Below are 111,216 nucleotides of genomic sequence, written 5' to 3'. Positions count from 1 at the left end.
GAGTCCTATGAAATGAAACTTACAAATTTGAATAAAGCTTGTTATTTGATATGCATAGCTTTTTCTTTAAGATAGTTCACTTAATTTCTTTTAATTTTTAAAATCACGGAAAGAAAAGTTTTAAAAAACTTTATTTTCGTGTTCAATAATACCGTGACTATATCATTTGTTCCAAACTGTGTACATATGTAAGTACGAGAGTGATTATAATTTATTAAAATCACTCATGTTCGACAATATATGCATTGACTATTTCATTTGATTATGACTACATAGTAATAAATCTCATTCGTAATACTTATATAATACATACTAATATTATTAAAGAGTTCAAGTGACAATGATTGATTGATGTCCATGCATATATATACTTCATAGAAATTTTTCATGGATTGGTGAAACAGCATTTATCGTACATGGTCTAACAACCCTTCAACTTCAGCCCCACCAACCAACATGCACACAAATGATTTTTGTAACAATAATTATTTGGTGATGTTACCTCCGACTTGGTCATTGACTTATACATACAATGTGCATTACTTCTTCCCTAATAAAACAAAAATTCTTATATCAATAATTGTGTGACAACTTTTGTCTGATTTGCATTCTTTGATAAGGATACTATTAGATTCGGGTTTTAGATTTACAACAATTTCAGATGAATTTATTGACGAACATGGATCGAAGATGAAAGATGAAGAAATTAGATTGTCACTAAAATATCTTCAATTTCTAATAAGGTAATTTGCAAAACAGGCCATGAGAAGTTCCTCGGGAAAAGACTTTGATGCTTAAGTTAAGATGATCGAAGGTTTTGTTGTAGAGTTTTCGCAAGATAACTTGGAGAAAAATAAGTAGCAGGATTTTTTGTACCTTATGCATAAACATGAGTAGAGTATTTATAGAATGAGGAATATAATCGAGGGTAAATTCGTTAGTTCATTCATTATAATACTGAACCAAGTCCACTATTCATGCTTAAATAGGAGCCTTATGAGTCTAGAGCTATGGATCAACTATGAGGTGCAACTTTCAGTTCACAGGCGCCGAGTCCATTAGTTTGAGTCAAGTCCTTGAGGAGATCTGGAAAAAATCACTTCCGATGCTTTCTTAGGTCCTTGAACCTTCAGGGCTTCTCGTTTGTTTCTATTGAAGGGTTGTATACTAAAAGATAGCAAAGATGCATGCATGTTCTCATATTCGGACCTCGAAGGAGAATTAAGGACTCGATAACTTATTAGACTTAATCTTAATAGGTTTTTGAGTATACGCGAGTGTCTGCGCGTTACTTTGATTTACAGTGAGTGAGTGAGAGTTTTATAGAAACTCAATATGCTCCGTATTTTGGGTAACAGTAGTTTACGTTGACACTTAGTTAATTACACTAGAAAACCGTGTCCGTTGAGAATGATGACATTCATGCAATGAGCTCTTAATGTTTGTTATACAAACCTTGCATGTGGAATTTATTCAAGTATGATAATAAGGTTTGAGTGATATTAATTAATTGAAAAACAATTAATTAACTAAGAGCTATCAGATACTTTAATTAATTAATTAATATGTGATATCCTAAATACTTAGACTTATTGAGTTAATTTTGGTTCACCAATGGGATAGAGCGGTAATTCAACATTAATTGTTTAATGTAATGAATTAATATTTATAAATAAAATTACTATTTTGGGTTGAATATTGAAATTTAATTTATGAGATAGGCTCAACTCTTATTCTAGTAATAGATCCCTGAACTGATCCAAAAAGAGCTCAATAAGCCCAAAAGTGAGAAGATAGGAGCTCCCCATAGGCTCAAGCCCATTATGGGCTTCTTCATCTCGATATATATTTTCTTATCACCATTAAGAAAAATTCTAACAGCAATAAACAATATTGAAGGCTAGCGTTTGAGTAAGATAATGTGGGAAAGAGAAAAGAAAAAACGCGGCGATAGCGGTTCCCAGACAGCAGCAACAACGTCTGGTCTCCCATACGAGTGGTGTCGTCCATCCAGCATCAAGATTGAGTTATTGGATCATAATTTACAAGATACACTCGTGTTCTCTTTGATTGTAAATTTATCTTGAAAAAATGATGGATAAACAAAATTTCACCATTTAAATTCTTCCTTTCTTTTAGCTCTGGTGTGATAATATTATCCATCCTTTGTAGTGAAAATAAGAAATGAGTAAGAGTCAAATTCTATTTTATATTGTTGATAAACAAAATTTCACCATTTAAATTCTTCCTTTCTTTTAGCTCTGGTGTGATAATATTATCCATCCTTTGTAGTGAAAATAAGAAATGAGTAAGAGTCAAATTCTATTTTATATTGTTGTGGAATTGCTTGAATGATCAACGCAGCAAGAACAGAAAAGAAATGAACACAAACAAGATTTACAGGGAAGAATGATTTTTCAATCCTACATCCACGGAGAAGAAACGATCCACTCTATTTCACTATGAACACTCAAGAACTTTACAATTACAATTGAGAACTCTCAACACTAGAAGAAGTGTATAGCCTACAAATCTATCAAGATTGCTATGTATCCTCACTCTCAACTAGTTTACAGTAATGGAAAATCTTAAGCAACAACTCAACAACTAATCTAGGTATTTAAACAAAAGAAATAGCAGTTGAGAAGATTTGAGCTGCGCGCTGACTTCTGGAATGAAGGAACAGATCCGTTGGATCTGTTTTAACTAATTTTATCAACCCTAAAACTGAACTCCCTTAACTCTTGCATATTTGCTAACTGATCCCTCAGCTATAGACTAAACACCCTTGCATATTCTACCAGTCAGAGGAATCGAATGCCAGAGCAGAGAAATCAAGACGCCAGAGGAATCAGAGTCAGAGCAGCGAAATGCATCACCAGATAAATCAGGTCCAGAGGAATCAGGTCCAGAGCAGCGAAATGCATCGCCAGAGAAATCAGATCCAGAGCAGCGAAATCACCATTCCGCTGGCGACCCATTTCTCTGGCGAGGTCAGAGAAAACGTATAGACTAATTGTATGTAGATACTTTACTCACAATTCTCCACCTTATCTAATACAATTAGAATACACTGAGCTACCTGCATGGATTAGACAAACAACTTGCTCTCCTCAAGAGAGCTCATACCAATCAATGAACAACACTTTTGGAACTTAACAGTTGGTAAAGATTTGGTAAGCATATCTGAAGCATTATGATCATCAGTTGACACCTTCTCTATTATAACTTCACCTTTGTCAACTAAATCCCTAACAAAATGAAATCTAACATCTATATGTTTAGACCTCTCATGAAAAGATTGATGTTTAACAAGATGAATTGCACTTTGATTATCACAAAGAATAGAGACTACATGTTGATTAATACCTAACTCAGATAGCATACCTCTTAGCCATATACCTTCTTTCACTGCTTCTGTGACAGCCATGAATTCGGCTTCTGTAGTGGAAAGAGCTACTACAGATTGTAATGTAGATTTCCATCTGTAGTGGAAAGAGCTACTACAGATTGTAATGTAGATTTCCAACTCATTGTTGTTCCATAAAGTGTAAATACATATCCAGATTGGGACTTCCTTGTATCTATACTTCCTGCATAATCAGAATCAGTAAAGCCAAGTAGAGCTTGATTTATATCAGTGGCTCCACCTTGAAACATAATTCCTTTATTAACAGTTGCTTTCAAGTATCTTAATACTCCTTTTAATGCAAGCCAATGTGGTTTTCCTGGATTTGCCATAAATCTACTTACAAGACTAACAGCATGAGCCAAATCAGGTCGAGTACAAAGCATAGAATACATGATGCTTCCTACCACATTTGCATAAGGAATAACACTCATGTCTTTAAGCTCTTCACTAGTAACAGGACATTGACTACTAGACAGCTTAACATGTTGAGCTATAGGAACCTGAGCAACTTTTGCTTCATTCATATTGAATTTTAACAATACTTTCTTCAAGTAATCAGATTGAACAAGCATAAGTTTCATATTTTTCCTATCTCTCTTGATATCCATACCAAGAATTCTTCTAGCAGTCCCTAGATCTTTCATATCAAATTCAGCACTCAATGATTGCTTTAATTTATCAATTTCAGTACTAGAACTACTAGCAATAAGCATATCATCAACATACAAGAGTAAGTAAACAACCACAGACTTAGCAACTTCTTTCAAGTATACACATCTATCATGCAATGTTCTCTTGAAACCTATACTTATCATGAATTCATCAAACCTTTTATTCCACTGTCTTGGACTTTGCTTCAGTCCATACAAAGACTTTTTCAAGAGACATACCTGACCTTCACAGCCAGCTACTTCAAATCCCTCTGGTTGATTCATGTATATAGTTTCCTCTAACTCACCATTTAGAAAAGCTGTTTTAACATCCATCTGTTGCAATTCTAAATCTAGGTGTGCAGTTAGAGCAAGTATAAGTCTAATAGAACAGTGTTTAACAACAGGAGAAAAAATTTCATTAAAATCTATACCTTCTTGCTGAGAGAAACCTCTATCAACTAACCTGGCTTTATACCTGATTACCTCAATGCCTTTGTGAACCTACACCTTTTTTCTTGTATAACCATCTACATGTTACACATTTCTGGTTCTTAGGTCTGTCCACCAGGATCCAAGTCTTATTTTTCAATAAAGACTCTATTTCCTCCTCCATAGCTTTGATCCATTGCTTGCTTTCAGAGCACTAAATTGCTTCTTTATAGGACTTAGGCTCTCTGTAATTTACCTCTTCAGCTACTGAGAAAGCAAAGCTAACTTGATCTGCTTCAGAGTATCTGGCTGGAGGTCTAGTAATTCTCCTAGCTCTGTCACGAGCTAGATGATAATCACTGAGATCCTCAGTGTTATCCTTTTGTTGATCATCTTCCTCCTGTTTTATACCTGTCACTTCTGATACTCTAGACATTTCATCATTAATAGATGTGTTATCACTAGTTTTATCAGTGTTTACTTCAACCCCTTTACTAGTATACTCAGTAGTAGATTGCTCTTTTAGAGGCATTATGTTTTCTTTAAACACTACATCTCTACTGACTAGAAGTTTTCCCTTTCCAGATTCTATGCACCAGAGCCTATACCCTTTAACCCCTGTTGGATATCCCACCATAACACATTTCAATGCTCGGGGTTCCAACTTATCCTGCCTAACATGCATATATGCTAAGCATCCAAATTTCCTCAAGTTTGAGTAATCAGCAGCCCTACCAGTCCACAGTTCTTCGGGAGTTTTAAACTCAATAGCACTAGAAGTGCATCTATTTATAAGATAAACAGCAGTGGTGACTGCTTCTCCCCAAAATTTAGGTGGCAAACCTGAGCTAGAGAGCATACACCTAACTCTCTCAAGGAGAGTTCTATTCATTCTCTCTACAACCCCATTCTGTTGGGGATTTCCAGGTACTGATTTATGTCTTTTAATTCCCCTATCTTTACAATATTCTTGAAATTTTTCAGAGGTGAATTCTAAGCCATTGTCAGTCCTTAAGCATTTCAACTTACATCCCTTTTCATTCTCAACAGCACTACACCACTCAACAAATTTATCAAAGGCATCAGACTTGTGTTTTAAAATGTAAACCCAGACTTTCCTAGAGAAATCATCTATGAGAGACATGAAATATACTCCTCCACCTATAGTGGTGGTTTTGGATGGACCCCACAGATCACAATGAACATATTGAAGTGGTGCAGATGAGACATGTTTGCCAACAGGATATGGAAGTTTCTTGCTTTTACTTAATTCACATGCATCACAAGTGTTCAGTTTTTCATCAGCAGATAAACTCGGTATACCCTGTTTCTTTAGTTCAATTAATCCTTTTTCACTAACATGCCCAAGTCTTTCATGCCACAATTCAATATCACACGTAGAGGCAATTTCAGACTCACCAACAATAGTTTCAGCAACTAAATGATACAAAGTCTGTTTTCTGGTTCCTTTCAACACAACTTTATCTTCTTTTAAGACATATATATCATTAACACATGATTTAAACTCATAGCCTTTCATTTGTAGAGATCCAAGGGATATCAAATTCCTTTTTAGACTAGGAATATATCTAACTTCAGTTAGGAGCCTTACAGAATTATCATGTAGCTTTAACTTGATTGCACCAATGCCTTTGACAGGGCAGACTTGGTTGTTCCCCAAAACTACAGATCCCAGGTCCTTCATCTGCAAATCAACAAACCAATTCAAGTTAGGACACATATGGAAAGAACACCCTGAATCTAATATCCAATTATTCTGAGTTTTAGAAGATGTGATGTTTAAAGCTTCAGCTTCTTGGAAATTTTCAGCGAGGTCTGCAGTGTCTGAGCCTTTTTGAGCTTGTTTTCTTTTCCAGCTGTAGCAGTCTTTCTTGATATGCCCTGGCTTCTTGCATAGTGGCATTTCTTGTTTTCTTCTCATCATCCTCCTTCTTTCCTGATCCTCCCTTCTTTTCTTTGAAAGGCTTCTTGAATTTTCCTTTGTTGGACTTTGCTTTGACATTGAGGCTTTCACTTGCGGTTTCTTGCCTGCCATCAGATGCCTTTTGCAACTCCCTAGATTTCAAGGCATTCATGACTTCATCCAGGGAGATAGCAGTCTCTCTCCCATACAGCATGGCATCCCTCATGTTGTCATAGGATTTGGGCAGGGCACTAAGGAGCTGGATTGCCTTGTCTTCATCTTCTAGCTTTACATCAATATCAGCCAAATCATCAACGGCTTTATTGAATTCATCCAGTTGATCAGATAGATTCTTCTCCTCTGAAACTCTAAAGGAATACAGCCTCTTCTTCAAGAAGAGCCGATTTGCCAGAGACTTAGTCATGTAGAGGCTCTCCAGTTTAGCCCATACTGCAGCTGCAGTGTCTTCTTTTGACACCTCTCTCAGCACTTTATCTCCCAGATGCAGGATGATAGTGCTATGAGCCTTCTTTTGCATTTCAGCGAACTTCACCTTCTCATCTCCTTCTTTAGGTGCCTTCTCTGTGGTAAGAACATCATCAAGGCCCTGTTGAATGAGAACGGCCCTCATCTTCATTCTCCACAGGGAGAAATCATTCTTCCCTGTGAATTTCTCGGTGTCGAATTTAGCAATCGACATTTGGTAGATCTCCAGTCTTGAGACTCAGCACGTCGTAGTAGTGAAAAGAATGACGATTCCTCCACCGATCAAGAACTCCTCCGATTCAGATTTCCTCCGATTCAAATCTCAAACAGTTGGTGTGCGTCGATCTTCCGTTTCCCACAGACGGCGCCACTTGTTGTGGAATTGCTTGAATGATCAACGCAGCAAGAACAGAAAAGAAATGAACACAAACAAGATTTACAGGGAAGAATGATTTTTCAATCTTACATCCACGGAGAAGAAACGATTCACTCTATTTCACTATGAACACTCAAGAACTTTACAATTACAATTGAGAACTCTCAACATTAGAAGAAGTGTATAGCCTACAAATCTATCAAGATTGCTATGTATCCTCACTCTCAACTAGTTTACAGTAATGGAAAATCTTAAGCAACAACTCAACAACTAATCTAGGTATTTAAACAAAAGAAATAGCAGTTGAGAAGATTTGAGCTGCGCGCTGACTTCTGGAATGAAGGAACAGATCCGTTGGATCTGTTTTAACTAATTTTATCAACCCTAAAACTGAACTCCCTTAACTCTTGCATATTTGCTAAATGATCCCTCAGCTATAGACTAAACACCCTTGCATATTCTACCAGTCAGAGGAATCGAATGCCAGAGCAGAGAAATCAAGACGCCAGAGGAATCAGAGTTAGAGCAGCGAAATGCATCACCAGATAAATCAGGTCCAGAGCAGCGAAATGCATCGCCAGAGAAATCAGATCCAGAGCAGCGAAATCACCATTCCGCTGGCGACCCATTTCTCTGGCGAGGTCAGAGAAAACGTATAGACTAATTGTATGTAGATACTTTACTCACATATATGAAATGAGGGAAAAGAAAGAAAGGATTTAAAAGGTGAAAGTTTGTTTATCCATCATTTTCCTATGATAAATTTACAACCAAAGAGAACGCACCCTAAGAATAAAAATAATAAAGAAAATCGTCGACTTCGAAGTTCATCAATTGGAGAAGAAGAATAAAATGGTCGAACTCCCCAAAAAAATGCACATAATAAAAAATATATAATTATTAATATTGCAAAATAGAAACATGCATACTATCAAAAATAAACATGCATTTGTATAGAGCCACCCCCCTCCACAACAGGGGGCTCTATAGATTTTTCATTATAAGTTAAATTGTTAATAAATTTTAAAATCAAAATTTTCATTAAATTTAAATTTAAAAATTACAATAATTCTAAAAAAATACATTAAAAATAAAATTTAAAAACAAAAATTACAAATTAAAACAACTCTTTGCATTTTGCCCTTTTTTTAGAAAAAAAATATGTGCCTCACTTAATTGCATTTGAGCCGGATTCGTGAAATCGAGCTCCGATCAAGTTTAGGGGGCATGACAAGGAGGCAGAGCTCACCTAGGTGGGACTTGAGCGTTGAGCCCCTCGGTCGAACCCGATGTGGACACTTTATTATTATTGATGTATATGTATTACTCCATTCGTTTTATTATTATTGGCCTATTTCTTTTGGGCACGAGTATTTAGAAAAATAAGATTGTAGTGTAAAAAAATATAAAGGTGTGTGGGCCCACATCATTTGTAGTGTAAAATTATTATTAAAAATAAAAACATGTTAATATTAGTGGGACACCTTAAAAAGGAAACAGACCAACGACAATGAAACGGAGGAAGTATAATACATCCTTAGCTTTGACGACATTAATACAAAAAAATAGTCATCCTTATCATCTCTCAATAAAAATAAGCCTTTATTGCTCAAGTCAACTATGAATTTGTAATTCTCGCGAAGAAAGAAAAAGAAGGGGTTGTAATGTAATGAACAATTGATGTGTTGAAACTCCGAAAGTAAACACTACTCATCTATCAAGCACTCAAATCTATATATTTGTTTCCTCAAAAAAATCTATATATTTGTAATTGGCTAGCCACAAACTTCAAGATATATAGTACAAGAAATAAATTAGAAAAATATTGATTTTCCGAATATAAAGTGATTAAGTATTGCTAATTAACTAATAAAACGCGATCCAACCTCTCAAGTTTAACTAATGTGATGTCAAAAAATATTATAAGGAAAATCCAACTACATGTGAAGTTGAAATGGTCTCGGGAAATTGTCTTTTGAAAGGATCAATTTGCAAGCAAAAAATATTATTTGGAAGCAAATTGTGATCAACCAGAACTGTCAATTCGGAACTTGGAGAATATGTTACGATTTTGTGTTATGCATATCAGAGGAAGTTTTGTTATTTTATACAACAATCGTTATTGCTTTAATATAAGCACGACTATATATGAGCAATTTTAATGGCAGAATATAGTACAAATGAAGAATTCCATCCCCCGGTTTTTGTTCTCCATTTTTCTATTTCTTTCACTGAGTAGATAATCTATATTTATGTAGTATGAAAACATAATTTTCTAATAATTTATTTTTCGTAAAATTGATGGCAATTTTTTAATTATAGATATTAATTGAGGATACTTTTTATAATGTAAAGATAAAAAGTGATACAAATAGTTTTTTATTTTAATTTCTTTTAAAATGAAGTCATTTTAATTACGAAATATATTTTAAATTTTAAAAAAATATGTCACTCACGAACAATTATCATCTATCATTAATTAAATTAGTTAAGCTAGTTAGTTAATTATAAAAGAATTATTTAGATAATTTTTTTATAATAATATTTTTTTTAACAACTTTCAAAATTTGTGGAAAAAATCAAAATGGACCCAAAGTTGGTGTATTCCGACGACGCCAATAATCTTTTAATATTTTTGAATCATTTTTGAGGGAATGGGTAAGTAATTACACGGCCCTACTAAAAGGTAAATCGCATTAAGCAAACTTTTTGGTCTTAAACTTGCTATACCTTTGGTTTTAATAGGTGCTTTGCGCCCAATGAATTATTTATAGTTGGATTGTTATAAAAGTATTGGGCCTGTAGTGTATATATTGGACCATCAAGTTAGAGCATTGGCTTGATTAGGATAATTCTATTGATAACTCTTATGTTTCTCACTATAATCCCTTTATTAATAAAATAATTTTGGAAGCTAGTTGAAGTTTATATTTTACAAATTTAATTTGTGATTATATAGATAAAAAGAATATTAATTAAGAATTGGTGGAAGAAGATGGAGTTTGAGGGAGGGCCAGAGGCGGTGGCAAGAATTCGGTGTGCTGGTTACTGTTGTTCGATGGATGATAATTTTTTTCCTTTTCTTCTTCTACTTTTTAAATTTTTTATTTAAATTTATACAAAGTTAAAAGTATAATTTTTTTTTCATTTTATCAATAATTGTATCTTTTGTACCAAATAAAAATATTAATTATCTTAGAATTATATCTTACCTACAAAACACCTAAATAGATAAAATATTTCGCATTTTCTATATTACTTATCTAGATTTTATTAATCACACTATTTTCAAACATGTATACTAAACATACACTTAGGGGGCATTTACTTTAAAAGTTAGTCTTGATAGTTCAAAATAATTAGACATTAGTCTTACTTTATTATTTACTAGCATTTGCACCCCGTGCAATGCACGGGAAATATTTTTATATTTCTAAATTTATATAAAATTGATAACAAATCATTATCACATTTATACATATAATAAAAAAAAATTAACTTTAACTAATTAAATATATTTTATTGAATATTGAAAAAAAAGAATCCACAATAATAAAAAAATTGATATTATGTAAATAAAAAAAATAAGTTAAAAAATTAAAAATTTAAACAATTAAAAAAATTATTCAAAAAAAATGAGAGGAGAGATAATTTTTAAAAATTTTAATTTTTAAATAAATATAAATTTTATATTATAAATAAAATATATCAAATTAAAGTTCTTATCACAATCTTTAATTTAATATGCATATTAAATATTTTATAATTAAACGAATTTCAAAAATTTTGAAAGGAACAAACAAAGAAATAAAAAGATAAAGAAAAAGAAAATAAAACCCTTTTTATAGATTCTAGAACTGTAAATAAACGTTTGTTAGAAATGTGAGTTAGTTGACTTAAATATTTTAATATTTTATTTTAAATTATGAATCGTAAAAAAAAAGTTTACAAAATTAAAAAATGAAAAATGAATTAAAGAATAGATTTAGTAAAAAAAAAGATGAGAGAGGAGAGAGAAATTTTTAAAATTTTAATATTTAAACTAATATAATTTTTACATTTTAAATCTTATATTTACATAAACTATATCAAATTAAAGCTCTTATCGTGATCTTTAATTTGATAGGCATATTGAATATTTTATAATTAATCGAATTTCATAATTTTAGAAATAAATAAAACAAAAAAATAAGAAGTTAAAGAAAAGAAAATGAAAAGAATAAATAGAGTTTATAAATAAATCTTCAATTTTGTCTTAACTACAAAATCGCCATTCAATTTTCAAATTGATTTGAAATCAATTTCTAATTGAAAACTGATGTTTTAATATAGTATAATTAAATATATTTTATTGAATATTGAAAAAAAAAGAATCCACAATAATAAAAAAATTGATATTATGTAAATAAAAAAAATAAGTTAAAAAATTAAAAATTTAAACAATTAAAAAAATTATTCAAAAAAAAATGAGAGGAGAGATAATTTTTAAAAATTTTAATTTTTAAATAAATATAAATTTTATATTATAAATAAAATATATCAAATTAAAGTTCTTATCACAATCTTTAATTTAATATGCATATTAAATATTTTATAATTAAACGAATTTCAAAAATTTTGAAAGGAACAAACAAAGAAATAAAAAGATAAAGAAAAAGAAAATAAAACCCTTTTTATAGATTCTAGAACTGTAAATAAACGTTTGTTAGAAATGTGAGTTAGTTGACTTAAATATTTTAATATTTTATTTTAAATTATGAATCGTAAAAAAAAAAGTTTACAAAATTAAAAAATAATGAAAAATGAATTAAAGAATAGATTTAGTAAAAAAAAAGATGAGAGAGGAGAGAGAAATTTTTAAAATTTTAATATTTAAACTAATATAATTTTTACATTTTAAATCTTATATTTACATAAACTATATCAAATTAAGGGGGATGTATTCGTTGTGGATTTCCACAGACTTTAAAAAGTCCATGGAATTTAAATTCTATGGAATTCACATAGATTCCAGACGACTTTCAAAGAATTCGTGGTTGGATTTCACCCCGATTTTCACTGATTTTCGAAGAATTTAGGGGATAATTCTGGAATTGAAATCCATGATGCCAACGCCCGCTGAGTCCCAGCACCGCTGGAAACCCAGCGACCGCTGGGAATCCAGCGAGCGCTGGAAACCAAAAAGGCATCATGGAAACCCAGTGTTGAGCAATGCATTGGGCACCAAGACGGCACAACAGCTGAGAGGTGAGGGGTGCGCCGGGGCGGTCCCGGAGGAGTCGGGGAGAGGAGAGATGGTGCGGCGCTCACACTGCGCTGGGGGACTGTGGGCCTGCGGCGGCGGCGGCGGCAACGGCGTGGCGAGAGACACGGAGCGCGTAGAGAGAGAGAGGCAGAGAATTCAGACTCGCTGGAATCCAGCATATGCTGGACTCTCTCAACGGTGGCTGAGTTCCAGCGCTCACTGGCTTCTTGGCCGCGGGCGCTGGAACTCAGCGCTCGCTTAAAATTTCATGGATTTCAATTCTCGTGGTTCTTGGCCGGATTTCGTCGTGTGTATTTTTTGGATGAAATCCATGAAAGTCATTCCAGATTTTAAGTCAATGGAATAACGAATACACCTAGATTTGTATGGATTTTAAAAAGTCTGAAACGAATACACCCAGATTTATATGGACTTTTAAAAGTCTTAAACGAATACACCCAGATTTCTGCAGACTTTTAAAAGTCTGGAACGAATACACCCAGACTTTTAAAATCCATAGAAATCTATTAAAATCCACAACGAATACACCCCCCTAAAGCTCTTATCGTGATCTTTAATTTGATAGGCATATTGAATATTTTATAATTAATCGAATTTCATAATTTTAGAAATAAATAAAACAAAAAAATAAGAAGTTAAAGAAAAGAAAATGAAAAGAATAAATAGAGTTTATAAATAAATCTTCAATTTTGTCTTAACTAAAAAATCGCCATTCAATTTTCAAATTGATTTGAAATCAATTTCTAATTGAAAACTGATGTTTTAATATAGTATAGATTTGGTCACACCATTTGTTTACTTTGATAGATTGAAACTTTGAGATATCCAAGACCCTTGATTATTTATACTATTTAAGTTAATTTTGCTTGATTTTTTTTATATATATAAATTAACATTAACAGTATTAAATAAAGAAATATAAAGGTCATGCCACAGGGACTCGAACCTAAGACATTTGGCCTTAGGCATTAACCTCTTACCGCTTGATCAACACATGCACACTAATTTTGCTTGATTATTATTTCATTAAAAGGGTGAGATTGGAGAAATCCTACTTTTGAGGATAAAAATACTCAATCATGCAAAGTAAATGCTCTCTTAGATGATTAGCCTTGATAGATAAAAATAATAAGGCTAATATCTTGTTTTCTTTGATGAATTGAAACTTTGAGATATTCCCTTTGATTATTTTTATCATTCAAGCTAATTTTGCTTTATTCTGACCACATTGAAAGAATTCAAAGAATGAGATTGAAGAAATCATACTCTTAAGATAAAAAATACTCAATCATGTAATTTATCAATCATGCGAAGTAGACGCCCCCTAGGATATAATGACCTTACATTTTTCAAATGGCATTTTCTTCATAAATTTGAAGTTTTCCAACACGTAGTGAGACGTCGATTCAGTCCTGCATCATGTTTGTTCAATCCGAATTTAATATCGTTTGGTAAGATATAGAAACTAACATAATATTCCTTTTGCTAATCTAATTAATTTTTTTTATGAAATACAATAATTTTTGTGAGATTAGTGACAATATATTTGATAAGTGAATTAATCATAAAGTGAACAAAACATTCCTTTTAACATAAAGCCAGACAGACTGCAGATATAATTATTAGTTTAAAATCTTGTGGCCCTCCTGTCCACCTACAATCATATTCATATCTCATCCAACGGTTACACAGCAATCTGTACAGATGATGATCTCCAATTTAAGATAAAGAATTTTTAATTAAAAAAAAAAGAAGCAAATCGGCAGATGGAGAAAAAAGAAAGAAAGAAAAGGAAAGCAATCCAACTCCAAAAAGAATAAAAGTTTGAAGCAAGTGTTGAAAATAACACAAACAAAAGTCATAAAAGGCTGCATTAGTCATAAAGAGGAGCTGCATTAGTCATAAAGGGGAGCTGCATTTATTTAGCATAAGAAATATTTACCACGGATCCCTTAATAATAGGGATCCTGGTATGACTTTAAGATATGCAATGTATTATAAAGAGACCATTGTATACTTCAGAAATAATAAGAAAGATAGAAACAATTTTCAGTGTTTATCTCTCCACCATGATGATACCATTTCTTAACATGGTATCAGAGCAGGTTTAATCCTTGGAACTCAACCGAGAAAAAAAAAAAAAAAAAAAAAACATCATTGTTCCAAGATGACAGCAGTGAGCCAATCATCACCACCAAAAACCAAACAAAACTCATCAAACCACCTTCATCCAAGAACCAAACCAAAACCTCAAATCTTTCACTCAACAATCAAACCAAGCTCTTCAAAGGCTCGAGCTTTGAACTCATCAAAACCTCACCCAAAAACCAAAGCAATTCATCAAAGAACAAGCAGATGCAGACAGCATCAGATGACAAAAGACGAGTGGAGAAAGAAGAAGTGTTCAATGGCGTCCAAGAAGGAGCGTGTTCACCCCAGATCTGCCGAAGCCGCCGTTCATCCCGAGGCCGCCGTCCACAGATCTGCCGAAGTCGCCGTCCATCCCGAGGCCGCCGAGGCCGCCGTCCACAGATCTGCCGAGGCTGCCGTCCACCTAATGGAGAGCTCCATGGCCGGCAGCACCTCGCTCTCCAACCCCGAGGACGAGGTCAACAGCTTCATTCAGCAGGTGGCTGCGAGGACAACGGCGGTGGCCGGGAGAACAACGGCGGTGGCCGGGAAAGCAGCGGCTGTGGCCGCGTATCTCCATCTCGCGGCTGGGCAGAATGGAAGGAGTAAATGTGAGAGGGAGGCGCCTGGAGAAGCAAATAAGTGTTTAAAATTAGGTATAGGGTTTAGTGTTTTCACACTAAATCCTCCTTCTTTCCTTTATTTGCAAAAATTACCCCATCTCTTAAAATCTGTCCCCCTAAAATTCAATAAAACACAAAGGCTACCCCGAGGTTTTGTTAAATTGCAGAACTTACCCCATCTTATGCAAAAAGACCCACCTACTCTTATTAAATATCAGAATAGCCCCAATTTGCAGCCTAGTCCCTCGAAATTTAGGGATTTATATAGTATACCACATTTTATGCAAAGCCACCCCCCAAAAATGCATAATCATGATATTGACCCTAAAAAGCCTTCAAACTTTTCCGCTGCGTACCAGATGTCGGGTAATAATAGGGATAGAGATAAAGGGTGGATTTTTGATTGTGGAGCCACTGATACGATGACCTTTGATAAAAATGATATTATCGAGTCATCAAAATCCTTTAGAACTCATGTCCAAACTGCCAGTGGTGACTTGACTCAGGTTGAAGGAGCAGGAACAATAGAGATGTCTCCCAATTTAAGGCTTTCAAATTGTCTATATGTCCCGTCTCTTTCACACAAATTATTGTCTATCAGTCATGTTACAAAAGAGCTCAATTGTACCATGATAATGCATCCCCACTTCTGTTTTCTTCAGGATATCAGGACGGGGGAGATTATTGGGCGTGGCACTGAGCGAGATGGATTGTACTATGTGGATGAGATAGCTCAACAAGGCAAGGTGATGCTGGCTCACGGAACTGCTGACCGGGAAGCCTGGCTTTGGCACCGTCGGTTAGGGCATCCATCCATGGGGTATCTTAAGCTTTTATTTCCTAAATTAATAAAAAATGATGAGACTTTATCTTGTGAAACTTGTGTTTTAGCTAAAAGCCACCGAAAATCTTTTAAGCCTAATGACACACAAGTGAACTCCATATTTTCTCTTGTTCATTCTGATGTTTGGGGTCCTTCACCTGTTGTGGGGGGTCAAGGTTTTAGATATTTTCTCCTATTTATTGATGATTGCACTAGAATGACATGGGTATATTTTCTCAAACAAAAATCTGAAGTTTTTGAAAAATTTACTCATTTTTATGCCATGATTCAAACTCAATTTCAGACAAATATCCAAACCATCAGAACTGATAATGGGGGGGAATTTGTCAACCACTCCATGAAAAATCTGTGTCACCAAAAAGGGATAATACACCAAACCACTTGTCCTCATACCCCCGAACAGAATGGTGTCGCAGAACGGAAAAATCGTATACTTCTTGAGATGACTCGTGCCATGATGATCGAGTCTCGTGTTCCGTCTCATTTTTGGCCTGAAGCTATTGCTACCTCTGTTTACCTTATTAATCGTCTTCCCACTAAAACTCTCCATCTGAACACTCCTTTAGAGAAGTTATCTTCCCTTGCCGCTGTACCTCTAGCCCTTACCCTTCAGCCTCGTGTCTTTGGTTGTTCTGTGTTTGTACATATTCCAAAACATGAAAGAAATAAACTCTCCCCATGTGCTATTAAGTGTGTTTTTGTCGGTTATGGTGTCAACCAAAAGGGATACAGGTGTTATAATCCCAAAACTCGCCAAGTGTTAACCACCATGAACTGCAATTTCCTAGAGACCGAGTATTTCTATGCTAACCACCTTAACAGTCAGGGGGAGAGTGAGAGAAAAAGTGAGATCGACTTGCTAAGTTGGTTACCAATGTCAGAACCGGAAGTAGGTCTAACAGAAAAAGCTAGCCTTGCCACCGAGCCTGTCTTGCACGCTCCAGAACAATCTATTCCGCCGCCCACGTCTCCTCCTCCTCTGATATCTGAGGTAAGAAATTCTGAACCTGCCATTGTGATTACCAATTTTGATGAAAATATCTCTCGAGTTGTTGAAGAAGAACAGGAGGAGAATACGGTAGATGGTAATACGGTAGATGGTGATACTGGGAGATATGTGTTACCACCCAGGAGTACTCGAGGTATTCCTCCTAAAAGGTACACTCCAGAGAAGGTCGGGAAGAACTCTCGGTATTCTATTGGAAAGATCGCTAAAGGAAATCTATCCAGAACTGCTGTTGCTTATGAAGCAGCACTGTATGATGAAGAAATTCCACAGACAGCTGAACAGGCTCTCCAAATTGAGCACTGGAGAGAGGCCATGAAGAAGGAGATCAGTGCGTTAAATCGAAATCATACTTGGGAGAAGTGCAGATTGCCGAAAGGGAAGAAAACTGTGGGATGCAAGTGGGTCTTCACCATCAAAAGAAAACCAGATGGGTCAATTGAGCGATACAAAGCTCGATTGGTTGAAAAAGGGTACACACAGATATATGGGATCGACTATGAGGAGACTTTCTCACCTGTTGCAAAAATGAACACCGTCAGAGCTCTCCTCTCTATTGCTGCTAATAAGGATTGGGATCTCCACCAATTCGATGTTACAAATGCTTTCCTCCATGGAGAACTTGAAGAAGAAATGGAGGTTTACATGGAAGTTCCCCAGGGTTTCTCAGAAGAATTCGGAGTTGGTGAAGTATGCAAATTGAAGAAGACACTGTATGGACTCAAACAATCACCCAGAGCCTGGTTTGGGAGATTCACCACGGCCATGAAGAAGTTTGGATACCAGCAAAGCAATGCCGATCACACCTTATTTTTGAAAAAGAGAGGTGACCTTATTTCCTGTTTAGTCATTTATGTTGATGATATGATCATAACAGGAAACGACTTGGAGGAAATCCAAAAGTTGAAGGATAGGCTGTTCAAGGAGTTTGAGATGAAGGACTTGGGAAGACTTAAGTACTTCCTTGGAATAGAAGTTCTCAGGTCAAAAAGGGGGATCTTCATCAACCAAAAGAAGTATACTCTAGACCTTCTAGCAGAAACAGGGATGCTAGACTGCAAGCCAGCAGAGACGCCTATTGCTATGAATCATGGGCTACAGATTGTGCAAGGAGCTGAATCAACAGATCGTGGACAATATCAGCGTCTAGTAGGGAAACTCATCTATCTTTCCCATACTCGACCAGATATTGCATATGCTGTTGGGGTTGTGAGTCAATTCATGCACCAACCACAAACGGATCACATGGAGGCTGCATTGAGAATCGTGAGATACTTGAAGGGAACCTTCGATTATGGTGTGCTATTCAAGAAGACTGAACACCTCGAGGTTCAAGCTTACACAGATGCTGACTGGGCTGGAAACCCAGTGGACAGGAAGTCAACAGCTGGATACTTTGCATTTATCGGAGGAAATCTTGTCTCATGGAGGAGTAAGAAACAAAAGGTGGTAGCTCTCTCAAGTGCAGAAGCAGAGTTCAGAGGGATCAAAAGTGGGTTGACTGAAGTCCTTTGGTTAAGAAGACTGTTAACTGAGTTGGGCCTTCAACCAACAAAAACATGCCAAATGTTCTGTGACAACAAAGCCGCCATCAGCATATCTGAAAATCCGGTACAACATGATAGAACCAAACATGTTGAAGTTGATAGGCACTTCATCAAAGAGAAGATCGAAGGAGGGATCGTGACCCTACCCTTTGTCAGATCCGAAGATCAACTCGCTGACATCTTAACCAAAGCTGTGAACTCCAAAAGTTTTTCAGAAGTTCTTGGCAAGTTGAATATCGGGAATCCCGTTACTCAACTTGAGGGGGAGTGTTGAAAATAACACAAACAAAAGTCATAAAAGGCTGCATTAGTCATAAAGAGGAGCTGCATTAGTCATAAAGGGGAGCTGCATTTATTTAGCATAAGAAATATTTACCACGGATCCCTTAATAATAGGGATCCTGGTATGACTTTAAGATATGCAATGTATTATAAAGAGACCATTGTATACTTCAGAAATAATAAGAAAGATAGAAACAATTTTCAGTGTTTATCTCTCCACCATGATGATACCATTTCTTAACAGCAAGAATCAGAAATGAACAAATGCAATCCACTAACTAAGCCCAGAAACTGAAATTTTCTTGGCGATCAATGAATGATGTAGGTAATAGCCAAAGCAACAAGCATCAACACATATGCTATTCCTTGATCAATAGCAACCCCTGCACAAATCACAATTCACAAATCACAAATAAATAAATTTGTCGAACAAAGTAACGTACAGTTTTTCCGAAACTCATTTGATAAAATAGTGAACATATTCAAATTTATATTGAGGAAAATTAAGTAGATGATCAATTAGTAAAAATAAAAATAAAAATGAAACTAACCATCGCTAGAAGGAGCTGGTGCTGGCTCAGAGACCTGGCCATTAATTGAAGGAGCCATCAATGCCAACACAAAAGCAACGATTACCATCACAACGTACAATCTCAAAACCTCCATTTTTTTTCTTTCTTAAATTTGTTTTTTTCAACAACTAATAAATCTTGGAAAAAAACAGAAATCTGAGTTTGTATACAAGAAAGAAATGAATGGAGCTTATTTATATCAGAAATGGAGGAACCTTTTCAAATCTGTCAAATATTTGGTATTGTGAAGGGCCCAGGGCATGCTGTGGACCGTTGATCGCGGACACGTAGACTGCGCAGAAGCGGCGCACGTTCTGTTTCCAGGTATGATTGAGCTGTTGTTGTAAATTCAAATTTGCGGGAATATGCGGCACGTGCCGAATGATTGGCAGGCCAATATATTTTATCACAAAATTTTGGGTGTACCATACAATTGGATTGACCCGTATTCAGAATAGTATTATTTATATTGATTGAGTTAGGATATAAATTTAAATCAATATACGAATTAAAGTTTAAGTAAAAGTGTAATCCGATTGTACGGCCAAGACCACCTCTATATTTATTTGTTAATGTTGGGAATGGGAGGGTTTATTTTTCAAATTTGAGGAGAATAAGTGACCGTTGGAGACAACTAAGAAAGGCTGATTGCTGACAAAAAACCAACTAATTGTTCGTTGTACAAACTTGGACTCATTCATTTTCTTTGGGAATTTATTTAATTAATGTTTCCTTGTATCAAGAACTTGAAAGGAACTACCAAAAACATTGGTCTTTAGTAAATCCATGTTAATGAATATAAAAGAATAAAAGTTTTCTTGCTCTTTGTGTTAATAACAAATTATGCACCTGAATAGACAATGAATTCTTCAATACATGAAAACACCTACTCCCTCCGTTTTTTTTAAGTGTCCTATTGAGATAAATTTATTGTTCCTTTTTAAGTGTCCTATTTCAAAATTTGAGAATAAAAAATGGCAAACTTCCTACTTTACCCTTTTTCTTTAATATCACAAGTTAGCAATTATTTTTGTGATAAATTTACCCTTTTTCTAAAAGGTCAGCCGCTCATTAGTTACTTAGTCAAATGCTCACAAAAAAACTTGAAGAATAAATTTATTACACTTTGAAAATAATAAATAGGGGCACAAAAGTAATACTCTCACTTCCTTAATATATGTGTTTTTTTCCATGGGATACTTAAAAAAACAGAGGGAGTATCTATTTTCTATACCATTAATTAATGTAGTCATTCCACAATAAATGAATATGAGACTTTTAAAGAGACTTTTAAATTGACATTGGGCCTATGATTGGGTTTTTTTTTGGTGCGCTTAATTGGAATGCATCTTTTTAAGTTACTCTCTGTGTCTTATTATAATGATTCATTATTGTTTGTCACGGTTATTGAAAAGGAGAATTATTAAATAATAAAAAATAATAAAAAGTGATGGAGCCTATAATTTTTATAGGAGAATATAATTTTCTTTTCTAAAGCAGGTCATTATCAATCAGAGATGAAGTATTTATTTTTTTTGAAAGAAAACATGAAGTATTTATTAATCAACTTTTCATGTGTTTGATAGCTCCAGATAAAGCAAGATAGATAAATAATCATATCTTATCTAAGCGTTTGATACCAATATTGATTAACAAGAAGACCCACATTAAGAGAGAGACCCGTTCTTATATCACTGTTCCACTGAAAAATTTAATATCTCATCCCCCTGGTATTATTTATCTAAGTTTTATTTGTCTAAGTTTTATTTATCACCCTTTATCTCAATTTATATATCAAACACTGTGTAGACTCTCACACCTTCTCTAATAAGACATTTTTAAGTGTATGTTTGATAAGTCTAGATAGTTAAATAATCTAACATTATCTATGCGTTTGGTATTCCAATTTTTTAATCAAGAGGGTCTGGGTCTGGGATAAAACCAAGAACTTCTCTTATTTCACTATTTCTCTTTGAGAAACAACCTCACTTCACCTCTGAAATAATTAATTTTAACGATACAATAATTATTTATTACTATTCATTGCATTAATTATCTTACTTTTATTAATTAGTCTATTTTAAAATTTAGATACCAAATAAGTACTAAATGTCCTACTCGCAATCTGATTTGATTCTATTCAGTTATATTATAAAAGTGATACTTTTACTAACAATAAATGAAAATTTTATAAAATAAAATAAAAGTATCATTTGCATTTAAGAAAAGTATCAGTTGTTAAAAAAAAATACCCCCTTCGTCCCACTTCATTTGTCCCACTTAAATTGACACTTTTCTAAAATAGTATGTGGTCCCTACTTTCTCTACTACACATAAAATAAGTGGACCATATCTACTTTACATTCTTAACCCTTTATTCTTAATCTCCGTGCCCAACTCAAAAGTGTCAATTGAAGTGGGACAGGAGGAATATCATTTCCTATCAAGTTTTATATGTATAATTTCATTTGTTATTGATGAAAGTATAATTTGTTATTGATAAAAGTATTGTACGCTTTTATATAAATTATAAAGTATCATATTCCTTTAAGAAAAGTATCAATCGTTAAAAAAAATTACTCTCTCCGTCCGTAAAAGATAGTTCTAAAAGGGGACAACACGAACTTTAATAAAAATGGTTGAATGTATTATAAGTGGAGAAATTATCTCATTTAAAAATTAGTATTAATGGTTCCTAAAAAAAATAGTATTAATGATGATAATTAATTATATCGTGAATGAAAAAAATGACCTACCATAGTACCATGTGATAGAAAATTTTCAAAAATGATAAGAGATTAATTTAAAATGAATTATTTTTATGTATGTATGGAATATCATTTATCCTATTATATATATATATAATTTTATTTTTTATTGATAAAAATATAATTTATTATTAATAAAAATATAGTAATTTATAGTATAATTGAATGAGGCGAAGTGGAACAGAATAGGCCAGGTCACGTGAACACGCTGAACCATAGTATGTAGAATGCCCACTCCGATCTTGGGGACCAACTCATTTAGGAGTATTACACAACAATGAATATGTGACTTTTAGGGCGTGCTTGGTTTTGAGTTTTACAACATATTAGTTAAGTTAATACAGAGTAGTAAAGAGTTTGGTATTCTATAACACTTATGCGGACGGCCCTACGATATGTGAAGGTCCTGGAGCTAAAAATTCGGATTACGCAGGATAATTAAATACCGCCTCCCCCCTCGAATTACGCAGGATAATTAATATGGCCCTGCAATTGTGTCCATTGTTAAGCTTATCTAACCTAAAAATATAGATACCAAACGAAAATCATGATTAATTAACCATAATAGCAAACAACCAACCAATATTAGTAACACATATTTATCAACGCTAATAATCTAGTTTACTAACTACATTGACTAATCCCTTACTGAGCACCAAACGAGCCCTTAAATTATAAAAATTGCCAATAGTTATAATTGCTTCATGAAATAATAAAACTATATCATAATTAAAATTAAATATAAATTTAAAATTATCATTAATAATTTAAATAAAAAAGATAATCAAAATTACAAAACATACATATATATATTTATACATAAATATTCAATATATATATATATATATATATATATATATATATATAATGGTGTATATCATATTAAATGGAACCATTTTCAATCTTTAGATCTTGGAGATCTACGGTGAATTTTTCAATCTTTATATCATATAAATTCATGATTTATAATTCAAGTCCAGGGATTTTTTTTTTAATTCATAGTTTTTTTATGGTGAATTTATAATATTTTATAGAAAATCTATAGTATTTCATAGAATCTACCTACCACGTTATGTTCTCTTATTAATGATTTTTCCAACTAAATCATTTTTTTGTAACATGTCTTTTAGCGCATTCATTGTCACATTCTTGTCCAATGTTAATATATGTCATGTTCAATCATTGTAGCATATTCCCGCCTGGACTGCTTCAAATAAATGCATGTATTGAATACAATCAATGATAAGTTGGGCATTTGTTTTAATTTTGTTTTGAAAATATATATTCATTTATTTCAATATACAATGCTCGGTTTGAAGAGGATGGGCTTGAATGTTGGATCGTGAGTCTGTGGTCTATTTGGGAATTTTTATGTAACTTGAAGCATGGGAGATGAATGGAACGCAAGCCGAGCCCATTAATTGTTCCGAATCATCTCAATACACCAATGATGATGATTTTGATGATGATTTTAACTTCGACATGTAGACCCAATCCAAAGATAAGACGAAGGTAAGAGAATTACGCGGACTTTGATTTCTTCGGGATACGTAGACAACTTAATTATAACTTAAATGTAATTAAACTAAAGTCATATTTCCTTTTTTTTTACCCCAATTACAAGTTGCATTTTTTTTCTTTTGTTTCTGAAGTTGTAATTTTTCATCTTTAATTTGTAAGTACAATTTGCAATAAAATCATTGTAAATTTTTACTTGACACTTTATTTCTTTTATTTTGATGTATACTTCTTAAATTCTAGTCAGCGAATACATTGATGACATGGATGACTGGAAATTCTATGTGGACACGTCGGACGCATGTTGAAACACAATCGTTTTACTTGACTAAAAATCAATGTCGTTTATCATTTCTTTTACAGTTGACGTTAGATTTCTTCGGTGGAAAAGAGGGTCGACGAGCGTTAGAGGTCAACCATGGCAAAGATTTAGATAAAATGGTGATGTGTTGTGAAATCAACTAAGAACTCAAATGAAATACAAGAGAACACAACAATTTACGTGGTTCAGGATAAACCCCTACATCCACGGGCCAAGAAATCGAGCTCGATTTTATTCACTATCAACTGAGAAATTTCAGTAAACCAATGTAATCAACACTCAATAAAACTCTCACAAACTTTGAAGAGAGAACCCAGAGATCTAGACTACAACACGTACAGAAATCACACACCCCAAAAACAGAAAGAAAAACTCTCTGCTGCACTTCAAGATTCTGCAACTCTTTTTTACTCTGCAGAATGAAGACGATGAAGTTAGTTTTAACTAACTTCAGTCCGATCTGATCAGAGCCGTTCATCAAAACCAACGGACGGGATTAAAACTCCAGCAACTAATAAGTATTGCAGATAAGTCCATCCGTGTTTCTGAACTTTGCACTTAAACCCTTCCGCATCAACGTGTTTCCTCCATTTAAAAGTAAAGCACGACTTTGAGAATAAACTGATAACATGATGGAAGGTTTCTGTTGTACAATTAAGTTCCAGAAGATACACTGATTTAGAGAAAATGGTGACGAGGTTGGTTTGATTTTTATTCTTTTTGATCCACACTTTAGATTTTTCCTAGTTCCAGATCTAGTGTTCTTGGATTAATATATTTAGCATTTTGTGGTGTGTGATAGTCAAATTGAAGAAGCAAATCTGCTGCCATTACTTCTATTCTCCTATTTGTATCAATAGTGACATTTGTTTCATGAATCTAACAAAGTTTTTCATTGGAGATATGAAGACGACGACATGAGAACATGAGAGAGGGAGAAAAAAATGTGATCCTTGCAATGGGGTTGAATAAAACAGTATTTGGAACGACGTCGTTTCAATATTTCATCCACTAGGACGACACATGGATGCTAGCGCGTCCTAAATTTGACACATATGCAAAATTTCCAAATTAACCTCGCCGGTAATTGACCGGAAAATCTAAATCAGATTAAATTGATAGTGTAGTAATTTATGTGACACACTTTGAAATATGATGATACCCAAACCATAATTCAATTATAGTTTGGTAATTTACGCGCCATTAACCCTATATATCTAGTGAATGTTTAACTCATTTTGATGTTCATATTCAGATTTAATTAATATTCTCACCTGATAATTTGTAGAGTTTCTATATTTCGTGAAGAAGTTTCATGTTTCGTGGGGAAGAAGATAAAAGGTGTGTTTATTAATCAGCAAGAAAAATTACACACTCATAACACACACTTATGCTTTTATAGTCAGCAGCATAAGGTGGAGCAAAAACAACCAATAGTAAGCCAACATCTGGCGTAGGGAAAATAACAAACAAAAGTAAAGATACTCATGCATAGAGCATGCATCCATGTGAGCTCATGCACAGAATATAACTTGTCCCTTTACCCCCCCTCAAGCTGGAGATGGTGAATATCCACCATACCAAGCTTGGACAACAAGGAACGGAAACGTGGACCGCCAAGTGTCTTGGTGAAAAGGTCCGCCGGCTGAGAAGCAGTAGGAATAGGAAGGGGAACCAGAAAACCTTCACGATATTTGTCACGAACAAGATGGCAATCAATATCCAAATGCTTCGTCCGCTCGTGGAAAACTTGGTTTTTAGTGATGTGGATAGCAGCCTGATTGTCACAGTAAAGAGGCAGCGGAGTGGGCAAGCTAACCTGAAAATCAGAACAAAGATAAGATAACCAAAGCATCTCGCGCACAGTAGTGCTAAGAGCACGATATTCAGCCTCTGCGGAAGATACAGAAACAGTAGCTTGCTTCTTGCAACGCCATGAAACCAAAGAGCCGCCAAGAAAGATACAGAACCCAGTAAGACATCGGCGTGTGTCAGTACAGGTGCCCCAGTCGGCATCACTGTAAGCCGTAATAGACAACGGACTATCAGCAGGATAGAAGAGGCCTAGAGAGGGGCACCCCTTCAAATATTTGAGAACATGAATAGCGGCATCCCAATGAAGCTCAGTAGGAGATGCAACAAATTGGCTCAACTGTTGGACTGCATAAGTAATATCGGGACGTGTCAAATTCAGATATAAGAGACGGCCAACTAAACGGCGATAAGAATCAGGTTGCGAGTAGGCAGGGGAGTCATTAAGAGAGAGTCTACAATTCAGAGGTAATGGAGTAGCCACAGACTTACAGCCAAGTAGACCAGCAGATTCTAAGAGATCAAGAATGTACTTCCGCTGGTTGAGGCAAGTGCCAGAGTCCCCACGGGCAATCTCCATACCCAAAAAGTATTTGGCTTCTCCCAAATCCTTGATAGTAAAAACTGAATGCAAGAAATGCTTTAATTCAGTGATCAATCCAAGATTGGGCCCGGCAATAAGGACATCATCGACATAAACTAACAAGCATATAAATGAATCACATGTGCCTTTGACAAAGAGACAATGATCCGAATGAGATTGCACAAATCCAAACCGAAAGAGATGATTGCAAAACTCTGCATTCCATTCTCTAGATGCTTGTTTCAGCCCGTATAAACTCTTAACGAGCTTGCATACTTGCCCGGGCTGAGCCTTTGAATATCCCTGTGGTGGCTGCATATAGATATCGTCGTGTAAGAAACCATGCAAAAATGCATTATTCACATCAATTTGATGCACATGCCACACATGTGTAGTAGCCATGGCAAGTAAAAAACGGACAGTAACTAACTTAGCCACTGGAGAAAATACCTCCGTATAATCTATTCCATATTCTTGGTTGTATCCCTTGGCAACCAACCGTGCTTTGTAGCGCTCAACTGTCCCATCTGCATGTAATTTGACCTTGTACACCCACTTCGAACCAATAGCTCTCTTTCCCGGTGGCAAAGCAGTCAATTCCCAGGTGTTATTGTTCTCAAGTGCATCAAGCTCAGAGTGCATAGCAGCTGTCCACTCAGCTGATCTGCTGGCTTCAGTATATGAAGTAGGTTCTCTAATAGCATGGACATTGACTAGAAAAGCTGTGTATTGAGGTGTAAGTATAGAAGAGGTAAGGTATGGAAAAGTGTATGGAGTAAGAGTATTGTCTGTGGGTTCAATAGAAGAGTGGAGCTGAATATGACCAATATAGTCCTTCATCCACACAGGTGGTTTGCGGGCACGATTACCACACCTCATTGGTGCAGGAGATGGTAGATCATGTGGTAAAGTAGCAGGATCAGAAGCAATTGGGTGAGAAATGGAAGGTGTAGTAGGGGAAGGTGTATCAGGAAGTGGTGATAGAGTAGAATCAGAGGGAGTTGGTTGCAATGGAAAAATGAATCATCATAAGATAGTGGTGGAAGCAGGTTGGAGAGCGGATCATGTGGCTGAGCTGGTGTGGAATTATAAGGAAATGTGGTAGAGAGAAATTTAACATCACGCCATGTGAGCAGCTTTTTATTTTCGAGATCATAGAGGAGATAACCCTTGTTATTCATAGCATAACCAAGGAAAAGGCACTGAATACCTCTGCTATCAAACTTCTTCCTTGAAGGTGACAAATCTACAGCATAAACCAGACATCCGAAGGGCTGCAGAAGAGTTAAATCAGGCTCTTGATTAAACATAATTGAGAATGGTGTCTGCCAACCAATGATCTTGCTAGGTAGTCTATTAATCAACCATGTAGCTGTCAATAAAGAGAAAGGCCAGAAAACACCAGGCAAATTACTTTCTATCATCAAGGCCCTAGCTATCTGCAATAGGCTTCTATGCTTACGTTCAACAATCCCATTCTGTTGAGGTGTGTAAACACAAGACCTCTGATGGTGAATACCAAATTCTGCTAGCATAGCACTCACATCTTTATTAACAAATTCAGTTCCATTGTCAGTCCGAAGATGCTTAATTGTGACACCAAATTGTGTTTGGATCATAAGAATATGTTTGCGAAGTGTAGAACTCACTAAACCTTTTGAACTCAGCATGTAAACCCAAGTAAGTCTGCTATGATCCTCAACTAGAGTAAGCATAAAGCGCACATTGCACACATTCTCATCATTATATGGTCCCCAAACATCCGCATGCACAATATCAAATAGATTATCTGCCCTTCGATGTAAAACAGGGAAAGAATTTCTAGTTTGCTTGGATTTTATGCATACCTCGCAATTTTTGAGCCGTAATGACTGTTCTGCATCCATCAAGTCAGCTAGCATGGGAATGTGCTCCATAACTCCCACGGAAGGATGGCCAAGCTCCGCATGTCACATGTCAAGAGTTTTGTGTTGAGTTTGGGTTACTGCAAGAACAGACTCTGCTTGCAACCCCTCCAGAATATATAAGTTTTTAGCCATCTTTCCCATGGCTAAGATATGATCTGTAGTGTCTTTCTGTATAACACAGTGTGTGCTTAGAAATAGACACCTAGCCCCATTATCCTTAGTTAATTGTGCCACAGAGATGAGATTATGCGTGAAGCTCGGTGCATACAAAACATTCTTCAAAATCAGCTCATTAGCTAGCTTTGCCTCACCCATATGAGTAACTGCCTTGATACTCCCATCAGGAAGGTGTATATCTTGTGCCCGCTCCAAACGATGAATGGAGCACATAAGCCTTGAATTGCAACAAATGTGTGTACTAGCCCCAGAGTCTAAGATCCAAATATTTTGTGAACTTCTTGTCAACACACTAAAAGCATAGTGTCCTTGAAATTCTAAACCATTGTGAATCATATTTGCATCATTTTTCTGAATATTATTGCTTCCTCCCTGAGTTACCAAGCTCCCCATGCATTTACTTATCTCACTCTGGATAAGTTTTACCAAGCCATGATCAGTATCATTGGTGCTCTTCCCTTGATGTCCTGCATCTGGCTCAACAGATGCATCCACATAGTTCACCTTAGACTTTGCCCTTCCCTCTTTAAGCTTCTTGTACCAATCTGGAAATCCATGCAACTTAAAGCACTCACTCTCTTCATGACCGTTACGATCACAATGTGTACAATACAGCTTTAGCCTCTCTTCCTTGCTCCTCCTTCCTTTGTATTGTTGCTGTTGTGGCCTAGCATAAGTAGAATTATCCTTAGCTTTGCCATTTTGTCTTACTGTTGCCATAGCTTGCATAATATGCGAATCACCAAAACTTTCAACAGTGTTTTTCTGATCTTCAATTTGCAAAACCATTGAGTATGCTCGATTTACACTCGGCAAAGGATCCAGAAATAAGATCTGGCTTCTAGCACTCTCAAACGAATCATTGAGCCCAAGCAAAAACTGCATTAGACGCTGATTTTCTTCCCTGCTAACACCAGCTTCTCTAGTTCCACATACACAGGTTAGAGGTGGCAAAAGCATATCTAATTCATCCCATAGAGCAGTGAGACTATTAAAGTATACTAGCACACTTTGGTTCCCTTGTGCATAGCTACTAATTTCCCTTTGAAGCCTGTATATTTTAGGGCCATTACTTCTTCCAAATCTCTGACTTATAGCATCCCATAACTTCTTTGTATTTTCAATATGAACAAACGCATTCACCAATTCCTTAGAAATAGAGTTAATAATCCATGAGGATACCATATAGTCAGCTTTGACCCAAGCTTTATAGTAAGGAGAATCAAAATCAGGTTCCGCCATAGTGCCATCTAGTAATTCAAGCTTACTCTTAGCTCCTAGCGCTCTTTTAACAGATCGGCTCCAGTTTAAGAAATTATTACCCGTTAATTGTGCAGCAACCAGCTGCATTCCAGGGTGATCTGAGTTGTGTAGTTGCAGTATTTCTTCTATCTGCTTTGAATCCATGGATCCTGGATCTACTTGCTCGATTCGCTCGGTTCGCCGATTGCCATCAGATCTGTTTCGCGATCCAGTATTGAGAGACTGCTCTGCTTTGTCTTGATCGCCAGCTTCCTCCTCAGCTAAGATGTTCCACGGAATATTGCGAGCTTTCCCCATGAGTTAGAGATCGAACTTCGCTCTGGATACCATGTAGAGTTTCTATATTTCGTGAAGAAGTTTCATGTTTCGTGGGGAAGAAGATAAAAGGTGTGTTTATTAATCAGCAAGAAAAATTACACACTCATAACACACACTTATGCTTTTATAGTCAGCAGCATAAGGTGGAGCAAAAACAACCAATAGTAAGCCAACATCTGGCGTAGGGAAAATAACAAACAAAAGTAAAGATACTCATGCATAGAGCATGCATCCATGTGAGCTCATGCACAGAATATAACTTGTCCCCTTTATAATTCAACATCTACTTTATTCTCATTCTGCAAAAATCCATCCTCATGAACGCTATCATCATCATCATCGTTTGTAGGGTCGAAGTTTGGATCGAAATTTATGTGGTTAATATTTCTTATGGGTGAAATAGAATTTGGATCAATTTCTTGCGAAGATGAGTGATTGTGTGAATTGAAAGCATTTTATTGGACTTTACGAGAATATATTTATGACTATTTGTAATTTCTCCATTATTTATATAAAAAAATTCTTACGATTTTGACGCTGTGGCAAAATTTTAAAGTTTCAAATTCTGTAAAAGTCAATAGTAGAAGAGAGGGAATCGTATTATATTTTGGTGAAAGTGAAAAGGTTTAAAAATTGTCTTAGCTTAAGCCGCAGAAGAGAGAGCCGTAGAAGATAGTGAGTCATATCATAATTCACTTTTGACTAAAAATGTAATGATAGAATGCATTGAATTTACAAAATAGATTTTCATGAAAAAAAAATACAGGATTACAAATGTAAATCTAATTATTTCCTTGGTATACGTATTTTAACGGCAAAGTACACTTAAAAAAGAACGGGAGGGAGTAGTATAACGCTATCTCATTTAATTAAATTATTACAATTGTAATTAATAAATCTTAATGGTGAATTATTATAACCTAATTAACAACTGTATTCATCAACATATAAACACAGTGCAGACTTCCGCCCCCCGACTCTTGTGCTATCCTTTTCATTTCCTCTTCATTTATTTAATTTATGTGCACGCACGCAACACAAGACTCACTTACTAATTTGACAAGATGTCACCAAACTATTTTCAAAACTATTTCTCCTGTGTTTACACAATATCTAATCTAATTTGAGCATAATCCACAATAGGTACAAATTCAAACACGCAACAAAATAACGATTATTTACAGCATACCTAACGGCCTCATGTTCAATAGTATCCATAACCAAAATCAGATAAAATCTGGGGAAATTGGCAGTTACTCTGCAGAGAAGATTAATTCACTGTCACTGCCATGTAAAAATTTAAGAGCAATCTTTATAGAAAGTGAAGAAAGTCAGCTTCTGTTAGAACTAGTAAAAATTCCATCATTCTTAATATTTATTGTGTGCTGCTTTCTCACCCCAAGCTACAGAGCTCAAAGATTCCCTTCGAGCATCGGGTCACAGTTAGAGCAAAGTGGAACTGGTGAAGGTAACTCCAAATAGTCAATGTCGTCAGTTATTCCGACCTATTCAACATAACGACAAGAACAAGAATCTGTTATTTACAGGAAAGGATGCTATCCTAGTATCTAAAGCTTTTACCTAGTTCTTCCCCAATCTAAAATGATCTAATTGCAACGCAAGCTGAATAAGAACTACATACCTCATTGTATAGTTGCTCGAGTTGTTCTTTTGCCTGAGGAAAGTTTTTTGAGCACCATTGTCGCAGTGTGAAGATGTTATCTGCAAAAACATAACACATAACAGTCAGGGAAACAAGAGAAACGAAATTACATAACGAGATGTTGGAACTTCAAAGGAACATAAAAGGAATTCAATTATATACTCCCTCCGTCCCACTCCAAATGTCCCATTTTCTATTTTGGGTTGTCCCACTTCAAATGTCTCATTTCCTTTTTTGGCAATACACTCTCTCTCTATATTTAATATTTAAACAATTTTCATCAACCTACTTTATCTACTTTATACACATTTCTTAATCTCCGTGCCCAAAAGAAAGGAGACATTTAGAGCGGGACGGAGGGAGTAATAGATAAGAACCTGTCCATCTATTAGCTGCTGCAAGAGCTACCTCAGTCGCTTGCTCTGCAGGGAAACAATTGATGTAAGGATACACAAACAACATAGTCCAAAAGAACCATGAAGAGGCAAAAGATCCACCGTTAACAGAGTTTGAGGAAAATTGGAATTTTGAAACAGATATGATGGCAAAACTTACTCATTGCCTCAAATGTAGCTGGATCATTGTCCGAGTATTGTGAAATTTCATCCTGAAGAATAAGGGCAGGAACTTTAGTGGTCAATGCCAAATTAACAAGGGCGACTAAAGATTTTGTAACAGAAAGCATTTCTCATGAAGATATGAAATTTCACCTTGAGCTCGTTATATTTCTTCTCAATAGCTTTAAGTTCATCAAGAGCCTCCTCCCTTTCATCCTAATAGATTGAGAAGCTAGTAAAACACTCATGTGGAACACTGTTCATTAACTAATGTAATCAGTAAAAGCTCTGCAGACAATGCACATACAGATTCCTCTCGTCCCTTCTTCAAATCACTGCACTGTTCATTAAGTTCTACATATCGTTTTTCACTACTCTGGAGATCAGCATCGAGCTTTTTCTGTATATTTCTTAACTGTAGCAAACTCACAGGTTGGTTCAATCAAAATTGGCTTAAGTCTCATTCTGATATATGAACTTAATTATCAAACCAACCTGGTTACCAGCACAGCTAGGAAGACTCCAAAAGTATACCTGAAAAGATTTGAAGTATAATGAAATTTAGAGAGGTTGTGTATAAAGATAACTTACAGCAACAATGCCACATGAAGACAATATTATGCATAACCGTTTCATGCAAGGTAAAAGTAAGAAGCTCTATGTTATCCATCTGAGTAAGGCTTACGCACAGAAGTTCCAATCTTGTCTTTGAAAACAAGGTCATCGTCTACTAGACTTTGGACAACATCTTTCACTGACTGCATAATTACACCCTTTTTGGGGCCCGATTTCTCAAGCTCCTTCAGCTAAAACAAATTCAGGAACAAGTAGTGGTCTTGGTAAGTTGGCATGTGATTTAAACTTAAAAGGTAAAGATACACATCTTCTGGATCAATTTCAATAGATAGAACCTACTGCTTAAAGAAAATTGTGACTATGTGAAACAAAATCTATAATATGGTCTAGGATATGAGGTAATCATCAGAAGATAGTAGATTATGACACCAATAAGTGTTGGTAATACCAAAGTTTCAAGTGCAAAAAATTGTTTTCAGTAAGCATCCACTCCAACACCAAAACTAAAAGGAAATAGAATACGCGGCACTAAAGATTCCAATAATAGTCATGTTCAGAACTAAACCATGAGCTCTACAATCTATACAGCAAGATAATAGAGAAAGCATATATAAGATAATTGAAAAGAAAAGAAGAAGCATCTGATGGACCAAGGTTCCATTATTGCTTAATAGTGCAAGCAAATGCCAGTCCCTAGTGGAGTGAAACTATTATGATGTATTTCAGATTGCACTATATGCACAAGAGATGCAGGCTATCTATACAATTGAAAAAGAGCAGCTCCTATTTCCTAGAATCTGTTAGAAGCTAGCTGAAAATGAATAGAGATTATTAGCTTAATTGATTATTTGTTACGTAGATACACTGACTGATTCCTCACTTTCAGATAGGGGAAGTGACATCCAATTAGACTTTAGCATATCATTTGCTGATGAGGAACCATAACGCCATAATAGTACTAAAGATAATGGAAGAGTTAAAAAGAAATTTATAAAAAATATGATCAGAAACTCCGCAAACACTTACGTCAACATGATGACTAAAAACACAGGGGAAATAAAGATAAAAGAGTAGCTGCTGATTTGCAAAATGTATATGGAACTAAATTGGTAAGGTAGCAATTCCCTGAGTAGATAGAGAAGAAACCATAGGAAACGAATTGGATGATTTTACACATGAATAGCATTAGAAATGAACACAATATAAACACACTAGTTGAGATTCTTACAAGGAAGAAGTCCTGAGAGTCATAGAAAATCTGTAGCATTTTCTCACGTTTCTCTTCCAAAGAGAGCCCTCTTTTTTTTGACTGCTCGTTATCAAAATAAAAGTTAGAATAACGGAAGAGCAGCAACTACTCTACCATACGAGATACATGGAAATACAAAGTGATCAAACTGAGTCAACAAGTATCAGAAGTAGAAGATATAATCCAATTTTAACATATAAACCAATGAAGATGTTGAGAATCCAAATCGTGTAAGATGCATCAGAACACATGCTGAATAGATCAAATTAGTCATCTCTGATTATATATTTTTTCGAATCCTAGTTACATATAATTAAGTGTCCTGAGTAGTTTGTCTTGAATAATCAGCAGGGAAAAAATGGTTAACAAAATACAGAACTGATGATCAATGTTGTGAAAATCGCTGGAGGCTGAAGCGCACCAATATGTGCGCTCTGTAAGATTTTTGTGTATACACGCCTCGTCGGCGAAAGGCGGCGATGCGAGAATGTAGAAATCAGGAGATGCAGGCATATTTAGATAAACATGATTTCGGCAACAATTTCAAAAATTCAGACGTGATTTCAGCAATTTTACTAATAGATGTTACAAAAGGCCAAAAAGAAAAGGGAAGGACGTACCATGGTATAACGGTGATGAGATGGACGCCGAAAAGAAGAAAACAGCACGAGAGTACTGAGGAAGCCAAGGGATTTGGGAATGAAATGGTTTCGCGCTTTTACACCTCTGTATATATAGTTTGGCGGGAATGAAATGGTTTCGCGTTTTTAACTCTCACCGAAATAGCTTATAGGAGTATTAGATTAGACTAGTGTATTACCCGTCGAAATTTATATATTTTTATAATTTATATATTTTATGTTATTCTTATGATAATTATGTAAAATATTTTTTTATGTAAATTATTTATATAATTAATTAAATTAAATTAAATTAGTAATACATTTTAAATTATATTAATCTCAACAACTTTTAGAAATTAAATTATTAATTTTGTTGAGATCATAAAAATACTCATTAGTTTTCATATGAAATTTTATAAAAAGTTAACACGTAAGAAAAAAAAAAGTAGAAATACATATAAATTTGACATAGGTATGATGGCGGATTGATTTGTTGCATTTGTTGTTACAAGATTTATTAATTTTGTTCATTTTTTTTTTTTTTTTGCCTTTTGACCATAGTTTTATATGGAGTTTGAAAAATCATAATTGAATTGTGAGTATCATATAATTCCGAACTTCTAAAAGCATAACTAATTATGAAAATAATCTCGCCTGATATTTAAAAGACCATAACTGATTTATCGAACATCGTATCATTTGGAGTTTTAAGACCAACCAAGTTGTGGGCATCATCTCGTCGCAAACTTGACATATCATCTCTAACTTCTGAGCATTATCTTGTCTGAAACTTGAAAGAGAATCATCTCGTCTAAAACTTGAAAGAGCATCATCTCGTGTGGAGTTTTGAGCATCATCTCATCTAGAGTTTGAGAGAGCATCATCAAATATGAAATTATATTCAACCATGACTCCAATTGTCAACTATCTAACAAACATAACTCTAACAATTCAGATATTTTATTAATATATGTAATTTTATTAGTTCAAACTTTATAGAGAAAGGAAAGAGAAGAGATCTTAAAGCAGTAGAAGAGAGAGCGTGTGCTTTATTTCATCATCGTAGGTATTTATAGGCATTACAGTCGGGGTAAAGTAGTAAATTCGTTTGGTCATCTATTCCGCATGCTCGCCATTAAACTAATTAAGGCTATTATTAGATTATAACTTGTCAGGTCGTTGTCCCCTAATTACAGAGCTGGATTCTGTCCTCATCATCCCGCTCTGTCTAGTAGCTCTGGATTTTCTTCCTTGGGGTAGACTTTTACTCTTTGGCTCCGCTCTGCTAAATAGCTCCGCCTTCTGGTGAATTGTCTCTGGCGTGTGGCTCCGCGCTCTGGCTCCAATAGCTTAGCTCTGACTTTGGATCTGGCGATTTGGCTCTGGCTCTGACTCTAACGACTTAGCTCTGACTCTGGATCTGGCGACTTGGCTCTGGCTCTGATGACTTTAATGACTTAGCTCTGGCAGCTCTGCTCTGGCAACTTGGCTCTGGCCCTCTGGAAGCTCTGCTCTAATTAGCTCTGGCTCTGGCTCTGGCAGCTTTGCTCTGGAAGCTCTGCTCTGGCAGCTCTGCTCTGGAAGTTTTGCTCTGACATCTCTGCTCTGGTAGCTCTGCTCTGGCAGCTCAACTCAGCGGTGACTCGGCAGCGGACGAACCGCAAGCTCAGCGGCGACTATTTCGCCGGAGTTTAGAAGAAGGAACGGCAACGGGTTATAGGAAAAAGAAATCTTAGGGCTCTTGTATTAATTGCTTCGAATGGAGAATTCTCATGGGTTTAAGAAGTGGAAACAGAATCGAACTAATTAAGGAATGGAAGAGGGAGTCAGAGATGAGGCGGAGCAACGCCGCCCTTAGGACGGCGGCGACGCCTGAATTTAGAGGGAGAGAGAGGCGGGCAGTTTAAGGGGGGAATTAGGGCTCAATTTGAGTGTGCAATCGACTTTAGAGAGAGAAAAGGATTGAGAGAAGAGAGAGACAGTGAAGGGGAAACGACGCCGACCTGATTCAGGGACGGCGGCGATGGGGTGAGGAAAATGGATGCGTGAGGAAGAGGGAGGCCTGACTTTTGTTTTAAAAGTGAGAATGAGAATATATAAATTGAATTCTCAAATGTCACGTTGCAGATTGAGATTGAAAAGAAAGAATTTGAGGCCTGCCACGTAGGCTAAGGCCTAATCGTATTATAGAATAGATATTATTATTATTATTATTATTATTATTATTATTATTATTATTATTATTATTATCATTATTATTATTATTGTTGTTGTTGTTGTTGTTGTTGTTGTTGTTGTTGTTGTTGTAGTAATGGACGAACAGAAGCAAATAAAATTTGCAGAAATGAAAAATATATTTTTCTTCCCTATATAAATAAAATGTATGGATTTATTTTATAAAAAATAAAAATAAAATTTTAATTATTTTGATAGACATATAATAAGATTTTATTTTAAAGTAATCAGTTTATAGAATTTGTGCCTTATTATGCAAACATGTAAATTAATGACCGGACCCGTTTATAATTTACATATACGTGCATGTCTTAATTCAAAATTAATTTTATTGAAAATTAAGAATATAAATATTATATATATATATATATATATACAATATAATATATTGCAACATATACATATAATATGTACGCTATTGAGAAATATAAAATTAATAACAAATATATATCTAATCACTAACATTCAAATAATTTATCGTATATAGATTATAATTTTTTTTCTTATCAGACATGTAAATCTAATTTTTATCTAGAAAAAATAAATAATAAAATTTATTAATTTAGATTATATGTAATGTTAATATTATATATATATATATATATATATTATTAATTATATTTATTATGATTAATGAATCTTTATATAGAATGTAATAGTTAATTAATTAATAAATGATGAAGATTATATATGGTAAATTTTGAAATGGTGAGATTTTAGATATGCCACATAGGTTAAGACTTAATCCTATTATATAATAGATTGATTGATTTTATTTTTACTTTTTAACTATCGCACACCAGACACGCCGCCCCTCGGCGCTGCTTCACCCGACGCCTCCACTCGCGGCGAGCCCGTCCGCCACCGCCTGGAACAGCTAGCTCGAGTCGGCGCCTCCCTCCGGCCTCTGGCCCCGCCCCGCCCCGCCCCGCCCCTGCCTCTGCCCAAAGCCGCCTCAGCTTTCATCTGCTTCGCCGCTCCGATGACCGGATTGTAGCTGCAGTTGTGCCGATCTGAGTACCTGTGCTCGGAGCAGAAGGCGTCGGTTCTCCAACAATCCAGAGCAGCCGCTTTCTGCATCCCGATCCGGAGCCGCCACGGATCCGCTTTCTGCATCCCGATCCGGAACAGCGGGTCAACTCTTTTCAGCGAGTATCTCCCGCGCCGTTCCCCAGCCGTTGCTCGCTCGCCGCCACCACTCAGCCCAGGGGGACGACGCTATGTACAGCTGTGAAAACCCTCCCTCTAGCTTTGATGGCCGTTTCCTTCACTGATGGCTTCTTTGTCGCTCGTTTCCGGCGGACTTGTCACCAGCGACAGATCCGGCCTGAACTTGCCTCCGGTGTCGTCTAATTTTCTGCCACATGGGGCTTCGCCGATTACGCCTTTTCCTAGCGCTATGTCCCCTACTGCTGCTGGCCCCCGATTGAACGGAAACCTCGTTTCCGATCGTTCCTCACCGCACGCAGTTAGAGGGGTGGCGGCTTCCTCCACTGACAATCGTCAGGAAACCGATGATGCTGATAAGGATGCGCTAAAGCCTTCTTACTCTGCAATTGTTCGGCCACGTGCGGTACGTAAAGCAGATATTTTGGCAACCAAATTTGTTTCTTTGCAATCCGAGAAGATTGGTGACTCTTATAATCTTGATATTCCTTTGGATTTCTATAAGAAACAAGTCAAAAATTTCAGTCATGCTCTCATTGGTAGATTATTGCTCCGTAAGGGAGACAAGCCTATAACTGCCCTTGCCCTTAAAGAAGAACTACAGCAGCTATGGCAAGTTAAGGAAAGTTGGTCTCTCATTCCTATGGCCAAAGGGTTTTACACTATTGTTTTCACATGTGCTGAGGATAAGGCATTGGAGAAGCAACGAACTGGATGGGAATTATCCAAAGGCTCTCTCCGAATCAGGGAATGGGTTCGTTTCTTTGACCCTTACAAAGAAATATCTTCTCTATGCCATGTTTGGGTCAGGTTATATTATCTTCCGATTGAGTTATGGCATCTGGAAGTGTTTGCTGCCATTGGTCGTACAATAGGTCTCCCGATACGTTTTGATAGCCCCTCGGCGTATAAAGAAGTTGGGCATTTTGCCCGGATTTTGGTGGAGGTAGACTTGGCTCAACCGCTTCAAGAATCGATGACTCTTGGGTGTGGTACTAATTCTTTCTACATTGAGTTTTATTATGAGCAACTGCCGCTCTATTGCTCTCTTTGTAAGATTACAGGCCACAGTAGGGATAAATGCAATAAATGCAAAGTGACAGAGAAGGACGTTGTTCCGAAGATGAATTATACTGATGCTAATAGGGAGAACAACATCAAAGGGGTTGGGCTTCCTGCTCCTAGATTAAAAGGCAAAAACTGGCAGCCTATTGATCATAATTTTAAGGAAACAGGCCGAGATACTCTTATGGCTGAACAGCGAAAACCTTTTTCTGCAGAGGAGAATATTTTGAAGGAGCTGGAGGATTTGAATCAAAGAAGAAAAGGGGTGGAGGCGGTCTTCACGAACGCCAATGCTTTTGGCCCTTTAGCGAATGCTGTCTTAAATGAGGATGAAATTTCTTTTAGTACGCAGGAAAGGGAGGTGAATCAGGTGCCGACGGAGCTTTCTGCGGGGAGAAAAGGTGGAAACTCTCGGTCTCCGAGAAAGGAGGGATGTTCGGCAGAGAAGCAGGTGAAGAAGTCAGGGAAGGAGGCGCGACAAGAGCCTCCTGCTGTGGTTGTGAAGAATCTTGATAAGGGAGAGGGTCCGACTCCTGCATGGCAGCCCAAAGTTGATATTCTTAAACCTCTTTCAAGTCCTGATCTTCTAGACGCGGCTACAGTGCCGGTTAAGAAAAATGATCTCCCTCTGGCGGGGGATGCTAACCGATATCAAGCGCTTGATGAGGATGAGGAAGAGGAAGTGGAAGAGACTATCATTGCGGACTCCAATTATGAAGCAGAGGCTTTAAATGAGGAGGAAAATGATGGGTCGCCTCACACGGACAAGGCTAGTGATAAGGAAGGCTCGAATGTAGAGGGAACTTTGGAGTTGTATCCTGGAGCTGTGGTAGAGCAACAACCGGTAGTTGGGGCAGAAGATTCAGCGAGCCAACGGGTTAATTCGCCGATGAAGGAAGTTGATTTTGATAAGACATCCATTCCTTCTCCGGATGACATGGCAAGTCGTATTATTAGGTTAGAGGAGCAAGTTAATCAGGGGATGCAGTTGCTCTCGGAGCAGAAGCGCGGACGTGGTCGTCCAAAGGGCTCGGTAAAGGAACGAGAGCCTGTACATGTAATTCCGGAAGGTTGTATTAAAAGTCGTCTCAGGAATGCGGAAGAAATGGGTCACAAGCCGAGGGAGTTTGTGGTTGACGTCACCAATAGGCCTAGTATGATTGCAATGAATAATGTCGTCCATAGGCGTTGGTCGGATGATTTGGATAATGATCCTGACTTTCCTTTTTGAGTTGTTCTCCTTCGCTTTTTAAGTTTTGTACCCTTAGTCTGCATCTTGTGCTTTCAAGGGATGTTTTTTTCTTTTTTACTTTTTAATAAATCTCAATTTAATAATATAACGCATAGTATAAAATTAAGGCAGGTTTTGACATTTATATGCATTATTATGTAAATAATTGGGTCTTTCTAGCCATAAATTGTGGCATCATAAGTCATAACTTTCATTTCTAACTGCCCAAGTGCAAATCTAAACATAATGTAACATTTTTCAAATAAAAAGAAAAGGCAGTCCTATAAATCTGCGGTTAAAAGAAGAGAAAAGAAAAGGGTGAATCTTTATTCGCTCTGGCCAAACAGATTTATCTTACAAGGACCATATATTGCTGTGTCGTTTACAATGCCAAAGAAACTGCACTACTTCTAACACATGTTTCATGTTACAATCCTGTGAGATCATACAAAAGCGTGGAACAGATAATATACACTAGATAAAATTGGAGCTACAACTTCCAGCCAGTTTCAAAATCCAAACGCATCTGGGTTTCATCTCTGGGTAGAATGGTCGATTGACTACCTAATACAGTAATTTTAATTCCAAGCAGCAGCGAATAGGCGTTGTTACATGTCCAATGATGGATGGAAAAGTGCTTAAAGTGCCATTTCTGCTTGCAAAGCAGCAAGCTCGTCTTCTTCCTCTGTACGTTTCTGAGGTGCAGGCCGAGCAGGAATTCTGCCAGCTGGAGCCTGCACCTGAGCAGCAGGAGCTGTGCTTGTAGGCTGAAGAAGCTGCTCTCAAGCTCTGCACCTTCCAATTCTTCTAGTTCAGCTTCTAACTCATCCTGCAGCAGCCAAAAGTAGTCAGACGAATCGACCTAGAAAATTTCCAGCATGAATGTAGATAAAGCTTGAGATGCATAGAAAACGTAAAGATAAGCCAAAAACCTCATCGAAGTCAGTAGCTGCACCGATAGGTGTAGCCAATGCCTCCTGTATCTGCTTCATGTTCTCCGTTTGTTCGTTTATCTCATCCATTGTCTTGTCCACATCATCAATGTTCCTATTTCACAAGAAGCAAAATTGAATTGGTCAAGGATACGAATTGAATCAATCTTCAGTTCAACTGGTCAAGGATATATCGAAGTTATACCTAACAGCAGATCATATTTTGTCACATAATGTTTCCCAAAAATGTTACACAAAACCATATCTTAACTAAATAAGTTAGAGCATATAATTGCCTAGTTTTTTCAATACACTTACGTGGCTTTCTGCATTGCTTTCATAGCAGCTGCTCCACTTCTTAATGCATCCACAGTATCAGTAGTAGCTTTTGCACCCTCCAGTAATATCATCTGCGAAAATGAACAGAATATGAAACTTGAGCAGGCATGTTACCATCCAGAAATCCAGAAATAAATAAATTAATTAATAATCCTTATTGGACCTGATCATGGACACGCAGTTGGAAATTTGCCAGCTGCCCCATCTGTTCTTCATATAGTCTTTTCCTCTTCAAACACTGTATCGCCGCTGCATGATTATATTTTTAATGGCAGAAGTCAGCGCCACGTGTCACACTAAACATTACTATTATATAGTAAACCAAAACTGACATTAAATAAATTACTTAAAAGAATGTTTAATAAAAAAAAAGTTCAACATCATTCGAACTAGTTAAGATTGCATTTAATGAACTTCTGCTACATAACTTGTCAATAAGTGCAAGGACAAACATGGAAACAAAACACAATGAATAACATAAGCAAAAAACAGGGCTCAGTAATTTACTTCATTTTGCCCCAAAACTGGAAAAGACGAAAGATGGGAAGATAATGAAGCTAATCCAAGATTTTAACAAGCTTGTGTAGAACTTAACTTATTCCAAAGCCCCAGACTTAAATACCTTTTCAAGATTTTATCAATGAATCGAAACAAACAAGAAGGCCATAGATTCTAATGCATTAACCAGTAAAACAAACTTGATAAAATATCATAAACTCTTATTTTTTGAGATCTCCTCCTTAAGATATTCCACAATGTACAGAAGGGCATAAAAAGTTGAACTCGGGGAGTCGGGGGTATGGGGCTGAAATGTCATCACAAAATATCACAATTTTTTCCCATATGCAGCTTCAGTTCAGTAGCTGCAGACTGATAATGACTAGGTGCACAAGCAAAAGGTGGTATATGTTTTAAGAATGAAAAAAAAAAGGAAGAAAGAAAAGTAAATAGTCAACGACAACCATACCTCTTTTGTTCTTTGCTTTTGTATATGCTTTGGCCTTCTCCACCTCTGCAGATGCCTTCTTCTGGAGTAAACTTTCCTTCTTCTCGAGCATCTCAAGAGTCTACACAAGAAAAATAACCAAATATACAAATTGAATTCAAGTAGGAAAAAAAACATCATTTTGGGTCAAACATGAAAAGGCAATGATACAAACAACACCAGTGTCCATTATTATTTTGGAAGTAAAAGCAGTAGTGCACAGAACAAACACAACCCTAATCAATAGAATAATGCCCAATCATGGTTTAAAAATGTAACAACCTAATGTAAGAACCAGATGGAGCATACAACAAAGTTAGGTTTTCCTTTTATCCTTGACCTGAGTGAAGGTTAAGGAACATGTAGATGCTTTATAATGATCTGTTACTAGATCCATATTCCACGAATAATATTTTCCCCTCTTGGGAAAACACTGAGGAAACAGTACAACCTGGACCTCCCCCCACCCCCGCCCAACCCCTATCCTTCAGCTTCTTTGAATTTCTTGAAGTGGTGTCACTATTTGATGGTAGATTGGGAAACACCGCTCCATTATGATAAACATCGTCCATTCAGCTGATGAGTCAGATATCCAGAATCGTAGTAGTCAACAGTTTACAATTCTTGAAAGAAAGGAGGAATCAGAAAAGTTCAATAATCCATCAATATAAAGTACAAACTAAATCCCTAGCAATCAGCTCAGGGAAATCCACGAAGTCAATATTTACAAATATCATAAAAACCCAAACCTCCCCATCAAATCCCAGCAAGTAATCGAGAAGTCCATCTTCTCGAATTTTTCCGTTGAGTAACCTTTCCATTTATCATATCCAAACCCAATCACCGGCATACTTTACCAAGATAATTCCTCTACGATCATAGATAAACAACACGCCATACAGAAAGTTCGAAATAGGAAATGGTTGACCATAAAAGAAAAAATCCATGCAACATACCTCGTTTAATTTGTCAAGCGTGGTGAGAGCATTATTAGACTGTTGCTTAGGTTTTCCCAGAATTCGAGAAAACATGTTTGACTCGATCAGATCAAACTTCAAAACTTAATCAAATTCGTTCTTCAGAATTCAGATAACAATTCCTGTTCAAAAAAAATTTAAAAAAGAAATCCAACAATCAGAATTCAGAGCAGAATCAGCCTCGACTTTACATAAAGCTAACTCCAAACTTTCTAGCTTACCCCACCAATTTCCAAATGGAAGAAACATCTGAGAGTTGTACCTTTCTGCGAAAAAGAATAAATAAATAAAGTAGACGATAGTAAGTACCTGGGAAATCGAAGAAGACTGCTAGGAGTTCAAAATCAGCGATAGGAATTCGAGAATTGATCGAGAGAGAAAGAGAGACGTTGTCGGTTAGGAATGACTTAAGCGCGTTTGGGAAAGTGGTGATGTTTTTACAACTGCTATCGCACACCAACAAAATTCGAGTCATACATAACTCCATAAGGTGGGAATTTGAGACCACACGGCAAGCACTTTAGAAAGTTGATTCCTCTTTTATTTTTAAAAAATTCTCCTGTTTGAAATTAGGAAAACTCAAATATTTTATACTCCAGTAAACAAATCATGTAAAATAAGATGTTAAGACTAAAAAAAATTAAAATTGATATATGAAAAAATATTCTATATGCATCTTAAAAAAATAAAATTGATATATGAACAAATATTCTCTATGCATAAATTAAAGATAATGACAAATTCTTTAATTTGATATAAAAATCATCGAATGTAAATTTGAAACAAATAGGAGTAGTAAGTTATTGTAATTTAAAATTTTATGGTAATTATTTTTCTCACTCCTCTTTTTTTTTTATATAATTAACAGTATTAAATAAAGAAATTTAAAAACTGCGTCATAAGGGACTCGAACCCAAGACCTTTGACCCCCTTACCGATTGGCCAACACACGTAAATTTAAAATTTTATGGTAATTATTTTTCTCACTCCTCTTTCTTTTCTTTCTTCCTTAGCTACACGATTATTAATGTCGTTATTATATTTATTTTTCTCTCTTTACTACAAAATTTATCTCTCATCTCTACTATAAAAATAAATAAATAACAATAAAACATCATATCTATAAATATTTGTTGGATTATTTTATCAATCATAACATAAAAACTTCTAAATTAAAAATTTTAACAAAAAAATATGATACATCATTATCAACAAATGTGTAGTAAGTATTATAAAAATATTTGTTAACTATTTTATAGAAAGTAATAACCAAATAAGAAAGAACTATCTTAAATTTGACATTAAAGTAGATAACATATGTGTACTATAGGAATTTTAATTTTAAAAAAATTAATTAAAATTTGTTGAGTTTATATTATGTATGATCTTTAATATACAAGGTTTGGGATTTTAGTTTAATATATATATATATATATATATATATATATAGGTAATATATAGAACTAGCCTATTTTCTATTATAAATTCAAAAAAATGGCTTATGAAATTAAAATTTAAAAAATTGACCACTTTTTATGTAAAAATACAAAATCATCCTTAATATTAAGGGCTCGTTTGGTTTTCAGTAAATGATTTATGTAGGATAATTTGTAACCAGGATATTTAGCGTGGATAATGACAGATTATTAATACTGAGTTGGTGTTTGCTAATTGCTATCATGGCTAAATACAGAATATCATGGGTTAAGTTAATCCTAAGGGGGAGGTGGTATTATTAATCCTAAGAAATCTGGATAAATAATACTGGGTCGTGGGATTAAACCGGGTCATCCGCATTATTACTAAATAATACCAAACACTAGACTGATCTGTACTAAATTAGCTAATACAGTGTATTAGCCCATATCAAACACGCCCTAAACTTAAAAAATTAGCCACCCTCCTCACAACATCATCTTTCTCTCTATCGCATTACGTAAACAGAAAAGTGTTTCTCTCTCTCTGCATTACCGAGAGCAAGGCCCCAATGTATTTAGTGCATTACTGACGACTCAACAGACTCTACTCTGTTTTGCAAACTAGACTGAAGCTTTACTTGGATATCAGTTAAGCTCAGTGTTCGACTGATGTCATTTTACTGAAGTATTTTCAGTATCAGTCTACAACCTATTTCGAACTGAAATCTGGTTAAGTTTGTTTTGTTTGCGAAAAATAGTCCACATGTGTATTCCCCCCCCCATACACCTGCCAATCAACCCTCCAGGACCCCAACACACGACCAGATCTATGAATTCACAACTTAATGTTCTTGAATTCACAACTTAATGTTCTTGATTATGAATTCACAACTTAATGTTCTTGAATTCACAACACAAGCAGTCGTGAATTTGAGTTTTAAAGTTTGAATTCACGATTAACAATATTTCTAGCAGTGAATTCACGCTTTAAAACTTAAATTCGCAACTAACAATATTTTATAGTTATGAATTTATGCTTTAAAATTTGAATTCACGACTAACACTATTTTTAGTTGTGAATTCAAACTTTACAACTCAAATTCACGACTGTTTGAATTCACAACTAAAATGAATGCTGGTTGTGATTTCAACTGGGTGTGAATACGGGGACAATTTAAAAAAAAAATTATATGCAAGGGTAAAATGGTAAGTGTGGCCAAATTTTTAATTTTTTTTTATCTTAGCGGCCATTTTTTAAATTTACTATTCTAAAATGGCTATTTTTAAAACCACTCTCTCTCTCTCTCTCTCTCTCTCTCTCTCTATATATATATATATATATATATATATATATATATATATATATATATATATATATATATATATCGGGGTGGGCTACCGTGAGAGGACATCTTAAACTAAGAAATAAGAGCAATTTTTAATGTATGAATTTTATATAGAACACGTATGAATTCGCTGTATAAAGGTATGAATTGTAAAAAATAAATTTTTGCTACCTTTGGGATTCGAACTCAGAACCATAAATCCATCCCACAGGATTATGAATCAACCGTAGATCTTGGTGATCTAAGGGCTGAAAATGATTCTTATTTTATATCTTAAGAAATGCTCTTATTTTAGCTCATCCTTATATCTATATCTATATATCTATATATATATAATATCGAAATAATAGAATTTCTTATTTGATATTTTTGTAGTTTTTGTCTATAAATTACTATTTATTTGTTTATTTATATAAACATATTTTCTATTATTAGATTGACATTTATATATATTAAAAATGAAATATGTTAAACTTTTTCTTTATAATTTAACTATTACGATAAAATACTCACTAAATTAAATAATATCTAGTATACTCAATAGATTGATAATCTATATATGTATATATGATGAAAACACAATTTTTCAATAATTTATTTTCGATTAATAGATATTTTCAAAAATATCTAGTATATAGATTTGAAATCAATTTCAAAATGAGAACTCATTTTTTAATATAGTATAGATTTTGGATGGACATTTTAATCATGACAAAGTTATAAATTACTCCATAAAGTTCATATATTTATATATCAATTTTTAAAGTTAATATGGAAAATAAAAAAATCAACCAATAAATGCATTTTATCACCAATAGGCAAAACAAAAACGAAAAGGTTTTGCCTTTCAATAATATACCACTATCAAAATAGAAAATAAATTGCTATATTTCATTTTCTGACTATTTTTGTTATAATACTACTATTAGACTATTAGTTAATATAAAGTGTTAATAGGCAAAAATGGCTATTTCTTTAACTTTTTTGTAAAAATGCCCTAAGTTATCATACAAAGCATTCTATGCCCTAATTATGTGAAGTACCTATTTTACCCTTTGATGTTGATGGGTGTGCTTGGTTTTTTGTGAAAGTCTTACACATTTGACCGATTTGACAGCTATCAGTTATAAAAGTCAACGATTTGTCAGCTATCAGTCAAGAGTACATATGACCGGTGTGTGGCTAAATTATGTGTCCGCCCGGCCGGACACATCATTTTATCAGTCGGACACATGATCTGGGTGGCAGATTATGTGTCCGACCGATAAAATGATGTGTCCGCCCGGTAAAATGATGTGTCCGGCCCGTCCGACCGATAAAATGATGTGTCCGCCCAGTGAAATCATGTGTCCGGCCGGGCGGACACATGATTTAGCTACCCACCGGTCATATGTACTCTTGACTGATAGTTGTCAAATCGTTGACTTTTATGATTGATAGCTGTCAAATCAGTCAAATTTGTAAGACTTTCACAGAAAACCAAGCAAACTCATCAAATCAAATGATATTTAAACAAGAGCCGAAATTTAAAATGCCCCATCTCTTATGTTTTTTTTGAAAAATGCCCTCTCTTACTATACAAAGCAATCCATGCCCTAATTGTGTGAACCACCGAAAATGCCCTTTGAATGTGATGGTTGTGCATTGTTTTCCACAAAAGGTCTTACACATCTATGACAAAAGTTGTTAAAGTGTAAGAAAAACATCAACGTCATGAATTAAAGATTGAAATCGGTCAAATAAGTGTTGGAAAAAGTGAAAGACTGAAACAAAAAATAATATTTATTTATTTTTGAATTAAAATCGAAGGTTTTAGAAGTAAATCGTAGGCTAATCAATCAATGGAAAATAAATACTAAAAAATAACACAATCGATATTAGCACTCAAAACACACATTGGAACAAAAAAAATGTGTCCGATCGGGAAAAACAAGTGTCCGACCGGACACAAGGTTTCACCGGACGGACACTTTTTTTTCCGGTCGGCCAGATTTTTTTTTGGTTCCATTGTGTGTTTTGAGTGCTAATATCGATTGTGTTAATTTTTAGTATTTATATTCCATTGATTAATTAGCCTTCAATTAGTGGACATATTTTTTTTTTTAAAATTGATGATAAACGACAAATATGATGTGAAATAGCCTTGTCATTAAAGTATTCATGTCAAACACTCTAATTTCATTGAAATTCACGCGAAATGAAGAAATATTTGTTTATATATGAGATCTAGACGGACACACTCTATTGCAAAGTGAAAAAACACTCAAACTCAATAGAAATTATAATATTTTCCAAGTGGTGAAGCTATTATTTGTGAATTCTCTCATCCGAACGTTTAAAGGTATGTCATTTTACGTTTGAAATATAATTTAAGTTGGTTATTGTTTATTTTCAATGTTTTGTTTGATCCTATATGCTTATGTGAATTATTAGCATATTATAGCATACTTTATGATTTAAAGCTACGTTTGAAGGAAATACATGTGAATTAGAGCACATTCTATCATGTTTTAAAGTATTAATTAGTAATTATTACTTACATTTTAGTTATATAAATATATATTGCTACATAACTCATGTTAATATGCTCGAAAATCATGTGTCCGCCCGGACAAGTGTCCTTGAAAATGTGTCCGGCTGTGTGTCATTACATATTATGTAATACACGACCGGACACATTTCCTCGGAAACTTCCCCGGACGGACAGATGTTTTTCGAGTGTATTAACATGTTATATGTTGTATTTTTACATTTTATTCACTTTACATCATATATTTATTTATTTATTATTTTTTCTGTAGATGAATGAATATGGGAGATACTTTGTGGTTAATTATGGAGGTGCCTTCAATGGTTATGAGTACATCGACGGCTTTTCTAAGAGTTTGCATATTTTCGGAGACACAATGGCTACTACGTTGTACTCCCTCCGTCCGCCAAAAGTATTCCACTTTGACCGGGCACAGAGTTTAATAAAATGTGTGATGATGTTGATGTAGTGGAGAAAGGGTCCCACCACTTTATGAGATGTGTGGTTGAGATTGAATTTGGGGTGGATTTTTTGTAAATAAAGAGTGTTAGTAAGGATAAAATATAAAGGTGGATGGTGGGACCATGGCTTACAAAGGAAAGTGGAATACTTTTTGCGGACGCCAAATATAGTAATTGTGGAATACTTTTGACGGACGGAGGGAGTACATGATAAATGTAACACCCCGTATTTTGAGAAGCTATTTTAGGCCCTAGCTCGTATTTAATTTGAGTTATTAAATAATAGCTAGAGGAATAATGCACGTGGGCGAATAAATGAGATAAGAATTATTTTTGAGAGCTAATAGGCCGCAAGATTATTTTCTCGGGCCTTATAAATCCTATTATGGAGAAGCCTATCTTCGCCCTATATTTTAATTGAGATATCTATGTGATAATAATATTTTACGTGGTAGAATATTCACATATGATTTTTGATGCATTGTTATTATGATATTAGATATATCATAATTGAGATAAGTTTTTCCCACACGGAAATAAATATATTTCTGTGGGATATATTCCTACACACTAAAGTAGTGATGTATAGTAAGTTAAGCATATATGTGTATATTTTTCTATATCTCTCAATCTCTCTCAATCTCTCTCACTCTCTCTCAATCTCTCTCACTCTCTCTCACTCTCGACTCTCTCTCAATCTCTCTCAATCTCTCTCACTCTCTCTCAATCTCTCTCAATCTCTCTCACTCTCTCTCAATCTCTCTCACTCTCTCTCACTCTCGACTCTCTCTCAATCTCTCTCACTCTCTCTCACTCTCGGTCTCTCCCTCATTACTTCATTCCTCCCCCACAAATGTTGCACACATGCAACATTAAAACCTAACTAAAGTAGCTAACCTAGTTAGCCAACACAATCCCAACCTTTAAGCTCACACATCTCTCTCTCATATCTCTCACTCTCGGTCCTCTCTCCTCCCTCCTCCTCTCTTCTCCTTCTCTATTCATTCCATAGGATGACATATCCACCATTAATCCACCTTTGACTAACAAGATAGTGTAGTAATGGCAAGATCACACACACATGCAAGTCCTCTCTCTCTCCCCCTTACTCGGTCTCTCTCTCTCTCGGCTCTCTCCTTTCTCTCTTCTCTCCTTCTCTCTTCTCACTCTCTATTCATATCACTTCATGACATCCTCACCATCACTTCTTCAATTAAAGCAAGATATGCATTAAGTGAAGCTAAGATCACACCATCACTTCTCATCAAAGCTCATCAAGAAGCAAGCTCTCTCTCTCTCTTTTTTTACTCCCTTCGGCCGCCCCTCCCCTCTCACTTCACCACACTTTTCCATTCTTGTTTCACCAAATATAGTAAGGATTAAGGAAGCCAAAGTGTTCTAGCAACACATTAAAGCCTTCAAGGGTGTATCAATCTTAAGCACAAGCTCCAAGAGGATTTCACATCATCCCCTACTCCACCTCCATTAATCTTGTGGGTAGCAACCTCAACTCTCCCTTCATGTTGTATATATATATTTTTCTTGATATATAAGCATGTTTGTTGAGGTATATAGAAGCATGATAGTCCCCTCTCTACTCTTGTAATTTTCGAAAATTTTGATAGTAGAAAGCATGAGAAATTCTTTCAACTTTCCACTACATTCATGTGCTCATACTCCTCTCCATGTTAGATACATGAAAGGAAGAGATATGTTTCTTGAGAACCCTTGAAAGGGCTATGTGTTATGATTAGTAAAGCATGATAAGTTCTTAGAAAGAAAATGCATGAGAATGTTGGTGAAAGCATGAATCTATGTGTAAATTGTTAAATTCGACCATTTCGGGAAATTTCTTACGTTCTGTAACTGTTGAGTCGACGAGGTTTCCCTCGTCCAAAAATCTTCAAAATTTTATGGTGTGTATATATACGAGTCTTGTAAGCACTGGTAAAATTTCAGGTCATTTGGACTTGATTTACTACCTTTTTAAAATATAAAACTTTTACTGCACATTTCCGCCGAGAATTTAAGAAGGCAGTCTGTGGAGTCACACTTTTCAGTAACTTTCAAAAATATTCAGCCTCCCAAATTTTTATGGGAGAAAGATACACGTGTTATACAGACTCATGTAAAATTTCAAAGCTTTTGGACAACGTTTACTAATTTTTAAAAATCCTAACTTCCAGTCGTGCCAAACTGCCGAATCTGGTAGACTGTGGGAAAACACCCATATCTCTTAAACCACTTGGAGTTTTTCAGTCTACTTTTTTTTAAACGAAACTAGACTCAAAGAGGTTTTCATCGGTATAAGTCTCGAATCCAGGAGATTCCTGAGTTAAAGCAGTTTATTCGTTAAAGTCGAGACAGCACAGAATGTTAAACTGGAAGTGTCCGAAAATTTTGCCTTGATTTTGTGTTAAGAATTTTTAAAGGGTTTTGGTGGAATTATACACCATGATATGGCATGAAAATGCTACTAGAAAGTTTTATAAATATTTTTCAAGGCTTATATGAATATTTGGGATTTTCCCCACAAAGAAAAAGATTTCAAGTTCATATAATGACTTTTAAGTCATTTGATTATTAAGATAAGTTATATGCATTTTATGTGAAATAAGTGATTATTTGAAGCATGTATGATTAAGTGATATTTTGAATGCTATTTGCCTAGGATTGAGAGTCCTTTAATTGGATAAGATATCCGATTATATTGGGAAGTCCAGTTGGGTAAATAGTGGAGAAGTTATAAGATGAGATTAAGCACATGATGAAAGTTTAAGCTTAAGTATGAGATATGAGTTAGATGAGATTCTAACTAGAGTTTATTTTGTCACATGGCAATCTAAACACGTGCGCCACTAAAGGTTCGAGTGACGGCCGGCGTTAGTACGACCCCGAGCGTTACGTCATCGACTCCTGAGACAGGTGGGCTTTATTCTAACTCTATTATGGCTAGCTACCATGATAATGAGTTCAAATGCAAATTCTTATGAAAATAAAGCATGATGAAGCATTATTGATGAGTACTATGAAAATGAAGCATGTTGAAGCATTATTGATGCATATTATGAAAATTGTCATCTTGCCATATATATATTATTGATGAGAATGAGATATGGTATGTTGCCTCTATGAAAGACATGATTATGATCATGATGCAAGATATCGGCCTTTGACTGATCTAGATGACAGTAAAGGTTTTGTGCGCAGAGGTGATCGTGAGCCGTCTCTAGTCGGCCGGTCACGGTGATTTGAAGGAGGCCTCCTTCTCTTCACCTAGTATATATATGTATATGAGTTTTCATAGTTGGCACATACCGTGAATATAATGTCTGCAGACTAATGATATTATTATGATGATGCAAATGAGTTTATGACAGAAAAACGTGAACAGGTATTTTAAATCTCATGTAAATCCTGTTGATGCATTGAAAAGGGCAAGATTGACATATAGCTCTAAGAGCAAGATTTAAATTATTTCCGGCATGTGTCCACTGAGTGCTTTTTGGTACTCAGCCCTGCATATATTTCTAAATGTGCAGGTCTGGCTTGACGCGAGGATGGGTGAAGGCTGTTGGAATTGTCAGTTGACAGTGTCTTTCTATGTCTCATGCTTATCTTATTGCTTTGACTCTATAAGTTATTATACTCCCTGCTATATGTCTTCACACATATAGTAACGCATCGCTGCACAACTCTGATGAACCCCTTTATTTATATTGCTGGTCTGTAATATCCCCTAAGGGAAACTACTTTCAAACCCCTGCTAAGTCTTTAATTTTGTTTTACCAAACAAGTAATTTAATTTGGTCTTAAAGTCTTCCTTGAAAAAGAGTATAGTTACAAATGCTTCCGCTAAAGCAAGATGTAAATTCTATTTCTTTCATGTTTATTTTTATTAGTCGTACGATACTTGGTATACGCTATCACTGGCTATATCGGGCTGCGACAATAAATCACCTGATGTTGGAGAATTCATTGAGCACTAATTACAGCTTGTATTATTTGACGAAGGGATTAAATGGCAGTGTATACATTAAAAATCTTCTTGCCGATGACAATGATTTGCTTCAGTTGTTGGTGTCCCAGCCACATTTTCCTGAGATTTATGTTGTCGAAGACGAGTATAGTGGAGGAGTGTATGTTCCTTCGTTCGATCTCCCTCAATCTTCCGCATATGGAGGTGAATCTAGTGCAATATTCGAAGGTGGGGACGGATTGGAAGGAATCGAAAGATATGCTTATTTAGACCTATCAGCCGGAGATTCACCGGCGCAAGAAATTGTTGAAAATTAAAAATTAAAAATTAAAACTTGTGAAGAAGATGCCATGGATGATGAAGCAAGCTTGTGTCCGACCGTGGAGTGCTTCAAGTTTGTTCCCACTCTCAGTTATATCGGTGAGTAAAAAAAAGGAGGAAGGTAAATATATAAATAGATAAGATATATGGACAAAAAAAAAGGATTGAAGCCGATACAATCGGCTTTATGTCTATCAAAAGAGAATCAAATTTTTTACAAAGATTTTCTCAAGATACCAATACAATAATACAAGCCTTGGGAAGATTTTTTTTTTGTCCTTTATGTATCGGCTTCTTGCTTAATTTTTTTGGTAACATGTATGATTTTTTTGGGTAACAAGCATGATTTAATTGGGACTTGAGTATATATATATATATATATATATATATATATATTTTAAATTTAAAGATATGGATTAACACGATATATATAGTGTTATATACTATATATCAACATTCAAGAATAACACAATATATATATATATATATATAGGGTGTGGTTCTAGAGAAAACTACATTATTTGTAAGAACGGGAGAACCATCAAATCTAATGCATTCACTGTAAAAATTAATGCATTCGTTGTTAAAATTAATGCACTAAAAAAATTAAAAAAAAAAATGCTCCCTTCAGGATTCGAACTCAGGTTCTATATGCATCCAACAAGATGATGCATCCACCGTAGATCTTGATGATCGAATGGCTGAAAATGGTTTTCCGTTCTTTTTTTATTTATGGTTCTTTCTTGAACCTCTCCCTATATATATATATATATACAAATAATTTCAAAGAATATATGTATTGAAATTAAGATATTAAAGGGAAAAAAATAAAAAATTTAAGATAGATACACATGCATATATATTATTAGCTTCTTGACAGGTTTTTTTTTTTATTTTTTTTATGAAATTGAATAAAATAGAATATTTTATGCCTAAATAATATCTGTCCGGCCGGTAATTTTCAAGGAAAAATGTGTCCGGCCGGGTCATTGTTTACCTGAAATGTACCCGATCGGACACATTTTTCCGGCCACTTCACCGGCCGGACAGATGCTATAACGACATAAAATTTTTTATTTTATCTATTTGTATCTTTATATTAATTTTTACTATTTTGCTGAATTTAATTTAATTATATTATTTAAGTGTTAATTAGTGTCCGATCGTTTTTTCAATTTAAAGATATGAATATATATATATATATATATATATATATATATATATATAGTGTAAAAAAAATTATTGTATGCACTCAAAACCATGAATTCGGTCAACAACACAAATTATTGTAAAAAAATGCATTGAAAGTGATGAGTGTGTAAGAAGTGTGAAATGATTACATTTGATGTTGACCCAATTAAGGGTAATTTAGTCTTTTAGGGCATAGATTGCTTTCTATGATAAGGGAGGACATTTTTCAAAATACACATAAGGAATGGGGCATTTTTGCCCATTAACACTTTTTAAATAGGGCATATAATGCTTTGTATAATAAGAGAGAGTATTTTTACAAAAAAAGACAAGGAAGTGGGCATTTTAAATTTTTACTCTAATATAAACATGAGATTTTGTGTTTGATAAAAATACAAGCTCTAGTCGAGTTTACTCGATATACACCAAAAATAACAAAGAAGATTTCCCTATTTTTTTTCTTTAAAGATGGTATCTATATAATATATACTTTTAATTTGAAATTGACTTAAAATTGATTTGAATGACGATTTTGTCAATTAAAGAGAAATTAAAATCATAATTTTTGCAAAACTCACATTAATACAATTGTAAAATTAATCACTAATATCATGTTTAATTATGCCAAAAAAGTTCTTCATTAACTACCATTAATTTTTTAATATTATATTTACATAATTATATTTAAATATAGTATAATAAGACAAATTTATAAATTTAAAAATAGATAAATTTCAACAGATTTAACGAGTGATTTCAAATTTAAAATATACTCCCTCCGTTCATGTAAAAACTTCTTAGAAGAGAGTGACACGAGTTTTATGAAAAAAATTATTGAGTTTATTAAAATTGAAGAAAAAGTTGTAGAGTATATTAAGAATGATGAAAAAATATTTTAATTAGTATTTGGAGTGATGAAAATATAAAAAATAAGGGTAATGAAATATTTATAAGTGGTGGGACATAGTTCAAAAATAGGTAACAAGTTATTTTGTCTACGTCACAAAAATGAAAAGTATGAAATTCTTTTATGGATGGAAGAAGTATAGTATATGATTATCATTAAAACTTGAAAATTTATAATTTTAACGAGTGACTTTTTATATAATTTAAAATTTGAAAAATATAGTTCTGTTCATTACAAGGGGCACATCTAGTTTTTTTTTTTTTTCCACATAGAATGTCCTCAGAAAGTCTATTAGATTATAATCGTATTCGTATATAGTTAGCTTGATAAATTTCATGAGCAAAGAAATAAGGCAATTACAAAAAACTCCGCCACGTTTCTACTCCTAAATAAAATACTTATCTCGAAAAAGAAATAATTCAGAGGAATTATGCAGAAGCTCGCGAGAAAATTGAGAAAATCGGCGGGGGATGTGGATGACGACGACGACTACTCTCTTCCAACTCGGGACGACTCCCGTCCGATTGACGTACAAGGTGATTTTCTGGTTGCAGTTTCTCTTTTTTCCTAATTTAGATTTGAGTTTATGATTGAAATAGAAACAATTTGTTTTAAGTTGCTAATTTGGATTTGAGTTTATGATTGAAATAGAAACAATTTGTTTAAAGTTGCTTAGATTGATGAATGGCGTATGTATCTGTGTATGCAGAGCAAGAGGAATTAGTCCGGTCCCTGGAGAAGATTCACGCCCAACAGTCTCTTATATGGAGGGTTCGTGTCTAAAATCTTTTGCACGTGACGCTTACTCTTAATTGTGTGTGTATGTGTGTATGCGCGTGCGTGTTTGTGGTATTTTTTGTTTTTTATTTTATTTTATTTTAATTGTTTTAATTAATGTCTTCTGATTGACGCTATATTTTTTCTTTGACAAGATTGAATTACTTTTCTTTTCCCCCTTTTGATATTGCTGTAGAGTGTGTTCGCCGGACTGGTTTCGTGTTACGTGATTTTCCTGGTTTATTCAATGTATCAACAAGCTTTTTCTCCCTGGGATTTGGTATATTTCCTATCATTTGATCTCACACCGCATTTTTTTAACTTTTTATTCCTTTTACAGTTTACTAGTTGTATGTAAATATTGACATTTAGTAATCTGAGTTTTCTTGCTCTACTGATAATGAGGAAGCTGCTCGAAGGAAAAAGATCTAAGCTACATCCTTCATAATTGGAATTAAAAAATTTTGTGCTTTCCATTTTAAGGATCACTCTATGCTGCCATACATGATTTAAACAAACATTAAGGGAACAGGGAAAAATATATTTTATTTGCTAAACTTCAACGATCAATTAATATGATTTGAAGCTTGTAGGGAATATGATGTTAGTTTGTATTTTTCAGTTGAAGTTTGAGGCATGGAGACCTTTGAGTAATTAATTTTATAGCGTTAGATATGAGAAAGTTTACTTCTAAAATTGTCATAGGCTGATCATTGACTCTTGTAGATAGTGTGTATGGTTTCTCTTATGAGACTTTGGCTGGTGTTACCTTTGTATGGTATGAATGAAATACCTGTAAGTAGATGTTTGTTGATGATATTCCCATCAGTAGATCCATTAAAGCGATAGTTGAGGCTGTTGAGCCAATCGTTAGAGCAAGTTGGTCCCATTTATAGTAGTATGTGATTAATCCTACAATGATGGGTGATACTGCCCCATTTCTGGATGAGCACTGCATAATTCTGAAGAAATTGAGCAAAACTAATAGGAAGTAAGTTAGGGGTTTATGCCTCATGTTGACATTTTTTCATGTTTGTTATTTTTTCTCATTTGCAGCAGTATCATGCATACTTCATGTATGAGATCGACTCAGGGAGCATTGTAGCTGCAGGTTCGCCTTCTCATCTTCTCTATTTTCTCTCCTGCGCTCTTTTTATCTCCATGATAAGCATGTTATTTCATCTGTTTATTTATCACTATTGAGCTCTTTTCATGATTTGATGGATACTCATAAAGAATGCATAAATGACTTTGAGAGTGTTTAATGAATTTGACCCTTAACTTGGGAACTATTGAAGCTTTAGCTTTTCCTTGTCCTACTTTTTGGGAACTTTTTGAGGTCGACCAAATGGTCATTGATTTACCAATTTATATTTTGTATAATATGAATTTGTGATCTTACATCAATCTATTTTGACTGAAACTATGTTCCAGAGCTGGTAGCTGTTCTCATATGTTTAATGATCATCACTGGCCTTATGCATAACTCAAAACGCCATCATCTTTGGCTTTGGTACTCATTTGTCCCTGGTACATTATTGGCAATCTTCTGGTTGCACCACATGCTGAGGTGAGCTGTTAGCATATGTAGTAAATTCCTTTTGCTAAATATTTGACTCATTTTTGGACGAGGAATTCCGAAATTTATCTACTGTAATTACTATTGCTCGATATTGCATATATTGATTATTACGTCAATGTGGCTTTAACTTTGAATAGCTATGAATTAACACTGATCTCCCAAGCTAATCTATTATAATCCTATCCTGTTCTTGTATGAATTGGCGTTGGATCAAGACTTCAAGATTTCTTTTAAGTAGACTTCAAGATATTATTAATATGTTAGTAACTGAGAACTTAAAATGATTTAGTCGTAAAAATAAAGAACATGTTGAAGAATCTTTTTACTATGTATGATTTCAATTCCTCATATCCAATTTATGTCTGTCCTGCAGGTTGGCAAAGTTTAGATGGGAAATCATGTGGGTTCCTTTGGGGCCATTGTGGTAGACCCTAATTCAAAGTTTCCAATTTTTTTTCACAATAAAGTTGAGTTATGTTTTCACTAACTGAAAGCATCGCGCTTAACACTTTCAGTGGAGCAGGAGTCTGCCTTTATGTGGACAATTTACTCAATGGTTCCTCTGAAGAAGTCAGGAAACTTCGCGGATATATGTATGCTTACAAGGCTTACTAAATTGTTTTGCCCTACCTACAGAAAGGATCTTTTATGTACAGGGCTTGCCACAGTTCTCGGTGTGCATATTGCAATTGTGCTTGATCCATTGATAAGTAAGTTATTGCTTTGAAAAGAGGGCCTTTGTTTGCCATTTGAGATCCGTGGATGCTTGAGCTGTGTAGTATATGATTTTGAGATGAAGTATATAGTGGATTACATTGCTGGTTGATTTGTATTGTACATATCTCAATTTTGCTTATGATCAAAATACGAGGTTGGCATCTTCAGTTCAATTATTTCCAGTATACTTGGCTTTCCCTTATATTGACATTCATTTGATAGTCAATGACTTGTTATACTTTTAACCCTTTGGTTAGTAGAGGTGGCAATTGATAATTTGAAATTAAGTGGTTCTTATTGATAATTACTAGTTCAGGGTATGTATACTGGCGAGGCCATTCAAACTATTTGCCTTTCGTATTCGTTTGTATACTGTGATTTTTGCTATCGTAGATCTTTTTTTTTTTTTTTTACTTGGGGGAGTTGGGGAGGGGGAGCAGTGAGGTTTGAACTCGGGATCGGGACCTCACTGTTCACACACAGGAGGTCGCACCGCTTGGAATATTATTATTAACTATAACGAAAAATAATCCCATGAGAGATGATTTTGGGTGAATTTTGGATTCTGGTTACTGAAAAGTTTGATACGACCATTTGGTAACTAAGGACATATCTGGTAGTTTTGTTGGGATAAATTAAGATAGATAAAATTTAGAATATGAATTTAAAATATATTATGTGTTTGATAGGAGATGTATTAAAATATGAATAACATAAAAGGATTGTTTGATACACAAATTTAAAATCAAGATGAAATAAATCAATTTACCGATATAACCTTCCAATAATATACATAAAATATAGAGTATAATTTTGAAATAGCTAAAATGAAGCATAAAACACAATTTATGGCCACTCATTGAAAAAAATAAAATTTTGCCATTTTTATAGATTTCGGACGTTTTTACCCTTAATGAGGTGGACTGGATAGGATAGACACGCGGGTCGCGTGCCGGGTCGGGTTAGGCACTTATGGCATTATTAGTGCCATAAGTGTCAACGGAAATCCAAAATAAAACCAAGTAAAATGGTCCTTTTGGCACTTATGGCATTAATAGTGTCATAAGTGCCTACGGAAATTCAAAATAAAACAAATTAAAATGGTATTTTTAGCACTTATGACACTAATAGTGCCATAAGTGTCAATCCAAAATAAAATCAAGTAATGGTCATCTTGACACTTATGACACTATTAGTGTCATACGTGTAGCACATATACAGAAACAATAACAATTGAATCAAGAAATCATGATGTGAAGAAGATGAAGCACATGAAACAAGCAAACAAATAAAAAATCCTAAATAGATAATCTAAATCATAAATGGAATATCTAAACCCTAAGGGAAGTGTTTAAAATGTCATTTTGGCACTTATGGCACTAATAGTGCCCTAAGTGCCATACGTGCAGCACAAATACAGAAACAACAGCAATAAAATGAAGAAATCGTGATGTGAAGAAGATAAAACACATGAAACAAACAAAAAAATAAAAAGCAAACAAAATCTCGCACCAAAACTCGTCGGATCATTGCAAATTCGTTAAAAGCGGCGAGAGAGAGAGAGAGAAGAATGTTTTAAGATTATTAATGGCCAGATTTTTAGCTTCCTTCGCCGCTGTCTCACCGCCGCCGGCCTCTCATCTCAAACCGTAGACATAGACAGCGCCGCCACCATCAGCTTTTGGGGCCCCGCCGCCTTCACCAAACCCCCGCTGCTCCTGATCCACGGCTTCGGACCTCACGGCGTCTGGCAATGGCAACCGCAGATCTCCTTCTTCTCCTGCTAATTCAGCATCTACGTGCCCGATCTACTCTTTTTCGGCGGCTCATCCATCGAATCTGCCGACAGGTCCGAGATTTTTCATGGGGCTTCCATTACTAAACTCATGTAGAAGCTCGGGATTAGCAGGTACAAGCTAGTTAATAAGCCCTAATTCTCCGATTTCATCGTGAGAAGTTAACCTAATTAGATTTCTCCTCTCATAAATTATGAATTTGATCTGCGGTTAGATTATTATATGTGTGAATCTTGAGGCTTAAATTCGCGCAGGTATTCCGTAGTCGGCGCGAGCTACGGCAGACTGGTGGCGTACCGCATAGCGACGATGTGGCCGAAGAAGGTGGTGATCGCTAGCTCCGCGGCGAACATGCGGCGAAGGGATCATGTGGAGCTGCTGAAGAGAGCGAAACTGGAGAAGGTTGAGGATCTGTTGCAGTGTTGTTGCACAGCGGCCATAAAAAGGGCAAATTAAGCATACCACCTAATTAATGATCAGATTTTGATGTTTTAAGATTAAGGGCCAAAAATTGATTTTTATTCCTCATTATGGCCATTTGGACATATTGTTTCTAAAATATATCCATAAATAATAAATTAATATTTATATTTACACGAAATTATATACACTACACATACGCGCACACAAACACAATACACACACACATAACGCACACAATACACACACAAATAGGTCTGGTTTGGAGAAAACCAATAAACAAACAGGTAATGCGCATATCTTCACTCCCACAATCATTCTCTGAATTTTGAAGGTAAAGAAGAAGTTGCAATTTTTCCGTAGCAGCTATCTACCCATCTCCTCCACCGCAACCCTCATGCTTATCCTCCAACCCTGTTTCACCGCTCTTCCGTTATCGCCGCCAAACAAATTTCGCCCCTTCCGACGCGCCAAACCGCTGCGTTATCCCGGGCTACACCCACCTGCCACGCGGCTGACGACCAAGACTCTGCAGGCCCAGCTGGAAAGCAATGGTTTTCGTGGTGGAGATGATGAAGAGCTTGATGATGCCATCGATGTTTCGTGGGCTGGAGGCGGCTTTGGGGGTCGAGAAGTTGAAGACAAGGATTACGACAAAGATCCTGAGTTTGCCGAGATTCTCGGCTCCTGTATCGATGACCCGGATAAAGCTAAGTCCAAAGTGAGTTCAATCATTTTTCTTCAAAGTTCTCGTCGAAATTTTGGAAAAGATTTAGGATTTATGTTGAGTTGCATTTGATTGCGTTTCAGTTAATTCAGTTATTAAGAAAACTGCCATTTGCATAGCTGCTTTGTTACACAATTGCTCATGCGTTTTGTTCCTATTAATATTCTTTGAATGAGATGTAATTGAATGATTTTGGACAGATGGAGGAGAGACTGAGGAAGAAAAGGAACAAGATACTGCACACCAAAACTGGTTCAGCAAATCCAATGAAGGTGCATTTTAACAAGTAAGTGAACTTGCACTTGTATCGCAGATTTGGATGCAAGGATGTATGAATCTGCATATCATTTAAACTGCTCGGAGATTGTGTAGTTCAATTTTCTGTAATGTGTATAGGCTTAATTAGTTTTCATATGGCCACGTTTATGTTTAGACTGTTGAAATTTGAGTTTGTTTCCCATTCTTCAAAACTTACAAGTATTAGATTATAATGATATTATGCTTTAACTAAGAACATGTAGCCAAATTGAAAAGCTCCCGGAATTGATTCATCCTTAGAGCTCTGCTAATAATCTTAAGTTATAAATCTTAGAGTGGTCATCTCCTATTGACTTTAAAATAGAGGCAAAACTTAGCTGATATGGATTTATCTGAAGTACTTTTTTACAGATTCAGTTGGCATGATTGTTGGCTTTGAGCATTATAGGTGCATAGATTGTCGGCTGATTGCTGGCCGCGTTATTTCGATGTTTCATTCCATATCATTAGAAATGCTTGACCTACGCTAGATTGCATTATCTGCAGTTTGGATTTTGATTAAGTAGGAATACTAGGTAGAATTGTAATTACTTGCACACTAATTCTCATCCAGGGAAACACATCAAGATTTCTTAATCCCAGTGCACGTGTGTTTTTGAAAATAATGTCTTCCATTTTACAAGTTCTATAGTTATATACTAATATGTTATGGCAGAGATTGCTAAGTTAGAATAAAAGATGTAAAATACAAATATCTCATTCCAGGATCTCTTGGAACATTATATATACTATGTTTTGCTACTCCCTACGTACAATTTGTTGTTGTTTGAGAACCCTCGCACCAAAAGTAACGTTACCTCTTCATGTTTTCTGTATTGTATGCTGAATTCCTATATTGTACTAGAAAACAAAGTCCTAACTTTTGGTAATGACTCGATTTACTTGTCACTAGCTTTCCATATATTTCATTTCCTTTTTCATGGAAGATACATGTATTTAACTGCCGTCTTGTTTTCAATACACAAGAATCCAAGATCACCTTTTAATGACCCATTACCTTGATCATGTTGCCAGATTTGATTTCTCAAACTCATATATATGGTTGGAGTTCTACAATGCCCCACTTGAGCAAGATATTTCGTTGGTCAGCGATGTGAGTTCTTTCACCCAATTCGTTTAATTTAGATGCTTAATCTTATTGATTCATCCTTGAATGAATTTGTATTCAGACAATTCGATCATGGCACATTGTTGGACGGCTTGGTGGATGCAACTCTATGAATATGCAGGTAAAAATCCTTTACATGAAGCGTGAATAAACATTGGAAAAGTGCAGAATCATATATGCTGTTCCTATAACCAGTTCATTTCTTGCTCGGTTTGTGATAGTTATCACAAGCTCCTTTGGACATAAGACCAAGTTACGATGCTATTCAAGGAGCGAATGTCACCCCAACTGCATTTTACAACATAGGCGACCTTGAGGTCCAACATAACTTAGCTCGAATATGGTAAAGTATTTGATCTTTTAAACTATTTAGGGGGTGAGAGATTGTGCCTGAAGAGATCCAATCAAATTTACTTTTGCCTAATTACTGACAGGGTTGATATTGGCACTGTGGAACCTTTACTCTTGGATATTTTGATTAATGCTCTAACACAAATAAGCTCTGAGTAAGACATAAATCTCTCTCTTTCTGCTTTTCCATTTTACTTGTTTTTGGACAATATTTTTGCTTATCAGATTACAGCTGATCTGTTGCTTCATCTGCCGATGATATTTATACTTGCACTTGAACATACAGTTATGTCGGGATCAAGCAAGTGATGTTTGGTGGATCTGAATTTGAGGGCTGGGAGGAAAACTTGAAATCCGAGGATGTAGGATACAGTGTTCACAAGATCTAAAAAATTTTGGTACGTATTTTTTTTAGTTTTTCTGTGAGATTTTATATTATAATCCTACTATATATAATAGGGTCATTGATCTTAAAATACGCAGTTGATTTTTGGTTTTGTGCACATACTTTGTAATTGGTACGAAAATACACCAACTTAACAATTGTTGTAATTTTATCATGATTGAGATTTTCATCCAAAATAAAGCCGGTGTGGTAGCCCAGTAGCATAAACATGATGAGTTGACTTCCATGTGACACTGCCCCTATTGAAACGACGTTTTTTTGTTATGAAAATTGGTCACCGTGTTGCAATGCCAACTTTAATTTTTGCAAAAATCTCAATTGTGATAAATTACGATATTGTTTCTTGAGTTCATGTATTTGTATCGATTTTAAAGTTGGTGTGTAAAACCAAAATTGACCAAAGTAATGACAATGACTCATATATAATACTCCCTCTGTCTACGAAGATATGTCATAATTTGTCATTTGTCCGTCCACAAAACGTGTCTTAACCATTTTTGAAAATAATTTTACTAATTATTATTTTGGGGGTTTTTTTCCACTCACTAAATATATAACTAACTTTTCTAAAAATTCGTATCGATCTCCACTAGGATTTGTTTTTCGTGGACGTAGGGAGTATAATCGATTATTTGAAGCATAGCTCTCTTATAGTATATCCGGTTTTGCCACTTTGGCATTTCAATAGAGTTCAACTGGGATTTCAAACTGCCCCTGTTTTCCAGCCAAGTAACGCTTTAAATGAATTGAGAATTTTTGTGTTGTCGATTCATTTCTAGTAATTTAATTAGACATGTTTGTATCAAATAGTGACGATTGTCGAGGCGATTAGCTTTGATTTTTTTTTTTGTAAGTATATGCTCCCTCTATCCTAACTTGTATAGGTTGATTGAAATTTGCACAAGAATTAAGAAATTATTGTAAAAGGTAATTATATAAATAAATTTTTTAATATGCTTATATTTATTATTGATAATAAATTAATGTTAAAGTCATTTAAAGACTTAAATAAAAGTATGTTCGTAAATGAGTTAAAAAAAAGCATCATATTTTAAAAATTTGCCTATATATATATGAAACATACATAAAATGAAAACAAATCTTTATAGGGTTAATAGCCGGAAAATACACGAACTATTTTCAAATTTGTATATTGCACATCACCTTTAAAATTAGCTCCAGAATACATCACCTTTTAATTTTGTTGCAAATTGCACACGGCGAAAATTCCGGCAACTCTTAAGTTTGACCGACGATGACATGGACAACCGCGTGGCTTTTTTTACACGCTGGCAAGCCACGTGAGCAAAACGACGTCGTTTTGATAATTTGAAGAATTAAAAAAAATAAAAAAAATCTTTACTTTTCCGGCGAGCCATTCCACCACCGGCAAGCCATTCCACCACCACAAGCCATTCCAGAATCCGGCGAGCCACTCCAGAGGCGGCAGCCACCACCGCAGCCCCAATCTTCCTCCCTCCCTTCACCAATTTCTTCTTTTCCCCCTTTCTCTTCCACCACCGCGGCAGCCACCACCGCAGCCCCAATCTTCCACCACCGCAGCCCCAATCTTCCTCCCTCCCTTCACCAATTTCTTCTTTTCCCCCTTTCTCTTCCACCACCGCGGCAGCCACCACCGCAGCCCCAATCTTCCACCACCGCGGCAGCCACCACCGCAGCCCCAATCTTCCACCACCGCGGCCTCTCTTCGCCGCCACCACCTCCTCTTCCTCGTCCTCGTCCAGCAATCCGACCACCCGGCGCCGCTTAATCGCCACCGGAGGGAGTCTTATCGATCTCGTCCTCCTGGCGGCGAGAGGCGGCCGGTTTTTTGACGGATTTATTCGGAATTGGGGATCTCTTGAAGATCTGCTCCCGCTGCACGCGGAGGCTCTCGACGTTGCCCTCGATGCGGCCCTGGAGGTAGTGGCGCTTGACGTTGAGGCCGCCCATGGACCAGTGCGCCTCCTCCGCCCACGCCATGAGCGGATCCGTGATGGAGGGCGGCGGATCCACCCTTTCTTCGTTGAATTTGACGTCGGTGTAGAAGCGCGGCCGCGGCAGGCTGCTGCCGTAGAACTTTCCCGGACCTAATGCCACAACCATATCGCCGGGGAGTGAGGGAGGCGGCGACGAGGAGGCGCCGCTGGAGTGAGGGAGGAGGTGCTGGAGGGAGAAGATGAATTAGGGCTCAAAACGATTTTTCATTTTTTTTAATTGATACTCACTCAAAACGACGTCGTTTTGAATTCCGGTGAGTCCACGTTTGAAAATTCCGGTGCCACGTCAACACCGATCAAGGTGATGGTCAACGCGTGTGCAATTTGCAACAAAATTAAAAGGTGATGTATTCTGGAGCTAATTTTAAAGGTGATGTGCAATATGCAAATTTGAAAATAGTTCGTGTATTTTCCGGCTATTAACCCATCTTTATAATTAGAACATGTGAAATATTATATTTTTGCGATTTGCTTAACTTTTATTTCATATATTTATATACTTTCTAGCTTCAACATGTTTTCTGCACGTGTACTACAACGTGGACCAAACAAATTTACATGAACTTGCTTTTGATACTATATTCAAATTTTGGAGAAATTGCAATAATTTTGAATTATGTCTTGATATTATCTATATGAACGCAGTGTTCTTGTATTTTGTATTGCTTTTAATGCTACAAATTGATGCATGTTTTCTTTTAGGGTTAATTGCCATAAAATACTGAACTTTTATCTAATTCTGGTTTCGCACATAAACTTTGAACTGTGGCGTGATAATTACTAAGTTTTTGATTTTATCTGATTTTGCTACTAATCTAAATTCCAGCCAAATACCAATTTTGACGTGGCGTATTTATTCTTGCATCACAATTAGTTGGCAAAATAATATTTTTTATTTAATTTCTTATCAATAAAAAAAGAACACAAAACAAATAACTCAAATTGTCAATAATTTAATATATTAAATCAAATAATAGTATTTTTTTAGTTGAATTAATTAATTGAATAAATTTAATAATAGTAAGGAGATTCTTTGAATTTAGGTGTGTCAGCCAAAGAACATTTTAATTATCAATAACTTAATATATAAAAAATTTATTTAGCTAAGTAATAAAGTTTATTAAATTTTCATTATCTAAAGATTAATTTTTTTTATAAACTATATATATTTATACTATTTGAATGACTTCTATTTTATATATTGGAGTAATCAGTTGTGTAATAGTGAACCAAAAAAAATTGATTTAAACTTGAGAATTAAAAAAATTACTATTATTTGATTTGATATATTAAGTTATTGACAATTTGGGTTATTTGCTTTGTGTTTTTTTTTATTAATAAGAAATTTACAATAGATACGTCACGTCAAATATTAGCACGTCATATTAGCCTGATATTTGACCAGAATTTGGATTAGTAACAAAATCAGATAAAATCTAAAGTTTAGTAATTATCACGCTACAGTTCAAAGTTTGTGTGCAAAATCAGAATTTGACGAAAGTTCAGTATTTTATGGGCAATTAAGCCTTTCTTTTATCAATACAAATTGATGCATAGTATTAAATAAATATATAAAAGTGCATGAATGGTTTGTTAAATAACCATTTGCATAAGTCAAAGATTATTATTCAAAGATCATGAATAATAATTCAACGATAAAATCTTTAGCTTTTGATTTTAAGAGATTGTATTTGATTTTAAGAGATTGTAGTTTGACATTTGATTCACCCTTACACTATAAAAGGGTGCATTGTAATCTAAAGAAATATCAGAGACATTATCAATTCTCTCTACATTTTCTATCATGTTGTTCTTTCTCAACCTAGCTTCTCTCGATTACCATATTTAAGATGGTATCAGAGCAGGTTAACCACCGAAAGAACCCTACAAATTTACTACACACCAAACCAACGCAAAAAAAAAAAAAAAAAAAAAAATTCTGCAATCTAGAGAGAGAGAGGAGCAGGTGAAGGGTTGGGAGAGAAGGTGAACAGTAATTTTACTGTTCAAGTACTGTTCAAGTTACTGTTCGAGGTGACATGGCAGTTACTGTTCGAGGTGACGTGGCAGTTACTGTTCAAGGTGACGTGTCAGTTACTGTTCAAATTACTGTGACGTGGCAGTTACTGTTCAAATGGTTATTTTCAACACTCCCCCGCAAATCTTAAAGATTTTATCGTTGAATTATTATTCATGATCTTTGAATAATAATCTTTGACTTATGCAAATGGTTATTTTCAACACTCCCCCGCAAGTTGAGTAATGGCATTTCCGATACTTAACTTGTCCAGAACTTCTCTGAAGACTTTTGTGTTTACAGCCTTAGTCAATATGTCAGCCAACTGTTCATCCGATCGTATGAAAGGAAGTTCAATGATCCCACTATCGAGCTTTTCTTTGATGAAATGCCGATCGATCTCCACGTGTTTGGTCCTGTCGTGTTGTACGGGATTTTCAGATATACTAATCGCAGCTTTATTGTCACAGAAGAGCCGACTTCCCCTTCTTGGAGGAAAGCCAATCTCTGTGAGCAATCTCCGAAGCCACAGGATTTCAGTTATCCCACTTTTTACTCCTCTGAATTCTGCCTCTGCACTTGATAGGGCCACTACTTTCTGTTTTTTGCTTCTCCATGTGACCAAATTTCCTCCAACGAAGGTAAAATATCCGGCGGTAGATTTCCTATCATTTGGGTTACTGGCCCAATCTGCGTCTGTAAACCCGTCAACTTCCAAATCTTCCTTTTTTTCAATCAAAATCCCATAATCAGTGGTTCCTTTCAGATACCGGACAATTCTCAAAGCTGCCTCCATATGCTCCTTCTGGGGTTTGTGCATAAACTGACTTACTATTCCAACTGCATATGTGATGTCGGGCCGTGTATGGGAGAGATAGATGAGTTTCCCAACAAGGCGCTGGTATTTTCCTTGATCTGTTAAGTCAGCTCCCTCAACAATTGTTAATCCATGATTTATCACAATCGGTGTTTCTGCAGGTTTACACTCGAGTAGCCCAGTTTCTGCAAGTAAGTCAAGGACATACTTTCTTTGTCTCAGGAAGATTCCCTTTTTCGACCTTAAAATCTCAATTCCAAGGAAGTACTTCAGAGATCCAAGGTCTTTCATTTCAAATTCCAGGAACAAGTTTTTCTTCAGGTTTACTATCTCTTCAACATCGTCTCCTGTGATAATCATGTCATCAACATAAATGATTAAACATGTTACCTTTCATTATCTTCGTTTCACGAATAATGTATGATCAGAGTTACTCTGTTTATAGCCATTTTTTGCCATAGCTAAACAGAATCTCCCGAACCATACTCTGGGCGATTGCTTCAATCCATAGAGTGTCTTCTTTAGCCTGCACACTTGACCTGCATCGAACTCTTCGGAATAACCTGGGGGAACTTCCATATATATCTCTGCATTGTCATCCAATTCTCCATGTAGGAAGGCATTAGTTACATCCAACTGATGCAAAGGCCAATCCTTGCATGCTGCTACTGAGAGAAGTGTTCTTACTGTGTTCATCTTGGCCACTGGTGAGAATGTTTCTTCATAGTCTATCCCGTAGGTCTGAGTGTATCCTTTTGCAACCAACCTAGCTTTGTACCTCTCGATTGAACCATCTGCTCGCCTTTTGATTGAAAAAACCCATCTGCATCCCACTGGCCTCTTTCCTTCTGGCAGCACACATCTTTCCCATGTCCCATTCTTAATTAGTGCATCCATTTCCTTCTTCATGGCATCCCTCCAATGTTTATGTCTCCTTGCCTCTTCTACTGTCTGGGGTACATCCTCCTCTTCATAAAGAGCTGCTTCAAAGGCCCGTGCCATCTCTGTGAGTTGTCCTTGGGCAAGGTTGGCAATCGAGTACCTAGTCTTCCGTCCCTGCCAGTCTGGAGAGTATCGCTTTGGTGGTTTTCCCCTTGTACTTCGGGGAGGCAATGTGTACTGATCTGTGGCACCTGCTAACTCAGTACGTTCATCATCTTCATCCGTATCCCTTCCAGTTTCTGTGTCAGTGTCTTCATCCCTCTGTTCCTCAATGTTAGTATTAACTTGAGAACTATTGAGATTACTTACCTCAGGATTTGAAGATGGGGTTGATAGTGGGGTCGACTCGCTGGACATCTCGAACTGAACCTGTGTTGTAGATGTCTCGGCGGGTGTGCTAACCTTCTCTGTTGGACCAACGTCTGGCACAGAACCTGGCAATGACACTGAGCTAGTTTGAGACGGATGAGAAGGTAGGGAATGAAGGGTTGTTTGGACAGTGGATGGCGTATGGAGCCAACTTAGGGAGTCGACAATCTCCTTTTTTCTCCCCCTGACTCCCATGTTGGTGGAAAAAATATTCTGTTTCAACGAAGTCACAGTTTAAGGTAGTGTATAGGTGATTAGCTACAGGATCATAACATCTATACCCCTTCTGATTTTTGCCATACCCCAGGAAAACACACTTAACAGCATTTGGTGAGAACTTTGTACGATTTTGTTTAGGGATATGAACATAAACGGTGCATCCAAAAATTTTGGGTTCCAGTGTGAGGGATGAGGGTATTTCAGAGTGAGTAGCTAGGAACTCAAGGGGTGGTTTAAAGTTTAGGATATGAGTTGGCAGTCGATTCAAGAGGTAAACAGAGGTAGCTATGGCTTCGGGCCAGTAAGATTTAGGGACTTGGGAGTCGATGATAAGGGCTCTAGTCATTTCTAAAATGATCCTATTTTTCCGTTCAGCTACCCCATTCTGTTCAGGTGTGTAAGGACATGTTGTTTGGTGGACAAGGCCTTTTTCAGTGAAGAAGTTTTGCATCTTGGAATTTACATACTCCCCCCCATTATCAGATCTAAGGATTTGAATATTTTTCTTGTATTGTGTTTGTACTAGATTATAGAAGTGGGTGAACTTTTCAAAAACTTCACTTTTGGATTTTAAGAAATATACCCACGTCATTCTAGAACAATCGTCAACAAATAGCAAAAAATATCTAAACCCATTATCACTAGTAACCGGAGCTGGACCCCAAACATCAGAGTGAAGTAAAGAGAAAACTGACTTCACACGCGTATTATTAAGTTTAAAAGAGTGACGATGGCTCTTAGCCAGAAAACATGTCTCACAGTTCAAAGGGTGTGAAGTAATAAGGTTTGGATAAATTAACCGTAAATATCCTATGGATGGATGTCCTAACCGCCTATGCCAAAGCCAAGTCTGTTCCTCTGCCAGTCCTTGAGTTAGCATCGCAGCACCCTGTTGAGCCATCCTATCCACATAGTAGAGTCCTCGATATTCAGTGCCACGCCCAACTATCTTTTCCGTCCTCGTATCCTGTAAAATGCAGAAGCCAGGCTGCATTAGTAAGTTACAGTGTAATTCTCTCGTTACGTGGGTAACAGACACCAATTTGTGGGATAAAGACGGGATATATAAGCAGTTTGGAAGACATAATTCAGAGGATAATTTAATAGTTCCAGCTCCTTCTACATATGCTAAATTTCCACTAGCAGTTTTAACATATTTTTTCTGGGTAGGAAAAATTTCCATAAAATCCGAGGCATCAAAGGACATAGTATCTGTGGCTCCACACTCAAAAATCCAATGGTAGTCTTTATCTGGTGTTCCAGAATTAGAGGAAGATAATGCTAAGGCCTGAACAAAATAAGAGCTGTGAATGAGTGAGGGGTTTAAAAGGTATAACCCCTCATTACCTTCCCCTTCGTGAACCCTAGCCGCCAGGGCACCTCCTCTCTCCTCGTTAATGCGCGTCTGTGGCGGTGGTGGTCCGACGTTGCCTGCCGGAGTTCCGGCGTTGGCGGCTCGTGTATCACCGCCTGACCACGCCCCGCCAGTCGTTGCAGCAGACACGATTGACGTCGGTCTTGTGCCGCTGACCGCCACCGTCGCTTGTCCATTCGGACTCCACGGTTGATTCCGATTTTTGGACGCAGCTCTTGATTTCTTCATTTCGTCCCACCATTCGGGAAATCCGATGAGTAAGAAACATCCCTCATTGGTATGTTTTTTACCTCCACAGTGTGTGCAAACGAGTTTGCTCTTGTTGATTTCCCCTTTCCTGTTGTTCCAGGTTTGATTTCCTTGCTGTGGTCGATTGGAGAGCGGTGGTGGTCGGCTGTGGTTGACCGCGGCGAGTCCGGACCCGATTCCTACGGTCGGCGATTCAGAGGATTTGAGGATATCCTCGTTTGTGGCCTGCCTTCGTACCAGTCCGTAGGCTCTTCGAACAGTTGGTAATGGATCCTTGTCCATAATCTCCCTCTTGATATTAGCATATTTGTCATCCAATGCACTTAGAAATTGATAGAGGCGATGGCGCTCCTCCCTCTTCTGATATCCCTCTATGTCTGTCGGACTCGGATCTCTGGTATCAATCGAGATCCATAAGTCCTGCATTTTGATCCACAACCCTTCTAGTGTCATAGATTCTTGTTTGATTGTCATGGCTTGTCGGTGCAGATCATAGATTTGGAATGGATCAGATCCACTTCCATAAGTGATCGCCAATCCTTCCCATAGATCAGCGGCGGTTGCGTACTGTGATACCTCATTCACAAGTCCGGTTTCGATATTGTTGATCACCCAATTGAAAACGCAGTTATCCCGTTGCTCCCATCTCGTGTAGCTGGGATCGTCAATTGCGGGTGGTTTTGAAACTCCATTAATGTGAGATGTCAAACCTTTTCCCGCAATTGCCCGTTTCATGAGGTTAACCCATAATGGGTAATTCTCCCCATTGAGTTTCGCCTTGATGGAAATCTCTCCAAAAGATTCAAGTTGGTCGTGGTTTGGTGGTTTATGGGCCGATGAATCTGGAATTCTGAGGCTTTGTTTGAGGAATTCTGCAAATTGTGCAGCAAATTCCATCGGGAAATTTGGTGGGGTGTGGCTAGTTTTTTCTGTGTCTGAAGTTTCTTGTTCTGACATGGTTTGGTTTGATGTTGAGCAAATTTGTAGGGGAGGAAAAAAGCCGAGACAGTGATGAACAGTAACTTGAACAGTACTTGAACAGTAACTGACACGTCACCTTGAACAGTAACTGCCACGTCACCTCGAACAGTAACTGCCACGTCACCTCGAACAGTAACTGCCACGTCACTTTTTCTAAAGACAAAATTATCTGAAATAAAGTGGAGCACGCCGAGTTAGAAAAAGTGGCAGCACATGTTCTTGGAGGGGCCGATATTTGACCGACTCCCACCGGCGCCGGGGCCGCTTCCCTCAACCGGTGAAGCACAGCAAAGTGCTCGCTGCCCAGGTGCCTTCCTCCCAGCAGCAACACAGGCAGACCAGCAGCGCGGCGTCGTCCTCCAGCTTGCTGCAGCGTCGTCCCTCTCACGATCCAGCAGCAGCAGCGCGGGCGCGGCGACCGGTGCAGATCCAGCAGCAGCAGAGCGGCGACCGGTGCAGGCAGACCAGTAGCAGCAGTGCGGCGAACCCACCGGTCCGGCCTGGCTCGGACCTCCCTAGCCGCCACCGGACTGGAACCTCGTACTGCTGCTCCGGCAGTCCAATGACTACCTCGCCGGCCGGAGCTCATGATAAGGGAGCTTCAAGAACTCCTCCCTCAAGCTTTTACTCGATGACTCATTCGGCTGCTCGGGCCACCTCGTCGGCCGGAAATCAGGATAAGGGATTCCTAAATCTTCCCTCTGTTTCTGCGAATTTTGAACACCCTCAAGCTCGATCTTCTTCCGCTCGGTCTATATCTGCCACGGTTGGTAACAGCGAGGTGAAGACTACTGAGGCCCAGGATGCCGCTGGGAAGACATCGGCCACAAATCCTTGTGTTGCCGATTGCACGGCAGTTGATAGGAATTCTGTAAATCCTAGCGTGGCAGATAACGCTAGGATTTCTTATGCTAGTGCTACTGTTAAGCGACCTGTTAAACGGCAAGATTTAGCTGCTCATGTTTTTCATGATTTGCGTCCAACGAAGGAAGGAGATCAATTCTCTCTCAAAATTCCTAAGGCTTTATATTTAAAGGAGGTCCAAGCTTTTGAGCATGCACTAACAGGACGAATTCTGTTGGGGAAAGGCGATAAGCCACGTTCAACTATGGAGTTGAAGTCGGAACTTCAACAGATTTGGGGTATAAATTCTGACTGGCAACTGATTCCGCTGGGAAAGGGATTTTACACGCTCCGTTTTACTACAGTGACTGATAAAGCTACGGCAAAGGCGAAGGTGATCTGGGAGCTGTCAAAGGGTCTTCTTCGGATCCGAGAGTGGACTCGCAACTTTGATCCGTTCAAAGAAAACTCTCCCTTGGCGAATGTTTGGGTTCGAATTCATTATCTTCCTATCGAGTATTGGAATCCACAAGTTCTCTCTGGAATTGGACGTTACTTGGGCCATCCTCTAAAGATCGATGGTGCTTCGGCAGGTAGAGATTTTGGACATTTCGCCCGTATTCTTGTTGAAATAGATATGTCTCACCCTCTTCCTAATACTCTTCTTATTGATATGGAGGATTTTTCTTTTCATATTGAGTTTGTTTTCGAAAATCTCCCTCTTTATTGTGGTCGTTGCAAGATTACGGGACACTCCCCCGATAGATGCCGCAAGTCGAAGTTTGGGGGGATGGGTGAGCAGAATGACACTGTGAATGACAAGGCTAAGCTTACGCAAGTTCACAATGGGCCGCATAGGCAGGCGGCGATTACCTCGAACGAACAGTCTGCAAACCCGGCGCAGTCAGAGTTTGGGCAGCAGGAGGCTGCCCCTTTGAAGAAGCAACACCAGGTTGCTCATGCTAAACCTGCTGCGGCTTGGTCAAAGGTCGCCGAACAGGCGGTAAAAAAACAAATTGTTGTTCCGGTTCTTCAGAAAGAGGCTGTCGAGACGCGAAATGCATTTCAGGCTCTGGACTTGGAGAATAATGCGGAGAATTGTTTGGAAACGGGCGTGGATCCTATTTCTGGACCGTCTTTCGGGGTTCATTTATCTGAGCCGGATTTGTTGGACAAAATACTGGTTCCGATTCAGGGGGATAAAGATGTGATTAAAGATAGTGACTTGGTCATTAACGAGGAGGACTCGGATGTGGAGGAAACTTTGGAGATGGAGGCTTCGGATGGCACGGGTTTGAACACACCGCTTATTGACGACACAACTGTTGCTCTCGAACGTGACCAAACTTTGGACAAAAGCGGGGGTGTTTCGCATGAAGGTAACAAGGATTTGTCAACTCTTGGCCCAGACAATATTACTAGTCGCATTAGTCGGTTAGAGGAGCAGGTTAGTCAGGGAATGCAATTACTCTCGGACAAGACGACCAAGCGGGGACGTGGCCGCCCAAAGGGCACGGGAAAGGGCATGGGAAGTGAGCCGATGCAAGCAGTTCCGGAAGGTAGCATAAAAGGTCGCCTCAGGAATGCGGAGGATATGGGCTACAAGCCGAGGAACTTTGTGGTTGATTATAGCAATAGTGATAGCATGAATGCAATGAATAATATAGTTCATAGACGTTGGTCAGATGAGATGGACGACTATCCTGATTTATGGGATCGCTAGTGTCTTCAGGTTTCTTTGTTTAACGATCTCTTTTCGAGTTTCGTGCCCTTAGTCTGCGTTTTGTGCTCTCAAGGGATTTTTTTACTTTTTCTTTTATAAAAAACCTCAATTTAATAAAGACAAAATTATCTAAAATAAATCATTTTATAAATTGAGCCAATAAATAAAACTATCAATTCTCATATACAAAAATAAATAATATCCGCAAGGATATAAGACATAAACTTAAAACCATTTTTTATATAAAATTACGTCACTATTATTTTTTCGTTTGCCAAATTTTTCACTTTCTTCTCACTCTTCTTCCATTCTCCAGTAATTATCACCTTCTCCTCCAATTCTCTCTCTCTCTCCACAATCCATGAGCATTCTCTGTCTATCCATTCTGATGAAGCTCCACTAATTAATTATAATACAGTGAGGAGAAGCAGTGTAGAAGAAAAATCAAAAGGGATGTGATGCAAGAGAGATAAGTTCGAACTGATTGTGTAATTATCGAGATAATTCAATTTTGGTTAGAATTTGCAATTTTGAAGATCGACAGGATGAGAATTTGCTTCAGCTCTGCCTCTATTTGATCAAAGTTGAATTCGGAAATGAGCAACCTTGTTCATTGTAATTAATTGAGTTTGTATAGACTATAGTTAGTGTTCTTAAATCTTTGGACAAAAATTGCTATAGTTTGTAACTAGAGATGGCAATGGATATTGGATCCGGTCCAGATCCGTGGATCCATATCCGTTTTTCTACTGAATCTCAATTTTGAAAATAGATTTAGATTTGGATTTTGAAATTTTAGATCCGGATCCGACCCAGATTCGACCCGATGAATTTGTAAAATTTTGTAAAAAGAATTTGAATTTTTTTTTGACCCGACGGATCTGGATCTAAATTGCTTTTTATTACAATAATAATTACTTCACCAAATAGTTAAGAATAAAAAGTAATACTCCCTCCGTCCCAAACAAAATGTCATATTTCTTTTCGGCACGGAGATTAAGAAATGTGTATAAAGTAGATAAAGTGGGTTGGTGGAAATTATTTAAATATTAAGTATAGAGAGAGAGTGTATTGCCAAAAAAGGAAACAGGACATTTCGTTTGGGACAACCCAAAAAGGAAAACAGGACATTTCGTTTGGGACGGGAGGGAGTACTTGATATGGAGAAATGTAATCTTTCAAAAATTATTATATTTATTGTAAATATTATTGTAATAATTGTTATAATAAAAGGTAATTATTATTATAAAGAAACGTAATTTTTTGAAACATTACATTTCTTCACAATATTGATGTTAACTTCTTATATTAACTTACATATATATTTGTGAGAATAAATGTATATGATCTTATCATTATTAAAAGTAACAATTATTATAAATAAATGTAATAATTTGGAGTGCGGGTCAAAGTTTCGGGTCAGGGTGGGTTGACCCGCACCCTATGCGGACGTCCACACTCAATAATATGCATTTTTATTCTATTACATTTTTTAGTTTTTAAAATCCCATAAACTACACAACCAATAGAATCAAATTTAAAAATTGCCTACAACTCAAATCCTAATTTTAAATTTTTATTCCTCTCTTTAATGTTAAAGAAAGAAAAAATAAATTAGACTTTAATTTTTTATACAATTTGTAAATTTGATGATTATGATAGTATTAATGTACTTGCAGTAAGACGATGAAGCCCAGTCTGTTGGTGGTGAATCGTGATTGTGTGGGTGGTGTTTTAATCGGTGAATTATGGTTAGATTATAAGTTTTACCTAGTGTTGATCGTGAAAATTGAAAGAATAAAGTCGAATTGCTGAGAGAAAGTGAACTTGCTGTTGTATTGATAGAAAACACGTGTAAATACATGATACAGGTGCATGGATATTTATAGATACATGCTAGGGGTAAAATAGTAATTTCATCCTTGAGGTCATGTTCCCCGCGTGGTCGGGGTACCGTGGTAATTTCGCATGCCTTCGCTCATTCATCTGCTCTGGCGCTTCCCAGGTGAAGTGGTCATTTCTACCGTTAACTATCTTGTGGGTAGAGCATTCCTCCGACTTCGGCGATTCCTCTGACCGAACCCATTCCTCTGGCTCAAATGGTTCCTCTGACCCGAATGATTCTTCTATCCAAATTCATTTCTCTGTTCTGCATATATTACTCCTCATCAATTGGTAAGACGATTTCCCTCCAACCAATAAGTTGGGGGTTCGAGTCACCATAGGAATTAGAGTGTGAGTATCTTAACAGTACAAACTGTTAAGATATCCATGGAGTATCTTAACAGTACAAACTGTACAATTAAGAAATAATATGTTAGCTAGACCTCAACTTTGTATACTATAGTAACTATTTAGCATATCCATGGAGTATCTTAACAGTACAAACTGTACAATTAAGAAATACTCCCTCCGTCCCATTAATAAAGACATAGGTCTTTTGGGCACGGAGATTAAGACGAGGTAGTTTAAGGAATAAAGTGTTGTGGTGTGTATTTGATTATGGACTTAACTCTCAACTCTCTCTCTCTCTCTCATTTCTCGGACTACCACTGCCCACCACCACCACCGACCACTACCACCGTCGCCGCCGCCGCCGACCACCCCCACCACCACCGATTCCCTATGCTATGCTGCCGAAAATGGAGCCCAGAAAATCAAACTAGAAATCGCAAATTTTCCAAAAAAATTAGCACAAAAAACTGATTCAAAATTAGCATCAAATTGCAAACGAAAACTATTCTCATTCCAAAACAAAAATTGGCAGAAAGAGGAAGAACCATTTCAAAACAAAAATTGGTAGAATGGCGGCGGAGATGGAGGGTTTCAGAAGGAGAGTGGTGGCCTCACCGCTACGGCGGCCGGAGAAGGAGAAGAGAGGGGGATGGGCGGCGGTTTCAGACGCGCACGCATCTCGAGCGACACATCCGCCGCCTCAAAACCAAATCCGCCACTGTCTTCCTCTCTCAAATCGAACCTAGAAATTGAGGGTGGTGGTTTGGCGGATCTAGGTTTTTGAAAGGAGACCAGAGCCGCATGGTGGTGGTTCGGCGGCTTAGGGCGGTGGTGGTTTGGCGGATCTGGGTGGCGTGGGAAGGGCGACGTGCTATTTGGTAGGGCTAGGGCTTGGCCCTCTGCCCCCGTCAGTGTATGCGCGAGCGATCGAAGGCTCACCAGAGGGGCGAGGGGTGCTCGGCGGTGGCCATGGTTCGCCGGCGACGACTCCGCTGAGAAGGGAGAGGAGATGAGCGGCGGGAGTGAAGAGAAATGAGGGAGGCGGTGGGACTGAAATGAGTAGATTAGGATTTTCTACTTATTTATACCATAATTAAGGTTCAATTAATTAGTTGTAATTAAGCTCTAATTCTTTCCTTTTTTAGAAATATGTCTTTATTATTGGGACAGCCAAAAAAGGAAAGTGTGTCTTCATTAGTGGGACGGAGGGAGTAATATGTATAAATAAAATAAGAAGGCACGGCCGCCGTTAGTTATTTTATTTATTGTTACTAGTCTATCACCCAGATTCACCCATGCACGCAATATGCGTGGGAATCATTTCATTTTCACAACGTTAAATAAATTTGTAGATACAATAATATACATAAATTTATATAAGAGCTTGATTAAATGAAAAAAAATTATATACGTATTGAAGTTATACAAAGAAGGCAAAAAATATAATTAGCTTTATAATTTGGAACTGCATTTTAGTGTACTCAATCAACAGAAAATTAAATTTCCATTTATGCATGAAATGAAGTAGGATAATTTTATGCTTTTTAACTCTTTTTTTATTATTAATTATAACATTTGTATTTTTTAAATTGTGTATTTATATTTATTTTTGAAAAAGGTGTGGAGAGTTTAATTTTTAAAATTTTGTTTTCTTTATTCTTTATACAAAACACGATTTTACTATTTTTTGTGTGGTTTCATCTTGGATAATATATGCATCTTAAATTTATGAGCATGTAAAGTTATTTAATATATATACTATATATTAAATATGAAATTAATAAATATATAAAATGCAATGATATAGATTCAAAAAATTTAGCAAATTTTTATTTTTTTCCTAAAGATCGAACGGAACTTTATTATTTTTGTGTGGTTTCAACTTGGATAATATATGCATATTAAATTAAAGACCAAAGAAAGTTATTAAATACTATATATTGAATCGGAATTATAAATAAATATATGAAATAAAATTATATAAATTCAACAAATTAAACGCATTTTAATTTTTTATTTGTATACTTTTTTCTAAAGATCAAACGTATTTAAACTTTTCTGTTAACTTTTTTCTTTCTTATTTTGTGTTTTTCTTTTTTTTTTTCTTGATATTTTGGTTACTATGTTAAGCATTTATATTTATTTAATGTATAAAATTACCTAATAGAAAAAAAACATAATATCACTATCAAAAGACATCAAATTATATATTTATGTTTATGTTATGAAAAAGATTAGAAAACAACCATATTATAAAAAAATGTTCTAAACGTTTTTTAAAAATAATATTGTATCTAATGTATGGTTCGTGTTATGTTGTTTATTAATATTATTTTAAATTCATAAATATTAAAAGTTAAATTTTAATATAATTATATTTTAAATTCACGTGCATCGTGCGTGCGCGTGGGGGGGGGGGGGGGGGGGGCATAGTGTATGCCCTTATGTTTTTTTTTTTTCATTGCACAATTTTTTTTTCTATTTTGGTGTAATTTTCTTAGACATAAAATATGCAATATGTAATTATATATCTTAAACAAAAGATCATGAAAATCCTTTAATTTGTGATACATTGATACATGAAAGGTGTATATATATATATGTGTGTGTGTGTGTGTATATATGTTAATCTTCTTGAAAGTTGAGACTACGTATAGACATGCATAAACATCTTTTTAACATTTTGTTATTTTTCTCATCGTTATTATTTTTTTTATGACATTTCAATTTTCGGTATTATGTAGTTATATTTATTTTACATTCAAACTATGTTAATATAATACAATGTCACTATTATATATTATATGCACATTTCACACGAGTCTAAAATCATAATCATCGCGCATCGCGCGGGAGGTACACTAGTAAGTATAATATACAAAAATTTCTGTGAAATCGGTTGTATGGTGAAACCAGATTCAAATGACACTACTTCAACATACAAATGACACTTTGTGGTGTTTAAGTGTCATTTATATATTGAAATAGTGTCATCTAAAATTCGGTTTCACCATAAAACCGGTTTCACAGGAGACCACCCGAGTATAATATACATTAAGATACTCCATATGGTATGCTACCTAACTACTATAAATACATAAAAAATCAAAGTTGAATTTATTCTTTTATTTCATTTATTTGAGGCAAAAGAGAAAAAGGAACAATCAGGCTTTAATTTTTAAGTAATTTATTAAATTAACTAGCATTTGCATCTCGTATAAATTGATTTATTGAAAATTAATTTTTTAATATATTAATTAGCATTTTCATCTCAAGCAATGCAAGGAAAATATTTTTATATTTCTATATTAATATAAAGTCGATGCCAACTCAATTGATGAAATTGAGATTTAATATAAAAAGAAAAAGAAAAAAGTAGCATCCCTTGAAAGCACAAAGAGCAGACTAAGGGTCCGAAACTCAAAAGAGAATCGAAAAACGAAAAAAGAGAAGTAAAGGCATCAAATCAGTACCTAAAATCTGGATAATCATCCATTTCCGACCAACTACCATGAGCAATATTATCCATGACACGCATACAAGGCCTATTGCTAAGATCAACTACAAATTCCCTCGGCTTGTAGCCCAGTTCACTTGCATTCCTTAGTCGACTTTTGATGCAACCTTCCGGAACTTCCTGCACCGGCTTCTTTTTCGAACCTTTTGGGCGGCCAGGCCCTCGCTTCTCGGAGAGCATTTCCATCCCCTGACTAACCTGTTCTTCTAACCTTGTAAGGCGACTAGCAATATCCTCCGACTGCATAATTGGAGAAGTAACAACCTCTTCCCCATGCTGACCTTTGCTGCTCCCGGAGTCTTCCTCTCCTATGAAAGTCGTAGCTCCCTTACCAGCCGACGCCAAAATATCATGTCGCTTAGTGATGCAATGAGCCTCCTGAAAATCATCAGCCCCACAAGTCTCCGCATTCAGACGTTCCGCACCAACCTCCACAGTTTCATTTAGAGACATATCGGGAGACTCAACAACAAAGTTTTCGTCCACCCTGTCATTATCTGTTTTGGCCACCTTCTCATCATCCTCATTATGAAGCACGCCGTAACGGTTTTCCAATCCAATCGGCGGAAGATCACTATCCTCGACATTAGTGGCATTAACCTGTTCCTTAGGCTGCCAAGCAGGCTTGGGATCCTCCTTAGCAGCTCCTTTATGATTCTCCTCAACTTGATCAGCCGCTTCCTCATTCTTCTGCTTGCCTTTTGCTTTCGCAGCTCTCCGGCAGTTGTCCGTGGAATGACCAGTGATTTTACAACGAGAACAGAACAACGGCAAAGATTCGAAACCAAATTCAATGTAGAAAGAATTATTACCATCATCGATGTACATTGAATTGAGAAGGGGCAGCGCCATATTGATTTCCACAAGGACCCTGGCGAAATGCCCCACTTGGCCATTAGCAGAAACGTTGTCAATACGCAACGGATGTCCTAGGGCTCGACCAATATTAGCAATGATAACTGGAGTCCATAATTCCACCGGGAGATAATACACCCTTACCCACACTTGCGCAAGAGATGAGGTTTCTTTATAAGGATCAAAGTATCGGCACCATTCTCGAAGACGTACGTGACCCGTTGAAAGCTGGAGAACCGCGTTTCCTTTTGCCTTCTTTTTTGCTTCCAGTGTCTTGAATTTGATAGTAAAGAAACCCTTAGCCATAGGAATGAATTGGCAATCCGAGCACTGCCAGATACGCTGCAACTCTAGCGTAATATCCGCGAACGTACGCGGCTTGTCGCCTTTGCGAAGGATCATCCTTCCGATCAAAGCAAACTGGAATTCATCAAGACGCTGTTGATACTCTGATTTCGGGATCGATAAAGTAACGACCTCTCCCTCACGTTTCGAATGAAGGGTACGAAGGCCATAAGCAGGAAAATCCGGCTTCTTGATCATGGTAGGCCGAACTTTCGCGGCATAAGAGATAGGTTCGCCGGACGACGGGATTACCTGTTCCAAGTCGTTTAAGCCTGCATAAGGCTTTTCTGTATCAGCATGAGGCGACGACTGCAGAGAGTGCATCTTAGAAGCATCGAGTTGTGACAGCAAACCAGCGGCGTCGGCGCTAGTAACAGCAGTAGTGGCGGTGCTGGTATTTGCAGCAGCGGCGAGGGGCAGCGGCTGAAGAGAGTGCCTCTTAGAGGCGTCTAGAGGGCGGGTTCGTGGAGGATCGAAGTTTGTGGAGATAGGAGGGAGGTTGAGAGCCCCCTTGTCATGAATTCCGGCCGGCGAACGGAGACCCATCGTCCAGCAGAGAAGAGGCGGCGGAGGGTTCACGTGAGGTTCATGAGTATTTCAATAGTAATGTATAAATTTTCACAATCACTATGCCAACTCAATTATCATATATATATCTAAAAAAAATTCTTAGAATATATTTAAGCTGAATATTGGAAAAAATAAAAAAATAAAAAATTCCCAACATTAAAAACATATATTATGAAAAGACAAAAATAATAAGTCTAAAAATTAGACACAAAAGTAAAAAAAAGAAAAAAAAAATTAAAATAGATCTATTCTGGAAAAAGGAGAGGAGAGAGCATTTTTTGAAAATTTAATCTCTAAATAGATATAACTTTTATATTTTAAAGTAAATATTTATATAAAATATATCAAATTAAAGCTCTTATCATGATCTTTAATTTGATATGCATATTAAATATTTTATAATTAGTAGAATTTTAAAATTTTAGAAAGAAATAAAGCAAAAGAAAATAAGAAGATAAAGAAAAAGGAAATGAAAAGAAAAAATATAGTTTACTAATAAATCTTTAATTTTATTATAACTATAAAATTGGCACTCAATTTGAAATTAATTTCAAATTGATTTTAAATTGGAAGTTGCTTTTTTAATATAGTATAGATTATAGATTATAAATGGGGTTAATGGTAGTCTTTACCTTATTTGAAAGACAAAAACAAAAATATACACACTATAAAAGAAATGTATAAAATGTATTCTTTTTGGGGTTGAAAGGACTAAGATACCCTTAAAACAAAAAGAAAATACAAAACAAATCCTCTGCCTCCCAAATCCCCAAATCTTAGACACGCTTCTCTCTCTTTCCACTGCGCCTCAGGCGCCTTTACGCCGCCGGTGCCTAAAATTGGTAGTGAATAAATCTCTGCAACTTCAACATTAAACACAAAACAAAATAATTTTTAAATATTCATCTTCAAAACCCCCAAAGCTTCTTCAATTGTGGGTTTCTTTGATTCGATCATAATCCGATGGTTTGAAAAGTATATTGAGGTCTTCTATACATGAGTTATTGTTATTCAAAACTATTTTAATGTTTATGACAACATTTTTGAATTGAGTTGATATATTTTGAAGATTCGCGTGTTTGTTTTATAGTGTTCGATTCGCGAACTTCGCTCGGCATGCTCGACACTTAATGTCGAGCAATAGTTCAATTTGAACTATTGCTCGCCACGCTTGACATCTCCGCCTTGCTCGACAGTTCAATGCTCGACGCTCGACGCCTTCGCCTCGCTCGATAGTTCTTAGTTGTTCGACACTCGATGCTCGAGGTGTCAAACAATAGTTCAATTTGAACTATTGCTCGCCTTGCTCGACAGTTCAATGCTCGACGCTTGACGCCTCCACCTCGCTCGATAGTTCTCAGTTGCTCGACATGTGATGCTCGACACTCGATGTTCGATGCTCGAATTGTCGAGCAATAGTTCAATTTGAACTATTACTCGACACCTCGATGCTCGACAGTTCAGTGCTCGACGCTCGACACTTCAGTGTCGAGCAATGCCCAAATTACACATAAGAGTAAAAATGCCCTAAATGGGTAGATTTTATTGTTTTGAAAAAATGAGTATATTTTATGTTCCATCTTTCAAAAAGAGTACTCCCCCCATCCCACAAATCTTGACACGTATTTCTTTTTGGGTCGTCCCACGAATCTTGACACATTTTTAAATCAGGTAATAATTATTACATAAATTTATCATGAGAAAAAGAGTGATAATAAAAAATTCTTCCTTAAATTTTATATATAAAATATTTTTTGTCACACACTCGAGCAGGCAATAGTGTTTATTTGAAATAAAAGATACGACAAACAAAGTGGTTCGACTCAACACACACACAATCGAGACCAACATCAAAGCATAGACATAAACAAGTTGTGGGTAATCAAATTGTGATGTTTTTGGTGGACGGAGGAATATCATAAAACAAGTTGTGAAAGGCGTCCATATGCGGCTTGAAGAGCGTGATCTGAAGCAACCAACTCCCATCACTCTCCGGATCAAGGAGCAAATAAGCCTTCCCTTCATACTGAACCACTGCCGGCCCGGCATAAACCGGCTTCCCCCACCCGAAATCCCCTTCGTAAAAGGGCAGCCGCACCCAGCTCGTAATATCAAGATTAGGACACTTCACCAAGTTTTCGTTGCGGGCAGTGGTGTTGAGGATACTCGGCAGCTGCACCTCCAAGTAGTCGATAGCCGACCTTAAATACTCGTCGTTCATTTGGGCCACCGCCCCGTTGACTTTCTCCGCCGCGAACCCCGCCGGGTTCGACACCAGTTCGCCGCACAGAGCGGTCGACGTGGTATAGAAGTTCACGTTGCCGAATAAACCCGGCGGCAGGGGCGGCTGCAGCCTCGGACGCCCGTTCACCGAGAATTTCAGCCTGGTTGGTTGGTCTGGAGGGAGGCCGCGGGCCGCACAGACGCAGCGCCACACGTGGCCGGTGACCGCCTGGTACGTCGAATAACCGCTGCAGCTCTGCTTGATGGCGCGGAGGTGGTCCGGAGTGAGTTTGAATACTGCGTGTGATGTGTCGGTGATGGGGAGAGGGGTTATGAGCTGCGGCGGGGGCTGGTATTCATCGTGGGGGAACTTGGGCTGCGGTGGCTGCCGCGCCGAGAGGGGGCGGCGGTCCAGGACCGGGGGGACGGCCACAGAGGTGACGCCGCGGGCTATGTCAGACCACGTGTTGATGAAATGCAGGCCGGAGGTCCCATCTTTAACGTGGTGGTCGGCTGTAACGCCCAAGGAAATGCTACCGCATTTGAATCGAGTCAACTACAAAATAGTTAGTAATGTTAAGACGTTCTACTAGTAATATTTCATATTTTTTTAATAAAAAATTAATTATTTAAAACATTAGTAACCATACACCAACTTACTTTATTCGCTAACTACACTTTTCATAATCGTGGTGCTCGAAAATAATGGGACGGAGGGAGTGAGAAGAGATTTACCTGCAGCAGCAAAAGTGGCCAGGTGGAAATCCCCCCGGAATAATCGACTTTAGGGACGAGGGAGAGGTCGGGGGCGCGGGCCGCAAAATCACCCAAGTCATCGACTGCGGCGTCGCACTCCGCCACCACGAACAACACTCCCTCGCAGTTGCAGTTAATCTGGAGGCGCCCGTCATCCGCCTTCTCCAGCCTCCCTGCATAGGGGTAGAAGTCAACCAAAGCCCGACCAAGAGCCGCCTTCAGCAAGCCAACGTCGAAGAAGTTGGCGGCGCCATTGGAGCTGTACAAGTAGACGGAGCGGCTGTGGTAGTTACCAAGTATTTGTATGTCCAAATTTGACAGCCACAGAGTCCCACGTGGCGTTTCTGCCATTGGCTTTACCATCGTCGATTCTTTCACATTCATTCTCATGTTGTCTCAAAGAGAGAGAGAATGCGGAATTTCCTACTTCTCACAACCTAGGAAACAAACCCTTATAAAGAGAAGGCTGGTTTGAGTGGGTGAGAGAGAAGGAAGTACTGTGATTGAAAAAAGAGAACAACCTGCAAACTGTCGATGCCAAATGCAAATCCCATTAAATTCTACTCCCTCCTCCGTCCGCCAAAAGTATTCCACTTTGGCCGGGCACGGAGTTTAATAAAATGTGTGATGATGTTGATGTAGTGGAGAAAGGGCCCCACCACTTTATGAGATGTGTGGTTGAGATTGAATTTGGAGTGAGTTTTTTGTAAATAAAGAGTGTTTGTAAGGATAAAATATAAAGGTGGATGGTGGGACCATGGCTTAAAAAGGAAAGTGGAATACTTTTTGCGGACGCCAAATATAGTAATTGTGGAATACTTTTGGCGGACTGAGGGAGTATTAATTATATAAAGCAACACATTTTGTTTTTTTAGAATTACAAGAGATATCTATTATCTAATTAAATAAACCACCTCGCACGTAGGTGGGATCTCTATACCACACAAAGGTGGAAAAATTATCGACACACATGTAAGATTGAACCTAAGACCTCTCACAAAGGAGAGTCTTTGGATGCATCGATTTTATCACTTGAACTAGGCCTGATCGGTAAGCAATAAATATATATTTTATGCACCACGCTTTATCATTATATATATAAAGTATTGTGCATATCATATCATGGATTTATTTCTAGAGAGGCTACATTCCATATCTCAGATGATGATTCTTTGCACACAGGCGAGATCACTACTCATACAAAGGTGGAAATACTAACCACATAAAAATGAGAAAATTACTCGTATGCAGATGGGATTAATGAGCCGAAAATCCCTAACAAAGGAGAGTCACTGCCTCAACTTTATCATCTGAATTAGCTAGACCTCAACTTTGCATACTATAGTAACTATTTAGCATATCCATGGAGTATCTTAACAGTACAAACTGTACAATTAAGAAATAATATGTATAAATAAAATAAGAAGGCACGGCCGCCGTTAATTATTTTATTTATTGTTACTAGTCTATCACCCAGATTCACCCATGCACGCAATATGCGTGGGAATCATTTCATTTTCACAACGTTAAATAAATTTGTAGATACAATAATATACATATAAATTTATATAAGAGCTTGATTAAATGAAAAAAAATTATATACGTATTGAAGTTATACAAAGTAGGCAAAAAATATAGTAATTAGCTTCATTAAAAAAAATTATGATAAAAGGGAGTGCACTGCACTTCACTCTTAGCGCGCCCAAATGAAGTTATGTTTTCAAAAGTAATTATCAGAGTTATTTTTGAAGGATTACGGCTGCCGAAATTCTTCATGTTTTAGTGGTCTCGGCCTTTCTCTTTGCCGCCGAGTAAGGCCGGAAGTTTCAACCGGCTGCCGCGCTAAGATACTCAACGGCCAAGTTTCGTCGCTCATATATTTTGAAATGAAATACTTCATCCGTCTATCAATTCGTGTCATAATTTGTCATTTTGGTCTGTTCACCAGTTCGTGTCATACTTATTTGTAGTAACTATTTTTTTAACAAATAAATCATTTTTTCTTAAAAAGCGTGTCCCTCCTCCACTCAATAAATAAATAATACTCCCTCCGTCCCAATATTGTTGGCCACATTTACTTTTTGGTTTGTCCCACTTATTTGCCACTTTCTAAAAATGACAAAGTTTATTTTAATAAAGTCAACAATTACTCACTAATTAAGTCAACAATTGTTGGCCACTCTCTAAAAATGCCAAAATTACTCACTAATTTTGGTGGGCCACACTCAATTAAAACATAACACTCAATTTCTTAATCTCCGTGCCGAAAAGAATGTGGCCAACAATAGCGGGACGGAGGGAGTACATTTTTTCTTAAAACTCGTGCCCCCTCTTCTCTTATGACACGAATTGGTGGACGGAAGGTGTACATAATTATATGAGATTAATTAATTACCTGGAATGTATTTGGCATGGTGATGCAGGTAGAAGCGTGAAATATATTTGATATTTCCTGGAGTGTTTGAGGGGCGGTAGCTCTCGTCGTCGTTGTGCCGCTTCTTGGAGTGTTATCTCCTTCTTCCGTCTGCATGTTTTGCATGGCATCAATAGTTGCAGTTTGGAGATAGTGGATGTCGTGCTGTTGCCGGGTGTTCGGTCGGGCTTTCTTTTGTTAGTTTTTTTTTGTCTTCGTTTTTTCTTTCTTGGTTTGTTTTGCTGTGTCCGGGAACCGAGCTGCTTAGGGGTGATGGTTCGGCCGGAATCTCTGAAGCTGTCTCACTTCCGTTCCCCGCAGCTTCTTTTCGTAGACGAGTACTCTTTTTCCCTTTTAAGGTTTTTTCCTTCCAGGTTTTGCCTTAAAAGGGTTTTAACGAGGCTCGGCCCTTAGTTTGCTCTCTGTGCTCTCAAGGGTTTCTGGTTCTCTTTTTCTTTCTCTTTTTTAATAAAATCTTATTTTAATAATTGGGAAAAGTATCAAATAAGCCCCTAACATGGTGACCCTTATCACGTTTAGATCCCTATAGTTGAAGTTGGGCCAACTAAACCCTCAAACTAATTAATTTCGTGCAATTACCCCCTCCGCCCTAACGGCCGTTTAACACCGTTAAGTATTTATTTATTTATTTATTAATTTTCGCCAAGGTCACCGAAAAACGCTCGGTTCTATCCAAAAATTCAGCAACACCTGTCACCGCCTCCTTATCTGAACTCCGGCAAGGCCGGTGCTTCGTCCAATCGGCGATGCCTTCGCTTGACATGCTCCCACACAGGTTCGAGCCACGCCGCCGCCTTATCCGGCAAAAATCGGTGCTGCGGCGAATAGCCATCCACCGTCGTGCCCTAAGGGTCCCCAATTCTGACCTCCAATCGACTGAGATGAAGCCTGTTCAAATCGAGGATGGCGAAGCTCCACAGCACGCCGATCTCCGCCTAATCTGCTCTGTTGGGGAATAAATCTCAGAGCTCAGCGAAAAGGGTTCATGGGCCATTAACAGAAGGGTTCACGGGCAATTAACAAAAAACTCAAGGTCGACCTCCGCGACTCACGCTCACAGGCGTCTACTGCCTCTCGCTCTCTGAGACGCGGCTCGGTTTAGTTGCATTACCAGTGTGGCCGCCGATTCCATGATTTCACGAGCAATAACGACTCGCAGGCTATGGGCAAAGGAGAAAACCCCCAACTCTCACAATTAATCTGTATTTTTCGGCGAGTTTCCGGCAACCTTGGTGAAATTTTTTTTTAATACTTAACGGTGTTAAATGGCCATTAGGGCGGAGGGGGTAATTGCACGAAATTAATTAGATTGAGGGTTTAGTTGGCCCAACTTCGACTATAGGGATCTAAACGTGATAAGGGCCACCATGTTAGGGGCTTATTTGATACTTTTCCTGTCACAACCCAAAACCATTTATTTCCTTTACTATTTTTATTTTGAAATTTTTAATATTTTAATTTATAATGTGGTTGAAAAATGTTTTATTTATTTAATTTTTGGTAGTCTAGTCGTGCCCCTAATTAGAAAAAAATAACTTCAAATTAAAATAAAAAAAATAGGTTCAAGAATATGATTTACAAATAGAAATTATATCGACATTTATATATATTTTATGGGTATGTATATATACATATAAATTTGATTTCGTAAAAGTTAATCAACGTACAAATTATATATACTTATATCCGAATATATATATATATATATATATATATATATATATATAAATAAATATAGGTGGCTAAGGATTAAACAAATATATATATATATATATATATATATATATATGCATGTATATGATTATGTGGAGCACTCCTAACTAAATAACTAAGCTAGCCTATATGTAGCCTACTAAATGACTCATCAACCCTATATTACTCTGAATTCATTGAATATAAGAGCTTAAAACTTATATAAATAGGGAGGGGTTGCAGTAATACTTTCAATCATCACAAAGAGAATTTAAGACTATAATAAAACAAGAATTTCGAATAAGTGCAATAATTGTGAAAGGTAAATCTTCCAAGTTATTTATACATTTAATATATAATAATTCTCTTGCACACACTGTACGCATATATATATATATATATATAATATAATATAATATATTATCACATATTATATTTAAATTTCTTAGTCTATTATAAATTATTTATCTTTTATCTGATTAGGTGCGGCGCGACTAGAATGTGAATTACTCAAGTTAATTTTCAAAGCTCAAGTTACAGGTGTGGGATTTATTTCAGTACATGCTGTGGTTAATCTTTGTCCATTTTAATATTATGTGTTTACCATATGTGAGTTACATTAAATTATATCGCTAGGGGCCCGTTGAATGGGTCCAGGATGGTAAAGATCCTTGGTACGCCACAATGCGATATACATGTTAAAGTTATGGTTGCAACCAGTCACCAGGGGCCGGCTGAATCGGTCCAGGACGGAAAGGTCCTTGGTATGCCACCGTGCGACTTTCAGTTACGAATGTTTGATCATATGTGTTTCCATTTTATTAACGTGGACAATGATTGCATGTTCCCACACTGAGTGTACCCTGTATACTCATCCCATATTTAACATTTTCAGGTTTTAAAGGCCGGAGGCGTGTGGAAGGTCGAATGACGAATCAAATATTTTAAATTTAGTTTTACTTAAAAATGTGATGTTTAGTCAAGTATTTTAAATAAAATATGTATTTCTCTATTTTCACATAAAATATTTATTTATTGTCATGATTTTTCCGCGTGCGTTTTCATTAAAATTTAAATTGGATTTGGGTGTCACAAGGTGTAGCGGCCGGCCCCTGGCGACTGGTTGCAACCATAACTTTAACATGTATATCGCATTGTGGCATACCAAGGATCTTTACCATCCTGGATCCATTCAACGGGTCCCTAGTGATATATAATTTAATGTAACTCACATATGGTAAACACATAATATTAAAATGAACAAAGATTAACCACAGCATGTACTGAAATAAATCTCACACCTGTAACTTGAGCTTTGAAAATTAACTTGAGTAATTCACATTCTAGTCGCGCCGCACCTAATCAGATAAAAGATAAATAATTTATAATAGACTAAGAAATTTAAATATAGTATGTGATTATATATATATATATATATATATATATATATATATATATATATAGGGGCGCACTCCAGTGAGACCCCCTATTTTTCGTGTAACATGAGTACAATGAATAAGACATATAATACTAATGAACAAAACATATATCTAATGAACAAGATGTATATACTGATGAAAAATAAAATTTAAAAAATTCGTAATTAATAAGACATATATACTGATGAATAGGGCCGTATATACTGATGAATAACAAAATTTAAAATATTCTGCACCCTCCAGGATTCGAACCCTGCGGAAAAAAATCACCTTCCAGATACAATATCAGCCATATGATTGATAAAATAAACGCACCAGATCGTGTACTAGATCTCACTAAAATTAGGGGGTCTCATTGGAGCGGCCCCCTATATATATATATAGGGATGGGGCTAAAATAAGAGCATTTCTTAAGATATAAAATAAGAATCATTTTCAGCCCTTAGATCATCAAGATCTACGGTTGACTCATAATCCTGTGGGATGGATTTATGGTCCTGAGTTCGAATCCCAAAGGTAGCAAAAATTTATTTTTCACAATTCATACCTTTATACAGAAAATTCATACGTGTTCTATATAAAATTCATACATTAAAAATTGCTCTTATTTCTTATTTTAAGATGTGCTCTCACGGTAGCCCACCCCTATATATATATGCGTACAGTGTGTGCAAGAGAATTATTATATATTAAATGTATAAATAACTTGGAAGATTTACCTGTCACAATTATTGCACTTATTCGAAATTCTTGTTTTAGTATAGTCTTAAATTCTCTTTGTGATGATTGAAAGTATTACTGCAACCCCTCCCTATTTATATAAGTTTTAAGCTCTTATATTCAATGAATTCAGAGTAATATAGGGTTGATGAGTCATTTAGTAGGCTACATATAGGCTAGCTTAGTTATTTAGTTAGGAGTGCTCCACGTAATCATATACATGCTTATTATTATTATTATTATTATTATTATTATTATTATTATTATTATTATTATTATTATTATTTTGTTTAATCCTTAGCCACCTATATATATATATATTTATTCGGATATAAGTATATATAATTTGTACGTTGATCAACTTTTAAGAAATCAAATTTATATGTATATATACATACCCATAATATATATATATATATATAAATGTCGATATAATTTCTATTTGTAAATCATATTCTTGAACCTATTTTTTTTTCTTTAATTTTAAGTTATTTTTTCTAATTTATATTTTAATTTATAATATGGTTAAAAATGTTTTATTTATTTAATTTTTGGTAGTCTAGTCGTGCCCCTAATTAGAAAAAAAATAACTTAAAATTAAAGAAAAAAAAAATAGGTTCTAGAATATGATTTACAAATAGAAATTATATGGACATTTATATATATTTTATGGGTATGTATATATATACATATAAATTTGATTTCTTAAAAGTTAATCAACGTACAAATTATATATACTTATATCCGAATATATATATATATACCTATATATATATATATACCCATTCAACGGGCCCCTAGCGATATAATTTAATGTAACTCACATATGGTAAACACATAATATTAAAATGGACAAAGATTAACCACAGCATGTACTGAAATAAATCCCACACCTGTAACTTGAGCTTTGAAAATTAACTTGAGTAATTCACATTCTAGTCGCGCCGCACCTAATCAGATAAAAGATAAATAATTTATAATAGACTAAGAAATTTAAATATAATATGTGATAATATATTATATTATATTATATATATATATATATATATATATATATATATATATATATATATGCGTACAGTGTGTGCAAGAGAATTATTATATATTAAATGTATAAATAACTTGGAAGATTTACCTTTCACAATTATTGCACTTATTCGAAATTCTTGTTTTAGCTATAGTCTTAAATTCTCTTTGTGATGATTGAAAGTATTACTGCAACCCCTCCCTATTTATATAAGTTTTAAGCTCTTATATTCAATGAATTCAGAGTAATATAGGGTTGATGAGTCATTTAGTAGGCTACATATAGGCTAGCTTAGTTATTTAGTTAGGAGTGCTCCACGTAATCATATACATGCATATATTATTATTATTATTATTATTATTATTATTATTATTATTATTATTATTATTATTATTATTATTATTATTATTTTGTTTAATCCTTAGCCACCTATATATATATATATATATATTTATTCGGATATAAGTATATATAATTTGTACGTTGATCAACTTTTAAGAAATCAAATTTATATGTATATATACATACCCATAATATATATATATATATATATATATATATATATATATAAATGTCCATATAATTTCTATTTGTAAATCATATTCTAGAACCTATTTTTTTTTCTTTAATTTTAAGTTATTTTTTTTTCTAATTAGGGGCACGACTAGACAACCAAAAATTAAATAAATAAAACATTTTTAACCATATTATAAATTAAAATATAAATTAGAAAAAATAACTTAAAATTAAAGAAAAAAAATAGGTTCAAGAATATGATTTACAAATAGAAATTATATCGACATTTATATATATATATATTATGGGTATGTATATATACATATAAATTTGATTTCTTAAAAGTTGATCAACGTACAAATTATATATACATATATCCGAATAAATATATATATATATATATATATATATATAGGTGGCTAAGGATTAAACAAAATAATAATAATAATAATAATAATAATAATAATAATAATAATAATAATAATAATAATAATAATAATAATAATAATAATAATAATAATAATAATAATATATGCATGTATATGATTACGTGGAGCACTCCTAACTAAATAACTAAGCTAGCCTATATGTAGCCTACTAAATGACTCATCAACCCTATATTACTCTGAATTCATTGAATATAAGAGCTTAAAACTTATATAAATAGGGAGGGGTTGCAGTAATACTTTCAATCATCACAAAGAGAATTTAAGACTATAATAAAACAAGAATTTCGAATAAGTGCAATAATTGTGAAAGGTAAATCTTCCAAGTTATTTATACATTTAATATATAATAATTCTCTTGCACACACTGTACGCATATATATATATATATATATATATATATATATATAATATAATATAATATATTATCACATATTATATTTAAATTTCTTAGTCTATTATAAATTATTTATCTTTTATCTGATTAGGTGCGGCGCGACTAGAATGTGAATTACTCAAGTTAATTTTCAAAGCTCAAGTTACAGGTGTGGGATTTATTTCAGTACATGCTGTGGTTAATCTTTGTCCATTTTAATATTATGTGTTTACCATATGTGAGTTACATTAAATTATATCGCTAGGGGCCCGTTGAATGGGTATATATATATATAGGTATATATATATATATATATATTCGGATATAAGTATATATAATTTGTACGTTGATTAACTTTTAAGAAATCAAATTTATATGTATATATATACATACCCATAAAATATATATAAATGTCCATATAATTTCTATTTGTAAATCATATTCTAGAACCTATTTTTTTTTCTTTAATTTTAAGTTATTTTTTTTCTAATTAGGGGCACGACTAGACTACCAAAAATTAAATAAATAAAACATTTTTAACCATATTATAAATTAAAATATAAATTAGAAAAAATAACTTAAAATTAAAGAAAAAAAAAAATAGGTTCAAGAATATGATTTACAAATAGAAATTATATCGACATTTATATATATATATATATATATATATATATATATATATTATGGGTATGTATATATACGACGTATCATTTTGAGGCTTGGTTGTGAAAAAGTTGAGAGCACGCGTGTTTGACTGAGCACGCCCCACACCGTTCGACGTTGCCGGGCCGCTCGCCGTTGCTGGCTGGCCGGACCCTGGCTCCGCTCGCCGCTGCTGGCTGGCCGGACACTGGCCGCACCCACCACCGCCGCTCGCGCCTCCGCAGCAAGCGCAGTCAACTCGCTCCAGCTGACCGAGTTCGCAACGGCAAGCTTCGATCGCTCCTCCCGTCGCTGCTCCAGTCTCACGTCGCTTTCCGCGACTCCAGCCACCGGCGTTCAAGGCTCTGCTGTCAGAATAATCGAGGTTTGACTGGAGAGAGAGACGTGCTCTGTGAGCATTTTCCCATTTGAGATCTCGGCGGTTGCTGCATTTCTGGTGGCCAAACTCTGGTGGCCGGATCCGACAGAGTTTCTGGTGGACCGATCTGGTGGCTGCTGTCTCCGTGGCGTCTCCAACCTCCACAAACCAGGTCCCAAAAACAACACACCAGCTGTTTGACAAAAAGCACCAAAGACCGATTTTGGCTCTCCCTTGTTTAGCTGCTGTCTGTTTTGCTTTTTCCGGCTCCTGCTGCAGGAGTTTTTTGGTTCAACATGACTTCTCCGGGAGGTCTGAATCTCCCAATAGTTTCGAACAATTTTGCCTGCAATAATTCCCCGATGAATGACTACACAAAGACTGGTGCGGGCTCGGCTGGCGGTAACGGAGCAGATTCTGCTTTTGTGGAGGAACGAGAAGTTGCTATTCCCAACGCCACAGCTATCTCAAACCCTAATGATTCGGATGTGGGGGCTGAAAAAATGCCCAACTCCAAATCGTATGCTGATATCACGATGAACAGGCCACCGAGACGTCCCGACCTAGCTGCTCATCGGTTTCACTCATTACGTCCCACCAAAGAGGGAGAGCAGTTTTCCTTAAAAGTTCCACAGCACCTATATGCGCAAGAAGTCAGTAAGGAATTCTCTCATGCTATTATTGGTCGTCTTCTCCTTCGTAAAGGAGACAAACCTCAACCTGCATTGCTTCTCAAGGCAGAACTTCACAAAATTTGGAAATTAGAATCTGAGTGGCAACTTATTCCTCTTGGGAAAGGGTATTATACGCTGGCTTTCCGGACTCCTGAAGACAAAACTCGTGCTAAAGCCAAGCCGGTCTGGGAATTATCTTGTGGTCATGTACGTCTTCGAGAATGGTCCAAACACTTTGATCCATTTAAAGAGCATTCTTCCATGGCGAATGTATGGGTGAGGATACATTATTTGCCAATTGAGTATTGGCATCCTGAGATTCTAGCCGGGATTGGGCGGGTACATTGGTCATCCTATTAAAATTGATGGAGCCTCGGCTCGTCGTGATTTTGGGCAGTTCACGCGCCTTCTTATTGAGTTAGATATGTCCAAATCCTTTCCTACTACCCTCTTAATTGATAACGATACTTTTTCGTTCTATGTTGAATTCACGTATGAGAATTTACCTTTCTATTGCTCAAAATGTAAACTTACAGGACATCCCACCGAAAAGTGTCGGAAAATTTCGGTTAAGAAGGTTGTGGAAGAGGATGTTCAAGATAGAAGTCAACAGCCTTTGGTTAAAAATGGGAAACAGTGGCAACCTATCTCTGGTGATGCAAGAGATGAGAGAGAACATGAGCAGGAGACAGCAAAGGGAGATAGGCCGGTTGAGGTGGGTTCGAGACGCGAAGACATACAGGTTTCCCCAGCTCGTTTGGACCCGGGATGTTACTCACTTCAGAAAAATGATCACCAGAAACAGTTAGGCTTGCCGGTTTCGGCGTCGAACAACAATTTTGCCCTGTTGGATAACGAAGGCACTGAATTGCTTGAAGAACCGGAGCAGCAGCGGCGGGTACGTCTTTCTAGGGGTAAATCTTTGGATGATTCCAATTCTGCTGAACACTACGGCCCTGATAGGTTGGCCGAGTGTCTAAAACCTTGTAAAAACTCGGTGTTTGATCAGCCAGTCAACATTTCTGCGATCCATGATGGCCATATCTCGGAGGAGGTTTCGGATGAGGATGAAGAAGTGAACTATGACAGCAGTGGGAAGTACGTTTCCACAACGGATGATATTGCTGTTAATAATGCCTTGAAAGCTCAAAGACTTGAGCAGATTTTGGCGATAGCTAAAGCGCCCATGCCAGAAACAGTTCCTCCTGCTAAGCGACGAGGAAGACCATCCAAACAGGAGCAAGCTGCTAGGGCAGCGGAGAACACAGCCAACAGGCCAGCGGACACAACCATTAAAAGTAGACTTCGTAACACGGGTGATACGTCGCGTACTTTTGTGATTGATAAAAGTAATAGAGACAGCGCTCTAGCCATGGAGAGCGTCGCCAAAGAGAGCTGGGCGGAAGAGGTTGAAAGAAGCGGAGTTGCCTCCGCTAACATAAATCAATTTTGATGAATATTATTGCATGGAATGTCCGTGGTTTGACGGATGAATCCAAACGTCTGCTGAAGGAGCATTGTAACTCTTTTAGCCCGGTGGTGTTGGGCATTCTTGAACCGAAACGGGCGTTTCGGAAAGTTAGACAGAGTTACTGGCATTCGTTGAATCTTGTCCCGGTGCATCAAAACTGCCGGTCTCCTCGCTGTTCGAATATTTGGGTTTTTGTTCACTCTTCTGTTGTTACTAATGTTTTATTCTCTTCTGATCAGGTGGTTGTGGTGGACTGCCTGTGGCATAGTTATGATTTTCGTATTGCTTTTGTTCATGGTTCGAATGACCAAAATGACCGCCGTGATCTCTGGCATGATCTTCTTCGTTTCGTCTCTGGAAAAATGGTTTTCATGGGCGATTTTAATGCGGTGAAAGGTGCTCATGAGCGTCTGAGTTTAGCTTCGCCACATAGAGGTTCTTGTGAGGAGTTTTGTGATTTTATTGATGACTCTGGCTTTATTGAATCCCCTACGGAGGGGCTTCGTTTCACTTGGTCGGGACGTAGATTTTTACCACACCATGTGGAATCTGTTTTAGATCGTGCTTTGTTTTCGCAGGGTTTTGCTGATCTCTGGTCGTCGTTGGTTACTGCTGTCCTGCCTCGCCTCACTTCGGATCACTCTCCGTTGGTGTTGCAATGCAAATTGACAAACCCTACTGGTCGTAGGCCTTTCCGTTTTCTTAATATGTGGACCTTGCATCCGACCTTTCAGGAGATGGTGGCGACATCTTGGAGGGAGACTGTCAGCACACGCTGCCCTATTTTATGTGTTATGTTGAAATTGAAAAGGCTTCGTAAGGAGATTGGGGTTTGGAATAAAGAGGTTTTTGGCAATGTGGATTCCTCCATTTCTTCTCTCATGAAACAGCTTGAGACTACTCAGGGGAAGATTTCTGCTTCTGGATACACGAACGATCTCTTTGATGAGGAGGTTAGTCTTCAGGCAAAGCTAAATGTATCTTTGACACATAAGAACTGTTTGCTTCAGCAAAAAAGCCGTGCGAACTGGCTTCGGGATGGAGACAGGAATACTGAGTTTTTTTCACCGTTTGACCAAGTTCAAGAAACGGAATGCTCCTTTCACTCGCCTCAAGATTGATGGTAGAGAGACTTATGATGCCACTATTATTGAGAATCATATTATTGACCACTTTACGTCTCTTTTCGCTGATGATGGTCGACCTTCTGGAGATCAGTTAGAGATTGATGCGCTTTTTGAGTCGGGGGTGTCTGATGATCAGAATGCGCGGTTGGTAAGTATACCCGATGAGAGTGAAATTGCGGCGGCGGTTTTTAATATGGATGCTTCAAGTGCTCCTGGCCCTGATGGTTTCTCTGGTAACTTCTTTCAAAGTTGCTGGGATGTGATTAAAGCGGATGTCATTGCGGCTGTTCAGAATTTCTTTCGCCATTCTTATTTACCTTCTGGGTGTAACTCCAGTACGATGATTTTGATTCCCAAGAAGGATTCTGTCGACACTGTTGCCGATCTTCGCCCGATTGTCCTTTCGAATTTCTTATTCAAGATCATCTCGAAGATTCTTGCTTCTCGTCTTGGCGTGGTGGCTGCGTCTCATGTTTCTGACAATCAATTCGGCTTTATTAGCGGGCGTAATATTCATGATTGCATCATGCTCAGCTCGGAAGGTTTCAACTGTATGAAACGCACGGACAGGGGACGTAATATGGCTTGTAAAGTTGACATCCGAAAAGCCTTTGATACTATTCGATGGGATTTTATCTTGCAAGTTTTGCGAGCTAATCACTATCATGAGAAATTCATTTACTGGATTTCTATTATTTTCAGCTCGGCGAGGCTTTCTATTCTCTATAATGGTCAGCTGCGGGGATATTTTGCTTGTTCTCGCGGAGTGCGTCAGGGAGATCCCCTTTCTCCGATTCTCTTTGGAATTGCGGAGGATATCTTGAGTCGGCTTTTTAAAGGCTGCGTTGATTCTGGGCATCTTGAACCTATGCGCTATAGTCGAACTTTTCAGTTCCCTACTCACTTGTTCTATGCGGATGACGTTATGATCTTTTGTAAAGCTACGGTTCGAAATGCTAGAAAAATTCATCAGATCTTTTCTTACTATGACTCTATATCGGGTCAGCAGTGTAGTCTGGAGAAGTCTTGCATTTACTTTGGTTCGGGAGTTCTCAATGACAGGAAAAATGCTATTCATTGTGAGCTCAGTTTCACTACCGGGAACCTCCCTTTCAATTACTTGGGAGTTCCAATTTTCGTTGGGCGTCCGAAAGCTTCTTTCTTTCAGGCAATTCATGATAGGATTGTCCAGAAGTTTGCTCGATGGAAAGGTCGTCATCTTTCTATGGCTGGGAGGCTTTGTTTAGTCAAGTCGGTTATTCAGAGTTCGATTGTTCACTCCATGATGGTTTACAAATGGCCAAAATCGTTACTGCACTCCCTTGACAGGAAATGTCGTAATTTCGTTTGGTCGGGAAATATTGATAAACGGCCCAACTGTGCTGTTAGTTGGGGTAGAGTCTGCTCCCCCTTGAAAGAAGGCGGCCTCGGCATTAGATCTTTTACGTTAATGAACAAATCTTATTTGATGAAGCTGGCTTGGAAGTTAATTCAGGGAACTGTTTGGGCGCATTCAATTCTGAGATCGAGATATCTTAACAATTTTGGGGTTGCAAAGGATTCAGTGTCCAACTCTTCTGTTTGGATTGGGATGAAAGAAGAAGTCAATCAGTTGGTAGATGATTCTTATGTTTGTATTGACCGTGGTGAGCATACTTACTTTTGGCGGGATGATTGGCTTGGGTACAAGCTTGTGGATAAACTTAAAATTCCGATATATATGCATGATTTTCTGAGCTTCTCGGTTAGTGATTATTTTTATGATGGTGTTTGGCATTTCACGACATCCTTTGTTTCTCGTTATCCTGATATTGTGGATGATATTCTGCGTATTCCGATGGGCGGCCAGAGGGATACGAGATATTGGAAACAGTCGGTTAAGGGTGAGGTTTCGGCCTCTTTGGCATTTTCTAATATTTGCCATCGTTTTCCTGCTGTTAGCTGGGGCAAATGGATCTGGGAGGACTTTATTCCGATGAGGAGATATATTCTCTGTTGGCGTGTCCTCCATGGGCGCTTGCCTACTATTGATGTTCTGATCCGGCAAGGTTTAATTGCGCCCAATGCTTGTTCTTTGTGTCTCCGAGATAGTGAGACGATTTCGCATGTGCTTTGGGAGTGCTCGTGTGTTCGCCCTCTTTGGACTGATTTTTTAGGTTGGTTTGGTAAAGAGAATCTCTTGGGGTGCATGGATTTTCATTCCTTCTTAGTTCTGGCTTGGAATCTCTCTTGGAGTTCCCAAATTGGTTCTTTTTGGAAGGCGGGAATTATCACTCTGATGTGGCGTATCTGGTCGGGACGCAATGCGCTTATTTTTGAGGATTTGTGCTTTGATAGACGTGCGGTTTTGGCCTTTGTCAAGGCTTACTTTATGGAGATTGATGGGGTTTTCCGGAAGTTGGGTAATATTTCTAATTCTTGGGCTGACTATTCGATCACTCGTGCGATTGGGGTGAGGAGCCGTGCTGCTCCTCCCCCCTCTATGGTGGAGGTTCACTGGTGGCCTCCCGTTGGTCAATGGATTAAAGTTAATACAGATGGATCGGCGGCGGGAGCTCCTGGAGTTATTGCTGCGGGTGGGGTTTTTCGAGACAAGTGGTCTCATGTCCGAGGTTGTTTTCATTTTAAAGGCGGCAAAGGCTTTGCTTTCGAGGCGGAATTGTTGGCTGTGATCTATGCTATTCACATTGCTCATACCCGAGGCTGGCGGCATTTGTGGGTTGAGGCTGACTCTATGTATGTGGTTCACCTTTTGTACTCTCGCTCGAGTGATGTTCCTTGGAGATTTAGGGCGTTTTGGCAGCATACTCTTCGCCTGCTTCGGGATTTTTCTTTGATGGTCTCGCATATTTACCGTGAGGGTAATCAACCGGCAGATATTATGGCCAATGATGATCGGCAGGAAGGCTGGTGGCCTTTTGCGATTGAGGAGATTCGGATTGCGGTTGCAAGGGATATGTCGACGCATAGTCATATCCGTTTGGTTATATAAGCAGGTTCGTTGGTTCCCTTGGGCTTTGGTTGGGTTGTTTTCTTTTGTTGTTGGTCTCCTGTTTTCTTTCTTGGTTCTTCTTCTTCCGGTTTTCTTGAGCCGAGCTTCTTAGGGGTGATGGTTAGGCCGGAACTCCTGAAGTTGTCTCTTCCCGCTCCTGAACCGGATGTGAGTCTTTCACGAGTACTCTTTTTCCTTCTAAGGTCTCTTCTTCTTAGAAGGTTTTAATGAGGCTCGGTTTTTTGTTTGCTCTCTTTTGCGCTTTCTTGGATGTTTTGTACTCTTTTTCTTTTCCTTTAATACAAGCCTTATTCTCATCATGGGTATGTATATATACATATAAATTTGATTTCTTAAAAGTTGATCAACGTACAAATTATATATACTTATATCCGAATAAATATATATATATATATATATATAGGTGGCTAAGGATTAAACAAAATAATAATAATAATAATAATAATAATAATAATAATAATAATAATAATAATAATAATAATAATAATATATGCATGTATATGATTACGTGGAGCACTCCTAACTAAATAACTAAGCTAGCCTATATGTAGCCTACTAAATGACTCATCAACCCTATATTACTCTGAATTCATTGAATATAAGAGCTTAAAACTTATATAAATAGGGAGGGGTTGCAGTAATACTTTCAATCATCACAAAGAGAATTTAAGACTATAATAAAACAAGAATTTCGAATAAGTGCAATAATTGTGAAAGGTAAATCTTCCAAGTTATTTATACATTTAATATATAATAATTCTCTTGCACACACTGTACGCATATATATATATATATATATATATATAATATAATATAATATATTATCACATATTATATTTAAATTTCTTAGTCTATTATAAATTATTTATCTTTTATCTGATTAGGTGCGGCGCGACTAGAATGTGAATTACTCAAGTTAATTTTCAAAGCTCAAGTTACAGGTGTGGGATTTATTTCAGTACATGCTGTGGTTAATCTTTGTCCATTTTAATATTATGTGTTTACCATATGTGAGTTACATTAAATTATATCGCTAGGGGCCCGTTGAATGGGTATATATATATATATAGGTATATATATATATATATATATATATATTCGGATATAAGTATATATAATTTGTACATTGATTAACTTTTAAGAAATCAAATTTATATGTATATATATACATACCCATAAAATATATATAAATGTCCATATAATTTCTATTTGTAAATCATATTCTAGAAAAAAATCACCTTCCAGATACAATATCAGCCATATGATTGATAAAATAAACGCACCAGATCGTGTACTAGATCTCACTAAAATTAGGGGGTCTCATTGAAGCGGCCCCCTATATATATATATATATATATATATATATATATATATATATATATATAGGGATGGGGCTAAAATAAGAGCATTTCTTAAGATATAAAATAAGAATCATTTTCAGCCCTTAGATCATCAAGATCTACGGTTGATTCATAATCCTGTGGGATGGATTTATGGTCCTGAGTTCGAATCCCAAAGGTAGCAAAAATTTATTTTTCACAATTCATTCCTTTATACAGAAAATTCATACGTGTTCTATATAAAATTCATACATTAAAAATTGCTCTTATTTCTTATTTTAAGATGTGCTCTCACGGTAGCCCACCCCTATATATATATGCGTACAGTGTGTGCAAGAGAATTATTATATATTAAATGTATAAATAACTTGGAAGATTTACCTGTCACAATTATTGCACTTATTCGAAATTCTTGTTTTAGTATAGTCTTAAATTCTCTTTGTGATGATTGAAAGTATTACTGCAACCCCTCCCTATTTATATAAGTTTTAAGCTCTTATATTCAATGAATTCAGAGTAATATAGGGTTGATGAGTCATTTAGTAGGCTACATATAGGCTAGCTTAGTTATTTAGTTAGGAGTGCTCCACGTAATCATATACATGCTTATTATTATTATTATTATTATTATTATTATTATTATTATTATTATTATTATTATTATTATTATTATTATTATTATTATTATTATTATTATTATTATTATTATTATTATTATTATTATTATTATTATTATTATTTTGTTTAATCCTTAGCCACCTATATATATATATATTTATTCGGATATAAGTATATATAATTTGTACGTTGATCAACTTTTAAGAAATCAAATTTATATGTATATATACATACCCATAATATATATATATATATATATATATATATATATATATAAATGTCGATATAATTTCTATTTGTAAATCATATTCTTGAACCTATTTTTTTTTCTTTAATTTTAAGTTATTTTTTCTAATTTATATTTTAATTTATAATATGGTTAAAAATGTTTTATTTATTTAATTTTTGGTAGTCTAGTCGTGCCCCTAATTAGAAAAAAATAACTTAAAATTAAAGAAAAAAAAAATAGGTTCTAGAATATGATTTACAAATAGAAATTATATGGACATTTATATATATTTTATGGGTATGTATATATATACATATAAATTTGATTTCTTAAAAGTTAATCAACGTACAAATTATATATACTTATATCCGAATATATATATATATATATATACCTATATATATATATATATATACCCATTCAACGGGCCCCTAGCGATATAATTTAATGTAACTCACATATGGTAAACACATAATATTAAAATGGACAAAGATTAACCACAGCATGTACTGAAATAAATCCCACACCTGTAACTTGAGCTTTGAAAATTAACTTGAGTAATTCACATTCTAGTCGCGCCGCACCTAATCAGATAAAAGATAAATAATTTATAATAGACTAAGAAATTTAAATATAATATGTGATAATATATTATATTATATTATATATATATATATATATATATATGCGTACAGTGTGTGCAAGAGAATTATTATATATTAAATGTATAAATAACTTGGAAGATTTACCTTTCACAATTATTGCACTTATTCGAAATTCTTGTTTTAGTATAGTCTTAAATTCTCTTTGTGATGATTGAAAGTATTACTGCAACCCCTCCCTATTTATATAAGTTTTAAGCTCTTATATTCAATGAATTCAGAGTAATATAGGGTTGATGAGTCATTTAGTAGGCTACATATAGGCTAGCTTAGTTATTTAGTTAGGAGTGCTCCACGTAATCATATACATGCATATATTATTATTATTATTATTATTATTATTATTATTATTATTATTATTATTATTATTATTATTTTGTTTAATTCTTAGCCACCTATATATATATATATATATTTATTCGGATATAAGTATATATAATTTGTACGTTGATCAACTTTTAAGAAATCAAATTTATATGTATATATACATACCCATAATATATATATATATATATATATATATATATATATATATGTCCATATAATTTCTATTTGTAAATCATATTCTAGAACCTATTTTTTTTTCTTTAATTTTAAGTTATTTTTTTTCTAATTAGGGGCACGACTAGACTACCAAAAATTAAATAAATAAAACATTTTTAACCATATTATAAATTAAAATATAAATTAGAAAAAATAACTTAAAATTAAAGAAAAAAAAATAGGTTCAAGAATATGATTTACAAATAGAAATTATATCGACATTTATATATATATATATATATTATGGGTATGTATATATACATATAAATTTGATTTCTTAAAAGTTGATCAACGTACAAATTATATATACTTATATCCGAATAAATTATATATATATATAGGTGGATAAGGATTAAACAAAATAATAATAATAATAATAATAATAATAATAATAATAATAATAATAATAATAATAATAATATATGCATGTATATGATTACGTGGAGCACTCCTAACTAAATAACTAAGCTAGCCTATATGTAGCCTACTAAATGACTCATCAACCCTATATTACTCTGAATTCATTGAATATAAAAGCTTAAAACTTATATAAATAGGGAGGGGTTGCAGTAATACTTTCAATCATCACAAAGAGAATTTAAGACTATAATAAAACAAGAATTTCGAATAAGTGCAATAATTGTGAAAGGTAAATCTTCCAAGTTATTTATACATTTAATATATAATAATTCTCTTGCACACACTGTACGCATATATATATATATATATATATATATATATATATATAATATAATATAATATAATATAATATCACATATTATATTTAAATTTCTTAGTCTATTATAAATTATTTATCTTTTATCTGATTAGGTGCGGCGCGACTAGAATGTGAATTACTCAAGTTAATTTTCAAAGCTCAAGTTACAGGTGTGGGATTTATTTCAGTACATGCTGTGGTTAATCTTTGTCCATTTTAATATTATGTGTTTACCATATGTGAGTTACATTAAATTATATCGCTAGGGGCCCGTTGAATGGGTCCAGGATGGTAAAGATCCTTGGTACGCCACAATGCGATATACATGTTAAAGTTATGGTTGCAACCAGTCACCAGGGGCCGGCTGAATCGGTCCAGGACGGAAAGGTCCTTGGTATGCAACCGTGCGACTTTCAGTTACGAATGTTTGATCATACGTGTTTCCATTTTATTAACGTGGACAATGATTGCATGTTCCCACACTGAGTGTACCCTGTATACTCATCCCATATTTAACATTTTCAGGTTTTAAAGGCCGGAGGCGTGTGGAAGGTCGAATGACGAATCAAATATTTTAAATTTAGTTTTACTTAAAAATGTGATGTTTAGTCAAGTATTTTAAATAAAATATTTATTTTTCTATTTTCACATAAAATATTTATTTATTGTCATGATTTTTCCGCGTGCGTTTTCATTAAAATTTAAATTGGATTTGGGTGTCACAAGGTGTAGCCGGCCCCTGGCGACTGGTTGCAACCATAACTTTAACATGTATACTGCATTGTGGCATACCAAGGATCTTTACCATCCTGGACCCATTCAACGGGTCCCTAGTGATATATAATTTAATGTAACTCACATATGGTAAACACATAATATTAAAATGGACAAAGATTAACCACAGCATGTACTGAAATAAATCTCACACCTGTAACTTGAGCTTTGAAAATTAACTTGAGTAATTCACATTCTAGTCGCGCCGCACCTAATCAGATAAAAGATAAATAATTTATAATAGACTAAGAAATTTAAATATAGTATGTGATTATATATATATATATATATATATATATATATATATATATATATATATATAGGGGCGCACTCCAGTGAGACCCCCTATTTTTCGTGTAACATGAGTACAATGAATAAGACATATAATACTAATGAACAAAACATATATCTAATGAACAAGATGTATATACTGATGAAAATAAAATTTAAAAAATTCGTAATGAATAAGACATATATACTGATGAATAGGGCCGTATATACTGATGAATAACAAAATTTAAAATATTCTGCACCCTCCAGGATTCGAACCCTGCGAAAAAAAATCACCTTCCAGATACAATATCAGCCATATGATTGATAAAATAAACGCATGTCACGACCGAACCTAATTAAGGATAATTAAATCGGGGAAACCGTGACTAAGGGAGGGAGATTAGAAGCGGGGATAGAAAGGGGGTGAATAAATAATGAAGGCTCGAAATCAAATCATTGTTAAGGAGGGACAATCATAAAATAACTGTTGTTTAGTCACAAGGACTCGATTAACTCGTGAGTTCGGATGAACCCGACTTAGCTTAAAGACATATTACTTGAGAGTATGCAGCGGAATAACATAATCTGATTACATGTATGAAGACATGTATCCAAGAGTCCATTTTAAACTCATGACAAAAGCTCCGCTCATCACTTCATCTTCATCAGCCATTGCTCAACCTGCACATTTAGAAATATATGCAGGGCTGAGTACAAAAGTACTCAGTGGGCACGTATGCCTAAATATACACATCATTGCGTAAAAACTATAAATTGTCATGCCATCATAAACAGTACAGCAAGGGAGTTTTAGCTAAAAGGTCCAAGCTTACTAAATTCATTTGTGATTCTTAAAGTTCGTCTGCAGACTAAGTTCTCTTGTAATCTATCATATCTGGAACTTGGTGCCGGAGAGGTGGCCACCTCTCACGGTCACTTGACCGGCCAACCCGCTAGATGACTCACGGTCACTGGTGTACACTAGCCCTGGCAGGATAGCTATCAACTGCTCAGGACCCGAATTCGATTGCATCATTGGCAAAGCCAAAGCAGATAGATATCATACTAAAATTTAAACATTTTATGGCAAGACAATACTTGAAATAACTTTAACTCAAATATTTTGTAACGAAATAACTTGCTCAAATGTAACATTAAACTCATTTGATAGATATATATAAAACTAAAATTAACAGTTAAATCATCTCATGCATTCATTCGTATAAGAGGCCTACGACACGCAGGGGATCTCTATATACGTATAGTAAAAGTAATGCCCACCTGATAGTGAAGCTTTGCTACAGTTCAGTAGCTCATTGACTAGCTCTTACTCTTGCGCTTAACCTTGAATGCGAGAACATAAGGTCAAACCTTAGCTCGATGAAAATTCTCAAATAAATGAGAATGCGTAAAATAAATATGCATGGTTCATATTCCTTTAATTACTAATCCAAATATTGGATCAAAGCTCGTCTTATGATATCAGATTATTAATCTTAATTAATCCACTCATCTTAGGGTTTGCTAACCCGCTTACTAATCTCATAACCTCATTCGAAATTAAAAATCATAGTTAGAAACGGTTGAGTCTAATTAATCGATTAATAAATCAAATCCTTGATCGGGCTTAAATAAAATAATGGAAAAAAACTCCATCCCAAACTAATTAAATACAGCCCATAAGAAGGAAAATAAGGGCAGCTTATACTACTTAAAATAAAGGCCCAAAAGCTCAGCCTCAATCCGGCCCAGCTTAACTCCTAATTGCGGCCCATCATAACATACATTCAGCCCAAACTCCAGCTTGCCCAAACACCAAATTAATTCACGCTGAACTCCTTTTCTTCAAGGTTTCAAGCTGAGAACCAAGATCGGCCGTGTACTCCAGCCAGCCGTTGCCGCCTCCACGCCGAACCGCCGCCGCTCTGAAATTCCGATGGGGCCTCCCCTCCGACTCACTCTCCCCCTCACAATCTCTTCCTCTAAATTCCTCAATCCAGACTACCCTTTTCTTCTAAATTTATATGCCCTAGCTCTTCTTCCTCAGAAATCAGCCGCCGCCGCCACTGAAGAATCGGCGAACAACCGCCGCTGCGTGTCGGAACTCGTCCGCAAATCACCGCGGCGTACAGCTCCTCCGCTGTGTTGTCACGCCCTCCTCGACCCTGGCCTCGAATGCTACCGCTCTGTCTCGCTAGCACCTTTGCCGCCGCCGCCGGGTTCTAAAATCGGCGAGGTCGCCGTGCTCTCCTCCCTGTGTTCGTCCGGCAGGTAGCAAGCCAGAGGCTGCCACCGCCAAGCGGGCAGTCGCCATCCTCCTTGTTTAATGGAACAGGTACAAACCCTTTCCCCCAAAAGCTAAGTTCGATCCCCAACTGTTGTGTAAAAGGAATTCTTGTGGTATCTAATACTATGAATCTCATAAGTGTTATTGCTATCTTGAGTACTTGGTTTAGAAACTAATATGTTAAAACGTAATTATCTCGCATAAAATTCTAGTCTGATGCTGCCATTTACGCCTTTGTCTTGTGAATAAAAACTGATTGAGCTATTCTATATCTGTAACATGCTATGGTTATTATGCAATATGAATCATCTTCACACCTTAGGGATTTCATGATTCTCGTGGAAGGGAAAGAGATTTCTAAAGCTATTGTTCATGAGTCTAGTGAGCTCGTGTTTTTCTATAATCTTGTGTTAGTGAAGTCTGTTGTTTCTATATGGGAAAAATGATTATGTTATTTATGCTTATTCTGAATTCTTTAGAAAATAACATACTTGTTGGATGATATGCAAACTGGATTCGAAATAAAGGAGCTTAGTATAGATACCTTGCAATTGTTTTGTGTTGGTAGCTGATGTTGTTGATTGGATTCAATGAGATGAAAGCTGAAACAGCAAATATTGTTTCTTGACAATTTCAGGAGGTACTAAAGAGGAATGGAGGAAATTCGAATCAAGACTTACCTCTCAAGGTTTGGCAGCAGAAATCATCTTACTCTCTCTCAAATCTGGTGTCTAAGGGAATGAATGAAGAGTGTTGTTGGCTGATATGTTTATTTGAAGGAGTGCATTAATGGCTATACTTGAGTAGTCTACTAAAATGGCTGATTTTGTTCCCACACGCATGCCTTCCCTTTTCTTTTCTTGATGTAGTAGGTAGGAAGTTTGGTTTGTTTTCTTGATGTAGTAGGTAGGAAATAGGGATGTAGTGAATAATAAGTTGTAAAGTTGTGATGTGATGAATAAAATAAATCATTCTCTGTTGGTAAATCTATATATGTTATTAATCTCGGGTCTTGCTAAAAATACAAAATACTCTAAAAATTCTCATATTTTGATTGTTGACTTCTCATCCATTAACATCGTGACTTGTAGAATAAATCTAAATTAAATCTGTAGATTTAATTCACTTCACAAGCTGAAATAAATCCACGACTCGAGTGATAAAGGTAAATACATAGAAATGATATTTCTATTGCAAGTAAAAAAAAAATAACTTGACTTTACTAAGTCAGTTATAAATCTAAAATTATAAATTATTGACTGGCTCAATAATTCGATTGCGATCATAACATGCAATTGCATTAAATTCAAATATCTAGGCTAACTTAACAGGAAATTAATCACTGGATTAAAAATAACTGAGGATGCAATAATTTAAATATCGCATTTACTAATCTTAATCATAAAATAAAATAGCGGGCTACTACAACGCACCAGATCGTGTACTAGATCTCACTAAAATTAGGGGGTCTCATTGGAGCGGCCCCCTATATATATATATATATATATATATATATATATATATATATATATATATATATATAGGGATGGGGCTAAAATAAGCGCATTTCTTAAGATATAAAATAAGAATCATTTTCAGCCCTTAGAT

The 111,216-nt window shown here is 36.2% G+C and overlaps 6 protein-coding genes and 2 pseudogenes across 10 annotated transcripts; 5 read left to right on the top strand and 3 right to left on the bottom strand.

Moving 5' to 3' along the window:
- Window positions 1-31,268: 31,268 nt before the first annotated feature.
- LOC130988517 (meiotic nuclear division protein 1 homolog) lies at window positions 31,269-35,012 on the bottom strand. 2 transcript variants are annotated; one of them, XM_057912389.1, is made up of 11 exons: window positions 34,884-35,012; window positions 34,243-34,323; window positions 33,128-33,244; window positions 32,934-32,972; window positions 32,746-32,853; window positions 32,592-32,654; window positions 32,437-32,488; window positions 32,259-32,303; window positions 31,861-31,940; window positions 31,616-31,723; window positions 31,269-31,476 (listed from the first exon to the last, which is right to left on the bottom strand). In XM_057912389.1, the coding sequence occupies exons 1-10, from the start codon at window positions 34,884-34,886 to the stop codon at window positions 31,631-31,633; spliced, it is 681 nt and encodes a 226-aa protein (XP_057768372.1). In that variant the 5' UTR covers window positions 34,887-35,012; the 3' UTR covers window positions 31,269-31,476; window positions 31,616-31,630. The 2 variants fall into 2 exon arrangements, with proteins under 2 accessions (XP_057768372.1, XP_057768371.1); XM_057912388.1 differs by having other exon boundaries at window positions 31,269-31,723.
- Window positions 35,013-40,890: 5,878 nt separating this feature from the next.
- LOC130988516 (vacuolar protein sorting-associated protein 32 homolog 2-like) lies at window positions 40,891-44,304 on the bottom strand (annotated as a pseudogene).
- Window positions 44,305-56,196: 11,892 nt separating this feature from the next.
- Window positions 56,197-59,219, top strand: LOC130988514 (uncharacterized). 3 transcript variants are annotated; one of them, XM_057912385.1, is made up of 7 exons: window positions 56,197-56,506; window positions 56,680-56,741; window positions 56,944-57,027; window positions 57,804-57,858; window positions 58,182-58,317; window positions 58,703-58,753; window positions 58,845-59,219. In XM_057912385.1, the coding sequence occupies exons 1-7, from the start codon at window positions 56,401-56,403 to the stop codon at window positions 58,942-58,944; spliced, it is 594 nt and encodes a 197-aa protein (XP_057768368.1). In that variant the 5' UTR covers window positions 56,197-56,400; the 3' UTR covers window positions 58,945-59,219. The 3 variants fall into 3 exon arrangements, with proteins under 3 accessions (XP_057768368.1, XP_057768369.1, XP_057768370.1); XM_057912386.1 differs by lacking the exon at window positions 56,944-57,027 and having other exon boundaries at window positions 56,254-56,506; XM_057912387.1 differs by lacking the exon at window positions 56,944-57,027 and having other exon boundaries at window positions 56,295-56,506; window positions 57,807-57,858.
- Window positions 59,220-60,590: 1,371 nt separating this feature from the next.
- On the top strand, window positions 60,591-61,353 carry LOC130990463 (uncharacterized; annotated as a pseudogene).
- A 123-nt stretch (window positions 61,354-61,476) lies between these two features.
- Window positions 61,477-76,478, top strand: LOC130988512 (uncharacterized). 2 transcript variants are annotated; one of them, XM_057912383.1, is made up of 8 exons: window positions 61,477-61,983; window positions 62,190-62,275; window positions 63,322-63,400; window positions 63,477-63,536; window positions 63,637-63,758; window positions 63,850-63,921; window positions 64,053-64,164; window positions 76,126-76,478. In XM_057912383.1, exons 1-7 carry the CDS (start codon window positions 61,660-61,662, stop codon window positions 64,153-64,155), a joined length of 846 nt encoding a protein of 281 aa, XP_057768366.1. In that variant the 5' UTR covers window positions 61,477-61,659; the 3' UTR covers window positions 64,156-64,164; window positions 76,126-76,478. The 2 variants fall into 2 exon arrangements, with proteins under 2 accessions (XP_057768366.1, XP_057768365.1); XM_057912382.1 differs by lacking the exon at window positions 76,126-76,478 and having other exon boundaries at window positions 61,481-61,983; window positions 64,053-64,379.
- On the top strand, window positions 68,273-69,359 carry LOC130988513 (uncharacterized). Its single transcript, XM_057912384.1, has 3 exons — window positions 68,273-68,830; window positions 68,956-69,090; window positions 69,168-69,359. The coding sequence occupies exons 1-3, from the start codon at window positions 68,435-68,437 to the stop codon at window positions 69,357-69,359; spliced, it is 723 nt and encodes a 240-aa protein (XP_057768367.1). The 5' UTR covers window positions 68,273-68,434.
- Window positions 76,479-84,938: 8,460 nt separating the features above from the next.
- On the bottom strand, window positions 84,939-86,748 carry LOC130988511 (rosmarinate synthase-like). Its single transcript, XM_057912381.1, has 2 exons — window positions 86,188-86,748; window positions 84,939-86,008 (listed from the first exon to the last, which is right to left on the bottom strand). Exons 1-2 carry the CDS (start codon window positions 86,596-86,598, stop codon window positions 85,112-85,114), a joined length of 1,308 nt encoding a protein of 435 aa, XP_057768364.1. The 5' UTR covers window positions 86,599-86,748; the 3' UTR covers window positions 84,939-85,111.
- Window positions 86,749-96,967: 10,219 nt separating this feature from the next.
- Window positions 96,968-98,067, top strand: LOC130988485 (uncharacterized). The gene is made up of 2 exons (XM_057912351.1): window positions 96,968-97,451; window positions 97,563-98,067. Exons 1-2 carry the CDS (start codon window positions 96,978-96,980, stop codon window positions 98,004-98,006), a joined length of 918 nt encoding a protein of 305 aa, XP_057768334.1. The 5' UTR covers window positions 96,968-96,977; the 3' UTR covers window positions 98,007-98,067.
- Window positions 98,068-111,216: the final 13,149 nt, after the last annotated feature.

This window comes from Salvia miltiorrhiza, chromosome 6 (genome assembly GCF_028751815.1).
Source record: "Salvia miltiorrhiza cultivar Shanhuang (shh) chromosome 6, IMPLAD_Smil_shh, whole genome shotgun sequence".
NCBI classification, from domain to species: Eukaryota; Viridiplantae; Streptophyta; class Magnoliopsida; order Lamiales; family Lamiaceae; genus Salvia; species Salvia miltiorrhiza.
The sequence above is the reverse complement of the archived record's forward strand: the minus strand, read 5'-3'. Positions and strand labels throughout refer to the sequence as shown.

Bases quoted from the DNA above. Each gene is read 5' to 3' on its own strand.
- LOC130988517 (XM_057912388.1), bottom strand. The intron at 33,245-34,242 runs GTAAGAATCTCA...AATTTGTTTTAG, and splicing joins ACTCTCAGGACTTCTTCCTT to CTGAAGGAGCTTGAGAAATC. The intron at 32,304-32,436 runs GTAAGTTTTGCC...GTTTCCCTGCAG, and splicing joins AGCTACATTTGAGGCAATGA to AGCAAGCGACTGAGGTAGCT.
- LOC130988514 (XM_057912385.1), top strand. From the start codon at position 56,401: ATGCAGAAGCTCGCGAGAAAATTGAGAAAATCGGCGGGGGATGTGGAT. The intron at 57,028-57,803 runs GTATATTTCCTA...TCTCATTTGCAG, and splicing joins CTTTTTCTCCCTGGGATTTG to CAGTATCATGCATACTTCAT. The intron at 58,754-58,844 runs GTAGACCCTAAT...TAACACTTTCAG, and splicing joins GTTCCTTTGGGGCCATTGTG to TGGAGCAGGAGTCTGCCTTT.
- LOC130988512 (XM_057912383.1), top strand. From the start codon at position 61,660: ATGCTTATCCTCCAACCCTGTTTCACCGCTCTTCCGTTATCGCCGCCA. The intron at 62,276-63,321 runs GTAAGTGAACTT...TCATGTTGCCAG, and splicing joins ATGAAGGTGCATTTTAACAA to ATTTGATTTCTCAAACTCAT. The intron at 63,759-63,849 runs GTAAAGTATTTG...AATTACTGACAG, and splicing joins CATAACTTAGCTCGAATATG to GGTTGATATTGGCACTGTGG.
- LOC130988513 (XM_057912384.1), top strand. From the start codon at position 68,435: ATGGCATTTCCGATACTTAACTTGTCCAGAACTTCTCTGAAGACTTTT. The intron at 68,831-68,955 runs GTAAAATATCCG...GGTTCCTTTCAG, and splicing joins CCAAATTTCCTCCAACGAAG to ATACCGGACAATTCTCAAAG. The intron at 69,091-69,167 runs GTATTTTCCTTG...GTGTTTCTGCAG, and splicing joins AGTTTCCCAACAAGGCGCTG to GTTTACACTCGAGTAGCCCA.
- LOC130988511 (XM_057912381.1), bottom strand. From the start codon at position 86,598: ATGAGAATGAATGTGAAAGAATCGACGATGGTAAAGCCAATGGCAGAA. The intron at 86,009-86,187 runs GTAAATCTCTTC...ACTATTTTGTAG, and splicing joins GGCCACTTTTGCTGCTGCAG to TTGACTCGATTCAAATGCGG.
- LOC130988485 (XM_057912351.1), top strand. From the start codon at position 96,978: ATGTCCAAATCCTTTCCTACTACCCTCTTAATTGATAACGATACTTTT. The intron at 97,452-97,562 runs GTACGTCTTTCT...GTGTTTGATCAG, and splicing joins AACCGGAGCAGCAGCGGCGG to CCAGTCAACATTTCTGCGAT.